At 41.1% G+C, this 144179-nt stretch overlaps 8 protein-coding genes across 17 annotated transcripts; 5 read left to right on the forward strand and 3 right to left on the reverse strand.

The window, feature by feature from the left end:
- The first annotated feature begins 7816 nt into the window (after positions 1–7816).
- On the forward strand, positions 7817–12922 carry LOC111974840 (VIP36-like protein). Of its 2 annotated transcripts, XM_024002870.2 has the most exons (9): positions 7817–8051; positions 8755–8873; positions 9196–9313; positions 9489–9571; positions 9755–9778; positions 11353–11514; positions 11604–11718; positions 12202–12318; positions 12454–12922. In XM_024002870.2, the coding sequence occupies exons 1-9, from the start codon at positions 7859–7861 to the stop codon at positions 12594–12596; spliced, it is 1074 nt and encodes a 357-aa protein (XP_023858638.1). In that variant the 5' UTR covers positions 7817–7858; the 3' UTR covers positions 12597–12922. The 2 variants fall into 2 exon arrangements, with proteins under 2 accessions (XP_023858638.1, XP_070303193.1); XM_070447092.1 differs by lacking the exon at positions 9755–9778.
- A 5247-nt stretch (positions 12923–18169) lies between these two features.
- On the forward strand, positions 18170–35378 carry LOC111974757 (leukocyte surface antigen CD53). 2 transcript variants are annotated; one of them, XM_024002738.3, is made up of 8 exons: positions 18170–18334; positions 33129–33219; positions 33507–33695; positions 33866–33940; positions 34052–34162; positions 34324–34431; positions 34638–34721; positions 34929–35378. In XM_024002738.3, exons 2-8 carry the CDS (start codon positions 33157–33159, stop codon positions 34995–34997), a joined length of 699 nt encoding a protein of 232 aa, XP_023858506.1. In that variant the 5' UTR covers positions 18170–18334; positions 33129–33156; the 3' UTR covers positions 34998–35378. The 2 variants fall into 2 exon arrangements, with proteins under 2 accessions (XP_023858506.1, XP_023858507.1); XM_024002739.3 differs by having other exon boundaries at positions 18179–18269.
- A 2882-nt stretch (positions 35379–38260) lies between these two features.
- Positions 38261–43982, forward strand: LOC111973912 (leukocyte surface antigen CD53). The gene is made up of 8 exons (XM_024001367.2): positions 38261–38398; positions 41314–41397; positions 42022–42210; positions 42426–42500; positions 42703–42816; positions 42967–43074; positions 43187–43270; positions 43656–43982. Exons 2-8 carry the CDS (start codon positions 41335–41337, stop codon positions 43725–43727), a joined length of 705 nt encoding a protein of 234 aa, XP_023857135.1. The 5' UTR covers positions 38261–38398; positions 41314–41334; the 3' UTR covers positions 43728–43982.
- A 2315-nt stretch (positions 43983–46297) lies between these two features.
- araf (A-Raf proto-oncogene, serine/threonine kinase) lies at positions 46298–65410 on the reverse strand. The gene is made up of 16 exons (XM_024001356.2): positions 65070–65410; positions 63857–64068; positions 60184–60287; positions 59743–59845; positions 59356–59510; positions 53237–53341; positions 52851–52995; positions 52674–52704; positions 52435–52562; positions 51993–52195; positions 51606–51782; positions 51269–51315; positions 50467–50585; positions 49941–50072; positions 48831–48965; positions 46298–48631 (listed from the first exon to the last, which is right to left on the reverse strand). Exons 2-16 carry the CDS (start codon positions 63965–63967, stop codon positions 48491–48493), a joined length of 1836 nt encoding a protein of 611 aa, XP_023857124.1. The 5' UTR covers positions 63968–64068; positions 65070–65410; the 3' UTR covers positions 46298–48490.
- A 285-nt stretch (positions 65411–65695) lies between these two features.
- On the forward strand, positions 65696–82722 carry LOC139028817 (uncharacterized). 5 transcript variants are annotated; one of them, XM_070447096.1, is made up of 6 exons: positions 65696–65938; positions 66471–66552; positions 79991–80225; positions 81674–81757; positions 81887–81903; positions 82010–82722. In XM_070447096.1, exons 2-6 carry the CDS (start codon positions 66523–66525, stop codon positions 82097–82099), a joined length of 456 nt encoding a protein of 151 aa, XP_070303197.1. In that variant the 5' UTR covers positions 65696–65938; positions 66471–66522; the 3' UTR covers positions 82100–82722. The 5 variants fall into 5 exon arrangements, with proteins under 5 accessions (XP_070303197.1, XP_070303195.1, XP_070303198.1 ...); XM_070447097.1 differs by lacking the exon at positions 65696–65938 and adding an exon at positions 66241–66346; XM_070447094.1 differs by lacking the exon at positions 66471–66552 and having other exon boundaries at positions 65698–65938; positions 79944–80225.
- On the reverse strand, positions 67358–71269 carry imp4 (IMP U3 small nucleolar ribonucleoprotein 4). The gene is made up of 9 exons (XM_024001366.1): positions 71164–71269; positions 70654–70762; positions 70432–70515; positions 70078–70187; positions 69755–69887; positions 68600–68754; positions 68398–68492; positions 68186–68259; positions 67358–67974 (listed from the first exon to the last, which is right to left on the reverse strand). Exons 1-9 carry the CDS (start codon positions 71164–71166, stop codon positions 67862–67864), a joined length of 876 nt encoding a protein of 291 aa, XP_023857134.1. The 5' UTR covers positions 71167–71269; the 3' UTR covers positions 67358–67861.
- LOC111973910 (rab-like protein 6) lies at positions 81910–109557 on the reverse strand. Its single transcript, XM_070447098.1, is given in 25 exon segments — positions 81910–84865; positions 84948–85006; positions 85539–85746; positions 86918–86940; positions 86943–86975; positions 86978–87025; positions 87028–87135; positions 87171–87217; positions 87456–87499; positions 87502–87608; positions 87611–87640; positions 87643–87683; positions 89274–89436; positions 90184–90593; positions 90816–90919; positions 91335–91440; positions 91652–91792; positions 100259–100347; positions 100533–100585; positions 101181–101210; positions 101442–101489; positions 105746–105766; positions 105933–106067; positions 106181–106337; positions 109379–109557. Coding segments are annotated over 24 exon segments (2370 nt in total). The 5' UTR covers positions 106311–106337; positions 109379–109557; the 3' UTR covers positions 81910–84673.
- A 4695-nt stretch (positions 109558–114252) lies between these two features.
- LOC111974936 (TNF receptor-associated factor 2) lies at positions 114253–126446 on the forward strand. 4 transcript variants are annotated; one of them, XM_024003025.2, is made up of 10 exons: positions 114254–114501; positions 114947–115025; positions 116875–116973; positions 117794–117955; positions 118073–118147; positions 119474–119548; positions 119708–120214; positions 121938–122115; positions 122309–122457; positions 122942–126446. In XM_024003025.2, the coding sequence occupies exons 1-10, from the start codon at positions 114314–114316 to the stop codon at positions 123158–123160; spliced, it is 1731 nt and encodes a 576-aa protein (XP_023858793.1). In that variant the 5' UTR covers positions 114254–114313; the 3' UTR covers positions 123161–126446. The 4 variants fall into 4 exon arrangements, with proteins under 4 accessions (XP_023858792.1, XP_023858794.1, XP_070303200.1 ...); XM_024003024.2 differs by having other exon boundaries at positions 114253–114501; positions 122309–123034; XM_024003026.2 differs by having other exon boundaries at positions 114253–114501; positions 119795–120214; positions 122309–123034.
- The last annotated feature ends 17733 nt before the right edge of the window (positions 126447–144179 follow it).

Raw genomic sequence — 144179 nt, forward strand, 5'->3', positions numbered from 1 at the left:
TAGACAAAACTAGAGACGCTGCTGACAGTGTTTGCGAGATGCCGGGCCGTGACTCCGGCCATGTCTACAGACATCCCCCAAACAAACAAAAACCGACCCTCGGAGAATGAGTGCGCAACTGGTAAATAATCGCTTATAAATATGTCAGTCAGCTGGCTAGCTGCCGGCAGAAACTTATATTGCAGTTAAGTTGAAGGGTTCTGGCTAGTATTACCGAGACAGCTAACGTTCGAAGGATGAATTAAAAAAGATAACGTTAAACAGAGCCTACCTCAGCAAGAGCAAAAAATAGGCTACAAAGTTTTCATAATAGCTTTCATTTACAGAGACTATGCTGAGACAGACAGTGATGTGGCGCTCAGTTTTGAGGCTGAGGCAGACTGCAATGCATGCAGAGACAGAGAAAGAGAGGAAGCAAGCAGAGAGAGGTTAGAACAGTGGTTCCCAAGCTTGGGGTCGGGTCCCCATGTGGGGTCCACAGAGAAAATCTGTACTATTCTTATCAAACAAGTTATGAACATCTGAACATGGCATATCTTCCCTATAGGCCTACATTAAAATGCAATCAATAGGCAAATAAAAATGTCATACGTTTTAATTTATATCGGTGGTTGTTCATCTTATCCATTATCCACCTTTTTTTTACCACTGCATCACTGATATTAGTACAGAGTCAGTAATATTCTAATAATGAGTGTGTATGTGATAATACGATCATCTGTGTGCTCCATTGATGTCTGTTTGTGCGGTAGCTTGATTAGTAATTACTAGGAATACAAATGTGAACGCTATGTAATTTGAGAAAAGAGATATCTATGTATAGAGTTGATGATTTTATATACATTTCATCATTACAACTGACTGAACAGTCGCTGATGCTACATGTCAGTGTGAATCATTACTCATATTTCCCCCCTTTCAGGAGTATAACATTACAATTGCATAGCTTACAGGCTATGTGTTTGTAGATCGACTGAGGTGAATGGGGGGGGGGGGGGGGCAATAGTGTTGGACCTCACTAAAACTAAAACCCTGGTTAAGACCCTGCTTACATTCAGTCTGTAGGGCTACAAGAAATAACCCTACACATGATTTACTCAATGGTGTTGTCTGAACATATCTGAGTAGTGTATGTCATTTTAGCTTGTCTATACTCACAGGTCGATTTGTTTGGTAGCCTATATATTGAGGATTTTTGAGGTATGCTCTAGCAGACACAGTGGTGACTGGGGATTCTGAAAAAAGGGAAAAGACAAGAGCTTGATCTTATAAAAAGAATACCTTCCTTTCTCATAGACAGCAGCACATGTTGATATCACCCCCAGCTCCTTCCATGGCCATGGGAACAGGTGCAAACTGGTTCACACAGATCAATATAAATGGAGTATGACTGGGACTCAGTGGGACTGGAGCCTCAAGACATTATAATATCTCCTAACATTGCCAATATGGATTAAGTGGTAGACCAACACAGCAGGAGAAGACAGTAAATAACATGGTCTGGAGCGCTGAAATCCCTCTACACTCACAAAGCTGAGTATAGGACACACACAATACAGTATATCAGTGGTTTATAACACTAAGACCTATACATAATGTATTTCCCTGGAATGAGGATTATGGAAAACACAAATGGTGGTGTGTGGGTGTCAGACAGTGGATGTGACAGACTGACTGACTGGCTGACTGGGGTGTTTCAGGTTTCAGCTGTAAGCTGACATTCTGCAGCTTTTCCAATGTAAGCAATATCTTCTCTAGGGACATAAGGGAAATACTGATGACTTAAAGTCAGTTGCTGGATCCTAAACATATGATCTGTGGAAGTCTTAACACCTCCGTATCGGCTCTCTCATTTCCGGCTCTCCCGACTCCCGGCCTCTATTTGTTTCTCAACGGCCGACTTCTCTCTGGGGAGCAATAACGTTTTGCACAGTAAACTGCATTAGTGTAATTCCTCCTAGGATAGTGCCAGAAAACGTCTGGCTTCAATCAGCTGTCAATAGTGGACTTCATTAATCGCACACACTCTCACCCTTTGTGAGGAGACGAGATACAGTAGGGATGAGTCGACATAAACAGGATCAGGAAGTGCTGACTCACAGGGGTTGACCTGCTTTTGGGACACTTTACTTATACAGTACTTTCTCGACTATCGTTCCAAATAAATCCAGCACTTCTTTTTAACATGAATGGCCACATGTAAGTACATTTGTAAAAATGCATCTTTATCACTTCTATTTTACTTTGCTATACCTAATAGTGTTTTCCGTTAATCAAATGCGTTGAAACTGCATGTGAGGACGTGACAGCAAAGAGATCAGACATCAGAGCTCTGAGGAGCCTGTGATAAACTTCCATGTCACACTCACCAGTGCAGACTACCTGCTGTGCTGGGACATGGACATGAGCGACTGTCTTCATGTTGTAATGTTAAAACCTGATGCCCTGATTGACATCCCTAACAATAGATGAGGGAGAAAAATATAGTAAGGAATGTATTCATAAAATAGTTCTATGAAATTCTCAGAGATGGGTCTCAGAGAATGGTAGGCTACTTTACATGCAACCAAACAATTCATATCAAGTATTGCAATGCTGACTGAGCCGTAGTCTTCATTATAAACTGGGTGGTTCGAGCCCTGAATGCTGATTGGCTGACAGCCATGGTATAACAGACTGTATACCATGGGTATGAAAAACATGTATTTTTACTGCTCTAATTACATTGGTAACCAGTTTATAATAGCAATAAGGCACTTCTGGGGTTTGTGATATGTGACCAATATAACACGGCTAAGGGCTGTGTCCAGGCACTAAGACCTCCTTGGGCCGTATTGCTTAAATATACACTGAGTGTACCAAATATTCATATTTTTCCATGACATTGACTGACCCGGTGAATCCAGGTGAAAGCTATGATCTCTTATTGATGTCACTTGTTAAATCTACTTTAATCAGTGTAGATGAAGGGGAGAGACAGCTTAAAGAAGTAATTTTAAGCTTTAAACAACTAAGAGATGGATTGTGTATGTGTGCTATTCAGAAGGTGAATGGGCAAGACAAAAGATTTAAGTGCCTTTGAACGGGTTATGGTAATACGTGCCAGGCGCACCGGTTTGTGCTCACCGGTTTGTGTCAAGAACTGCAGCGCTGCTGGGTTTTTCACACTCAACAGTTTCCCATCTGTGTCAAGAATGGTCCACCACCCAAAGGACATCCAGCCAACTTGACACAGCTGTGGCAAGCATTGGAGTCAACATGGGCCAGCATCCCTGTGGAACGACACCTTGTAGAGTCCATGCCCAGACAAATTGAGGCTGTTCTGAGGGCAAAAGGGGTGGGTGCAACTCAATATTAGGAAGGTGTTCTTAACGTTTTGTACACTGTGTATTTGGTTCAATCACTTCACTTGATCGAATGTTCGAATTGCGCCCTCTACAGTAGGCTTTCGGGATTCACTGGTTTTACTGGTCATTTGATTTAGCCAATGTTTGAAGGGCTTAAACCCGAACCATCCAATGGGAATTGTGGGTGGGCTTATTTTGAAGTAGGGGGAGCAATATTAGCATCACTACAGCAACATTAATAATTCCGGTTTTCCGATTTTGCCTTCAAAATTAAGTCTGTGTTAAAACGCTGTATGTATGATACAAAATTCATAATTTTTGCAGCTTTGCACATCGCATAATGTTAAAATTACGTTACAAAATTAAAACTAAAGAGAATTACAACTTTATATAAGATAAATAATATTATAAAGTGGGGCACAATGAGAAATGTTTGGAGCTTAAGTAAATTAATGTAAAGAAGATGTTCTACAGACCCTACTGATCTAGAACTGGAGTCTATATATGGTGTTATTTCTTGGGGGCCTGAGTTGTAAATACTCTGCAACACTTTCTATTAAAATGGATTTAAGTGTTATTTTTTTGTCAACAATCTACACAAAATGCTCTAATGTTAAATATATCTTGAGTAGGTAAGTATTCAACACCCTGAGTCAATACATGTTAGAATAAGATGTGATTGCAGCTGTGAGTCTTTATGGGTCTCTAAGAGCTTTCCACAACTGGATTGTGCAACATTTGCCTATTATTATTTTCAAAATTCTTCAAGATCTGTCAAATAGGTTGTTGATCATTGCTAGACAACCATTTTCAGGTCTTGCCATAGATTTTCAAGGAGATTTATCTCGGCCACTCAGGAACATTCAGGGCGTGACAGTACCCCCCCCCCCCCCCAAGGTGCAGAACCTGAACCTAGAAGGGAGGGTCTGGGTGGGCATCTGTCCGCGGTGGCGGCTCTGGCGCTGGACGTGGACCACACTCCACCATAGTCTTAGTCCACTTTATGAGCGTACTTGGAGCGGCGACCCTCGCCTAGGACTGGCAACCCTACTAAAGGGCCCCACTGGACTGAGGGGCAGCTCCGGACGGAGGGGCAGCTCCGGACTGAGGGGCAGCTCTGGACTGAAGGGCAGCTCAGGACTGAAGGGCAGCTCAGGACTGAAGGGCAGCTCAGGACTGATGTGCAGCTCCGGACTGAAGGACAGCTCCGGACTGAAGGGCAGCTCCGGACTGAAGAGCAGCTCTGGACTGAAGGGCAGCTCCGGACTGAAGGGCAGCTCTCGCAGCTCCTGGCTGACGGACGGCTCTGGCAGCTCCTGGCTGACGGACGGCTCTGGCGGCTCCTGGCTGACGGATGGCTTTGGCGGCTCCTGGCTGACGGACGGCTCTGGCGGCTCCTGGCTGACGGACGGCTCTGGCGGCTCCTGGCTGACGGACGGCTCAATAGATTTTGTAACTGAGCCTCAGTTGCATTCTCTGTTTGTACCATTTTGTTTCATTTCACCTTGTTGTCACTAACAATAGAATGTATAAATGTGTCACAGTCCACTTTAAGACTAAATCAAATCAAATGATATTTGTCACATGCTTCGTAGTCAACAGGTGAAATACAGTGAAATGCTTACTTACCATTCCCAACAATGCAAAGAGAAAGAAAATAGAGAAATAATAGAAAAGTAAAACAATGGCTGTAATTTGCAATAGCTGTACTTGAACTCAACATTATTCTGAGTTGCATAGAAAAGTAGCAGATTCTACATCCTTTTGACTATCTAGAGATACGCGAACACAATCAGCGAAACCAATTTGTACAGATATCACATGCTAGCATTGCTCGTTTACTGTTATTTGGTGATTTACAGAAACAAATTCCTCACCATCTTTACGTTTCACTGCATTTCGCTTCCCCACTGGTGTAAAGTACTTAAGATTAAATTCCTTTAAAGTACTATTGACTTTTTTTTGGGTGGGGGGGTATCTGTACTTTACTTTACTATTTATATTTTTGGCTACTTTTACTTCACTACATTCCTAAAGAGAATAATGTGCTTAGCAGGACAGGAAAATGGTGCAATTCACGCACTTATCAAGAGAACATCCCTGGTCATCCCTACTGCCTCTGATTTGGTGGACTCACTGAAAACACATGCTTAGTCTGTACATTATGTCTGTGTTGGAGTGTGCCCCTGGCTATCCATAAATAAAAATTAAAAAACAATGTTGCCGTCTGGTTTGCCTAATATAAGGAATTTTCTATTATTTTTATTTTAGCAATTACATTTACTTTGATGATTAAGTAGATTTTAAACCAAATACTTTTAGACTTTTACTCAAGTAGAATTTTACTGGGTGACTTTCACTTTTACTTGAGTCATTTTCTGTTAAGGTATCTTTACTTTTACTCAAGTATGACTATTGGTTACTTTTTTCCACCACTGCAATTAGTGTACTATCTTTGACTGTGTGGCACTGACTTAAGTTTGTGCTGTCATCCTAATCTCCTGTCCCGATTTCTTTTCTTGAGCGGATGGTCGGGGGCCGGACCATAATTACAAATCATTTGTATGCTATTAAATTGACCGCAAGAAGCCTAAAAATATATAATGTTTGACTAAAACATAATAATTTCAAACCTTGCTTACACACTGCCGTATCCCATCTGGACAAGAGGAATACCTATGTAAGAATGCTGTTCATTGTCTACAGCTCAGCATTCAACACCATAGTACCCTCCAAGCTTATCATTAAGCTTGAGGCCCTGGGTCTCAACCCCGTCCTGTGCAATTGGGTCCTGGACTTTCTGGCGGGCCGCCCCTACGTGGCGAAGGAAGGAAACAACATCTCCACTTCACTGATTCTCAACACTGGGGCCCCACAAGGGTGAGTGCTCAGCCTCCTCCTGTATGCCCTGTTCACCCATGATTGTGTGGCCATGCATGCCTCCAACTCGATCATCATGTTTGCAGACGACACAACAGTAGTAGGCTTGATCACCAACAACGACGAGACAGCCTGTAGGGAGGAGGTGAGGGCACTCGGAGTGTGGTGTCAGGAAAACAACCTCTCACTCAAGGTCAACAAAACAAAGGAGGTGATCGTGGACTTCAGGAAACAGCAGAGGGAGCACCCCCCTATCCACATCGACAGGACAGCAGTGGAGAAGGTGCAAAGTTTTAAGTTTCTCGGCATAACCATCACGGACAAACTGAAATTGTCCACCCACACAGACAGTGTGGTGAAGAAGGCGCAACAGCGCCTCTTCAACCACAGGAGGCTGAAGAAATGTGGCTTGTCACCTAAAACCCTCACCAACTTTTACATATGCACAATTGAGAGCATCCTATCGGGCTGTATCACCGCCTGGTATGGCAACTGCACCGCCTACCACCGCAGGGCTCTCCAGAGGGTGGTGCGGTCTGCACAATGCATCACCGGGGGCAAACTACCTGCCCTCCAGGACACCTACAGCACCCGATGTCACAGGAAGGCCAAAAAAGATCATCAAGGACAACAACCACCCGAGCCACTGCGTCTACCACCGCTACCATCCAGAAGGCGAGGTCAGTACAGGTGCATCAAAGCTGGGACCGAGAGACTGAAAAAGAGCTTATATCTCAAGGCCATCAGACTGTTAAACAGCCATTACTAACACACAGAGGCTGCTGCCTACATACAGACTTGAAATAATTGGCCACTCTAACAAATGGATCACTAGTCACTTTATTAATGCCACTTTAATAATGATGTTTACATATCTTGCATTACTCTTCCCATATGTATATACTGTATTTTATACCATCTATTGCATCTTGCCTATGCCGCTCAGTCATTGCTCATCCATATATTTATATGTACATATTCTTATTCCATCCCTTTACTTAGATTTGTGTGTATTAGGTAGTTGTTGTGGAATTGTTAGATTACTTGTTGATATTGCTGCACTGTCAGAACTAGAAGCACACGCATTTCACTACACTCGCAATAACATCTGCTAACCATATGTATGTGACCAATAAAATGTGATTTTATCACGTATCTCTCTATTATGTTTGGGAATACTTGGGAACAGATTTCTTAAATTAAAATCACTTAGAGTGGATTTCCTGGTGGGTTTTTTTACAGTATTTTATGTCCAACAATCAAAATAGTTTTTTGTTGTTGTTTTCTTTGCTCAGAAGACTTGAGGGCCAAATAAAACCAAAAAGCGGCCAGTTGAGGAACCCTGCCCTACTGAGTACTCCCCACCCACTTTTACATCTTCCCAAATAATAGTTTTTTACTCTTGTTATTTGCATTTTGGGCATTTATTGACTTTGAAACATGTTTTAAACCCCACATTAAATGCAAATGTCACTTAAATATGAACAAATATGAATCATTGTTGATGTTAAGACAATTCTTTTTCATACATCATGAATAAATACAGGTTAATGACACTTTTCTATTATTACGAAATTCCGTGACCCGGAAGCACTTTTTTTTGTGTTGGTGACGGGATACTGTTCTCCACCATGAACAAGTCTAATCGGTTTCGGATGAGCAGTTTTAAAATATTTGATTTAATGTTTAATCAGCGAAACATTCATGAATTAACATGTCGGTTTGCTGTTGTCCTTATTTTAACCTGCCAGTGTCTGGCAGACGATGGATACGAGATAGATGACTTTTTAAAAAGGGAGTACTCGCTTACCAAACCATACCAAGGTAGGCTATCCAAACGCTTTGCTGGCGTTGGGTTTCACAATCAGTAACTATTATTTTTCTTTCGAGACAATGTTCACAAACATTTACATTTGTAGTGTACAAAAACACTATTGAGGTATTCCGCAAATAAGTATAGTATTATTGTCTGTACGATATGGGTATTGGCAGGATAGTGGGAACTCAAGTAGCTAACAGTACAGGGTTTCCCAATCTCGGTCTTGGGGACGCCAAGGGGTGCGCATTTTGTTTATTGCCATGCTAATTCAAATAATCAGCTCATCATTAAGCTTTTATTATTTGAATCAGCTATGTAGTGTTAGGGCAAAAACCACAAGTGACACCACGTCATGCAATTGCATTTGATTATACATTGATTCCCAAAAGGAAGCCGGTAGATCATTGACAGTAAAATAATAGGGTGTAGTTACGTAAATATGGTTGACGTTTTTTGGAGTGTTGTTTAATCCAAAGTGGGTCACCACATTAAACAACCATTTAGTACTGGCATTATTGGTAGATACGTACTTTACAAATTGGTCCCTAGTCTAAAAGGTCTTGACAAAAATCCATATTTGTTCTCAAAGGTGAGCAAAAGTAATTTTCACATTGTTGTGATCCAATGGTGAGAACACCGGACAAATATGTCCCTTTTTTTAAACTGCCTATATCAAGTTATACTGATTGATTGATTGTGTTTGTGTAGGGTTGGGCTCCTCCAGTTCCTCTTATTGGGACCTGATGGGCAATGCCATGATCACCACTGAGCATGTGCGACTGACCCCCGACTTGCAGAGCAGACAAGGAGCAGTGTGGAGCCGCGTTGTGAGTTCAGCTCTTTCCATCCCCGACGTAAACACCAGCACACTGCTGCTTATCCTTGAACAACCTGAAACCCCTACATCTCTGCACTTAAGAAAATACATCGTAGTCTATCTATAGGCCTAGCAGACGTGCCACAACGTATGGCAAACGCATCACCTCATTTGTAGTGACTATACCATCAATTAGGCCTATGCTTCCTGACTACATGTACAACTCTACAGCACATAGCATTTCAATATACTACGACAGCTAACATGCCTTGCCACAACTGTCTTTTCCTCATTCCCTGTACTGTCTGTGTCTGTATGCGCTCCTACTGCAGCCCTGTTTCCTGCGTGACTGGGAGCTGCAGGTGCACTTTAAGATCCACGGCCACGGGAAGAAGAACCTGAATGGAGATGGAATGGCTCTGTGGTATACCAAAGAACGCATGCAGACCGGTACTGAGCTTGCACTGTCTAACACACAAACCAGGGTTACGTCCCAAAGTGCACCCTATACCCTATATAGACACACACCCAAGGTTAAAAGATGGTCTCAAGTGTTGTGGTAATATTACAATGATCTCAGCATGGTCTTCCTAAAGTGTTGACTGCTAGGGTTTATCACCTGCAGGTCCTGTGTTTGGAAACATGAACCTCTTCACTGGCCTTGGAGTGTTTGTGGACACCTACCCCAATGAAAATAAGAACCTTGAGGTATTAAACTAACCCCCCATACGCTCACTTATACACACATACTCAGGTGGACACCCCCAAAACGTATTAGTGATGTGGGTTTGTCTATTCCCAGACACTTATTATGTATAATTGGTTTGGGTGTGCAATGTTGTGTGTTTACGCTGCGTCCTGTGTTTCCTTGCATCCCTCTTGGGCACACAGAAGAAGTACAATCCATCGACTCAGGTAGCTACAGTAACCTATCAGCCAATCCCAGTCATCCTCTGGCTGAATTGAACAGTGCATGCTCATTTATTTATATTCTCAACACTCCACCTATCTCATCATTGTTGACTAACCCGCATCATACATATCGCATGTCTCATCCTTTTTGTGTCATGCAATATGTGATGTATGAATGTACAGACTAGTGTCAGAAGTTGTTCCTGTTTACCTAAGACATTTGGATCTTGCCGTGCTTAATGCATTTAGTCACTGGTTGTCTCTCAAATGGCAACACATTTTCTAAATAGGGGTCATTTCAAAAAGCCATGACACCCACCATCTCCGATTGTTCAGAAATCATTTCTGTAGTTAGAAATAGATAAGATTAGCATTCCTGCAACAATTTTGGGGAAATATAATTAGCTCTCTGTGAAATTAAGATAATTGATTGCACCCAAATTTGAGATTTTTTTTATGTAATAGGATTCATATAATATTCAATAGATATGGTACCTAACATTTGATTTGGACAACTTTTTTTTCTAACAATGAGTAAGACATGAGGAATCCAACAGAAATTGTAAAAATCCACCCACGTACCCCCCCCCCCCCCCCCCAAGACAAATCCCACCCCAACATTGAGTATACAGTATCAGTTATTTTTGTGTGATAAATAGTTTGGAGCTGCAACTCTGAGCATTGTTTCTTCATACTATGTAAAGTATTCCCAGCACACAAAAAAAATATTCTCCCAGTCAAGGATAAAAGTAATTGAATACATCCTGAAATTAACAGGTTCTGGCCACTAGATGGTGCTGCTTCTGCTTAATAGTATTAGAATCCCTCAATGTTAAATGGATAGTTTACCCAAATTACAGTAATCCTTTGGCTTCAGCTTTTCATTTTTTATGAATTTGTAAACATTTCTAAAAACATAATTCCACTTTGACATTATGGGGTATAGTGTGTGCATACACACATTACCCCATAATGTCAAAGTGGAATTATGTTTTTAGAAATGTTTCCACACAATCTACTATATACATGTTGTTTGATTGGCGTGGGGGGGGGGGCTTTTGACCATTTTCTGGATTCCTCATGTGAGTGATTCCTCACTCATTGTGAGAAAAAAAAGTTTGGTCCAAATCAGATGTTAGGTACTATATTTATTGAATATTATATCAATCCTATGAATTAAAATGGCCACTTTGGGTGCAATCAATTATCTTAATTTCTCAGAGACCAACTTAATCAACAAAATGTTTCAGGAATGTTCATATTATTTGTTTCTAACTGGAACAATCAGAGATGGTGCTTGTCAATCCTCTTGCTTGTGCTTTTTGAGGTGGAATGACTCATAGTGAACTTCTTTTGACCAAAGTACTACATAGTAAATAGGGTGCCATTTCAGATGCAACCAGTGTGTTTTAAAGGGATAGTTAGCATTGGCTCACGAAACAACCCCTTAACTTCCTTCATACATAAAAATGGTATCCATGAGTTCATCTGACTCTGGGTAAGTGATCTCGCAGTATCCCTCTGGTCACTGATTGACATTATCAGCTGGCTTATCACAACTACCTCCGTCTCTGCAGAGGGTCTTTCCATACGTATCTGGGATGGTGGGGAACGGGACTCTGGCTTATGAGCACGATCGGGATGGCCAGTCCACAGAGCTTGGCGGGTGCACAGCCCTGGTGCGCAACATCCCCCATGACACCTTCCTCCTCATCAGATACACCAAAAACCGACTGACGGTGAGAGAAACACACAAAGCACCATGTTCAATAAAGCGTTCACTAACATTACATATTTATTGACCTATGTTTGACCTCCTGACCTACAGATACAGATAGACGTTGATGGTAAACAGAAGTGGCAGGACTGTCTGGACCTTCCAGGGGTACGTCTGCCTCGGGGCTACTTCTTTGGAGCCTCCTCTGTTACTGGAGACCTGTCAGGTACTGGGCCTCTCTATGAACATCTCAGAACAACACTGTTTTTGTGGTTCACAATTTGCATTCTTCTCACTGGTTTTTGAAGTCCGTTCATAGCAATCAGATCTGTCATTTCTGAATGGAGAATGGTGGAGAGCCTGTCTAGCGCTGGAGACCTGGGTTTGATCCCCGCGTCCACTCTTCCTACTGTGCTTCCACTTTCCTGTTTCCCTCTCTGTTTCCAGCTGTCTGAATAAAGTGTGTAATGTTAAATAATGTTGGATTGTATTGATTTAGGTGCGGCAGATAGCCTAGCGGTTAAGGTCATTGGGCCAGTAACCGAAAGGTTGCTGGTTCTAATCCCTGAGCCAACTAGGTGAAAAATCTGCCGACGTGCCCTTTAGCAAGGCAATTAACCCTAATTGCTCCTGTAAGTCACTCTGGCTAAGAGTGTCTGCTAAATGACTAAAATGTCAAATTTATTTCTTCCGTCCTCTCGTTTCCTAGACAACCATGATCTCATCTCTATGAAGCTGTACCAGCTGACTGTGGAGCGTACTCAGGAGGAAGAGGAGGAGGAAGAGCTCATCCCCAGTGTTGATAACTTTGAAAACTTGAACAAAGGTAAGATAATGCAAGCCAACAGTTTCACGTCTTGCACGCATGATTTGATTTTGTTTCAGAAAAGGTGTGATAATTTGTTTTGTCTGTAGCATGAGGTCATTTTCTTTCGTCATTGTTGTTTGTCTCTCATTACAGTGGAGGTGCAAGAAGAGGGGATGAGTGGAGTCCAGCTCTTCTTCACCATAGTCTTCTCTGTCATTGGTATCTTTGTACTGGGGGTGGTGGCAGTGGTCATGTATGGGCGCTGGAAGGAGAACAGCCGCAAACGCTTCTACTGAGAGGGAGAGCTGGGTAGTCTAAGGTTCCATCCCAAATGGCACCCTATTCTCTTTATAGTGCACTACTTTTGACCGGGTCTATAGGGGTCTAGTCAAAAGTTGTGCTCTCGGGAGGGAAATAGGGTGCCATTTGGGACATAGTCTGAGGGATACTCTGTGGAGGAGCACGAATGAGGATATAGATTTTTAAACATACAACAAACATGCTGTCTGCCATACATAGCTTTACTACATAACAATCCCCTTACCTCATTAATACTTCAACTGCGACAAATGAACCGTTCTCGGACCATCTCGGCCAAAATAAATCAAATGTGACCCCTTTTTTTTATTACATTTTTTTTATACTGTGAGATTAATCTTTTTTGCCTTTTGTTTCACCTTAGTGTTGAACGTAAACCCCGAAGCTAGCTAATGTAGGGAAGGAGACAATGACCTGTGAATTGCTGACACTGTCATCAGCAGACTGCACTCGCTTATAATGCAGTGTGCATGATGGCTTCCAGCCTATCTGTCATGTTCGGCCGTTGAGACTTCCGAATTGTTTGCACTGACATGAAATGCCCGTGAGAAGACTTATATTGAGCTGCCATAATAACTATGTAATGAGAGAGAGAATTGTTCTCAACTAAAGTACCTAGCTAGGGCCAGTTTAAGACCAGGGCCTTCAAGATAGTAATGAATCAAATAATATTGACGGGGGAACAGATCCTAGATCAGCGGTCCTACTCTGAGATGTTTTCTTGAATATGGGCCCAGGTATCGCAATGTACATGCTCATCCTCTAGTTCTATGTTTTGGTTCATGAGCTAACTTTTGGCTCTTGGTGCTGTATTGCTGTGCTGTAACTACCATTTACTTACAGTTGACGTTGGAAGTTGACATACACTTAGGTTGAAGTTATTAAAACTAATTTTTCAACCACTCCACAAATTTCTTGTTGACAAACTAGTTTTGGCAAGTCGGTTAGGACATCTACTTTGTGCATGACACAAGTCATTTTTCGAACAATTGTTTACAGACAGATTATTTCACTGTATCACAATTCCAGTGGGTCAGAAGTTTACATACACTAAGTTGACTGTGCTTTTAAACAGCTTGGAAAATTCCAGAAAATGATGTCATGGCTTTAGAAGCTTCTGATAGGCTAATTGACATCATTTGAGTCAATTGGAGGTGTACCTGTGGATGTATTTCAAGGCCTAACTTCAAACTCAGTGCCTCTTTGCTTGACATCATAGGAAAATCAAAAGAAATCAGCCAAGACCTCAGAAAAAAAATTGTAGACCTCCACAAGTCTGGTTCATCCTTGGGAGCAATTTCCAAATGCCTGAAGCTACCACGTTCATCTGTACAAACAATAGTATGCAAGTATAAACACCATGGGAACACGCAGCCGTCATACCGCTCAGGAAGGAGACGCGTTCTGTCTCCTAGAGATAAATGTACTTTGGTGCAAAAATTACAAATCAATCCCAGAACAACAGCAATGGACCTTGTGACGATGCTGCAGGAAACAGGTACATAAGTATGTATATCCACAGTAAAACGAGTCCTATATCGACATAACCTGAAAGGCCGCTCAGCAAGGAAGAAGCCACTGCTCCAAAACCGCCATAAGAAAGCCAGACTACGATTTTCAACTGCACATGGAGAAATGTCCTCTGGTCTGATGAAACAAAAATAGAACTGTTTGGCCATAATGACCATAATTCTGTTTGGAGGAAAAGGGGGAGGCATGCAAGCCGAAGCACACCATCGCAACCGTGAAGCATGGGGGTGCTTTGCTGCAGGAGGGACTGGTGCACGTCACAAAATAGATGGCATCATGAGTAGGAAAATTATGTGGATATATTGAAGCAACATCTCAAGACATCAGTCAGGAAGTTAAAGCTTGGTCGCAAATGGGTCTTCCAAATGGACAATGACCCCAAGCATACTTCCAAAGTTATGGCTTAAGGACAGCAAAGTCGAGGTATTGGAGTGGCCATCACAAAGCCCTGACCTCAATCCCATAGAAAATTTGTTGGTAGAAAAAGCTTGTGCGAGCAAGGAGGCCTACAAACCTGACTCGGTTACACCAGCTGTCAGGAGGAATGGGCCAAAATTCACCCAATTTATTGTGGGAAGCTTGTGGAAGGCTACCTGAAACGTTTGACCTAAGTTAAACAATTTTAAAGGCAATGCTACCCAACACTAATTGAGTGTATATAAACTCACTGGGAATGTGATGAAAGAAATAAAAGCTGAAAGAAATCATTCTCTCTACTATTATTCTGACATTTCACATTCTTAAAATAAAGTGGGGAATTTTTACAAGGATTAAATGTCAGGAGTTTTGGAAAACGGAGTTGAAATGTATTTGGCTAAGGTGTATGTAAACTTTCGACTTCAACTGTATCATACTTTACAGATCATTGGATTGTTTTCTCTGAAACGCTCTACCCTCTTTTGTAAGTTGTTAAACTGTTGTCCACCAGCCATCATCTCAAGCACAGATATCAAAACCGATCATCTCACCTGTGGCATATAGATATATCTAAAAAATATAAATGCAACTATTTTACTGAGGTACAGTTCATATAAGAAATCAGTCAATTGAAATATAATCATTAGGCCCAAATCTATGGATTTCACATGACTGCGCAGGACCAGCCACAGAATGTGTTTTTTTTCCCCAAAAAAGGGCTTTATTACAGACAGAAATACTCCTCAGTTTCATCAACTGTCCGGGTGGCTGGTCTCAAACGATCCTGCAGGTGAAGAAGGTGGAGGTCCTGGGCTGGTGTGATTACACGTGGTCTGCGGTTGTGAGTCCGTTTGGACATACTGTCAAATTCTCTAAAATGACGAGGCGGCTTATGGTAGAGAATTGAACATTAAATTCTTTGGTAACAGCTCTGGTGGACGTTCCTGCGGTCAGCATACCAATTTCATGCTCCCTCAACTTGAGACATCTGCCATTGTGATGTGTGACAAAACTGCACATTTTAGAGTGGCCTTTTTATTGTCCTCAGCACAAGGTACTATGTAATGACGTGCCACAACTGTCAGGTGGATGAATTATCTTGGAAAAGGAGAAATGCTCACTAACAGGGATGTAAACAAATTTGTGCACAAAATTTAAGAGAAGCTTTTTGTGCATATGGAACATTTCTGGGGTCTTTTATTTCAGCTCATGAAACAACACTTTACATGTTGCGTTTTATATTTTTGTTCAGTATATTTATTCTAATTAATAATGTCAACCTATATTTACCTTTATGATTGATCAAATGTCTGTTGTTCACCTGTGAAGTTTGTTGGTTGTTTTCTATGTTGACAATGTTTTTTAAACCATATTATTGTTATGAAAAACTGTACATTGTCCATCCACGGTGTCATTGAGCCTCGTGGCTAAACTGTAATTCAAAAATAAGTTAAAGTATCCTAACGGGTTGGTTTGTAATCAGTTACATTACCAATCCTCTCCAGGCACTTATTTTCTGGTGCCTTACCTGGGTCATTCATTAATGCAAACCGTAGTAAAACTGTTTTGCAATGGAAACCACTTAGAGCATTTGGGTAAACGGTTAACATTGCAAAAAGTTTTGCTACGATGTGCACAAATGAATGTCAGTCTTTAAAAGGTTAAAGGTCGTACGTGAGAGTCCAGGGCCGGCCCTGGGCATAAGCGACATAGGTGGTCGCCTGCTGTGAATGCAATATCGAAATTTGGTTGTGCATCAGTAGTTTTACTCGTGTCATTCACTTAATTAGCTCATGGCAGCATAAAAAAAAAGGTAAATTAATCTGTCCAGCTATCTATGTCTGAATTACTGACCGGGAACAAAGTGCACGTGCCCAGGGGCCTCATTTAACAGCCATGCGTACATTTCTTACTAAATTCTGGCATTTGTGGAAATCGAGAATTTGCATGCGCAACAAATTGTTGGGGTTTATCACACTGTCGCAGGCAACATACTGTGCACGTTGTTTTGATAAATCAGAGCCATACTATGTTTGTTTGCGCGCTACAAACCCGCCTGGAAAACGTCCTCCTGGAACAAGAGTTTCTAAAAGAAAGCACAATGGCAAATTTGATCACATTTCTGTAGAGGTGTGGGCATAATGTTTTAATATTTTTCAGAAAATAAGGCATGCCGCCTATAGCAAGTGCCAAACACTGGATATACTGTCCTTTTGCATAAAATAAGCATATTAGACTTCATGGTGAAATGTGATCTCCTTATTAACTGCATCTGTTTTATCATTAGGCCTACTTTTTAATGTTTTTATTAGCCTACCATTGTTATAATTCCCGTGCATCAAATACCTAAATTTTCCCCAAAATAGACATATTTGCTTGCAATACAGTTGATCAACCACTAGTTGTGTGCGTGGTTTGAGATTTGTGTGAATATAGGCACACTATCCTGTCATGTTCAAAATGGATAAATACCAACCTTTGCGGGAAAACTGAAGTATGCAGGTTTGGAGGCTTTTTGTTGTTGTTGTGTGCACACACCTTGATAAATCAAGCCCCAGGGTCCCTGACCTCCAGGGAGCACCCATTTGATTTTGTTAGTCACTCAAATATCATATTTACATGCCATGTTATGGAAAAATGTGTGGGATTTCAGGAAATTCCTTTTAAAATGTAAAAAATGTCTCCGCCTCATGGCAAAATGTATAGAATTGCAAAAAACGAGCTTTAAAACTGCAACGTTTTCTCTACACCCCATGGCAAATGTCCCCTAGGGCCCCCAAAAGGGTAGGGCCGGCCCTGTGTGAAACTCCAGCGCTGTATTTCTGTCAGTTCATGATGAAGCTCGAGTAGATAGGGCCCGATGTGCTCTTTTAACCCAAAATGTTTACTTTAATGTTGACATCTATAGTTAATTATGTTTGGGACTGTGTGGTACGAGAGTAATTTATTGTGTCATAAAACATCTTGAAGCGACACAAACTTGACTATTTCAATCTTTATTTTGGTGTAATGAAAATGTGAATGCTGTTTGGCTTCTGTCAAAATGTTAAATTCATGGAAATCTACCGTTGTAAAATATTATCTTGTTGGTCTATATGAGGAGAATGTGCACTGTAGTGCTCTTGTGTCAAATCTTTTTTAATAAAAATGTATATGACATTCTTTCTCATTTGGAAACGTCCTCCTTTGCCAAATGTCTATTTACCCCTCTTAGTGTTCTTAGACGGGTGTGACTAGGTAAAGAAGGAGGCATACTCAGGTTATGTATGGATAAAATATATATTTTTTACGTTGGTAATGCTGTAAACTAAGTAATTACCTCTTTAGCCAAGGACGGGAGGTGACGATGACTGGTGTTTCTGTTAACAGTAGATCATCTGGCGTCCAATAGATGATCAGGTAAAAGGGACTCCTTCCAGTCCACTTAAACTCTGTAAATGTATAGAAAAGGCAGGTCCTTGCCATCTACAGTATTTGAATACAGTCTATTCATTATTCATTGTTCTGGCATTTACTTGTTGTAACTTAAAACATTTTGACGCTGTGTATAGTGGGGCGGGCTCTACTGTCAGGTAGTACACTTAGGTGTCAGTCTGCTCACCGCATTGTTCCCTTTTGATTCTTTTTTTCACTCTTATGCCACCAGGCTCCAGCCCTTACCTTTCAACCCCCAGAAGGTTCAGTGTAACACCAATGGTACACCGGTATTATATCTGCTGTTTTAACTGAGGGAACATTGTGGATTACTTTTGATCACTTTGTTTGTAAGGTACTGTGTCCTCTTTGATGATTTAAAAAGAAATATATATGTATTTACTGTAGAATTTACTGAGATGTTTAAAAGTTATGTTATTTAAAATCAGCACAGTTATTTCGATTTGAAGTAGATGAAAAAGATCTTTATTGTAAAAAGTATATCTAGACTTTAAAAGAAATCTGCAACGAGCTCTGAAAATGTGTCATTGTTAGTCATTGCTCTGTAATGGTATATCCTGCAATGAATTGGAAGTCTCAATGGCAAATTAAATGTTAAATGAAATAGAAAATGTGCTTGGAACAATACTTTGCATAGGAGTGGGGCTATAACATGTTTGGATAGGTCAGGCACCGTGCTCGGTGTTGTCATACCAAACAGTGCTGTCTTGTCAACACTTCAACCATCAGACATGAGGAGTAGTCATGATCACTTGAATCAACTGCTTTCCTACTCTGAAGCGGGATTAGACATTTTGTATCCTGTTTCATTTATTTGCACCGAAGAAAATAAGTGATAAACAACAATAATATAGATCAACCTTTTTTTTTTTAAAGGTATGCAGGTGTGGTTGGAAGCCCAAGGGATTATATAAAAACCACACTACAAAAAAAAAACAGTATACAATGCATAAGAACAAAAATTTAAAAAGCTTTAAAACAGATACCAAAACCCACTAATCATAAATGTACAAATGAACCGATCAGCAATCACAAAAAAAGTATATGTTTTGTTTAAATGTGTGTGTGAGAGAGTTGGGCTATATGTAGGAGATTACTGAGTAGTTTGGTTCATCAGGCTGACCCCCAGTGTTCGCTTGAAGTTATTGAGGGATGATGAGGTATTGGCAATGTGAAGATAAGAATTCCAGAGTATGGTACCTAAGTCAATTCTCTATCAGATACAATGTGAGGTGCGGCAGTGTGGAGGGTGAAGGTTATCACAAGACTGTTATATAGATGGATTTCAAAATAAACTTGGAAGAATCCTTTGAATGGTTTAGGTAAACTGTCTGGGAGGTACCACCCCCAGGTGGTAAGGGTAGGCAACAACACATTTGCCACGCTGATCCTTAACACTGGGGCCCCTCAGGGGCGTGTGCTTAGTCCCCTCCTGTAGTCCCTGTTCACCCATGACTGCGTGGCCAAGCACGACTCCAACACCATCATTAAGTTTGCTGATGACACAACAGTGGTAGGCCTGATCACCAACAACGATGAGACAGCCTATAGGGAGGAGGTCAGAGACCAGGCAAAGTGGTCCCAGGACAACAACCTGCACCATCGAGAGCATCCTAACCAGCTGCCTCACCCCCTGGTATGGCAACTGCTCGGCATCTGACCGTAAAGGCACTACAGAGGCTAGTGCGTACGGCCCAGTCCATCACTGGGGCCAAGCTTCCTGACATCCAGGACATATATACTAGGCAGTGTCCGAGGAAAGCCCAGTCACCCAAGTCATAGACTGATCTCTCTGCTACCGCACGGCAAGCGGTACCGGAGCGCCAAGTCTAGGACCAAAAGGCTTCTTAACAGCTTCTACCCCCAAGCCATAAGACTGCTGAACAACTAATCAAATGGCCACCCGGACTATTTACATTAACCCCCTACCCCCCTTTGTTGTTACACTGCTGCTACTCTGTTTATCATCTATGCATAGTCACTTTCCAAATTACTTTGACTAACCTGTACATTGACTCGGTACCGGTACCCCTGTAATAGCCTCGTTATTGTTATGTACATTTATTGTGTTACTTTTTGATTGATTCGATTTTTTACTTTAGTTCATTTAGTAAATATTTAACTATTTTTCTTGAACTGCATTGTTGGTTAAGGGCTTGTAAGTAAGCGTTTCACAGTACGGTTGTACATGTGACAAATATGACTTGATTTACATAGACAAGATATTGAGTATCTTAAACAAAGGTGCAGATGGTGCTAAGTAATTAGAGGTGGCTAGTCTTGCAAATGTATTTTGTATGAGTAATTTGTGTAGGTAGGAGTTATATGTACTGGCCCAGACAATATTACAGTAAATGAGATATGGGTCAATTAAACTGTAGTATAAAGTTAGGAAGCAAGCCTTATGAACCAAACCACTAATCTTTCTGATGATACCAACAGATTATCACTTTGCTGCAGAATTATTTTAATATGATCTTTCCAGGATAACTTTTCATCAATTAGAAGTCCAAAGAATAGTGTTCCATTTCATTCCCATCAGCTGAGATTCTGGCTCTCTTTTTACAATACTTATTATTCTTACTATTGAATAAAATAAAGTTGTATATTTTAAAGTTGAAAGGTAATTTGTTTATCCTGAACAATTCAGAAAACTTGGCCATGCCAGAGTTGGCTTCATTAATTAGTGAATCAAAATTCTTGTGAGATAAAATCAAATTGGTATCATCAGCAAAGCGAATGGGAAGTACGGTAGAAGGCCCAGCAGCAAGGTCATTGATATAGATTTGGAATAACAAAGATTAAATTATTGAACCCTATGGGACTCCACAGGATATATTGGCCCTGGTAGATGCACAGCCGTTTGCATAAACAAATTGATCTCTATCATAAACATAACTATAGAACCAATTATATGTATATTCATGAAAACCATAATAATGCAATTTAGAAAGTAATATTTCATGATCAATCGTGTCAAACGCTTTGGATGCATCTAAAAAGATGCCAAGAATGTATCTGATTCAGAGGGGTTGGGTTAAATGTGGAAGACACATTTCAGTTGAATGCATTCAGTTGTACAACTGACTAGGTATCCCCCATTCCTTTCCTTTTCCTTTCATTGTTGTTAAGGGCTTTAAATATTTTATCCACAAGTTGCAAAAGAGCCATATCTGTGGAGTAGTTTTTGGGGAAACCGTATTGGTGCTCATATAGAATAGTGTTGATTGAAATGTTTCAACAATCTCTTATACACCATGTTTTTCTATGATTTTAGAAAAACATGGTAGTACAGATATTGGGCGATAATTTGTCAAAGATCTTGGATCCCCAGATTTATAAACCTTTGGCAATTTTCAAATCTGTCGGAACAGTACCAGTTTGCATAGATTTGGTGAAGGTATCCGTTAGAGGCTCAGTGATCGAGGAAGACACTGACTTCACCAAAGAGGCACCAATCTCATCATGACTTGCAGCTGATATCTTTAAGTTACCAATTACCTTTACACCTCCATTGCATCAGGAGGATCAAATTGAAGCAGAGAAGGGAAATGTAATACAAGGGATTTCCATCAGTTTTCAATTTTCTTTGACAGAGGAACCCACATTCACAAAAAGGTTATTCAATTCACATGAAATAACATCAGGATCACTGTAGGTCTTATTTCAAACCATTTCCAACAATGAGATGGGATAGTTGTAGATGCCTTTTTCTTATTAATTAATGATTTTCCAAGTAGAATTTATATTATTTAAGGATTCTTGGAATTTGTTAGTCAAATATAGTTTTGGCATATCTGAAGTAGGTGAGTAAATTTGTCATAATTTTAGTAATTTGCAGAATTCAAGGTAGAGGGATTTGTGAGAAACCTTTTCCAAAACTCGTTTTTTTTTTACTGAGGATTCTTTGAGACCGGATGTAAACATATGTTTCCAGAACCCTTCTGCTCCTGCTATATAGATTGAAAAATAGTTTCGATGTACCAATTCCATGGCACATGGTTTATGAACTGATATGCAAAATGACGCCAGATTCAAAATCTATAATTTTTCAATTTCAATTATTATACAAAATTCTTGCAACCAATAGAATGTTATATATATATATGGGGGATACAAACTTCCCAGCTCTGCAGATTTTGCTGAGAAGAGACAGAGTCATTAGATTATTTATTTTGGTACTGTCCATATGTAGCTTGTTTTTGGTCACAGGTCCAGAAATGGCTGGAAAATGTCAACATTTACCTGGAGCTAACGCTGCAGATAGCAATACTGGGTGATTTGAAAAGTCATAGTCAATCGATCAATAATATAATAATACTTTTAGCAAAAATGTTTATAATTTATAATCTGTAGAAACTATGAGAATAGAAAGGTTCAGATCTTCTGTGAAGCATCACAGCACAGTTGAAAAATATATGGCAAATAGAAATCCAATGTGGATGGTGTTAAGAAATAGATGGGAGGAGTTGAATGGAGCTGAAGGTTGGGACTAAAAACAACAATATAACAAATGTAAAATGTTCTGTGTCTGTGAAATGTATGTAGGTTCAGAACTTTTGTGAAACAGCACAGTTAAAAATATATGGCAAATAAAATTTAAAAAAGGGCAGAGGAAGTACTAAAAACAAACAAAATGTAACTATTGTAAAATACATTGCGTCTATAAAATGTATATAGTGTGTATAAGCCTTAGTGTTGTTGTTCATTAGTTTACTCCAATTAGGGGAAGGGTTGTTGGGTTAGCGGAAAATAATAAAGGAAAATATATTTTTAAAAGATATGTGTGTGTGTGTATATATATACACTGCTCAAAAAAATAAAGGGAACACTTAAACAACACAATGAAACTCCAAGTCAATCACACTTCTGTGAAATCAAACTGTCCACTTAGGAAGCAACACTGATTGACAATAAATTTCACATGCTGTTGTGCAAATGGAATAGACAAAAGGTGGAAATTATAGGCAATTAGCAAGACACCCCCATAAAGGAGTGGTTCTCAGGTGGTGACCACAGACCCCTTCTCAGTTCCTATTGCTTCCTGGCTGATGTTTTGGTCACGTTTGAATGCTGGCGTGCTTTCACTCTTGTAGCATGATACGGAATCTACAACCCACACAAGTGGCTCAGGTAGTGCAGCTCATCCAGGATGGCACATCAATGCGAGCTGTGGCAAGAAGTTTGCTATGTCTGTCAGCGTAGTGTCCAGAGCATGGAGGGCTACCAGGAGGACAGGCCAGTACATCAGGAGACGTGGAGGAGGCGTAGGAGGGCAACAACCCAGCAGCAGGACCGCTACCTCTGCCTTTGTGCAAGGAGGAGCAGGTGGAGCACTGCCAGAGCCCTGCAAAATGACCTCCAGCAGGCCACAAATGTGCATGTGTCTGCTCAAACGGTCAGAAACAGAACTCCATGAGGGTGGTATGAGGGCCCGACGTCCACAAGTGGGGTTGTGCTTACAGCCCAACACCGTGCAGGACGTTTGGCATTTGCCAGAGAACACCAAGATTGGCATATTCGCACTGCGCCCTGTGCTCTTCACAGATGAAAGCAGTTCACACTGAGCACATGAGCACATGTGACAGACGTGACAGAGTCTGGAGACGCCGTGGAGAACGTTCTGCTGCCTGCAACATCCTCCAGCATGACCGGTTTGCGGTGGGTCAGTCATGGTGTGGGTGCATTTCTTTAGGGGGCCGCACAGCCCTCCATGTGCTCGCCAGAGGTAGCCTGACTGCCATTAGGTACCGAGATGAATCCTCAGACCCCTTGTGAGACCATATGTGGTGCGGTTGCCCTGGTTCCTTCTAATGCAAGACATGCTAGACCTCATGTGGCTGGAGTGTGTCAGCAGTTCCTGCAAGAGGCGTTGTAGGGAGGTCATACAGGCACGTGGAGGCCACACACACTACTGAGCCTCATTTTGACTTGTTTTTAAGGACATTACATCAAAGTTGATCAGCCTGTAGTGTGGTTTTCACTTTAATTTTGAGTGTGACTCCAAATCCAGAGCTCCATGGGTTGATAAATTTGATTTCCATTGATCATTTTGTGTGATTCTGTTGTCAGCACATTCAACTATGTAAAGAAAAACAGTATTTAATAAGAATATTTCATTCATTCAGATCTAGGATGTGTTATTTTAGTGTTCCCTTTATTTTTTTGAGCAGTGTATATACAGTACCAGTCAAAGGTTTGGACACAACTACTCATTCCAGGGTTTTTCTTTATTTTTGCTATTTTCTACATTGTAGAATAGTAGTGAAGACACCAAAACTATGAAATAACACATATAGAATCATGTAGTAACCAAAAAAGTGTTCTGCGGTACAACTCATCCCTAACCATCTCAATTGGGTTGAGGTCGAGTGATTGTGGAGGCCAGGTCATCTGATGCAGCACTCCATCACTCTCCTTCTTGGTCAAATAGCCCTCACACAGCCTGGAGGTGTGTTGGGTCATTGTCCTGTTGAAAAACAAATGATAGTCCCGCTAAGCGCAAGCCAGATGGGATGGCGTATTGCTGCAGAATGTTGTGGTAGCCATGATGATTAAGTGTGCCTTGAATTCTAAATAAATCACCAACAGTGTCACCAGTAAAGCACCATCACACCTCCTCCTCCATGCTTCACCGTGGGACTCAAATTTGGACTCATCCAACCAAAGGACAACCGGTCTAATGTCCATTGGTTGTGTTTCTTGGCCAAGCAAGTCTCTTCTTCTTATCGGTGTCCTTTAGTAGTGGTATCTTTGCAGCATTTCAACCATGAAAGCTTGATTCACACAGTCTCCTCTGAACAGTTGATGTCGAGATGTGTCTGTTACCTGAACTCTGTGAAGCATTTATTTGGGCTGCAATTTCAGAGGCTTGTATCTCTAATGAACTTACCTCTGCAGCAGAGGTAACTCTGGATCTTCCTTTCCTGTGGTGGTCCTCATGAGAGCCAGGTTCATCATAGCGCTTGATGGTTTTTGCAACTGCACTTGAAGAAACTTTCAAAGTTCTTTAAATTTTCCAGATTGACTAACATTCATGTCTTAAAGTAATGATGGACTGTCATTTCTCTTTGCTTATTTGAGCTGTTCTTGCTATAATATGGACTTGGTCTTTTACCAAATAGGGCTATCTTCTGTATGCCACTCCTACCTTGTCACAACACAACTGATTTGTTCAAACGCATTAAGAAGGAAAGAAATTCCACAAATGTACTTTTAACAAGGCACATTTGTCAATTGAAATGCATTCCCGGTGACTACCTCCTGAAGCTGGTTGAGAGAATGCCAAGAGTGTGCAAAGCTGTCATCAAGGCAAAGGGTGGCTACTTTGAAGAATCTCAAATATATTTTTATTTGTTAACCAAAAAAGTTAATACATGATTCTATATGTGTTATTTCATAGTTTTAAAGTCTTTGCTATTATTCTACAATGTAGGCAATTGTAAAAAATAAAGAAAAACCCTTGAATGAGTTGGTGTGCCTAAACATTTGACTGGTACTGTATATATTTTAAAACAAATATATACAGTGGGGCAAAAAAGTATTTAATCAGCCACCAATTGTGCAAGTTCTCCCACTTAAAAAGATGAGAGGCCTGTAATTTTCATCATAGGTACACTTCAACTATGACAGACAAAATTAGGGGAAAAAATCCAGAAAATCACATTGTAGGATTTTTAATGAATTTATTTGCAAATTATGGTGGAAAATAAGTATTTGGTCAATAACAAAAGTTTATCTCAATACTTTGTTATATACCCTTTGTTGGCAATGACAGAGGTCAAACGTTTTCTGTAAGTCTTCACAAGGTTTTCACACACTGTTGCTGGTTTTTGGCCCATTCCTCCATGCAGATCTCCTCTAGAGCAGTGATGTTTTGGGGCTGTTGCTGGGCAACACGGGCTTTCAACTCCCTCCAAAGATTTTCTATGAGGTTGAGATCTGGAGACTGGCTAGGCCACTCCAGGATCTTGAAATGCTTCTTACGAAGCCACTCCTTCGTTGCCCGGGCTGTGTGTTTGGGATCATTGTCATGCTGAAAGACCCAGCCACATTTCATCTTCAATGCCCTTGCTGATGGAAGGAGGTTTTCACTCAAAATCTCACAATACATGGCCCCATTCATTCTTTCCTTTACACGGATCAGTCGTCCTGGTCCCTTTGCAGAAGAACAGCCCCAAAGCATGATGTTTCCACCCCCATGCTTCACAGTAGGTATGGTGTTCTTTGGATGCAACTCAGCATTCTTTGTCCTCCAAACACGACGAGTTGAGTTTTTACCAAAAACTTATATTTTGGTTTCATCTGACCATATGACATTCTCCCAATCTTCTTCTGGATCATCCAAATGCTCTCTAGCAAACTTCAGACGGGCCTGGACATGTACTGGCTTAAGCAAGGGGACACGTCTGGCACTGCAGGATTTGAGTCCCTGGCGGCGTAGTGTGTTACTGATGGTAGGCTTTGTTACTTTGGTCCCAGCTCTCTGCAGGTCATTCACTAGCTCCCCCCGTGTGGTTCTGGGATTTTTGCTCACCGTTCTTGTGATCATTTTGACCCCACGGGGTGAGATCTTGCGTGGAGCCCCAGATCGAAGGAGATTATCAGTGGTCTTGTATGTCTTCCATTTCCTAATAATTGCCCCACAGTTGATTTCTTCAAACCAAGCTGCTTACCTATTGCAGATTCAGTCTTCCCAGCCTGGTGCAGGTCTACATTTTGTTTCTTGGTGTCCTTTGACAGCTCTTTGGTCTTGCCATAGTGGATTTGGAGTGTGACTGTTTGAGGTTGTGGACAGGTGTCTTTTATACTGATAACAAGTTCAAACAGGTGCCATTAATACAGTAACGAGTGGAGGACAGAGGAGCCTCTTAAAGAAGAAGTTACAGTCTGTGAGAGCCAGAAATCTCTTGTTTTTAGGTGACCAAATACTATTTCCACCATAATTTGCTAATAAATTCATAAAAAATCCTACAATGTGATTTTCTGGATTTTTTTCTTCATTTTGTCTGTCATAGTTGAAGTGTACCTATGATGAAAATTACAGGCCTCTCTCATCTTTTAAGTGGGAGAACTTGCACAATGGTGGCTGACTAAATACTTTTTTGCCCCACTGTATGTACTGTGTAGCTAGCAAGACTGTGCAGATGTAAGAGAATGTGCCCCACTCTATATATATATATATATATATAGAGGGACTGGAAATTATGCAGACAATTTACATTGATGAAGCTACAATCTATCTGCAATATTTAAAGCTGATCTACTAACCCCCCCCCCCCCCCCCCCCCCCCCCCCCTCAGTGCTGAAATACAGAGTTGAAAGATGTGAGAAAAGTCTGGTAAGCAGACTCTACATCGGCCTGATTATAAACATTTTCAAATTAAATATTATTAATCAACTTAAAGCGCTTACAATTACTTTAGTTAAATATTCTACATTTAATGCTACCAATCATTCCCATCTGTTTATTTCAAGCTGCCAATGAGCTGCCAATGAGAAGTGGACAATTGGGAATTGTTCAGAAAATGTCAGTATAAAGTATACCTGTATAAAGTATACCACATTATTCAAAGACTTTATACAAAAAGTATCAATAAGGATGACAGATGTACTGGTCTCTCTTGTGGGCTTATAGATACAGATATCTGGAGTCTAAAGTATTCAAAAAGTCAGATGTGAGTGCTTCTCAATTTTAAATACATTTATGTTGTAATAACCAAATAGAAAACACATTTTTTTCTTCATTATGAATCAAATCCAAGGTTGATGCAAGGATAACAATGAAACTACCAATGTCAGAATCGGGTGGTGGATAGAGGCATCCAATTACCACTTTTTTACCTATCTGACTCCGCTATGCCTCCTTGCCCGTCCAACATTTCCTCATCTCCCACCCATTCTAATACGACTATCCCCGATGCTTCTCCCTCTTTTTCCCCTGCCCCGCTACAAAGTTTCTCCCTGCAGGCAGTCACTGAGTCTGAGATGCTAAAGGAGCTTCTAAACTTGACCCCAAAAAACCATCTGGGTCAGATGGTTTAGACCCTTTCTGCTTTAAGTTTGCTGCCCCTTAAATCGCCAAGCCTAACTCCAACCTTTTTAATCTGTCTCTCCTTTCTGGGGAGGTTCCTATTGCTTGGAAGGTAGCCACGGTTAGTCCTTTATTTAAAGGGGGAGATCGAGCTGATCCTAACTGTTATAGGCCTATTTCTATTTTGCTCTGTTTATCAAAAGTGTTGGAAAGACTTGTTAATAATCAAATGACTGGCTTTCTTGATGTCTATAGTATTCTCTTGGGTATGCAATCTGGTTTCCGCTTAGGTTATGGATGTGTCACTGCAACCTTAAAGGTCCTCAATGATGTCACCATTGACCTTGATTCTAAGCAATATTTGTGCTGCTAATTTATTGACTTGGCCCAAAAGCTTTTTGATAGGGTAGACCATTCCATTCTTGTGGCCAGCTAAGGAGTATTGGTGTCTCGAGGGGTCTTTGCCTGGTTTGCTAACTACCTCTCTCAAAGAGTCAGTGTATAAAGTCAGAAAATCTGCTGTCTCAGCCACTGCCTGTCACCAAGGGAGTACCCACAGGCTCAATCCTAGGCCCATGCTCTTCTCAATTTACATCAACATTAGCTCAGGCAGTAGGAAGCTCTCTCATCCATTTATATGCAGATGATTACAGTCTTATACTCAGCTGGCCCCCTCCCTGATGTTGTGTTAAATGTCTACAACAAACTTCTTTAGTTCCAACAAGCTTTCTCTACCCTTAACCTTGTCTGAACACACATCCAAAACAAAGGTTCATGTGGTTTGGTAAGAAGAATGTCCCTCTCTCCCACAGGTGTTATTACTACCTCTGATGGTTTAGAGCACATATGTCAGATCAAGGCCCGCGGGCCACATCCGCCCGCGAGAAGGTTTTTTACGGCCCCTGGGATGATCTTGATTTATTATTAGAACGGCCCGCAGACCGCAGCAAGCCGGCAGCCCGCAGATCTTTTACCCGCACCAATACTACATTTCCCACAATGCAACGGTGACGCACCGAGCAGTAGGGCTGCTTCATTTCAATATTTATTGGCCACAGCAGTCGTCAGCATCACAGTAAAAATTAACTTTCAGATACCCATCAAAAAATGGCAAAACGGAGGTGGACACTGAGAACCGGGTTTCAAACAAGTGGGAGTCGGAGTATATGTTCACGGAGGTAGCTGGAAAACCTGTGTGTCTTCTGTGTGGAGAAAGTTGGCGGTACTGAAAGAGTATAATCTGAGACGACATTATGAAACGAAACACGCGGACAAAACAAGAATATGACATGGAACAAAGGCTACAAAAGGCAGAGGAATTAAAAACGAGGCCTCAAATCTCGACAGGCTCTGCTTCAAAAAAGCCAAATCACAAGCCAGGCTGCTGTCAAGGCCAGTTTATTTGGCAGAAGAGATCGCTAAATCAGCCCGGCCATTTACGGAGGGGATTTCATCAAAAACTGCATGATTAAAGTTTGTGACGAAGTTTGCCCAGAAAAAAGGCAACTCTTTTTAAATGTGAGTCTGACAGAAACACCATTGCGAGAGAGTAGACCAGTTTCCATCAATCAAAAGAGCAGCTTGTGAAAAAGGAAAAATTTCATTGCATATTTCCTTGCTGTGGATGAGAGCACCGACATTTCTGACATTGCCCAGTGTCAATTTTCATCCGCGGAGTGGACTCCACCCTAAGCGTGACAGAGGAGTTTTTGGCTTTACGTCTATTGCATGGCACACTACGGGCATGATTTGTAGAAGAGGTGTCAAAGATGTGTAAATGAGATGAGCTGCCTGGAAAACTCGTGGTTTGACAACCGACGGAGCACCTGCGATGTGTGGACACAGGAGCGGACTGGTGGCGAAATAACGGGAAAGATGCAGAGGAAAACGCGACAGGTGAGCTGACAGCTTATCATTGTATCATACACCAGGAAGCGTTGTGCGGTAAAGCCTTGAAAATGGAGCATGTAATGAGCATCATCACGCGCACAGTTTAACTTTATCAGAGCCAAGGTTTGAATCACCGCCAGTTCAAGCATTTCTGACGGAGTTAGAAACGGAGCATGGTGATTTGCCTTATCACACAGAGGTGCGATGGCTAAGCCAGGGAAAGGTGCTTCAAAAGATGTTTCGAGCTTCGTGAGGAGATTTGTCTGTTCTTGGACAGCAAAGGGAAGACCACACACACAACTCCGAGACGAAATGTTTCTGTGTGAAATGGCTTTTCTGTGTGACATTACGAGTCATCTGAATGCAATGAACTTGCAGCTGCAGGGTCGGATCATTTCATCTTGATATGTACAGTACAGTGAAGGCATTTAAAACCAAACTGACTCTGTGGGAGACGCAGATGCGGAAAGAAAATTTGAGCCACTTTCCCAGCTGCCAGACCATGAAAGAGAAGCTCTCTACCAGTGCGTTCCCGAGCGCACAGTTGGCTGATAAAATAGGTATGCTTGCCGCTGACTTTCGACGCCGATTTGCTGACTTTGAAGCACAAAAAAGCAGGTTGGAACTGCTCGGTAACCCATTTGCTGTTGACGTGGAAAGCTCACCACCAAACCTCCAAATGGAGTTGATTTTGACCTCCAATGCAATGATGCACTGAGGGCAAAATATGCGCAGTGGGTGCTGTCGGAGTTCGCCCGTTTCCTCCCCGACACAATGCCCCAGCTGCGCATCCAGGCTGCTCAAACGTTGTCTATGTTTGGCAGCACACATACCTGTGTGAACAACTGTTTTCTTTGATGAACCTGAACAAAACATCACACAGAAGTCGACTTACTGCCTGAACACCTCCACTCAATTCTGAGGATTTCCTCAGCTCAGAGCCTTACCCCGAACATTGATGAACTTGTGAAAAGATGGACACCACCAAGTATCACCCTCAACCTCAAACAAGTGAACATTACTGTGCAATCACATATTTAGAGTTTTTACTCAGTTCAAGTTTAAAAGTTAAGTTTAATATTTGTTTTCACTGCATGTTACTTCTCCTTAAACAAAGTGTTGTTTTTGATTAATAGATTTTTGCACTTTATTTTATTGTATTTCAATCCAATTATATTTTAAAAATATTTCAGTTGAGTGGATGATAGAAAATTGCTATTATTGTTTTTTTCTTTGAAGTAAATTTAGCCCACTTTTGCTAAAATAGAAAATATAGGCTACTGATGGTGCCTTGAATACGGTATTCTTCATTTAATGTTCATGTTATGGGGATTTTTATATAAAGGAAATTTGTCTTTTGTGTCTGTTGAAAATTAAAGATTACTGACAGAGCCATAAGAAAATATTGCTTTATTTATCTGATCATATTGGAATATATTTGTTAGGTTTTCAGTAGGTTCAATTAGGTTCACTAGACTATATGCGTCATTTAAAATTTTTTCAATGAACATTCGAACAGTCCGGCCCTCGGCTTGTAGCTAAATTTTTTATTTGGCCCTCCGTCCATTTGACTTTGACACCCCTGGTTTAGAGCTTGAGGTAGTCACCTCATACAAGAACTTGGGAGTATGGCTAGATGGTGCACTGTCCTTCTCTCAGCACATATCAAAGCTGCAAGCTAAAGTTAAATCTAGACTTGTTTTCCTCTATCGTAATCACTCCTCTTTCACCCCAGCTGCCAAACTAACCCTGATTCAGATGACCATCCTACCCATGCTAGATTATGGAGACATAATTTATAGATCGACAGGTAAGGGTGCTCTCGAGCGGCTAGATGTTCTTTACCATTCGGCCATCAGATTTGCCACCAATGCTCCTTATAGGACACATCACTGCACTCTACTCCTCTGTAAACTGGTCATCTCTGTATACCCGTCGCAAGACCCACTAGCTGATGCTTATTTATAAAACCCTCATAGGCCTCACTCCCCCCTATCTGAGATATCTACTGCAGCCCACATCCTCCGCATACAACACCCATTCTGCCAGTCACATTCTGTTAAAGGTCCCCAAAGCACCACTGGGTCGCTCCTCTTTTCAGTTCGCTGCAGCTTGCGACTGGAACGAGTTGCAACAAACACTGAAACTGGACAGTTTTATCTCAATCTCTTCATTTAAAGACTCAATCGTGAACACTCTTACTGACTGTTGTGGCTGCTTTGTGTGATGTATTGTTGTCTCTACCTTCTTAACCTTTGTGCTGTTGACTGTGCCCAATAATGTTTGTACCATGTTTTGTGCTGCCACTATGTTGTGTTATGTTGTGTTGCTACCATGCTGTGTTGTCATGTGTTGCTGCCTTGTTGTCTTAGGTCTCTCTTTATGTAGTGTTGTCTCTCTTGTTGTGATGTGTGTTTTGTCTTATATTTATATTGTATTTATTAAATTTTTGAAGTCCCAGGCCCCGGTCCCCGCAGGAGGTCTTTTGCCTTTTGGTAGGCCGTCATTAGAAATAAGAATGTTTTCTTAACTGACTTGTCTAGTTAAATAAAGGTTAAATATAGTTCATGCCTTACATGTCCAATACAACCACACATTTGTGTTAGTTTTGTCAGTTGGGGTGCACTTCCTATGGAATGCACATTGACACAGTCCACATAACACCACTGAAGACTTCAGAGGGTTATGACATTTAGAGCAATGTGTTTTGTTTGGGTCATGTGGTTAGGTGAAACACATGAACAAAGTAGAGTAAATATGGGTGTGGTGTGTATGCGTGTGTGTCAAATCAGTGGACTATAGCTGAGTCACATGGGGGGGAGTTCTGGGCCGTTCATCGGGGAAGAAATTCCCATTTCATATGTGCCCTCTCCATCTCCATCTCAATGAGTTTAGGGCCCAGTTTGAGTTGATCTGCCAGGAGTTTATTGGCCTTGAATTCTGTGTCAAGCTTCAGTCTTTACGTTCTCAATTCCATCGATTTAAAATGTTATTGAGCCTCGATTGATTTTCGAGGTAGTCTTCTTTGAAAGAGTGCTTGTCAGGTGTTTCGTTTGGAAAATAGTGAAATCCTCAGACACGGTTTTGAACGCGGTCTGGCTGGTGACATTCGCACCCTTTAGCTCCTCCCCCATCCTGTTATCAATCAAATGAACGGTAAGCATTAACGGTTCGACATTATATTGAATTGTGTGTTTTTCTTCAGGTTGATGGGATCATCGCCATAAGGAAATATGAATCGTCCCTGTGTGAACTGCTTGAAAGGTTCTGTCACCTTCCTCAACTTCATCTGCTGGGTAGGTTATCATGAACTCTTTATGGTCTCTAAAGCGTGGTGACATCTGTAATATCAAACTCATCCTGTAGAGGGGATAAAAGCATAAACATCACTTTATTCAAGATGCTTTCTATACTTTCTTTATTCCGATACTATACTGTCATCAAAACAAATGATTTTCCTAAGTTAGTTTTTTTTTTTTATCTAAAATTCCTACATTTTCGTATCAACAATTTGAGAGATCCACAGGATCATGTATTCCCCTTTTTGACCCCAAAGTAAGCCTTTTACACTTGTGTCTTCCAGTTGTGTGGTGCCTTCATCGTGGGTTTTGGAGAGTTCCAGATGGTGCACTCTAGATTTGGCTCCCTCATCACGTCCTTCTGGCCCATCTACCCTGCCAACACCCTGGTAGTCACGGGTACCATTGTGACGTGTGTCTGTTTCCTAGGAATCATGGGGGCCCTGATGGAAAACCGCTGTATGCTCATCACTGTGAGTCTGCACACACATTCTTTCTTTCTTTTATTAGGTCGTTTGTCAGGGACCACGCATTTGTCCCAAATGGTACTCTATAGCCCCCGGTCAAAAGTGGTGCACTCTAAAGGTGCCATTTGGGACGCGCCCATGGTCTACGAGTAATTCGGGATCCGTTGTAATTGCAGTTTTTCATCCTGCTGTTTATCTTGATGCTGGTGGAGCTGGCCATGGCCTGTGTGTTTCTGGTGTACGAGAGGGAGGTAAGAAACATTGAAAAGGGTTCTCTGCTGTCCGCATGACTTCTATTGACTAAATAAAGTGTAATGGTGCTAGTAGAAGTCATGTAAACATGTGACCTGTGTGCAATACAGATTGACACTTTCTTTGAGAAAGACCTGATGCGTAGCTTGGAGACATACAAGAATTCTACGTCAGAGGGGAACTTAACCATTAAAGAGGACTTTGATGTTGTCCAGCATATTGTGAGTATTCAGTAGGTGTAACGGTAAATTCGTACATATCGCACTGTATACATAATACAGGCTGTACCTAGACCTCAATAACATTCCAGTACATTTCTCCATTCTGCTTGCCTGGACAATGTTGTTACAGGGTGGTAACCCAGTGGCTTTGCTGTGTTCAGTTCAGGTGCTGTGGGGTCCACGGCGTGGCAGACTGGGAGGGCAACGTGCCCCTCTCCTGTTGTACCAAAAACCCCTGTAACATCATCCCCCAACCTAACTGGCAGGAGGTGTGCTTGTTTCTCTGTCAACATCCCAAAAGGTACCCTATTCCCTATATAGTGCACTGCTTTTGTCCAGAGCCCTATGGGCCCTGGACATGTGTAGTGCACTATAAAAGGGAATAGGGTGTCATTTTGGATGCAGATTTTCATCTTAAAAATTCAAAAATAAGTATCAAGAACAGCCACAGCAATATGACCTCTGTCCCTTTCAGGGCTGCCATATGAAGCTCAGGAACTGGTTTGCGAGGAACTTTCGAAGCACTGGAGCAGGTGTGGTCTCCCTTTTCATTCTACAGGTACAGTAAACAACACCTTCTACGTGTTTTCTAAATTGGGTCAATGCGATTACCAGCATAGGAATAGAATTGCTATAGAAATACAAGTGGTCATTCTTTTTATGATTACCATCAGCCTGTTTCCTCTTCCTTAGTCTGTATGTACTTTGGTCTGAGTTAGAATGTACTGACTAAGTATCCAAAACATGTTTTTGTTCTTGTTTGCAGTTCATTTGCATGTGTTTCACCATCCCCGTCTTCTGCCAGTTCAGTCGTAATGGATATGGTTACAAGTGAAAGGAGAACCCATGACTTTCAACTGGCTTATGACGCAATACAGGATCTCATGAACTTGAGACAAAATAATAATAGATTTAATTTATGTCGAGCTTTTTAATACATGAAAAATCTCAAAGATGTAATTGATGTCCAGTTGGTAGAGCACGGCCCTTGCAAAGCCAGGATTGTGTGTTTGATTCCCACGGGGGACCATTGCGATGCAATCACTGTGAGTCGCTCTGGATAATAGCGTCAGCTTAATGACTAAAATGTAGATGTCATAAGGATATAATTTTCCTTCCTTCCGTGTTTAGTTTTTGTTTGATTGTTTATTTAAGCAATAAGGCCCGAGGAGGTGTGATATATGGCTAAGGGCTTTCTATGCCGGACGCAACACGGAGTACCTTATTGCATTCATTAACTGGTTACCAACGTAATTAGAACAGTAAAAATAAATGCTTTGTCATACCCGTGGTATACGATCTGATATACAACGGCTGTCAGCAAATCAGCATTCAGGGCTCAAACCACCCAGTATATAATTAACCATTAAGGCACAGGGGGGGGGGGGTGATATATGTCCAGAATACCACGGCGAAGGGCTGTTCTTATGCACGACTCAACGCAGAGTAATTATAAACTGGGTGGTTCGAGCCCAGAATGCTGATTGGCAGACAGCTGCGGTATATCAGACTGTATACAACGGGAATGACAAAACATTTATTTTTACTGCTCTAATTACGTTGGTAACCAGTTTATAATAGCAATAAGGAACCTCTGGGGTTTATATTTGACCTTTCTGAGAGAAGTAATGTTGTGAGTAGTAGTTCTTAGCATATGACCAAGCATCTAACAAAATAGATTGGCAAGAACAGTTGCTATTGACACTTTGAGTAATTTGAGCACAGGAGGTTGGTGGCACCTAATTTAGGCTCACGGTAATGGCTGGAGCGGAATTAGTGGAATGGTATCAAATACATCAAACGTACGGTTTACATGTGTTTGATGCCATTCCATTTGCTCCGTTCTGGCCATTATTATGAGCCGTCCTCCCCTCAGCAGCCTCCTGTGAATTTGAGCTATCATTCTGTATTTTTGTCTTTTAATTTCATTCTGGATAAATTGCACCTTAGAGACTAATATGTATGTATGTTATTGTGATTGTTTCAAACCTACAGGAAAATAAACACTACTCAACTGGATTCTTGACTGCTCATACCTGTCTATTAAACCACAGATTTGCATGAAAAATTATGTGGATGTGCATAACAGCTTTTTACTCTTACAGTGTCATTCTGGATATACAGTGCATTTGGAAAGTATTCAGTATCCATTACTTTTTCCCCCAAAAAATGTACATTACAGCCTTATTCTAAAATATATATTTTTTTTTATTCCCCGCATCAATTTACACACAACACCCCATAATGACACAGCATAAACAGTTTTTTAGAAATATCACATTTACATAAGTATACAGATGCTAGTACATTGTTGAAGCACCTTTGACAGCGATTACAGTCTTGAGTCTTCTTGGGTATGACGCTACAAGCTTGGCACACCTGTATTTGGGGAGTTTCTCCCATTCTTCTCTGCAGATCCTCTCAAGCTCTGTCAGCTTCGATGGGGAGCGTCACTGCACAGCTATTTTCAGGTCTCTCAAGAGATGTTCGATCGGGTTCAAGTCCGGGCTCTGGCTGGGCCACTTAAGAACATTCAGAGACTTGTCCCGAAGCCACTCATGCGTTGTCTTGGCTGTGTGCTTAGGGTTGTTGTCCTGTTGGAAAGTGAACCTTCGCCCAAGTCTGAGGTCCTGAGCTCTCTGGAGCAGGTGTTCATCAAGGATCGCTCTGTTCTTTGCTCCGTTCATCTTTCCCTCGACCCTGACTAGTCTCTCAGTCCCTGCCGCTGAAAAACATCCCCACAGCTTAATGCTGCCACAACCATGCTTCGCTGTAGGGATGGTGCCAGGTTCCCTCCAGACGTGACGCTTGGCATTCAGGCCAAAGAGTTCAATCTTGGTTTCATCAGACCAGAGAATCTTGTTTCTCATGGTCTGAGAGTCTTTAGGTGCCTTTTGGCAAGCTCAAAGCGGGCTGTTATGTGCCTTTTACTGAGGAGTGGCTTCCGTCTGGCCACTCTACCATAAAGGCCGGATTGATGGAGTGCTGCAGAGATGGCTGTCCTTCTGGAAGGTTCTCCCATCTCCACAGAGGAACTCTGGAGCTCTATCAGAGAGACCATCGAGTTCTTTGTCACCTCCCTGACACAAGGCCCGTCTCCCCCGATTGCTCAGTTTAGCCGGGCGGCCAGCTATAGGAAGAGTCTTGGTGGTTCCAAACTGCTTCATTTAAGAATGATGGACTCTTGGGGACCTTCAATTTTTTGGTACCCTTCCCCAGATCTGTGCCTCGACACAATCCTGTCTCAGAGCTCTACAGACAATTCCTTCGACCTCATATCTTCGTTTTTGCTCTGACATGCACTGTCAACTGTGGGACCTTATATAGACAGGTGTGTGCCTTTCCAAATCATGTCCAATCATTTGAACTTACCACAGGTGGACTCCAATCAAGTTGTAGAAACATCTCAAGGATGATCAATGGAAACAGGATGCACCTGAGCTCAATTTCAAGTCTCAAAGCAAAGGGTCTGAATACGTATGTACATTTCAGTTTTGTATTTGTTATAGCAAAATTTTTAAAAACCTGTTTTCGCTTTGTCACTATGGGGTATTGTGTGTAGATTAATGAGGGAAAAAACTATGTAATCAATTTTAGAATAAGGCTGTAACATAACAAAATGTGGAAAAAGTCAAGGGGTCTGAATACTTTCCGAATGCACTGTATACTGTATGATTGAAACAACAATGAGTAATATTTTTCTTCATTAAGTATTTCTGAACATTGTTTTTTTTTATGGTAGAAAACATCAGGCCCAAATTTCCCTCAGCGTAAGGGAGAACAGGGTTCACATCTTTGCTAAACGTGGCAGAGGAGGCTTGTGGGAGAAGCTATAGGAGGATGAGCTCATTGTAATGGCTGGAATGGAATAAATGGAATGGTACCAAACACATAAAGCACATGGAAAGAACATTGATTTCATTCCAGCCTTTACAATGAGCCCATCCTCCCAAAGCTCCCCCCACCAGCCTCCTCTGGAATGTAGGTAATGCGTCACAGAAGTTGTCATTTTGTCTTTCCCCTCATGCTATTTTGAAATGCACGCCCCTCACAAGTTCTCAGTATAGATTTACCATAATATACCCTAGAATAAGGAAGTAGAATGAATTGCCTTCAGTCTACTGAGAACGGGAAGTACCAGTACAGCCAAGTCAAAGGTGCAGTAATCCTCTAAACAACGGATTGTAAAGGGTATCGGGCTTGATTTAAACTTGTATCACTATTTCCACTGACAAGGTAAGTACAATGTCTCAATTATCTTTCATTTCCTGTAAAAGAGTGACGACATTTGATTGTCTTTAAATTGTTATGAGTGATGTGTCCAGTCTAATAGACATCAGGGGATAAGAGAAATTGGTCATGTGTATATGAAAAGCACAGGAGGTTGGTGTCACCTTAGTTGGGGAGGACGGGCTCGTCGTAATGGCTGAAGCGAAATAATATCAATGATGTCATTTCATTCTCTCCGTTCCAGCCATTATTACGAGCCGTCCTCTCCTCAGCAGCCTCCGCTAGATTATTCTCAAACCTATGAGAATAATCTAAAATTAAATGTTGGGAGTGTTATATATTGAAAACATGTATATTTAATATAAAAACAAAATTTCTCCAGTAAAATCATATAACAAGAAAGATGAGGAAGTTTGGGGATTCTTAGGCTGTGTTTATACAGGCAGCCAAATTCTGATATTTTTTTCGTTAATTAGTCTTTTGACCAATCAGATCAGCTCTGAAAAAGATTTGATGTTAGAAGATCTCATGTGATTTGTCAAAAGACCAATTAGTGAAAAAAATATCATAATTGGGCTGCCTGTGCAAACTCAGCCTTAGAGTTTGTTTGGCTCAGTGAGGTACATTTAAATATGACTAATAATCACAGACACAGTATGGTGTCAGAGGATAAGTGTCATTTGGGTTAGACACATTGCACAGGAGGTTGGTAGCACCTTAATATGGGAGGATGGGCTTATGGTAATGGCTGGAGTGGAATTAGTGGAAAGGTATCAAATACAGTACCAGTCAAAAGTTTGGACACACCTACTCATTCAATGGTTTTCTTTATTTTTACTATTTTCTACATTGTAGAATAATAGCGTAGACATCAACACAGTGAAATAGCACATATGGAATCATGTACTAACCAAAAAAGTGTTAAACAAATCAAAATATATTTTATATTTGAGATTCTTCAAAGTAGCCGACCTTGGCCTTGAAGACAGCTTTGCACACTCTTGGCATTCTCTCAACCAGTTTCACCTGGAATGCTTTTCCAACAGTCTTGAAGGAGTTCCCACAAATGCTGAGCACTTGTTGGCTGCTTTTCCTTCACGCTGCGATCCAACTCATCCCAAACCATCTCAATTGGGTTGAGGTCGGGGGATTGTGGAGGCTAGGTCATCTGACTCTCCTTCTTGGTCAACTAGCCCTTACACAGTCTGGAGGTGTGTTGGGTCATTGTCCTGTTGAAAAATAAATGATAGTCCCACTAAGTGCAAACCAGAAACGATGGCGTATTGTTGCAGAATGCTGTTGTAGCCATGCTGGTCAAGTGTGCCTTGAATTCTAAATAAATCACAGACAGTGTCACCAGCAAAGCACTCCCACACCATCACACCTCCTCCTCCATGCTTCACGGTAGGAACCACGCATGCAGAGATCATCCGTTCACCTACTCTGCGTCTCACAAAGACACAGCGGTTGGAACAAAAAATCTCAAATTTGGACTCAGACCAACGGACAGATTTCCACCAGTCTAATGTCCATTGCTTGTGTTTCTTGGCCCAAGCAAGTCTCTTCTTATTATTGGTGTCCTTTAGTAGTGATTTCTTTGCAGCAATTCGAAGGCCTGATTCACGCAGTCTCCTCTGAACAGTTGATGTTGAGATGGGTCTGTTACTTGAACTCCGAAGCATTTATTTGGGCTGCAATTTCTGAGGCTGGTATCTCCAGTGAATTTATCCTCTGCAGCAGAGGGATCTCTGGGTCTTCCTTTCCTGTGGCGGTCCTCATGAGAGCGCTTGATGGTTTGTCTGACTGCACTTGAAGAAACTTTCAAAGTTCTTGACATTTTCTGAATTGACTGACCTTCATGTCTTTAAGTAATGATGGACTGTCGTTTCTCTTTGCTTATTTGAGCTTTTCTTGCCATAATATGGGCTTGGTATTTTACCAAATAGGGCAATCTTCTGTTTACCACCCCCTACCTTGTCACAACACAACTGATTGGCTCAAACGCATTAAGAAGGAAAGAATTTCCACAAATTAACTTTTAACAAGGCACACCTGTTAGTTGGCATGCATTCCACTACCTCATGAAGCTGGTTAAGAGAACGCCAAGAGTGTGCAAAGCTGTCATCAAGGCAAAGGGTGGTTACTTTAAAGAATCTCAAACATAAAATATATTTTGATTTGTTTTTGGTTACTGCATAATTCCATATGTGTTATTTCGTAGTTTTGATGTCTTCACTTTTATTGTACAATGTAGAAAATAGTAAAAATAAAGAAAACTCTTGAATGAGTAGGTGTGCCCAAACTTTTGACTGGTACTGTACATCAAGCACATGGTTTCCATGTGTTTGATTCCATTCCGTTAGCTCTGTTCCGGCCATTATTATGAGTCGTCCTCCCCTCAGCAGCCTCCTGTGATTGAGTGGGTGTACAATTCCATCCACATTTCCATTCTGCAGTGGGATGAAACACTTATGTTGGTACACTTTCACTGATTTTTCCTCAAGGAATAAGGGCTCTATTAAATCTGTAAAGCTGAAGCGTTACATAGTTTGCCATAGAAATCAAAACTGTATTGGTCTAAACATGTTAAAAACTATGATGAAAACCATTTCAAAATGTTCAGCCGAGTCCCATGGGTAAATTTAAAGGAAGTAAACCAGATACAGCAGGCTAATTTCCTCACACTGTGACACTTGATGACCTCACTACTCACTCAAAAACAGTACCCAGTTCCTTCTAATTTCTTCAGATGGAGAAAAAAATATCTGACTCAGTGATGTTCTTACTATTTTTAACAATTGTTGCTGTGTATTTGTGTGGTATATGTTGCTGTTTTTGCTGATGGTCTCTGGGTTAAAGACACGCTTATCATTGATGTATTGGCACAATATGTGTTTATCTGTCTCTTGTTTATTTTGCAGGTCTGGAAGCACTTCTGGGAAATGGCTCAAAATTGCCTCAAGTGTTTGAAATACACCATGTGTATGGTTAACTTCTTGTGCTTTGTACGTATCTCCAACCTCCACCTATTAGCCTTCTACTCTTACTTACTCAATGAGATTGAAACCCATGTTCAGGGTTGGGGAGTAACTGATTACATGTAATCAGTTACATATAATCGGATTACAAAAAGCATTACGTTACGTTAAAAGCAAAAATGTTGTAATCAGATAAACAGATACAGTACTTCTTAAAAACTACATGATTACTTATTGGATTACTTTTAAATTTAGAAAAAATACATTATGACACCTTTCTGTTTGTCCCACCTGAGCGAGTCTGACCACAAGTCAGAGACCACTATGATGACATATTAAATGTGTTTCCCGGATACATTTAGTCTTCTTCCTCTTAAGGTTAAGGGGGGAAGTAATCAAAAACAGTTACAATTTTGGACAAGTAACTAGTAACGAATTACATTTAGAAAGTTACGTACGCAACGCAACCCTGCCCATGTTCAATATTTCAATTTCCATTTATCCTGTATATGGTACATTTTAGGACAGCCTCCTCCTGATAAGCCTGACAAGTCCTGATGAGACTGCCCTAATATGGACACCATAATTATGTAATATGACACCATATTCTGTATGATGTATGTTGACGCCATGTTGTTGTGTTTGGGTCAGATGTGTGGAACGGCAGTGTTTGGTTTTGGAGTGTTCCTGATGTTGAACACCAAGGTTTCTGCTCTCATCCCCACCCTGTCCTCCTTGAATCTGGCCAACACACTCTTCATCACCGGCATCATCATCACTTGCGTGTCCTTCCTGGGGTTCCTGGGGGCCCTTAAAGAGAACCGCTGCCTCCTCATCACTGTAGGTCTCACATGGATCTCATATTTGACATTATTTTGTATTCATCAGAGACATCGGTCTCTTCATTCACTGTCCTTGCTTTAAACTGACTTACAAAAACGTGTAAATAACCTATTTTTATTTATCACGGTACAATCAATCATTAAAAGTGCAACGTGATAACATAAGGATTTTCCAGAAGGATGTGCATATACTCCGTTTTTCTTGGTTTGCAGTTTTTCATCCTGCTGTTCATTCTGATGTTGGTGGAACTGACTGTAGCCTGTCTACTGCTGGTATATGAGAAAGAGGTAAGATAAAGCAGGTGTACCATCAGATGTTGGTAGGAGGTTAAGGGGTGAGAGGAAATTAAGTGAAGAGATCATTAATACATTACTAATTAGGACTTATATCAGGACTTGAGGGCCAGGGTTGTGAGGAAAGGTCAAAGATGATAGGAGATCGTGTTTTATGAGACGTTCATACTGCTAAGAAATGAATATGTGCGCTTAGATTGACAGATTCCTAGAGAAGGATCTCACAGAAAGTCTGGAGAAATCCAGGGATTCAACTAAAGGTGGGAATTCCACAGTGAACACGGACGACTGGGACATCATTCAGATCACGGTGAGTGTGAATTGAGAAACACAAACTACACAATGAAACTTGGATGCCCCCTCTTTCACCCTGCCATAGTTCAGTACAAAATTGAGTGGAAATATGTAGCACATGTAATGATAACACTGCTTTTCTCATGCTCAATTCTATTACATTTAGTTCCAGTGCTGTGGGATCCATAACACAAGTGACTGGAAGACCAAAGTGCCTGAGTCCTGCTGCCACGAGAGCCAATGTGCTCCCGGGAAGCCAGTATACTGGAAGGCTGTATGACATCATAATATCCTCTCATGATTAACAAGCCTCAAATGAACTAGAATACTGTAGAAAAACAAAGCTGATGTCACTCAATAAGGATATGTTCTCTTCTTCATCTCAGGGTTGTTACAATAAGCTGAAGGTGTGGTTTGAGGAGAACTTCCTAGTCACCGGTGTTGGTGTGATTGTGCTCTGCATTATCGAGGTATGATCAGCTTCCCTGCTAGTTAATACAGGGTGTCGGTGATAGGTTTATCTTGGCATTCACGTAAAAAATACGTATTCCAGACCAGAAGCATCTTGTCATCTGGTGAAAAGTAGTGCACTATATAGGGACTAGTGTGCCATTTGGGAAGCACACCATATTCCTTAGACACTATTCAAGATGAGTAATGTATAGGCGAGAGGCCTATACACTACTCATCTTGAATAGCGTCTAAGGACTAGTACGTCCCAAATGGCACACTAGTCCCTATATAGTGCACTACTTTTCACCAGATGAATAGGGTGTCATTTGGGATGGTGTTTCATAACTATACCAGAACAGCATGTAGGCTAACGCATTCATTTTGTCTTTTCTATGTTGGTAGGTCCTGGGCATGTGTTTCTCCATGACTTTGTTCTGTCACATAAGCCGGTCTGGACTCGGCTACAAATTATGAAAATTCTGCTTACCTGGTTAGGACCTTTCTGTTCTAACTGAAAACATGTGTCTTCAACTGTTTTACAGAGAATTTCCATATACAGAACTATAAACGCACCTTTGAGATTTTATACACTTAAATTAATGATTTGTTTGTTTTCTGTAATATAATGCCGTCAGTTCATGCTCTCTATGAGGATTATTTTCATGCTAAAAGGCAGGCACTTTATAATGTAAACCCAAATAATGCAATAAACATTGAGCTTTTAATTCATTTTAACACCACAAAGATTGACTAAAAGCACTTCTCCCTCCTGATCCGTAACTGTATAGATTTTTCTGCCATCAGCAGAAGACTTGGAAACAGATTTCCTAAATTACAATATCTTGGGAGTTGAAAAAAACCTTTCCCATCACCATCTTTCTAACTACACAGTATGACAGCTGCTTGTCAACATCACATGATTTCCTGTTACTTTCCACCTGCATGGTGAAACTGAATTTAACCACTTCTTCTTTTAGTGTAACGGATGGTTTCACTTCACTAATATAACAACGAAGCAGTCAGTAAAATGACCCTCCTTTCTGTGAGAGAACTTTGTTAAAACTCCTGTGTGAAGGTGTGAAAACACCACCACCTTGTTTGTTGTGGGAGTTATCAAGAATCCTTTCTGTTTTGCATTTCTAACATCTACATTCAGGTCCCTTTCTATGTAGATTTGCAGTTTTTCACACCACCTTAATGTTTTCTCAATCCTCGGGCAAGATATATTTCACTTCAGATTGAGATATGAAGTGGAATCAAAAGCAACACCTTGCAGGGACATTTACAAATATACTTAAGAATAAAAAATACATTTAAGCATTGCACAGTTTTATTTAAAGAATAAAATCCTGAATCCTCAATATTTTAAGACAAAAACTAAAAAAATACTAAGACTTCCTTTACATTTTAAAATAATTGTGTTCTTTTTTGAAACCGTCACAAAAAATAGAAACAAGTACAATTTTGTCATTTAAAAAAAATGTAACTGTACACAGCAGAATATACCATTTATTGCAAACTGAACACCCCTGATACCTCAGAAACTATACACACACAATTATTGCAATTCACCTAGAGATATGCAAAACTAGTCTGACACAGATTCATTCATTCTCTTTACTGCTCTGAAATATGACAGCTGTTAAATGAGTCCGGTTCGTTTCCCCACGCTGCCCCTGTAATTACCCGGTGTCTGAAGCACAGCAACTGCTATCTTCAATGTGATGTCATGCCTTTAGCGCAGTCGATTTCGGGGGAGGTCCATTTCTTTCTATTTAACTTGTACAAAATGTCAGTAACTGTGGCACTTTTGTCCTCCTCTCTGAACACACAACAGAAGAAACAATATCCTCTTTGGAAGAGAGAGGGAGATGCATTTGACTAAACTGAAATGGTAAGATATGTCACTTAAATAAGGAAGATATCTTCTCTAATAGGGAGGTCATTAAAGAAACCAGAGTCCCTCTGAGTAACAAACGTACTCACTATCAATTCAGCAGAAACCGACTGCCATTATGGTAAAGCAATGACACCAAACATAAGAAGCTAGACTATTCCTGCATCATGGACACCTCTAAAATGCACTGGATACTTTAACAGATAAAGTCGTCTATAAATGCGATTTCATTTGGAAAGATATGTTTCATTCTAAAGCCTTTGGGCTATTCAATTATTTGTGTATGACCTACACCTGGGACAAATGAATGTTTGATGTGCAATGTCTTCAAAAACAGATTTTCCATGCCTTTCTCTTTCTTTCGCTGCATATTGCATTAATAACAGTATAAATGCCACTTCAATGACATTCCATATTTCCTGGGTCTGACCAGAGGAGGGTAACGACAATGTATCCCAAGTCTCAGGAGGATACTGAATCCACAGTGGGGTATATACACACCACCTCAGTGGGGTATATACACACCACCTCAGTGGGGTATATACACACCACCTCAGTGGGGTATATACACACCACCNCACCACCTCAGTGGGGTATATACACACCACCTCAGTGGGGTATATACACACCACCTCAGTGGGGTATATACACACCACCTCAGTGGGGTATATACCACATTATTCCACCCCAGTAAATAATGCAGTGCTCACTACAGCCATGGGTGAAGTTAGAGTTGCAGAGGAAAATGTAATCCAATTAAATGCACTTGCATGACAGAGTATCAGAAATCTGAAGCTCAATTAGAGTAGGTTGAGACAGTACCATGTCTTGAAAGTACATTCCGCTAGGTTAGAGAACCCAAACCATCCATGATTTAAATGCTGCAAAGAGTGAGCTCTTATCACTCAGTAAACATTTAATCCACCAAAAGGTCCATGACAGCAGATGTATCACACCGCTATCTGCAATGACAATAACATCAATAAATAAAATGAGAAATGTAGTCTTTCCCAACCCTTGTCTACCAAAATCTCCAAGTCAAACCTATTCACACAAGCCAACATAATTGGAATGAGTAAATAACAATAGGGTACCCAGCCCCTCTTGAAAACATTAAAACATCTAGGTTAAAAACCTGTATATCTGCTTTTTATAGTAAAAAAAAAAAACAAGTCAGTTATTGTTTGTTCAGTAACCATCACCCCACAATACACTCTGCACTAATTTAAATTGATCGTGTCAAATACAGTATTACGAAATCACGCCCTCTACTGTCCAAGCCATTTCCAGCATACATAAGACCAAAAACAGACCCCTTATGGGTTAAAATCACAGTTACGATTAGTTCAAATTAAGCATGACACAAAAAATAACAAGTTACCATTGATGATTCAAATCTGCCCCTCGTTGTAACCAGTATGCAGCAACAAATAACAGTCATCCCATCCCAGTTGCACCATGGAGCAATCTACTTAGTATCAATTGAAAAAGCCTCACTCAAAATAACCATCAATGCACTTTCACTGAAAGGAGGAGGAAACCAATAGGCCCGGGGTATTCAACTCTTACCCTACGTCCCGGAACCTTCTGTTTTTCTGTCCTACCTTTAATTACACCCACCTGGTGTCCCGGGTCTAAATCAGTCCCTGATTAGAGGGGAACAATGAAAAAAAAAAAACAATGGAACTGGCTTCGGGGTCCAGAGTTGAGTCTGAGGGCAATAGGCTAATCACTGTTAATACCAAGCAAGCAACCAACCATCTTTCACTAGGTACAACACTCAATTGAAGTAGCAACCCACGATCAACAGCAATTGAAAGCAGGAAGAGGAGAAGTCATTCATTTAAGTTAAAGGCTACCATTTCCTAAAGGCCAGTCAAAGTGTAAAAGCTAATACAATCAGGAATTAAGAAAACAAACGTTCCAAACATTGACATTTTCAAGTTATTATACCCCCATAAAAGTTATATTGAAAGCAGGATTCAGATAAACTAGGTGTCACGTGATTGATAATGAGTAAGCTTCATGTGTCACAATGAGCAAAAAGCAACTACATATAAGTAAGGCAGCTTGTTTCAACCAGATTTGCTAGCACACGTGCTTGTCCATGGTGCAATGTAGAGTCAAGCTGACTTTAAGCATGTAAAGCATTGAGAATACTCTTTACTTGTTAAGACTACAGGTTTCAGGCCATACAGAAGGCCTCTGGGCTAAACTAGCCTATGTATTCACTGGAAACAATGCAAAGGTTTATACGGGTCTGGGTCATATTAACTAGGCACCAAATGAAAGAAAATGGACTGAAACAGGGAGGGACTACCTAACCATGTCCAATAAGAAGCTCTTGTTTTCGTATTTCCGTTGCAAAAAGTTTTGCTTTGGTGTGCACTAATAAATACGACCCTGCTGTGTCTATTAAAATGGTGCCGTACACATTTGATGCCGCCGTTAACTTGAGTCCCAAACTGCTTGTCTTCGACAGTGGCATTTCAAATCCATGTTGTATAGCAGCTTATTCATGGTCATATCCTAAGACTGCACGACGACACTATGATTAACCAAAACATTATGGGACCAAAAGGACCAATAACTTAAAATATGGTCACAACAACCAAGTGAAAGTCATCTTCTGTGCATGCCATTGTTGTTCTGTAAGCATTTCTCTTTCATCGTTTGCACTCAAAAGCGCAAAACACTGACGTGACTACAAAGTCTTGCGTCCCGCACTTAAAAGCAGCCTTGAGAAATCAATAGCCAGGCCAGTATAGGAATGTAGGGGTTCTGACATGGCCTGGCCAGTAGAGTGACAGTATAGGAATGTAGGGGTTCTGACATGGCCTGGCCAGTAGAGTGACAGTATAGGAATGTAGGGGTTCTGACCAGGCCAGGCCAGCATGTGTTCCAGTGTGTCTAGGCCTGTGAGCAGGGGGAGAGGGAGGGGAGCTGTGTGGTTCTGATGTGTAGTAGGGAGAGTCTGAGGGCTCAGGGGGTTGTGCTGTGGAGTGTCGGCGTGAGGAGGGGTTACATTTGGTGGTGGTGGTGTTGTCTGTAGGAGCCCCAACCAGTGCCAGAGGAAGGGGAATGCTGGGTTGCGTCCCAAACAGCAGCCGATTCACCTTATACTGCATTACCTTGACCGGGGCCCATAGGGCCCAGGTCAAAAGTAGTGCACTATGGAGGGAAGAGTGCCATTTGGGACACAGTCCTGGGGGTGTTTAGATGGGCAGCTGTCTGTGGACTCGCTCTCATGGGAGTAATGCAGCCAGCGTTGGCGTCAGTGGTGATGGTCTCTTCCCTCAGACAGAAGGACAGACAACTCCTCGGCCTGGCTTGGCAGAGCTCACAGGGGCATCAGCCGAGTGGTGTGGAACAGGAGTGGGTTCAGTTCCTCCGCATGGACAGCCCGGTGGAGGGAGGGCTCCGAGGCACTCCGCTCAATTTTTGGCAACAGGTCCTGGACCTGCTCAATGCCTAACATGATCTGGGGCGAAACAAAACAAACATTGTATAAATTGGGAAATGTACTCCTGCTCATAAACAGCAAAAACCAAGGAGGCCGACATGCATAAAATAAGACAATAAGAGAACAGTAAGTAAAGAGAGGAATAAGTAAAACACCCTCTTGTTGCTGACTATGATAAACCAAGCACACAACAAATGCTTTGGCAGTGCTCTCTCACCTGTGGAAAGAGGGGCCTCTCATCACGTTTGAACTTCAGGCAGTCAATGATGAGCCTCTTCATGGACTTGGGTGAGCTACTGGACAGCAAACTGAGGTCTGGAGACAAGTAGCCACGCCCAACCATAAAGAGTATCTGAGAGGAAAGACAGGTTGGTAAACACGATATACAGTACAGCAGTATCGTGTTTTTTTATGCATGAGAGGTTTTAATGTGAATTATCTTACATAGCATGCATGTTAGCTGCACCCTTCAGATACACTACCGTCACAAAGAAATGACCTTGTTTTTGAAAGAAAAGCACGTTTTGTCCATTAAAATAACATAAAATTTATCAGAAATAGAGTTTAGACATTGTTAATGTTGTAAAGGACTATTGTAGCTGGAAACAGCTGATTTTGAATGGAATATCTACATAGGCGTACAGAGGCCCATTGTCAGCAACCATCACTCCTGTGTTCGTTAATCCAAGTTTATCATTTAAAAAGGCTAATTGATCATTAGAAAACACTTTTGCAATTATGGTTAGCACAGCTGAAAACTGTTGTTCTAATTAAAGAAGCAATAAAACTGGCCTTCTTTAGACTAGTTGAGTATCTGGAGCATCAGCATTTGTGGGTTCAATTACAGGCCCTCTAATCAGGACAATAGTTTTCAGCTGTGCTAACCATAATTGCAAAAGTGTTTTCTAATGATCAATTAGCCTTTTTAAATGATAAACTTGGATCAGCTAACACAACGTGCCATTGGAACACAGGAGTGATGGTTGCTGATAAATGTAGATATTCCATTCAAAATCAGCCGTTTCCAGCTACAATAGTCATTTACAACATTAACAATGTATACACTGTATTTCTGATCAATTTGATGTTATTTTAAAAATGGACAAAAAAATGTGCTTTCCTTTCAAAAACAAGGACATTTCTAAGTGACCCCAAACTTATGAACGGTAGTGCATATACTAAGAGTCAAACAGTTCCTATCCTCCTCTCAGCAAGTGTTATATTTATGGTGGTTTGTAAACTTGTAATACTTACATATTTAATAATTTCATTGTAAGTATATGTGCTTGAAGCTGCAACTTGTAAAAAAAAAAAAACATTATCTCACCTGGTCTCGGTTGTTAATCTGGGAATAAGGCAGAGTCCCCGACATCAGCTCAAACAGCACCACCCCGTAGCCGTACACGTCTGACTGGAACGTGTAAGGGTTGGCGTCCTGCATCCGGATCACCTCAGGAGCCTACAACGGAAACACACACACATCATTGGACAGCTGACGTAAGCAGATATTTCCTTTGAGAAAATGTCCCTTTTCTAGCTGATGTTACAACGGTTTTCTTTATACCAAAATAATATAATATCACACAAGAGAAATGCTACCCCTTGAAAGTCTAGAACACTCACAAGACATAAAAAAATCACATGGCTAAATGTAGATTGACAGTTGATGTGAAATGACGCTACACGCAATACCAGACAGTGATATCTAGGTCGTACTCCCTAGACACCAAATGGAAGACAACGGACCGAAACAGGTAGGGACTACCTGAATTTGTTGCAAAACGTTTTCCATTGCAAAATGGTTTGCTACAGTGTGCCGTAATGAATACGACCCAGGAGTGCCAGTAACTTACCATCCACAGAATGGAGCCGCTGGGCTGTTCTACCTGCTCAGAGCCACTCCATCGAGACTTCACCGTTGCCAGCCCAAAGTCCCCGATCTTCACAGTCCAGCCCTCATGGAGGAAGATGTCTGACAACAGAGCTCAGGAACATGGCAGCAAGTAGGTTGGTAGGTGTATACATTTGGAAAAGCCAATCAATCACACATCTAAATAGACGTGAAATTGATAACATTCTACAAAGGTGATCTAGACTTGGACACAAAATATCTTTCTCTGATGGGGCTGACAAACATTTGATCCATTTTATGTTGAAGTGTGACAAACACGAGAGTTAGATCAATTTGTTCTAATACATCTCCATGGATCTGCTAGAAAGCCTGATGTAACACATTCTACTTAGCCTTTAAAAGAGGAAGAAGAGGAGATGCTGTGACACAGTTTGAAGCCAAACAGGCTCACACCAAGCAACATAAAACACTCAAATCATGATGCATAGATTTCACAACTGTCACACAGTGGCACACTATAAAAACATGAATATTAGTGGTTAGCACAGCTCTGAACTGAAAGAAACACAAAATAAAAGGGGTGTTTAAAAATACTTCTGTGGTTATTCTTTATTGGCTGCCAACTAAGTTTCTGGTCCACCACAAAGGCCTACACTAGGTAAAGGAAGCTCTGACAGAGCCTCACCACTGACAATATTCATAAACCGTCGTAAGAGTATGACTGCTGATCTAGGATCAGGGCCTTCTTATCCATATAATGGTATTAATCTTCAGAGAGAAAAGCCCAGCTCAAGAAAGGATACTGTTTGATTTCAGGTCTCGATGAATTATATTCTTGGCATGAAGATAACTGAAAAAAAGGGGGAAAAAGACTAATGTTATTTAAAATTGAATATACCAAAGCAGTCAAGATTTAAAAAAAAAACGTTTAAAAAAAACTACAGATCTGTTACTTTTCAGGTGCGACTAAAAAGCACCACGTGTTGTGACGAAAAAGATAGTTGAACCCAGCTCATGAGGCATTTCTAAGTTATATTCAAGAATCCATTGCTACGAATCAAGAATTTAAAAGTTCAAAAATAGATGTACAAATTCCAGATTTCCCCTTTAATAACGGTGTGCAAAGAGCTGCAGCCTTACTCCATGCCCTGTGCTGTCTGCCTGGCCACGTCGATGCGACGCATGGTCTCAAACTTGGTCTCAGAGACGTGCAGATGGCGGTACAGGCTGCTGCCCTCACACCACTGTGTGATGATGGCAAAATTAGGCTTAGTCATGAAGCCCATGAACAGCAGAATGTTGACGTGGCGTGTCTTTCTGCAGGGGAGGGAACCCACCATGGAGCAATATTAGTCACAACACACACTGCATAACTCTCAATATCACACCTAAAACTGCATGTTTCCTCAATCCACCACATTCCGGTACAGCACCGTCATTGAGTAATGTACATACCGGTATACCAGGACCTGATAAAAATAGCATTCATTAATTTGTCAATGTAACAAGAAGAGGGCAGCTACTCACCGTAGCACTTGCATTTCATTTTTAAAGGCTTGCAACTGCTCAGGTGTTGGCTCTGTCACTTTGAGGATCTTGATGGCCACGTCTCCGTGCCACTTGCCCTTGAAGACAGTCCCGAAGGAGCCTGCACCTATCCTTTTCTGGATGTTGACTTCTCGCGAGTGGACCTCCCAGTAGTAACTTGAGTCTCTATAGCCGCCACGGTGCTAAAACACAAACCTATACTCAACACTATTTTCAACAACATCCCCATCACTAATTAACAGCAAACACCAAGGGCTCAGAGTCCCGGACATCACTTTCTAAAAAAGGTGATGGCATCTCCAAAAAAAGACTGGAACAACCGTTGATGCCGTCACCTTTACATTTTTGGGTCTTTCCCCAGATGAAAATCTCATTCCATAGAAGCCTTTTAGTACCGCCAGCATATCTAATTTCTACTTACCACTTTCTTTTTGTCGTCAGATGAGGAGGGCTTGCGCTCCTTGTGCTCTGAGGGGGATTTGGGGGGTCTCCTGCCAGGGGAGCCCAGGGAGGGCGGGCTGGTAGAGGGTTTGGGTGATGGTTCAGGAACTGTATATAATACAATACCAAATGAGCAAGTTATTAAAACACTTGCAAGGGGCGAATAATCTCAATAATAGTAATCTCAAATAAATAAATCTGATCATTTTAAAATCTCACCCATTGTATTGTTTTGTATTTTTAACGCATCCTAAAAAGAGAACAAAAAAACTTAGCATAACCACTAACGTCCAATGATGATAAATGAGCTGTAATAAATGGACTGCTGAAATTGCATTGTATAGTAAATCCTGGCGTGTAATACCAGGCCCTACATTGTGGGTGTGACTGTCTCACCTCTATGATGCTGACACCGGCAGGGCCCACGGTGCTGACCATGTGGACGTTGGGGGTGGAGGTGGACCGATGCCTCTGTAGGGACTGACCATCTCCACCTGGCAGAGGGAACCGGAAGGCCGAGGTTGGGGACAGTAGTCCGTGCCTATATGAAAACATAGGAGCACAACAGTACAGGTTAAGGTTCATTTTTGAAGAGTTACCGTTATCCATTTGAGGGGCACCAATACCATATGGTTCCTAGACTGGGACTTGCATCCCACATGGCACTCTATTCCCTTTATAGCGCACTACTACTGACCAGAGCCCTATGGGACTAGTAGTGCACTATATAAGGAATAGGGTACCATTTGGGATGCATTTGACTACGGTTCAGATCCACTTACCCAGAAGGATCCGGGGTTAAGGCTATGTCGCTCTGGGATATGGAGTTGTCTGGCAACAGTATGGATATCTGAGGGTACTCATCTGGGCAAGGATTAGGTGTGCACCTGGAAACAAGGTACAGTACACACAAGAGGGTAAACAAGTGGTGAGGAGCACTGTTCCAGTCACACAATGCTAACAGTACAACAAATATGAAGTGACATGAGTGACCTTGTGAAAACAGGGTATCTGCAGGTTCCATGAAGTTGAATTCAAGACTTTTTAAAAGACCTTAATGCCACTTGGAATTCAATTTAATGCCAATTCTGAGGTCTGCATGCAACACGCATGCTAATATTCTCCTCCAGAAATGAGCCCATGTAGGTAAAAAAGTACTATTTTTAGTGCTAGCCCATTGAAAGGCTATAGCCTACATGGCTCATATTATCAGGCAGGTGTGCTTTCTTAGCAATGAGCCTGACAGATGTAGTAGCATAGTAGCTACTGGCTAGGCTATACATGGCTGAAGCATGGGGTGCCCCATCTGCATTTGTTTAGGCTACCCTGGTGGGCTAATCATTAGCTAGATCAAACTAGGTTTCGAATTTTGGCTTCGATATCAATACTAGCTTAGTATAATCATACTCAATACCATAACTGTGGGAAAAAAATGCCTTAAAGTCAAATATACAGCACTGTTACTGTAGAAAACATATGTGCTCTCCATCTTTAGAGCTTGGCCACTGGATATGCAGGCTTTTGATCACACCTTGACCAGCTTAACAAGGTCCTGTTGAGCAGTGGATTTGTAGAATCTTGTGTGTTATAGTGGGCTGGAAGCAAAGTCTACACACACAGTAGCTCTCCCGGAGGTATTATTCTATAACATTAGACCATAAGCCTACACCCAAAAAGTCACCCCCCCAAAAAACTCATTCAGTGAATCATGTATCAAATGCCTATACTTTGAGGCAAGGTAGCTAAGCAGGATGCTCTAGACATACTTTTTCCAGTGCCAAGTAAGACCTGAAAGAAGTTAGATGAAATAGCTAACATGCTCAGGGAATACATGATGGCTATTCAAAATAATCAGATATATTTCCGTCTCTTTAGAGATTAATTTGCCTGCATGTGTTTATGTATATTGTACTAGGCTATATCCTATGCTACATCATTTACAACCTGAGTTGTAAAGGAAGTGGAGGAAGTGGGAACTCAAAACACATTAGCTAGATTGCTAACTCTAAATATGAAAAGATTGCTTTAGCCATGCAATTAATCTAACGGTAAATGTAAATATCCTAACAAAACGTATTATTGGTAGGCCTATATACAGTGCATTCGGAAAGTATTCAGGCCCCTTGACTTTTTCTACATTTTGTTACATTACAGCCTTATTTTAGAAACCTGCTTTTGCTTTGTCATTATAAGGTATTGTGTGTAGATTGATGAGGAAAAAAACAATTAAATCCATTTTAGAATAAGCCTGTAACGTAACAAAATGTGGAAAAAGTCAAGGGGTCTGAATACTTTCCGAATGCACTGTCGGCTACTTGATGTATTCACTGGATAGCCTGGATAACCACGTTTCCATCCAGTTTTTATGCGAGTAAAATCACACTGAATAAAAATAAATCATGACAGGTTTGATGAAAACAGGTAGGTTCGGTACAATTTTATAAATGCCGACAGATCATTTGTTCGTTCGACACGGTGGGATCTTTTGGTGTCTGTAAAATGTATTATGCGCCAAATTGTGGTGTAAGCACAAATACTGATATAATAACCATCATATCGAATGAAACACGGAGTGACGTGATGATTTGGTGTGTGTGGTCCTCCCACTATGACTTGGAAAACTATGCAATTTATTAGGCTACAGATTAAATAAGTTAATGAACTTCACAGGGTGGTGAAAGTGCATGGTGAGCTTGAAGCTCCTTTCCATAAAATTTCTAAGGTGTTATATTCCAGTGATATGATGATTGATGCTTGACTGCAGTTTGACAAATAAAAATGTTCTCGCTCTTATCCATAATTATCTCATGTAGACTAGCCTACCCGCAAGCTGTTGGCTAGAGAGCACGTGCCAAGACCAGAGTGGGCACATTTGCTATTTAACGCAACAGTTTGTGACAAAAGTATCGCTAGAGTTGAAGGTACGATGGAAACACATTGAACGAAAAATCGAATATATCGTGCACTACATCACGCTTATCAGAATTAATCTCTCTTCACCAGAAAAACAGGGATAGGGCAGATGCTATAACTCTACCTACATGTACAGATTACCTCAATTACCACGACTAACCGGTGCCCCCGCACATTAACTCTGTACCGGTACCCCCTTGTACATTGCCTCGCTATTGTTATTTTACAGCTGCTCTTTAATTATTTTTACTTTCAATTTGTTACTTTTAAGGTATTTAAAAAAAAAAACAGCATTGTTGGTTAAGGGCTTGTAAGTAAGCATTTCACTGTAAGGTCTACTACACGTGTTGTATTCGGTGCATGTGACAAATAAAATTTGATTTGCTTTCATTGCAGGAAGCAGGCTAATGCACATTACTGTTCTACAAAAATGGTTTTAGAACCCCAAAAAATCACCAGGAACGTTGTGTAGCCTAATCACCGACATAAAAAAACATTGCATTGGTAAGAGGACAGTTTATCATCCCAGCTTTAGTTAATGTTGTCTATCAAACTGTACAGTCGTGGCCAAAAGTTGAGAATGACACAAATATTAATTTCCAAAGTTTGCTGCTTCAGTGTCTTTAGATATTTTTGTCAGATGTTACTATGGAATACTGAAGTATAATTACAAGCATTTCATACGTGTCAAAGGCTTTTATTGACAATTATATGAAGTTGATTCAAAGAGTCAATATTTGCAGTGTTGACCCTTCTTTTTGAAGACCTCTGCAATCCGCCCTGGCACGCTGTCAATTAACTTTTGGGCCACATCCTGACTGATGGCAGCCCATTCTTGCATAATCAATGCTTGGAGTTTGTCAGAATTTGTGGGTTTTTGTTTGTCCACCCACCTCTTGAGGATTGACCACAAGTTCTCAATGGGATTAAGGTCTGGGGAGTTTCCTGGCCATGGACCCAAAATATCGATGTTTTGTTCCCCGAGCCACTTAGTTATCACTTTTGCCTTATGGCAAGGTGCTCCATCATGCTGGAAAAGGCATTGTTTGTCACCAAACTGTTCCTAGATGGTTGGGAGAAGTTGCTCTCGGAGGATGTGTTGGTACCATTCTTTATTCATGGCTTTGTTCTTAGGCAAAATTTTGAGTAAGCCCACTCCCTTGGCTGAGAAGCAACCCCACACATGAATGGTCTCAGGGTGCTTTACTGTTGGCATGACACAGGACTGATGGTAGTGCTCAACTTGTCTTCGCCGGACAAGCTTTTTTCCGGATGCCCCAAACAATCGGAAATGCGATTCAGAGAAAATGACTTTACCCCAGTCCTCAGCAGTCCAATCCCTGTACCTTTTGCAGAACATCAGTCTGTCCCTGATGTTTTTTCTGGAGAGAAGTGGCTTCTTTGCTGCCCTTCTTGACACCAGGCCATCCTCCAAAAGTCTTCGCCTCACTGTGCATGCAGATGCACTCACACCTGCCTGCTGCCATTGCTGAGCAAGCTCTGTACTGGTGGTGCCCCAATCTCACAGCTGAATCAACTTTAGGAGATGGTCCTGGCGCTTGCTGGACTTTGTTGGGCGCCCTGAAGCCTTCTTCAACAACAATTGAACCGCTCTCTCCTTGAAGTTCTTGATGATCCGATAAATGGTTGATTTAGGTGCAATCTTACTGGCAGCAATATCCTTGCCTGTGAAGCCCTTTTTGTGCAAAGCAATGATGACAGCATGTGTTTCCTTGCAGGTAACCATGATTGACAGAGGAAGAACATTGATTCCAAGCACCACCCTCCTTTTGAAGCTTCCAATCTGTTATTTGAACTCAATCAGCATGACAGTGATCTCCAGCCTTGTCCTCGTCAACACTCACACCTGTGTTAACTTCTTATGGCGGCAGGGGCAGTATTGAGTAGCTTGGATGAAAGGTGCAAAGAGGTGCCCATAGTAAACTGCCTGCTCCTCAGTCCCAGTTGCTAATATATGCATATTATTATTCGTATTGGATAGAAAACAATCTGAAGTTTCTAAAACTGTTTGAATTATGTCTGTGAGTATAACAGAACTCATATGGCAGGCAAAAACCTGAGAAGTTCCACTTCCTGTTTGAATTTTTGGTGGCAGATTTTCAACCAAGCTCTCATTGAAATTACAGCGAGATATTGATGAGTTTTCACTACCTAAGGCTTCCACTAGATGTCAACAGTCAATAGAACTTTGTCTGATGACTCTAATGTGAAGGGGGGCCGAAGGAGACAGGAATGAGTAATCACTGCCATGAGGTGACCACGCATTGAACACGCACGTTCATGTGATAGGCATCGCCGTTCCATCGCTCAACTGAAGTCAATCTAATTCTCCGGTTGGAACGTTATTCAAGATGTATGTTAACAACATTCTAAAGATTGATTCAGTACATCGTTTGACATGTTTCTACTGACTGTTACGGAACTTTTGGACATTTCGTCACGTTATAGTGGTCGCGCTTTCTGACTTTGGAATTGTTYACCAAAAGCGCTAACCAAAGTAGCTAATTGGACATAAATAACGGACATTATCGAACAAATCAAGCATTTATTGTGGACCTGGGATTCCTAGGACTGCATTCTGATGAATTTCATCAAAGGTAAGGAAACATTTATCATGTTATTCTGGTTTCTGTTGACCCCAACATGGCGGCGAATTTGGCTATTGTTTCTCAGCTCCGTCTCAGATTATTGCATGATTTGCTTTTTCCATAAAGTTTTTTGGAAATCTGACAACGGTTGCATTAAGGAGAGGTATATCTATAATTCCATGTGTATAACTTATATTATCATCTACATTTATGATGAGTATTTCTGGTGAAACGATGCGGCAATGCAAAATCACTTGATGTTTTTGGAACTAGTGAATGTAACGCGTCAATGTAAACTCAGATTTTTTGTTATAAATATGAACTTTATCAAACAAAACATGCATGTATTTATTGTGTAACATGAAGTCCTATGAGTGTCATCAGATGAAGATAAAAGGTTAGTGATTAATTTTCTCTCTATTTCTGCTTTTTGTGAAAGCTATCTTTCGCTGGAAAAATGGCTGTGCTTATTGTGGTTTGGTGGTGACCTAACATAATCGTTTGTAGTGCTTTCGCTGAAAATCATATCTGAAATCGGACACTTTGGTGGGATTAACAACAAGATGACCTTTTAAATGATATAAGACACATGTATGTTTGAGGAATTTTAATTATGAGATTTCTGTTGTTTGAATTTGGCGCCCTGCACTTCGACTGGCTGTTGTCATATCGATCCCGGTAGCGGGATGCAGCCATAAGAAGTTAACGAGAGAAACACTGACATGTCAGCTGGTCCTTTTGTGGCAGGGCTGAAATGCATTGGAAATGTTTATTTGGGATTCAGTTAATTTGCAAGGCAAAGAGGGACTTTGCAATTCATCTGATCACTCTTCATAACATTCTGGAGTATATGCAAATTGCCATCATACAAACTGAGGCAGCAGACTTTGTGAAAATGTATATTTGTGTCATTCTCAAAACTTTTGGCCACGACTGTATAGGCTACCTTGCTCTGCTCTGGCAACAGCCTGACTCACACGTGCCGTGCACACACACAGGCGCACATGTGGATAGCTCTTGAACATCTTGAAATTGCACTTACAGTATTTGATTATTTAATTTGGTTTATTTTTCGTGGTGGCAACAATTAAGCAGCGGCACAATATAACGGAAACACTGTAATCGTCTCCTTCGCATTTTTTAAGACCTTTGACAATGGGATTTAAGACATTTTAAGATGTAAGACCTCTAAATCAAAAAAATTAATATAAGACTTCTTAATAACCTGTGGACACCCTGTGAAAAGCACAACAAAATTAAATCAAGAACATTGTGGGATTTTAAACCTTTTATCACAATGTACTGGAGACTCACCACGCTATTGACTCATACAATCTAGGACAGTATCCCTGTTCCGTCTCCATGTCCTCGACACTCACCGTTTTGTTATAGTGTCCATGTCCACACACACAGTGGGGACTTTGCTGCTGCAGTGCTGGTGAAACTTGTAGCCGCATGTCTGACATCTGAAGCCGTTGAACAGAAACTTGTGACAGAAGTCACAATAGGCCAACTTAAAGAAGGTTTTTCGTACCTGGAATACAAATTACTTTAAATATGGTGTGTATTTTTCAGACATTTCAATTGAAGCAATAGGGCAGTATTTAAGAAGGAAAGTGAGGCGAGGGTTTGTGGCAAAGTAGTGAAAGGTCCAGTATTCTAACAAGCACATTCATTAAACGTGGTGGTGGTAACCACTACTGGAAAAAGAGGTGTTGCCATACAATACACGAACACAGAGTGAAACAATCACAAGAGCTACTTACAAAGTTATGCATGGTGAGGGGGACATCATCCAACACCTCTACCAGCAGCTCTTCTCCTACCAGTGGGGTGATGTCAGTGTTCCAATCAGTTAGTCTCTTGCGACTGCAGGAGGGGGTGGTGGATAAAAAGACAAAGGAAATGGGGAGAACAAAACTGAATCAGAAAACTGTATTGCCATGAAAGACAAAGTTGCTAAAAATGTATTCTGGGGTTGTACATAGAAAGTTAAGAAATATTGTTTGAGCAAAAAAACGTAAAAATTGTGTTATAAATCAGGTTAAAGGTGGAGTGACCCAAAAGGAATCAAATCAGGCTGCCAGTTTAGTTAACCGTTCATAAAGTATGACACTGACAATATGTCTGAGTCACAAATGGCACCCTGTTCCTTATATAGCGCACTACTTTTGACCAGAGCCATATGGGCTACGACAGACACTTACCCTTCTAGGAGTCGAAACACAGCGCAACAGTCCTGGCTCAGGCCCCTTACTTTAAGGGCTTTATCCAAACTGTCATAAACGGTCTGCCCAGGGCGAACATTCACCTGCAGACACAAATAGTAGATGTTTGAACAAAATAAGAGTTTTATGAAAGCTAGTTCAGCATGTGAACGTGGCTGCTTGTGTCAGAGAAATAACTACTTTCACGTGATAAAATACAACACTAAAAACCATTTAGAGTTATGAAATTTTGTAAGTCACGTAGACAGTTGGTTGTTAAGCAACAAATTATGGGTCTAAACAGACAGGGTTGGCTTAGATCGTTGACATGTAAATTATATTTTGTATCCTATGTTTATTGAAAAGAAATACATTTGCACAATGAGCACTTGTCTCTAAAATACACACACGTGTATATATATATATATAGAAAAAGTATGTGAACACCCCTTCAAATGAGTGGATTCTGCTATTCTAGCCACATCCGTTGCTGACAGGTGTATAAAAATCGAGCACACAGCCATGCAATCTCCATAGACAAACATTGGCAGTAGAATGGCCTTATTGAAGAGCTCAGTGACTTTCAACGTGGCACCGTCATAGGATGCCACCTTTCCAACAATTCAGATCGTCAAATGGAAACCCATGAAATGGGTCGGCTGGAGTGGTGTAAAGCTCGCCACCATTGGACTCTGGAGAAGTGGAAACGCGTTCTTTGGAGTGATAGTCACGCTTCACCATCTGGCAGTCTGATGGACTAATCTGGGTTTGGCGGATACCAGGACAACGCTACCTGCCCAAATGCATAGTGCCAACTGTAAAGTTTGCTGGAGGAGGAATCATGGTCGGGGGCTGTTTTTCATGGTTCAGGCTAGGCCCCTTAAGTTCCAGTGAAGTGAAATCTTAATGTTACAGCATACAATGACATCCTATACTATTCTGTGCTTCCAACTTCATGGCAACAGTTTGGAGAAGGCCCTTTCCTGTTTCAACATGACAATGTCCCCCATGCACAAAGCGAGGTCCATACAGAAATGGTTTGTCGAGATCGGTGTGAAAGAACTTGACTGGCCTGCACAGAGCCCTGAACTCAACCCCATCGAACACCTTTGGGATGAATTGGAATGCCGACTGCAAGCCAGGCGTAATCGCCCAACATCAGTGCCCGACCTCAATAATGCTTGTGGCTGAATGGAAGCAAATCCAACATCAAGTGGAAAGCTTTACCTGTTATTGCAACAAAGGGGGTACTGACTCCATATTAAACGCACATGATTTTGGAATGAGATGTTCGATGTGCAAGACTTTTGGTAATGTAGTGTACATCGTTACAGTTGTTGGTTAGCTAGCTAGCGAATTTTAGCATTGACATGAAAACAGTCAAAACATGGTATCAAAAGCCACTCGCAACTCCCCACATGACAGTTTCTGGTCATTGTTGCTAGACATCTGGCCATCAAAATTAAAAACAACTCACGGCTTCTGCCCCAATAGGTTCTAGGGTTGGTCGGTATGCAAATTTCCATACCTTCATTATCTGCCATCCCGGGATATACAGTATTACAGGTAGGGGAGCAATTCTTTTCAAACGTAAACTGGCTCTGTTCACTTAACAGAAAACAAACAAAATTCTTACCAATAGCGATGAATCCCCATAACGGATTCTAGGCAAATGATAAGTGCATGCAAACATTTACTACTAAAGACACTTTCTCAACAAGTCTCAATATATACCAGCATATGTTTTGTTTATGACACTGTTCATTGCCAATTGAGAAATATCGTCCTGGCAATCCGCCAATTATTTATGTGGAACATGTTTGCTTTTTGAGTATTTTCACATGCGAAGATAAGCTTTTGACCAATAGAGATTGTTATCTGGGACACTGCCACTGACTGTGGGTTTGTTGTGTGAATTACTGAATTTCTCTCTGCCTGTTTTTTTTTACATTTGCAATGCATCAGTACAGCAATGTATCAATTTAGCTAATGTGATCACATCACACCAGAGCTACACGTTGCTCTTGCCAATATAATAATGTTGCATGATATCTGGAAACGTCGGTACTTTTTCAATTCAACCCCCCCCAAAAACTGTTGAAACTAGAATTATGTTTTATTATGAAGTAAGCTTCATAATAAAACATTCTAACAGGCGAAATTATGACCATGATCTGCTTTATCTACACTACATGACCAGAAGTATGTGGACACCTGCTCATTCCAAAGGCATGAGCATTATTATGGAGTTGGTCCCCCCTTGCAGCTATAACAGCCTCCAATCTTCTGGGAAGGCTTTCCACTAGATGTTGGAAGATGGCTGAATGGAAGAAAGTCCCCGCAGCAACAAGACCATTAGTGAGGTCGGGCACTGATGTTGGGCGATTAGGCCTGGCTCGCAGTCAGCGTTTCAATTAATCCCAAAGGTGTTCAATTGGGTTGAGGTCAGGTTTCTGTGCAGGCCAGTCAAGTTCTTCCACACCAATCTTGACAAACCATTTCTGTATGGACCTCACTTTGTGCACGGGGGACATTGTCATGCTGAAACAGGAAAGGGCCTTCCCCACACTGTTGCCACAAAGTTGGAAGCACAGAATAGTATAAAATGTCATTGTATGCTGTAGTGTTAAAATTGCCCTTCACTGAAACTAAGGGGCCTAGCCCAAACCATGAAAAACAGCCCCAGACCATTATTCCTCCTCCACCAAACTTTACAGTTGGCACTATGCATTTGGGCAGGTAGCGTTCTCCTGGCATCCACCAAACCCAGATTCGTCCTACAGACTGCCAAATAGTGAAGCGTGATTCATCACGCCAGAGAACGCATTTCCACTGCTCCAGAGACCAATTGTGGCGAGCTTTACACCACTCCAGGCGACGCTTGGCATTGCACATGGTGATCTTAAGCTTGTGTGCGGCTGCCCAGCCATGGAAACCCATTTCAAAAAGCTCTCGACTAACAGAATTATTTTACACGATACGCACTTCAGCACTCAGCGTCCCATTCTGTGAGCTTGTGTGGCCTACCACTTCCTGGCTGAGCTGTTGTTGTTCCTAGACGTTTCCTCTTCACAATAACAGTCTTTCAGTTGACCGGGGCAGCTCTAGCAGGGCAGACATTTGATGAACTGACTTGTTGGAAAGGTGGCATCCTATGACAGTGCCACGTTGAAAGTCACTGAGCTCTTCAGTAAGGCCATTCTACTGCCAATGTTCGCCTTTGGAGATTGCATGGCTGTGTGCTCGATTTTATACACCTGTCAACAATGGGTGTGGCTGAAATAGTTGAATCCACTAATTTGAAGGGGTGTCCACATTCTTTTGCATATATAGTGTATTACCAAGTGCACAAGTTGACTGCAGGTAATTATTTAAAACATACAAATATTAAAATGTATTTAAAAATAGTTTTGGAAAATCATATCTAGGGCATTTCAAAACACCCCGGGATACTGTATATACGGTACACCGCCCAACCCTAATGGGTTCTCATGTTTGAGAGACAAGATGAGAAATTGGAACTGGGCCTTAGGCACCAGCTGGTGCACAACATTAACTGTCTGCTGCGTAGGGGTTGGGCCTAGTCATTAAAAAGTCGTGAAATATTACTGTTGAAAATAATTAAAATGTACTTGAATGTGAGGGCCCCAAGAGATTATTCTGAATGTCTTACCACGGTCCTCTGTTGATTGGGGAGGAAGACACGGATGGTGCCCCCACCTCGGGGCACGTCCTCCGGACTAGTCTCTCCCGAGGAGGAGCAGGAGGAAGAGTTTGAGGACATAATGACAGGCAAGAAGAGCAAGGGAGGCAGCACTGAGATCCTTCAACAACAGGAGAACTTCATGCACTGGGGATCCGGGGGAGTGAGCCCTTACCTGGAACCTGAGACAAACAGTGCTACTAATTAGCAACAATCCATCTGACGCCAATGACCGAGTGAAACAAATGTGCCCATAATCATGATCTTAGATCGACAGAGTATGTTGCAACTAGCTAGGATGATACCACACTGGTGTGTGTACAGAACTGGTAAATAAACAGAAGAGGCCTCATTTTGACATTCCAAAATCCAGCTGCTCACAATAAAATCATTGACTGTTAGGGTTGTTTGCACCACACAAGTGAGCTGGTGTAAATTGTCAATGATTCGAGCAACCGTTATTTCTCATATGAAAATATTACTATTTTGACACGTCAACTAAATGTACTAGCTAACCAGCTATAGTAGCTTTATAGACAACTTTTCATAGCCTAGACATCTAGCTAACATTAGCTAACGTTACACTATGTATCGCTGCACTTTTACTCTGAGCTGGAAACATTTCATGTGTATGCGAAATGGCACTAACCAGTAACGTTATTGTAAGAGCCCTGTTGTTGGCTCATCATAGCCCAAAGTAATTAGCTATCTACAAATGCTATAGCTAGCAAATAAGATAACTACTTACGTATCCTAGTTTAGCATAGTGTGATTTGACTGCTTAGCAATATGACATTTCGAAAATTTGGAAGCCATATTTGTCTCAGTAAACCACTTTAGATTACTATTCATTTATAATTATTTTGATGAAATGACAATACCGCTTCGACGAGGCTAAATTATAAATAGTTTCTTAATTCCTGTCAGGTGTTTTTTCACGTTCGAGTGAGCGCTTTCATGAGGCGGAAAGGGATTAGTTAGCTAGATGGCAAGCTAGCTAGTAAAGCCAGAGCTAACGTAGCGCGTTAGCTTGCAACTTTTGCGGTCTGACATTATCAAGTAATGAAAAGCTTGTTTACGCATAAGCAACTATTTTATTCATATTGGGCAATTAAAGACCACTGCAAAACGAGTCATTCATAAACAACTAATTGCATATTTGGTTTTTGGAATAAAGTCTTACCTGGAGCAGCCATCTTGAATTCTCTCAATCTGAAGTAGAATCTGTCAAGTATTTCTGGGAAAGCGGAACACCTCCGTGATGCACGCTCTGTATTGGTCCATTCTCACATTTACACTCGCTCATTGGATGACAGAATCGATACATAAAGGGGCGGGTGTTACAAGCAACAACAAAAAATTACATTGTATACATTCATGTCACAGTATGCTACACAGACAAATTACGTGGATGATTCAGTTTACCGTTCATGGTTCAGGGGAACCATTGTTACATCAGAATGTGTCAAATTAAACTACAAAAAGAAGAAGCAAAAAGCAAAACAGCTGCATACCATAAATGGAGTTAGGGCCTCAATGTCAGTGGAGGCTCCTCAGAGGAGGAAGGGGAGGACCATCCTCAGTGAATTAAAAAATTAAAAATAGTGAAACATTTCAAAGTTATCATTTTTAGATAAAACTATACAAAATATTTTCACGTCGCTAAATAATTGATTAAAACACACTGTTTTGCAATGAAGGTCTACAGTAGCTTCATTGCACTCTGTAGGGTAGCAGCATGGCGTAGCCGGAGGACAGCTAGCTTTCGTCCTCCTCTGGTTGCATTGACTTCAATACAAAACCTAGGAGGCTCATGGTTCTCACCCCCTTCCATCACCCCATACAGAACCAATCAGTCGATATAATTGAGAACAATCATCAGAAATCACGTGATATGAATCAGACAGTGGGACACCGCCTGATCCACTAGTTGGTCAGAAGGTTCAAATCAACGTTTCATATCGTAATTTCCGAGTAGGCGGTAAAGATAATTTTTTATTGTGCTGTAACTGAAACTAGAAGATCTTCTGATGTCCTTTCCTTTCGTCAAAGGTACGTAATGGATTTTTAAAGTGTTTTTACCCCGGGATAGCCCGCTATTATGACCCATAGTAGGGAAGAACATTTATTGAGTGCAATTCGATCTACAGTACATCTACACCATGATATGAAACATTGATTTGAACCTTCTGACCAACTAGTGGGCCAGGCGGCGCCTCACTGTCTGATTCATATTGTTTGATTTCTGATGATAGTTGTCGATTATATCGACTGATTGCAATTGTATCGGGTGATTCCATAGACTTACACAGTAATTAGGACAACTTCCAGGGGATATCCTCCAACCTATCAGAGCTCTTGCAGCATGAACTGACATGTTGTCCACCCAATCAAAGGATCAGAATGAATCTAGCATAAGCATAAGCTACAGCTAGCTAGCACTGCACTGCATAACATGTGGTGAGTAGCTGACTCAAAGACAACGACAATAGTTGAACAGTTTTGAACAAATTAATAACTTCAAAAATGAAGGAGCAAGAGAGATAGCTATATTTCAAAATGTTTTTCCCTTTCACTTACTTAGCTGGATAATTTAGCCTACTCAAACAGAGGGGTGCCATGTTAGCTAGCTGGCTATGACTATCCAACACTGGAACTCTTCCAAGGTAAGCTTTTGGTTTTACTAATGTATTGCCACCTGTGTTCCTGCTAAACTGCTTACTGGCTGTACACTGTGCTGCATGATTGTAGCGGGTTAACTAACACGCTATATCTAACTATGTTAACTTTGACGTTACTTTAGCTAATATGGTGACAACTATGTAGGCTGTGTGTAGCGTTTATGATATGAAGGTTTGGCTTGGAAAGGTTTTTTCGCCTGGTCATGGACAGCTGATGTGTTGTCCACTTTAGTCCACAAGTGAAGGGAAAAGGTAAGAGGAGAGTGTGTAGATGCGAGAAGGTATACAAAAAGGTGTTTATATGTGGCTATGAGAGTTAACGGTTTGTGTTTGATCATGGGTGTATTCATTCCACCGATTCTGTTGAAAAACATTTCTTAAACAGAAGCAAATAGAACAGGATTAATCATATCTGAATTTGTCCAATAAAAACTCTCGTTTGCAACTGTTGGACTAATGATTACACCCTAAATCGGTGTGTACCTACGTTGCAAACTTTCATTCATAGGCTAGGTTGAAGCAACCGCAAGATGGGTATAGGGAAAAATCTAGTATCATGTAGTAGCCTGAACCTGTTATATTGAAGTGGGTGAATGGAATATGAATGACAGTCATCCAACATGCTGTAATAGAAATAAGGTGATGCTCATAAAAAATAAACATCCTCAAACAGCACCGACCACCAACGCATGCTGTGAACAGGCAAATGTTCAGATTGTATGTATGATTCAGATTAACAACAGTAATGTGGAAAGGTGGTATGTATCATAAGAGAAAGGGAAAAACAAGGTTAAAACCAGGAACTGTTTTTATTTTTTACATATTGTTCATCTCTGGGCGAGTCACTACCTCAGATACAGTGCAAATGTATCTGAGTTATACGTATATCAAAATTATACGTCTATAATATTGTGAGGCTGATAAAGGAAAAATGTATATTCTAGCCATCTGGAAAAAAGTGTTTTTGTAGCCCCCTGGAAAATAAGTAAATAACTAAAACATCTGACATACAGCAAAGCCAACAATAGCCTTGTTTTGAATCATATTTTTTTTCTTTAGTTCTGTTAATTTAATGGAAAATAGTCAAATTTGGAGTTAGGCCAATCGTAGTATACATAACTTCTCTGGTAGAGCCTGTTTCAATGAAATGATTCAATGTCTGATGCCATATTTCCATGAAAAACAAATCTGAGGTATGGTGTGTAAAACTGAAAACACAACACTAGACTACTGTGTGGTTAGGCTGCTTTGGCCATGCCCTGTCAATGAGGGGCACACTGAGATATGGCTAATGTTACTCCATGCTGAGAAACTTCCTCTTTTTGGCAGTGTGTGTATATGAGTGGTGGCGCCATTCAACGTCCGCTGTAGCCTCATTTTCCAGGGTACCAAGCTTGATCATGTACACTACAGACAGAAAAACAGCTATATCACTAGATTATAATATAACAATTACAATTTTGCATATGCATTCTCAATACACACAATATCTTTAAAAAACACTAAATGTACAGGGGGAGCAGTGCAGGAAAGGGCCAAACTGCAATTAATCCAAAATTACACATTGTTCAAAAACATGGTGTTGCTTATGATGAGAAAGGTAAAACATTGTACTTACATTTGATTTCAAATCTGGGCCCAACTTCTGACAACTCAACGTTCCTGTGGTCCGTTTTCTTGTAAGTGTGATGTCTGCAATAAAAATAGGTCCTTAAGTAAATAAGAATGTGTAACTACATTCCGCTACCTGAAGGAGTCTACAGTCAACCTATCTGCCCAAGATTAGGTACATGTTCGCAAATAGCTCTTTCAATGCATCCCTCTACTCACCTGAAAGATATAAAATCCTCCTGGTTGGCAAATGTGATAACTCGTCTACTGTCCTCTTTAGGCACCGGGAACAAATACTTGAGGATATTGGAAACCTGATTTTAAGAGAGATTTACTTACAGTCAGTGTCAGAAACTTTTGGATGCACTCACAATACTAGGGTAAACATTTATTGAGAATTGTGAAGTGCCAAGTCTCTCACCCTCTGGCCAAGTCGTGAGGAGAAGTTGTGAAAGATGAGGTGGGGGTAGGCTTCAGACATGGTTCCAATGTCCGGCACATCATGTCTCATTACCACATTGTAAAGAGTGAAGTACGCAGTTGGTCCAAAAGGTAGGTGGCACACCACCAGCCCATCTATACAGTTCACACAGGCAATATTAAAGTAGTTATTTTAAAGTTCCCTTGATGCAGTGTTTTTACTTGGAATGATGCTTGTAAAAAAATATATATATATACACACTACAACTATGAAATAACACATATGGAATCATGTAGTAACCAAAAAAGTATGTAACAAATCAAAATATATTTGAGATTTGAGATTCTTCAAATAGCCACCCTTTGCCTTGATGACAGCTTTGCACACTCTTGGCATATGTGTTATTTCATAGTTTATGTCTTCACTATTATAGAAAATAGTAAAAATAAAGAAAAACCCTTGAATGAGTAGGTGTTCTAAAACTTCTGACCGGTAGTGTGTATGTGTATATGCATATATAATGTGGATGGATATGATAACCTGGGTGCTAGTCTCTGTTTCTGCTCTCTTATCAAGTTCTTATAGAATTGTCATGCCAAACATGTTGACAATGACAGCAATGGAGTTGGAAAGAGCATAAACAGACCTGGAACCAGGCTATGGCTATAATCATTTGGTGTTGGTAATAGATGGTTCTAGATGATTATAGTTGGTTAATTAAACATTTGAAATTGGGAGGTGCTTTGCAAGCCACTCAGTTAAAAAAAATATTATTGAATTTTAAAACATAAAACCCACCTGCTGGCAAGCCCCTCAACATATACATGACATTTTAGTCATTTAGCAAACACTCCCATCCAGAGTAACCCACGGGAACAATCATGGTCAAGCACCCAGCTCAAGGGCACATCGACAGATCGCCCACCCAGTTGACGCAGGGACCCGAACCAGCGACCTCTCGGCCCCTGGCCCAACACTTCCAACCATCCAAGACCCCTCTGAAAACCTCAGTTTTTTTTAACCACTTCTGCGCAGGCACGTTTCACTTGCCTCTTAAACTCTGATTATATTGTTTTGTATTTTCTTGTGTGGAAATAAATAAATACAAATATATATATTGTAACAATATATTGTTATATGCCTAGATGGGCTTACCTGGCTGTCCTCTAGTCTCGTGAACGATGACCAGGTCTGTAACATTGTTCGCTTTACAGGCTTGTACCAGAGCTTTAATTTCATGACCTCCCCTGTTCATACGCTGAGCCCCAGGGAAGATCAGCTTCACCTCCTGTCAATAGCAAACATTGCACGTCAGCAAAAATTGAGGGTGAGTCATTATTACTTGTATAAAACTTAATCTATTATACTGTCTGTTAGCTCCTTCTTGGGAATTATTTTTCCTGGTTACAATATGCTCTGTAATAGAGGTGGAGCAGAGGATAGACATTGAATAAGAATTGAGACATAAATGAACATACCTTGACAAACATCTTGAGTCGAGAGCTGGGGTCTCTTGATGTTGTGACCATGACCTTTGGATCCTCCACTCCAGCCCATTTATACTCATCATCCATGTGAGAGCTGACACCTGCACACACAGAGTATCTCTCAGTCACTGTTTGCACATTTCTTATGGGAAACTGTGGTAAAGGCTGCTTTTCCATGAGATGTCAACATCATAAACAAGACAACACTGAGGATGCGTCCCAAAGGGTACCCTATACAATATATAGTTCAATACTTTTGACCGGAGCCTAGTGTCTCGGTGGTCAACAGTTGTGCACTATATAGGGAATGGGGTGTCGTTTAAATGTTGATGTGCAGAAACAAACCTTCTGCTCCCTCATCATCAAACTCCAGCAATTTCTGTAACTGTACAGCTTCTCTGCGAACCTCAGTAGGGATGAGACGATTGTCTGTAGGGAAAAACAAAAGTCAATGACTTTTACAGGTACCCAAATTGTAATTTGTTAGCGCTGCCATTTTAAAAAGTCTCAAGCTATTTTAGATTGTTCATCCAACCACCAATCTCCTCCATTACACACAGTCCTCACCATCAAGAGCAGATTTCAGCTTCTGTTTCTTCTCCTCAATCGTCCGCACCCTGTCCTCTTGGGACTTCCTATACAGGTACTCCCGTCTCAGTCTCGTCTCTCGACGAAGCTACAATCATCAGAGACAAACACACCATGATGAACAGTAGAAAGCTGACTATCAGCATTGTACTGTTCATTATGGCTCAGAAATTATACAGAATAGTTATAACACACATCGGACACAAGAATAGCAGGGGGAAAAAACACGAGAATAATCAAACACGAGAATTGCTCAGAAAGACCACTCTATAATCCAAGATCAGTACTAGTGAAATCGGAATTACATCAATCCAACATGCCCACCTGGCAGTGTTTAGCTAGCAAACTAGCTAATAATCTAGCACGGTAACATGGATCAGCAACGACCAGACAATATCTGTTTCTTTACAACACTGTGGAGCTAAAAAATCAGATGCTTCAAGCTGATATGAAGTTTTAAAAAGCTAAACAAATACTCCATGGAGTTACCATTTTGTTGATTGGATTGCACGCACTCACAACCACACACACCGACGACCGCGAGGAAGTCACCAACACTCTATTTCATTGGATAAGCCAACATCCAATGGGAGTGTGCGAAACTGGCAAGAAGATTGGACGATAGACGTTTCAAAATAAAAGCCCCAAATAAGAGCTATCAAAGTAAAAGTCCCAAGTACAAGCCATAAACAACGTTGAACATTCACGGAAAATGCATTTCACATTTGCATGTTTGATTCATTAGCTCTTTTTCTTTTCCCAGATCTCAGAAAAAGGTTTAAATAAGCCATATGTTTCTAATTGTGTGGCTGCGTACTGAACCAGTTCCTGGGCAAAGGAGACGACGAATATGACGTTATCTCCTCTCTGCCCAGAAAACTACAATTTAACCGACAATTCACCAGCTCTGCAAGCGTTATAATGTCAAAATACGTTCGTTACTCACCAAATATGTCTGCCTGCAAACTATCGATACCTGCAGGCAGGAAAACAACATTTTGAACTAAAACTAAATAAAAACAAGCAAATCGGGTCTGAAAACTAACTGAAACTAAAGTGAATTTGAAAAAGAAAAAGAGCCTCATATAGAAACACAAAACTACACTGAACAAAAATATGTTTCATGAGCTGAACTAAAAGATACCAGAAATGTTCCATATGCACAAAATTCTTATTTCTCACAAATTTGGTGCACAAATTTGTTTACATCCCACAGCCCCATGTACAATTACTGGAAGCTGAAAATATACCAATTCTTTCATGGCCTGCATACTCACTAGACATCCATTGACCACGTTTGGGATGCTATGGATCGACGTGTACGAAAGCGTGTTCCAGATTCCGCCAATATCCAACAACTTCACACAGCCATTGAAGAGGAGTGGGACAACATTCCACAAGCAACAATCAACAGCATGATCAACTCTATGTGAAGGAGATGTGTCACACTGCATGAGACAAATGGTGGTCACACCATATACTGACTGGTTTTCTGGTCCACACCCTATTTTTTTTATTGATATCTGTGACCATTTTCAAACAGAAACTTGCATCATGTAGCACTAATTCCACAAAGTTTTGGGACACTGTAAAGTCCAAGGAGAATAAGAGCACCTCCTCGCAGTTGCCCACTGCACTGCGGCCAGGAAACACTGTCACCACCGATAAATCTACGACAATCAATAATTTCAACAAGCATTTTTCTACAGCTGGCCATTCTTTCCTCCTGGCTACCCCTACCCCGGCCAACAGCTCAGCAAGCAACTTGCCCAAGCCCCCCCCCCCCACACTTCTCTTCACCCAAATACAAACCGCTTATGTTCTGAAAGAGCTGCAAAATCTGGATCCCTACAAATCAGCTGGGCTGGATAATCTGGACCCTCTCTTTCTAAAATTATCTGGCAAAATTGTTGCAACCCCTATTACTAGCCTGTTCAACCTCTCTTTCGTATCGTCTGAGATCGCCAAAGTTGGAAAGCTGCCGCGGTCATTCCCCTTTTCAAAGGGGGAGACACTCTAGACCCAAACTGTTATAGACCTACAGTGGGGCAAAAAAGTATTTAGTCAGACACCAATTGTGCAAGTTCTCCCACTTAAAAAGATGAGAGAGGCCTGTAATTTTCATCATAGGTACACTTAAGAAAATCACATTGTAGGATTTTTTATGAATTTATGCAAATTATGGTGGAAAATAAGTATTGGTCACCTACAAACAAGCAAGATTTCTGGCTCTCACAGACCTGTAACTTCTTCTTTAAGAGGCTCCTCTGTCCTCCACTCGTTACCTGTATTAATGGCACCTGTTTGAACTTGTTATCAGTATAAAAGAACACTGTCCACAACCTCAAACAGTCATACTCCAAACTCCACTATGGCCAAGACCAAAGAGCTGTCAAAGGACACCAGAAACAAAATTGTAGACCTGCACCAGGCTGGAAGACTAAATCTGCAATAGGTAAGCAGCTTGGTTTGAAGAAATCAACTGTGGAGCAATTATTAGGAAATGGAAGACATACAAGACCACTGATAATCTCCCTCGATCTGGGGCAAGATCTCACCCCGTGGGGTCAAAATTATCACAAAACGGTGAGCAAAAATCCCAGAACCACACGGGGGACCTAGTGAATGACCTACAGAGAGCTGGGACCAAAGTAACAAAGCTTACCATCAGTAAAACACTACGCCACCAGGGACTCAAATCCTGCAGTGCGAGACGTGTCCCCCTGCTTAAGCCAGTACATGTCCAGGCCGTCTAGTCTGAAGTTTGCTAGAGAGCATTTGGATGATCCAGAAGAAGATTGGGAGAATGTTATATGGTCAGATGAAACCAAAATCTAACTTTTTGGTAAAAACTTAACTCGTCGTGTTTGGAGGACAAAGAATGCTGAGTTGCATCAAAGAACACCATACCTACTGTGAAGCATGGGGGTGGAAACATCATGCTTGGGGCTGTTTTTCTGCAAAGGGACCAGGACGACTGATCCGTGTAAAGGAAAGAATGAATGGGGCCATGTATCGTGAGATTTTGAGTGAAAACCTCCTTCCATCAGCAAGGGCATTGAAGATGAAACGTGGCTGGGTCTTTCAGCATGACAATGATCCCAAACACACGCCCGGGCAACGAAGGAGTGGCTTCGTAAGAAGCATTTCAAGGTCCTGGAGTGGCCTAGCCAGTCTCCAGATCTCAACCCCATAGAAAATCTTTGGAGGGGTTGAAAGTCCGTGTTGCCCAGCAACAGCCCCAAACATCACTGCTCTAGAGGAATCTGCATGGAGGAATGGGCCAAAATACCAGCAACAGTGTGTGAAAACCTTGTGAAGACTTACAGAAAACGTTTGACCTCTGTCATTGCCAACAAAGGGTATATAAACAAAGTATTGAGATAACTTTTTTATTGACCAAATACTTATTTTCCACCATAATTTGCAAATAAATTCATAAAAAATCCTACAATGTGATTTTCTGGATTTTTTCCCCCCCTCATTTTGTCTGTCATAGTTGAAGTGTACCTATGATGAAAATTACAGGCCTCTCTCATCTTTTTAAGTGGGAGAACTTGCACAATTGGTGGCTGACTAAATACTTTTTTGCCCCACTGTATATCCACCCTGCCCTGCCTTTCTAAAATCTTCGAAAGCCAAGTTAACAAACAGATCACCGATAATTTCGAATCCCACTGTACCTTCTCCACTATGCAATCTGGTTTCCGAGCTGGTCACGGGTGCACCTCAGCCACGCTCAAGGTCCAAAACGATATCATAACCACCACAGATAAAAGACAGTACTGTGCAGCCGTCTTCATCGACCTGGCCAAGGCTTTCGATTCTGTCAATCACCGCATTCTTATCGACAGACTCAATAGCCTTGGTTTCTCAAATGACTGCCTCGCCTGGTTCACCAACTACTTCTCAGATAGAGTTCAGTGTGTCAAATCGGAGGGCCTGTTGTCCGAACCTCTGGCAGTCTCTATGGGGGAGCCATAGGGTTCAATTCTCGGTCCGACTCTTTTATCTGTATATATCAATGATGTCGCTCTTGCTGCTGGTGATTCTCTGATCCACCTCTACGCAGACGACACCATTCTGTATACATCTGGCCCTTCTTTGGACACTGTTAACAAACCTCCAAACGAGCTTCAATGCCATACAACATTCCCTCCGTGGCCTCCAACTGCTTTTAAGTACTAGTAAAACGAAATGCATGCTCTTCAATCGATTGTTGCCCTCACCCGCCCGCCCTACTAGCATCACTACTCTGGACGGTTCTGACTTAGAATATGTGGACAACTACAAATACCTAGGTGTCTGGTTAGACGGCTTCCTATTTTGCAACAAAGCCTCCTTCACTCATGCTGCCAAACATACCCTCGTAAAAATGACTATCCTACCGATCCTTGACTTCGGCGATGTCATTTACAAAATAGCCTCCAACACTCTACTCAGCAAACTGGATGTAGTCTATCACAGTGCCATCCGTTTTGTCACCAAAGCCCCATAAACTACCCACCACTGCGACCTGTATGCTCTTGTTGGCTGGCCCTCACTACATATTCGTCGCTAAACCCAGTGGCTCCAGACATCTATAAGTCTTTGCTAGGTAAAGCCCCACCTTATCTCAACTCACTGGTCACCATAGCAACACCCACCCGTAGCACACACTCCAGCAGGTATTATTCATTGGTCATCCCCAAAGCCAACACTTCCTTTGGCCCTTTCCTTCCAGTTCTCTGTGGCCAATGACTGGAACGAATTGCAAAAATCACTGAAGCTGGTCTTATATCGCCCTCTCTAACTTTAAGCATCAGCTCAGAGCAGCTTACCGATCACTGTACCTGTACACAGCCAATCTGTAAATAGCACACCCAACTACCTCATCCCCATATTGTTATTTATCCTCTTGCTCTTTTGCACCCCAGTATTTCTACTTGCACATCATCATCTGCACATCTATCACTCCAGTGTTAATGCTAAATTGTAATTATTTCGCCTCTATAGCCTATTTATTGCCTTACCTCCCTACTCTTCTGCATTAGCACACACTGTACATATATTTTTATATTGTGTTATTGACTGTACGTTTGTTTATGTGTAACTCTGTGTTTTTGTTTTTGTCGCACTGCTTTGCTTTATCTTGGCCAGGTCGCAGTTGTAAATGTGAACTTGTTCTCAACTGGCCTACCTGGTTAAAAAATGGTGAAATAAAAAAAATAAAAAAAATCTGTGACCAACAGATGCATATCTGTATTCCCAGTCATGTGAAATCCATATATTAGGGATTGTTGTGTTTATATTTTTGTTCAGTGTATAATAACCTTGCTGCGTACTGAGCCTATCTGTTTGCCTTTTTTAAAATCACAAGTCAACCTAACTATGCAAAAAAGAAAAAATAGTTCTCTCTATATTAGGCAAGACTACTGTGGTTGGCCATTTCCTGACATCTTCCATAGCAGAGCCTGACATACTGTCTTCTGTGTTTTACTTCATATTTTGACTCCAGCAACATTCAGCAACAAAAATGCTTCTACTGACTACATTGGTTTTCTGGCTTGCTGGTAAGGACCATATGTGTGTGCCATGTACATTTGTATGTTGCCTGCACTTCATAGTAAATAGCTTATGACTATGTATTTATTTTGCATATTGCCATCTTTAATCTGACCAATGATGGAGTTCAGATGGACATTTTCAGTAATGTAAGGTAAATGAAGGCATAGCAACAAAAACCTGGATTACAGAGGTATTATTGATTTGACTGAACTGATTTTCAATAATGGAATGAGTCAAGTCAAAACATACTATACATTTCATAGTATTCACAATTCTTTGTAAGTGTTTGTTACAAAGTTACAACTCATACTGTCAGCGGTTTTCAAAATGGCGGTGATGTAAAGTACTTAAGTAAAAATACTTCTTTTTTTGGGGGGGGGGGGATCTGTACTTTACTATTTATATTTTTTACAACTTTATACTTTTACTTCACTACATTCCTAAAGAAAATGATGTACTTTTTATTCCATACATTTTCCCTGACACCCAAAAGTTACATTTTGAATGCTTAGCAGGATAGGAAAATGGTCTAATTCACACAATTATCAAAAGAAAATCGCTGGTTATCCCTACTGCCTCTGATCTGGCTGACTCACTAAATACATGCTTAGTTTGTAAATTATGTTTGAGGGTTGCAGCATGCCCTTGGCTATCAGTAAATTAAAAAAAACAAGAAAATGGTGCGGTCTGGTTTGCTCAATATAAGGAATTTGAAATGATTTATACTTTTACTTTTGATACTTAAGTATATTTAAAACCAAATACTTTTAGACTTACTAAAGTAGGGTTTTACTGGGTAAATTTTACATTTACTTGAGTCATTTTCTATTAAGGTATCTTTACTTTTACTCAAGTATGACAATTGGGTACTTTTTCCACCACTGCAAAATGGAGATGAGAAAATTATAGATTAAATTGTCAGTGTAATTTACTCCAAATGATTCAAAGAACAATTCAATATTTTACTTCATGAAACAATTTGGGCTGAATAATAAGTTACATTATACAAAACATCCTCTGCGCTTGACACATGCTACATGGTTGGTAGTGATATTTGAGACAGGAAATTTGTCTTGATAGATCCACTATATATACAAAAGTATGTGGACACCCTTTCAAATGAGTGGATTTGTCTATTTCAGCCACACCCATTGCTGACAGGTGTATACAATCGAGCACACAGCCATGCAATCTCCATAGACAAACATTGGCAGAAGAATGGCCTTACTGAAGAGCTCAGTGACTTTCAATGTGGCACTGTCATAGAATGCCACCTTTCCAACAAGTTTTCCCTGCTAAAGCTGCCCTGGTCCACTGTAAGTGCTGTTATTGTGACGTGGAAACGACTAGGAGCAACAACGGCTCAGCCACAAAGTGGTAGGCCACACAAGCTCACAGAACAGGACCGCCATGTGCTGAAGTGCACTCACTACCGAGTTCCAAACTGCCTCTGGAAGCAACATCAGCATAAAAACTGTTCGTCGGGAGCTTCATGAAATGGGTTTCCATGGCTGAGCAGCCGCACACAAGCCTAAGATCACCATGCACAATGCCATGCGTCGGCTACAGTGGTGTAAAGCTCGCCACCATTGGACTCTGGAGCAGTGGAAACGCGTTCTCTGGAGTGATGAATCACGCTTCACCATCTGGCAGTACGACAGACTAATCTGGGTTTGGTGGATGCCAGGTCAACGCTATCTGCCCGAATGCATAGTGATAACTGTAAAGTTTAGTGGATGAGGAATAAGGATCTGGGGCTTTTTTTCATGGTTTGGGCTAGGCCCCTTAGTTCCAGTGAAGGGAAATCTTAACGCTACAGCATACAATGACATTCTAGACGATTCTGTGCTTCTAACTTTGTGGCAACAGTTTGGTGAAGGCCATTTCCTGTTTCAGCATGACAATGCCTCTTGCACAAGGCAAGGCCCATACAGAAATGGTTTGTCGAGATCGGTGTGGAAGAACTTTACTAGCCTGCACAGAGCCCTGACCTCAACCCCATCTAACAACTTAGGATGAATTGGAGCGCCGACTGCGAGCCAGGCCTAATTGCCCAACCTCACTAATGCACTTGTGGCTGAATGGAAGCAAGTCCTCGCAACAATGTTCCAACATCTAGTGGAAAGCCTTCCCAGAAGAGTGGAGGCTGTTATAGCAGTAAAGGGGGGACCAACTACATATGAATGTCCATGATTTTAGAATGAGATGTTCGACGAGCAGTTATCCACATACTCTTGGTCATGTAGTGTACGTAACGTATAGGTTGGTCAGTAGAATTCTTTCATCAAGATATCATATACACTCCCCTCTGTATGTATTTGGACAGTGAAGTAACATTTTAAAATGTCGCCCTACACTCCATAATTTTGGATTTGAGATCAAATGTTTCATATTTTACAAGTATTTGGACAAATTAGTGGTCAAGCTATTACCTTACCTGCTATTTCTATGATTGAAAGGACACCCACTCTGTATTCAAAAGCATGTTGTGTCAACCGATGGCAGACACAATACAAAAACCTCAGAAAGTATAAAATTGGGTCTAAGCTACAACATATGCGAATATGTATATTTTGATGTGGAATTTATGCATTTATATATCTTTTTTTTTTTTTTTACTTTTAAAGAAATAATTAAATGAGTGTGACAACCCCATTTGTAATCTTTTAAATTATATAAATCTCAACCGTTTGTCATTTCCAGTGATGAAAACATGGATGTCTCATGGTATGGTGACGTATGGAAAATAAGTCAATTTTGAGCACCTTTATCTCTTGAATGTTTTGGCATTCAGGTAAAAACATTCTGGTCCAAAAATGTTTTGGTATTCAGGTCCACTTTCCGAAACACTCATATTAATGGACAAATATGGCACCTTGCATTCAGGCTCCCGAGTGGCACAGTGGTCAAAAGCACTGCATCTCAGTGCTAGGAGCGTCACTACAGACCCTGGTTCGATTCTAGACTGTATCACAACTGGCCGTGATTGGGAGTCCCATAGGGCGGCGTAGTCTGGTTTAGGGTTTGGCTGGGGTAGGCCGTCATTGTAAATAATAATTTGCTTTTAACTGCCTTGCCTAGTTAAATAACGGTTACACACATATACATACACATATGGAAGGTTTTATTCAAAACAAAAAAGGTTGCCTTCAAAAAGTGATTGAATTCAAATTGATTTACCCCTCTATAACTTTATCAATAATCATGATTTATTCATGATTTTCCTTAATCATGGCATTATCAGGATTAACTTAAAAGTATTTAGAAACATCTTATCTACTCCCAGAAATAAAATTACTCCAGTCATTATTTACCATTAATTTCCTATTGGACAAACATATATAAGAAACGCAACCAAAACACACTGCAAATGCATCCAATGAGTGTGAAGAGTCACAAGCTTAATGTAGTCATTGTGTGCTAGGATGTTGGAACAAATACTACACTACTAACTACTTCAATACACTATACATGAATTTTGTCTTCACATGGGTGTACTAGATAGTGTTTTCATCTCTAAATGGTAAAAAATACATGTATAAAAATAGCCTCAAATGAAAGATGACATTCTTTACTGTCGCATCATATGAAACATTTAATCAAAAATGATAATTTTAGCTTCACTGTCCAAATACAGTACATATGGAGGGGAGTGTAGGTATTCGATTTTTCAAATAATGAGTCTAAGATTTCTAATATTAATCTATAATTATATTTCACAGGCACATGTGATGGTGTGCAGAGACTGACCTGTCCTTATGATCTAAAGGACAAGAACCTCCCCAGGGTGTGGTGTAAGGAGACGTCCCCACAGTGCTGTTCAGGCTTCAGCTTCAGCAGGGAGAGCAAGTCTTTGGATGCAGGAAGGCTGAAGGTGACCCAGGGTGTTGACTCCTTCATTGTGGATGTCCTGGGCCTGGCCCAGGGAGAGGGAATGTATTGGTGCGGTGTGCTGAGCAGCAATAAAACCATCATCAAACTGGCTGAGGAGTACTTCTACAGCAGTAAGTGTGATACTTGTTCTTGACTGTGCACAGACAGACATCGCCAGATGATGTCTTGATGTAAGTCAAAGTAACCATGAGTGAAGAAGCGAGAACCCTGAAATGTAGCCTATGGTACCTACACTGATAGGCCTGCTAGCCTAATTGCTATCCAACCTCTTACAAGTCCATCACAAGGTCTTGGATTACATGTGCTCTGCTGTAAATGGTCCTCTCTGATTTTTTTATGTAGACAGTGCCTTCAGAAAGTATTCAGACCCCTTCACTTTTTCCAAATTTTTTCTCTCACCAATCAACACAATATCCCATAATGAAAAACCAGGTTTCTAAATGTTAGCAAATGTATTAAAGTTCGGGCTCTGGCTGGGCCACTCAAGGACATTCAGAGACTTGTCCCGTAGCCACTCCTGAGATGTGTTGGCTGTGTGCTTAGGGTCATTGTCCTATTGGAAGGTGAACCGTCGCCCCAGTCTGAGGTCCTGAGTGCTCTGGAGCAGGTGTTCATCAAGGATCTCTGTACTTTGCTCCGTTCATCTTTCCCTTGATCCTGACTAGTCTCCCAGTACCTACCGCTGAAAAACATCCCCACAGCATCACCGTAGGGATGGTGCCAGGTTTCCTCCAGACGTGACGCTTGGCATTCAGGCCAAAGAGTTCAATCTTTGGTTTCATAAGACCAGAGAATCTTGTTTCTCATGGTCTGCGAGTCCTTTAGGTGTCTTTTGGCAAACTCCAAGCGGGCTGTCATGTGCCTTTTACTGAGGAGTGGTTTCCGTCTGGCCACTCTACCATAAAGGCATGATTGGTGGAGTGCTGCAGATATGGTTGTCCTTCTGGAAGTTTCTCCCATCTCCACAGAGTAACTCTGGAGGTCTGTCAGAGTGACCATCAGGTTCTTGGTCACCTCCCTGACCAAGGCCCTTCTCCCCCGATTGATCAGTTTGGCCAGGCGGCCAGCTCTAGGAAGAGTCTGAGTGGTTCCTGCAGACATTGTTTAGTACCCTTCCCCAGATCTGTGGCTCGACACAATCCTGTCTCGGAGCTCTACGGATAATTCCTTCGACCTCATGTCTTGGTTTTTGCTCGGACATGCACTGTCAACTGTCCAATCAATGTAATTTACCACAGGTGGACTCCAATCAAGTTGAAAACATCTCAAGGATGATCAATGGAAACCTGATGCACCTGAGCTCAATTTCGAGTCTTATAGCAAAGGGTCTGAATACTTTTGTAAATATTTCTGTTTAAAAAATTTGATAAATTAGCAAACATTTCTAAAAACCTGTGTTCGCTTTGATTGATGAGGAAAATGTTTTATTTAATAAATGTTTGGAATAAGTCTAATGTAACAAAATGTGGAAAAAGGTCATGTGGCCTGAATACTTTCCGAATGCACTGTAGAGAACTTTTGACTTAATTTGTATCTCCTCTACTCGCTTCGGCCTCAGGTTCCTACGTTTGGGACATTCTTCGCTGGATTCTGATGCCTCTGCTCCCCATGGCAATCCTCTTTTCTTACTGTTACTTAAAAAGTAAGTCCTTACAACCTCCAAGCATGCAAAGAGCCCAAATGCATCCATAAAGTACTGCTCTTCCACTGACAAATACTAGTCCATAACATTTTAAGTAACTAACTTCAACGCTTTCTCTCCAAACAACAGGAAAAGACCAAAACAAGGTAAAGTATGACATTAAAACATTTCATTCCTTAAACAGAATAGCAATTGCCATGTAGCTACTGTTTTTCAACAGCTATAACATACACCTGGTATTTCTTAATTCAGAAGGAGGAAGTATACATGGACATCACTATGATCTCAGATCTGGGAAAAAATAATCCACATACTGAAGAAGAGATAACTGAGCTGGAATGATGGACATTGCTAAAGGACACACAAAATGCTAAAGGGGCTTTCAATTCTATGCTACAAAACAAGACAGCCATTACAGCTTTTTACAGTTACACAAACTGAAGTACTGTACCTCAAGAAAAGGTATTAGTCTCCCTGGTGGTTACAAGAGCTAAGTGAAAAGAATCTAAACCAATAGTTTGTCGTTGCTTTCCTGATTTTCATAATGGAAAAAATGTAAACGCCATCTATGAAGAAATACGTTTGCATTTATTAGGATGAGCCAAACACAGGTTCACATCCAGTGAAAATATGGAAACATTTCATGGGATGAAAATAAATATCAATATACCTTTTTATACATTATTTTCTTATTGTACACCATAAGCCTCATGCACCAATTGGAAATTTGCTCTTTGCATTATTTTTGCCTCATGAACCACCCATTGAATGACAACAATAGACAGACAATGCCGCAGTATTTTACATTAATGCATAGTTTCATATTTTGAAAGATACATTTTACATTTTAAACCTTCAAATGTAATCTAACGTGACAAGTATATAATACATCTAAAAGTCTGTTGTCTCGTCAGTTAATAAACATACCGTGTAACATCGTCGAAATAAAAGCTTCATGTACCGTGTATCATTCCTGAATACCACCTGCATTTATTTTCTTGTCTAATATGAATTCATGCTGCTTTTAATTCAATTGATGGGTGTCTGTCATCATTACAGAATAGCATGGTATCTTTGCAATGTAAACAGATTGCAATGACTGCTTTCATCTGCAGTGATGCATTTACATAATAATTTTGGCGATGCAACTAGTCAACCTGCTTTAGCACACTAACACATGGGAAATATGTATACATTTGGAGCGGGCAATATAAACCTTATGTTTAAGTCAAACCAGATGACAATCAACCACATCGTAGGTATTAATCAATCCCATTTGTATTTCCTCGTCAGGAAAATATGATCATGACAAATACCATAGATGAGAGTAGTAATAATGAAGCACTATTGTTGTTGACATGTTTCAGTCCAAAAATAGCTGCATTCAATGTTAGTAGGCTGCCATTGAAATATCTCCAAGAACTACAGCTATTGCAAGAAATTGTATTTCAAATGGACATCTGAAGCACAGGTAAAGTTCATGGAACCTCCTGAGACAGACACGCTAACGGTTATGTAAAGTTAACACAAGAACAATAGGAGCCTTGGAATGCAGGAAAAGATTGAGAAGAAAATATATAGTAAGCAGTTCATTATTTAAGTTACCTTATTGTGTAAGCAGTTTATGACTTTAGCAATCATTCATTGCTAAACTGGTAGGAGTCCCGTAACAACATAAATCAAGATTATTATCTAAAAGCAAACATTTACATATATTGTGTAGTGTGCTGCCAAGATTTTGGTACTGGCTTCAGCAACAAAACAAAAAAGACAGTATATGATACATTTCAGAGTGACATAACATTACAGTTCACCAACAGAAGGCACCAGACATCGCACATCTGTCTGAAGCTACTACCTGTCAGTTCTGATGCATTACAGTCTTGACTTACCGTAAGAACACTTGACAAATGGTTGATAAGGATTGCAGACATGTACGTGTGTTGTATGTCACTTCCTTTTAAGGCATCTAATTAAAACACACTGAAATGTGTACTGAGGCGGTAGAAAAGGTGACAAAAGCTACATCCCAAATAGCACTCAATTCCTTATATATTATACATAGGGAATAAGGTGCCAATTTGGGAGGCAGACAAACTGAAAACTACAGTCACTGTAAAATGGTGTTGTGGAGGGGAGTAAATTATCAAATGGAGCGAGATAGTACTTTGTCAAAAATAGAAAAAGTCAATTAAAACAGCACAACTTTCAACAACCATTACATCACCGAGTCGGAGAAACAAAACCAGTGGATCAAAGTAAGAGGACAATCTTCAATATGTGAAATATGACCATCAAGCATGTATATGCTCCACTATGTAATATCAACACTGTCAAGCAACCATCACTTTACAGGAATATCCTCTCAAGCAATTCTTACACCAAATAGAGGACATTCAGACAATAAACGTTAGCCCTGCCAAGCCCATTTGGAGTGGTTCACTTCAGGAGAGCATCATTTAAAAAGTTAAAATAAAATAGTAAGCAAATATACATTTTAAGTTAAACGTCTGAAAATTAAAAAAAGTCAAATCTATCCTTAGTGGCTCTACTAATTATCATATAGTTTGTATCACACCACAGTGAGTGTCAGTCATCTCCTCTAGGTTGAAGGTAACAAGATTGTATCTTCAACCTAGTTTCTCATCTCATCTCATTCAAAGATAATGTGTGACATCATCAGTAGTGCTCATGGGAAATAATATTCATGCATCATACAGCCCCAGCAGAGTCTAGATTTTTGCCTGGGAATGGGTGACCATGAACCATGGGTATGGCTTGCGAATGCTGTTTGTGCACAAATTAATCTGGTTCTAGGAACCAAACAAGTTTCAAATGACAACTTGGGTTCCTTTGGTTCTTTGGGTTCCTTTGGTTCTTTAGAGTCAAGTTCCAAAAAAAAAGATAACTTGGGATCTAGAGTTCTTCATAGTCTCCGCCCTCTCTATTTGCTGACCCCTCCCCTCCAGCCAAGAAATCCTCCAAGTCATCCATTTTCTTGGTCCGAGATTTCTTCTTTTTCCTCTCTTTGTCATCTTCTGTTCCGGTCTCATCTTTATCTTTTTTCTTGTCCTTTTTATGCTTCTTCTTGCTGCTCTTCTCATCCTCCTAAGAAAAAAGGTTTTTAAAATGTATGTCTACTATGCTGTATAAACATGATCGCCACATAAAAAGACATCCACTCCCTTACCTCTTTGCTTTTCTTCTTCTTTTTCTTATTTTCTTTTGCGGAGTATTTGCTTTCCTTCTCTGAAAAGCAATTAATAGAATTTGAGAAATTAATGAATACAATGTAATTTTGTTTTATAATGTGATATGCTTTGGTACAGTATATTGTACCTGTCTCTTATACACATCTAGATGTGTATAAGAGACAGGTAGTGTATATAAGGAATACCTAGGATAGGATAAAGTAATCCTTCTGACCCCCCCCCCCCTTAAAAGATATAGATGCACTATTGTAAAGTGGCTGTTCCACTGGATGTCATAAGGTGAATGCACCAATTTGTAAGTCGCTTTGGATAAGAGCGTCTGCTAAATGACTTAAATGTAAATGTACAGTTCTCTGTCATGTGCTAGGATACTATTCTATGGTACTTGGTTGTACTCACTAGAGTACTCACTGCCAAACGGAAGAAAACTGGTTTAAACAGAGAAGGACTATCTAAACTCTTGTGCAAAAATAAACAATTGTTTTCATTTTACGTTGCTAAACTTTGAAATACAGTATGCACTAATGAATACGACCCTGTTCTCTATAGATTTGTGGTAGTGGACTTGCCTTCTAGGTCCTCACTGCTGTCCTTGGCTTTGGGGGCTTCTTCCTCCATAAAGCCCAAGCCAAACAGGTCTGTCTCATTCTTGCTCTGAAAGGAGGGCTTCAGGACCGGTGTGGGCTTCAGAGGCTCTGGGATCAGTGTGGCTGGAGGGATGTCATCATCTGACAGCTCCAGATCAGACAGTACTTCATCCCTGACTGGGAAAACCTCCTGTGTACGAATGCAGAGGGAAATAATGAAGTCCGAACTATTACAAATACTAATATACATTGTAACCATGCATCCAAACCAAAAAGGCCCATCAAATAATTTATCGAAAATGTATTGGATATTTCACAAATGCAGCACTACATATTTAACGAGGAAAGCCATTTCAATAGGCTGACTACTCAATCTAACAATGATGACATCTTTGTCATCGCCTCTTCAACCTCAGGAGGCTGAAGAAATTCGGCTTGTCACCAAAAGCACTCACAAACTTCTACAGATGCACAATCGAGAGCAATCCTTCGGTATGTATCACCGCGCTGGTACGGCAACTGCTCCGCCCACAACCGTAAGGCTCTCAGAGGGTAGTGAGGTCTGCAGAACGCACCACCGGGGGCAAACTACCTGCCTCCAGACACCACGACACCACCCGATGTCACAGGAAGGCCATAAAGATCATCAAGGACAACAACCACCCAAGCCACTGCCGTTTACCCCGCTATCATCCAGAAGGCGAGGTCAGTACAGGTGCATCAAAGCAGGGACCGAGAACTGAAAAACAGCTTCTATCTCAAGGCATCAGACTGTTAAACAGTCACCACTAACATTTAGCGGCCGCTGCCAACATACTGACTCAACTCCAGCCACTTTAAAAATGGGAATTGATGGAAATTATGTAAAAATGTACCACTAGCACTTTAAACAATGCCACTTAATATAATGTTTACATACCCTACATTACCATCTCATATGTATATACTGTACTCTATATTCATCTATGCATCTTGCCATCTTTATGTAATATGTACCACTAGCCACTTTAAACTATGCCACTTTATGTTTACATACCACATGTACTGTACTCACTATGTATATAGCTACTCATATCATCTACTGCATCTTGCCATGCCGTTCTGTACAACCACTCTTCATATACTTTTATGTACATATTTATCCCTTTACACTTGTGTGTGTGTATAAGGTAGTAGTTGTGGAATTGTTAGGTTAGATTACTTGTTGGTTATTACTGCATTGTCGGAACTAGAAGCACAAGCATTTGCTAAACCTCGCATTAACATCTGCTAACCATGTGTATGTGACTAATAAAATTTGATTTGATTTGATTTGATGACTTGTAACCTACAACCTAAATAACATCCTTTGACCTAGCTACCTTAGTTATCTTTTGGATGACTGCTCCTCCTCAGACTCAAAGTCAAGATCATCCATACAAAGGAGAGCATCTGCCTCAGCAACAGTGGCCCTGGGTCAGAGTCCGATCCACCCAGGGGTTCCTCCCTTTGTCCTCTGTGGTGCCTGGCTGCTCCAGGGCTACTGCAGGTGCAGAGGTTAGGGTGAGGGTGATGGGCTCAGCCACCTGGGGGACGTGTTCTCCAAGAGTTGCCAGCAGGTGCCAAAGGCTCCGCGAGCGTGGGGCTCCATGGCACGGGGCATTATGGACTCAGTGCCCGGTCTAAAACAGAGTACAAAACATCACTTAAAACCAGAAATGTTTTACTCTGATGACAAGGAGTCATCTAATAACGTATACAATAGAAATTAGTTTCTAAAACAGATGACAAAAAAAAACAATGAAAATAGATAAGAGCTTATATAATTCTAAATATAACAAAAGTTAACTTAAATTGAAATGGTTTACACTTGATAAGACTATAGTACATTAACGGATATGCTGGATATAAGAGGCTTACTTTTTCAGCTCTGAATCACTGTCAAGGTCGAGGTGGTCATCCGAGTGACAGCATGTACTGGTGGTGATATTGGTGGGGGCTGTGCTTCCACCTCCTCCTCATCACTAGACATAGTGAAGTCTTTACTGGTGAGAAGGCCCAGGGTGTTGGGCAGGGCAGCGGGAGCTCCTTGTCATCTGGGTCAGCTCATCCTGATAACCTGCCACCATGGGGTTCCCTCTGTCCTCTCTCATCACTGTAATAGATGATGATAATAATAATAAATACAGTATATATATACAGTGGGAGAAACAGTATGGATAACCGCCGGATTTTGCAGGTTTTCCTACTTACAAAGCATGTAGAGGTCTGTCATTTTTATCATAGGTACACTTCAACTGTGAGAGACGGAAATCAAAAATCCAGAAATACACATTGTATGATTTTTAAGTAATTAATTTGAATTTTATTGCATGACATAAGTATTTGATACATCAGAAAAGCAGAACTTAATATTTGGTACAGAAACCTTTGTTTGCAATTACAGAGATCATACGTTTCCTGTAGTTCTTGACCAGGTTCTCTCCAAAGATTTTCTATTGGGTTCAGGTCTGGAGACTGGCTAGGCCACTCCAGGACCTTGAGATGCTTCTTACGGAGCCACTCCTTAGTTGCCCTGGCTGTGTGTTTCGGGTCGTTGTCATGCTGGAAGACCCAGCCACGACCCATCTTCAATGGAAGGAGGTTGTTGGCCAAGATCTCGCGATACATGGCCCCATCCATCCTCCCCTCAATACGGTGCAGTCATCCTGTCCCCTTTGCAGAAAAGCATCCCCAAAGAATGATGTTTCCACCTCCATGCTTCATGGTTGGGATGGTGTTCTTGGGGTTGTACTCATCCTTCTTCTTCCTCCAAACACGGCGAGTGGAGTTTAGACCAGAAAGCTCTATTTTTGTCTCATCAGACCACATGACCTTCTCCCATTCCTCCTTTGAATCATCCAGATGGTCATTGGCAAACTTCCGACAGGCCTGGACATGCGCTGGCTTGAGCAGGGGGACCTTGCGTGCGCTGCAGAATTTTAATACATGACGGCGTAGTGTGTTACTAATGGTTTTCTTTGAGAATGTGGTCCCAGCTCTCTTCAGGTCATTGACCAGGTCCTGCCGTGTAGTTCTGGGCTGATCCCTCACCTTCCTCATGATCATTGATGCCCCACGAGGTGAGATCTTGCATGGAGCCCCAGACCGAGAGTGATTGACCGTCATCTTGAACTTCTTCCATTTTCTAATAATTGTGCCAACAGTTGTTGCCTTCTCACCAAGCTGCTTGCCTATTGTCCTGTAGCCCATCCCAGCCTTGTGCAGGTCTACAAGTTTATCCCTGATGTCCTTACACAGCTCTCTGGTCTTGGCCATTGTGGAGAGGTTGGAGTCTGTTTGATTGAGTGTGTGGACAGGTGTCTTTTATACAGGTAACGAGTTCAAACAGGTGCAGTTAATACAGGTAAGGAGTGGAGAACAGGAGGGCTTCTTAAAGAAAAACGAACAGGTCTGTGAGAGCCGGAATTCTTACTGGTTGGTAGGTGATCAAATACTTATGTCATGCAATAAAATGCAAATTAATTACTTAAAAATCATACAATGTGATTTTATGAATTTTTGTTTTAGATTCCGTCTCTCACAGTTGAAGTGTAGAAGCTCCAGATAGTACTGTGTACTGTAAACATAGAGCATGTTTTCCAGCAGGGAAGGAAATAAACCGTGGCAACACAGACCACGTTCTAAATGTCACCCTATTATATAGCGCACAAATCAGTTTTTTCCAGGGATAAGAACCCCTACTCTACTACTACTTACCTGTCACTGTCCAGTGCAGGTTGGGGAACCTTAACTTTAGAGGGCAGGCTGTCCTCCAGGAAGCTTTTATCCAGACCCTCGTCTGGCACAAAGTCATCCACACTCTGAACGTTAGCAGGACACACGGGGGCAGGCTCCGGCTCTGAATACAGACAGCAGTGATCAGAAGAGCCTTTGATGTGTTCCAAATGGAAACCTATTTTCACAGTGCACTACTGTGTGTTTTGACCCTATTCAAAAGTATTGCACTATATAGGGAATAGGGTGCCAATTGGGACTCATCCTTTGTTATTATTCACCAGCATAGACTTACTTACACTGACATTGTACAGTATCAGGCCTTACTCATCTCATGATGATGGTTTACATGAAAACAACCCAGCATCATGTAAGTGTGACTGTCTGGATGTGGAGAGCAAATAGGCAAACTAAACCCTTCCTTCTTAACTCTATTGAGTTAAAAGACTAATGATTTACTTCCCTCAATATAAAGTGTTGTTCCAATGCCAGGCAGGGCAGTGATCCTTACAAGCACTTCAAAGAAATCCAATTATTCAAGAAGATATCCTGTGACTACTTTCTGGTCTAATACACTCATGTGTATAACATGCATAGTCTAGTCATTTTCCGGGCATTTAGGATAAAATATTGGACAAAACACATCGACGACAAAACGATTAAAATCAGTGGGTGGCCGTCCTATCGCCGCTGACCGGAACATTGGTCACCATTTTGTGTTAATATCCCGACGATTCTACATGTTGAACTGCCACACCATACAGGTGATCGCCAGCACTCCGCGGCCACTCGCTGCTTTAAGCCGTTCGTCTTTGCGGTGTTTATTTGCTTTAACGGAGTAGCGGAACACTGAACCACCAACCAGACTCACCTGGCATAGTGGCAGTCACCTCTGGGGCGGGGGCGGAGCCAAAGAGGCGTGAGATCAGGCCACGTTTCTGAGGAGGCGGGGCCTGGGCAGGGCCCGATGCTGGGGGAAGCGGTGACGGTCCAGGATGCTCAGGACTCGGAGCCTGCGTCAGAGTGGGGGATTGAAGCTCAGCTGTGGGGGAAACCATCCCAGCTGCCAGGGCAGGAGGCGGAGGAGAGGGCGAGGTGGCCTGGAGGCCGGGGACCTGGGCAGGGATGGTTGGCTGATGAGGAGTGCCAGGGCTAGAGCTGCCAGTGGAGGCCCCGCTTGGAGGAACGGTAGGGGACTGGGAGCCCAAGGAGGGGCTCCGGCCATTGGCTGGACCAGGAGAACCATAGCCTTTACTGCGGGTCTCTATGTTCTCCAAGAAACTGCAAAACAATGGGTGCTGTGCTGTTAATACTGGCAAATCGGTGCTGCATGAAGAAAGCAAGAAACATCTAAAAAACGTGGCTACAAGTGTTAAGGATCAAAACAAACTGATACACAGAGTGTAAATATCGCTGAACATGCCAAACAAACTGATACACAGAGGGAAAATATCGCTGAACATGCCAAACAAAGTGATACAGAGAGGGAAAATATCACATTACATTTCATAGTTTTGATCCTCGGTCTCCTGCTGCACGGTGAGCTCCTCCAGAGTGGCGTCCATGTCTAACTGGTTGGTCTCGAGCTGCCGTAACAGAGTCTCCCTCTGTAGAGATCAACAGGATGGTGGCTGGGAATGACTGACCATGAACCAGAGCACTAACACTCCTTTCAAAAGAAAAGAGAAACCCTTTCACAGGGTGTGCCCGTGGTATTTCTGATCAGACTTTCCCGACCTTCACGAAATTCATTGGGGAGGCAGGTAGCCTAGTGGTTAGAGCGTCGGACTAGTAACCGAAAGGTTGCTAGATCGAAACCCCAAGTTGACAAGGTAAAAATCTGTCGTTCTGCCCCTGAACTAGGCAGTTAACCCAAGGTTCCTAGGCCGTCATTGTAAATAAGAATTTGTTCTTAACTGACTTGCCTAGTTAAATAAAGGTTGTATTAAAAAAAACAAGACGGTTATGACAATAGCAAAGCTATACATTTCACAATACAATGTAGTCTAAGCTAGAACTAACCTGAAGTTGCAGGAAAGGAATGTTGAAAAATCGGTGTAAATATTTCAAACCAAATCCATTCTTCATAGAGGCTTCAGCGTAGTGAATATAAGAGGAACCCATGGGTCTGCAAGAACCATAGAAACCATCAGTCAAGTATATGGACACATTAACCATTGCAAAATTCATGTAGCTTTACCCCAATTCCGAAGTGTGCTTATTCCCTCCTGATTCCAGGAATAATCCAACAGGGATTTCAGGAAAATCCGGACATTTTGGTAGCGATATCACAACTTTGTAACCCTAATAAGACTAAAACAGAGAGTTAAATTCACTACCTATTCAGATTAGCGATAACCTGGCGGATGTCATCAGGTAGAATGACACGGTGGTCACCCATGTCCCTGTGGTTGCCTAGGACACACACTGGAACATGAGTGGGTACTTTGGGCAGCTCTCTCAGGATGTAGTTGAATGTCCTGCAATGACATAAAAAAAAAGAATGGAACAATTTATAGCTACTATTGTTTCTCCATAAGTGAGGAATTACAAATATGTGTGTCTCCCCATACTTGGCCCAGTTCAAAGTGAGTATAATGGTAATCTTTTTCACATTGTTCTGCTTTTGAAGCTAAGCAGTTAGAAGCCAGCCAACCACTGTGGGCTAAGTGGTTAATTAATAGCCACACACAGGCTTACGGAAATCTAATCCCACCCATGCACATTGTTTAATTAAAGCTCATTGATTTATTAATTGAACCATGGTTACGTTCCAAATGTCACCTTATTGCCTATGTAGTGCACCACTTTTGACCAGAGCCTTATGGGCCCTGGTCATAAGTAGTTCACTTTGTAGGGATTAAGGTGCCATTTGGGATGTACTCCATGTTTATATGGACAATACTTTTGCTGTTGTTGCTATAAAGTTGATTGTTTTTCAACATAAAACAAAGAATAACAGTACAAACAAAACACCAAAACTGTTCTTGAATGTCTGCCATTTTCAAAATGATATGTAGTGGAAACCTTACAGAACAGAGCGGTATACTACAAAGCAAGCTAGATCTACTTGGGGATTTTCTAAAGCTAACCAGCTTCAGTTAGCTTCCCATTCCAGCTCAGGCTTCATCCTACTATGACGGTGGATATTGCTCGTCTGCCTGCCGCTAACTGTAGCAGGCTTGTAACTGCGTGTGCATGTCGCACATGGCTATTTGAACACCGAACTCTTCACTGAGACCATGGATTGACCATACGTCAATCCAAAACCAAAAATCAAAATGAAAGAAAAATGATCTTGCAAATTCAGCAGGCTATGATGTGGAATGGGCTTTAAGCAGTACCGTCTTTATTTTATAATGTATCATTAATACCGTCTTTGGTGTGCTTATCAATGCACGACCACATTTCCCCCACTTCTATCACTCCTGTGGAACAGCTTGTTGCGTTGTGGCCATAGACATATAATCCATTGTAGGGTTTTGGAACCTCTAAAACTGGCAATTTTACTGTTAAAAACTTCTTATGGCTAAAGGGCAGTATTGAGTAGTTTGGATGAAAAGTGCACAGAGGTGCCCATATTAAACTGCCTGCTCCTCAGTCCCAGCTGCTAATATATGCATATTATTATTCATATTGGATAGAAAACACTCTGAAGTTTATAAAACTGTTTGAATGATGTCTGTGAGTATAACAGAACTCATATGGCAGGCAAAAACCGGAGAAAAAATCCAAACAGGAAGTGGGAATTATGAGGCTGGTCGATTTTCAACCAAGATCCTATTGAAATCACAGCGAGATATGGATGAGTTTGCAATTCCTACGGCCTCCACTAGATGTCAACAGTCTGTAGAACTTTGTCTGATGCCTCTACTGTGAAGGGGGCCGAATGAGAGGGGAATTAGTCAGGTCTGCCATGACCTGACCATGCTCTAACCATGCGCGTTCACATAAGAGGGAGCTCTGTTCCATCGCTCATCTGAAGTCAATGTAATTCGCCGGTTGGAACGTTATTCAAGATTTATGTTAAAAACATTCTAAAGATTGATTCAATACATCGTTTAACATGTTTCTACTGACTGTTACGGAACTTTTGGACATTTCGTCAGCTTTTAGGGAACGCGCTTCGTGACTTTGGATTTGTTTACCAAACGCGCTAACAAAAGTAGCTATTTGGACATAAATGATGGACATTACCGAACATTTCTTGTGGAAGTGGGAGTCCTGGGAGTGCATTTCGACGAAGATCAGCAAAGGTAAGTGAAGATTTTTAATGCTATATATGAGTTTTGTTGACTGCACAATTTGGCGGGTAACTGTATGGCTTGCTTTTGTGGCTGAACGCTGTTTTCAGATTATTGAATATTGTGTTTTGCCGTAAAGCTTTTTGAAATCTGACACAGCGGTTGCATTAAGAACAAGTGTATCTTTAATTCTATGTAAAACATGTATCTTTCATCAAAGTTTATGATGAGTATTTATGTTATTTGACGTGGCTCTCTGCAATTTCTCCGGATATTTTGGAGGCATTTCTGAACATGGCGCCAATGTAAACTGAGGTTTTTGGATATAAATATTAACTTTATCGAACAAAAVATATATGTATTGTGTAACATGAAGTCCTATGAGTGTCATCTGATGAAGATCATCAAAGGTTAGTGATTMATTTTATCTCTATTTCTGCTTTTTGTGACTCCTGTCTTTGGCTGGAAAAATTACTGTGTTTGTCTGTGATTTTGCGGTGACCTAATATAATCGTTTGTGGTGCTTTCGCTGAAAAGCCTATTTGAAATCGGACACTTTGGTGGGATTAACAACAAGATTACCTTTAAAATGGTATGAGATACATGTGTGTTTGAGGAATTTTAATTATGAGATTTCTGTTGTTTGAATTTGGCGCCCTGCACTTTCACTGGCTGTTGTCATATCGATCCTGTTACCGAGATTTCAGCCATAAGAAGTTTTAAAAGCATGGCTACGCTATCGCCGCTAGTCTCTTCTATGGGTTTATATGTCTACGGTTGGTTGTGGCTGTCATTTGCCTTTCACAAATGTCTAAATACAATTGTGCAAAAAACGTACAGTTTGGAAAGCAAATGCTATCATTACTAAAAGTGTCATGTGATGGGTATTTTAACATTACTATATTTTTTACACAAAAAACATTTTATTTATAAAACATTGAAAATCAGTTGTCTTCCTTAAATGAGGGGCATGATAACACAATCTTTGAGAGAGCTATCTGAGCAGCTAACCGATCGCTGCAGCTGTACACAGACCATCTGTAAATAGCCCATCCAATCTACCTACCTCCTCCCCATATTGTTTTTATTTACTTTTTGCTCTTTTGCACACCAGTATTTCTACTTGCACATCATCATCATCTGCACATCTATCACTCCAGTGTTAATTTGCTAAATTGTAATTACTTCGCTACTATGGCCTATTTATTGCCTTACCTCCTCACGCCATTTGCACACACTGTATATATACTGTCACGACTTCCGCCGAAGTCGGCTCCTCTCCTTGTTCGGGCGGCGTTCGGCGGTCGACATCACACGCTTTCTAGCCATCGCCGCTCCATTTTTCATTTATCCATTTGTTTTGTCTTGTTCCCTGCACACCTGGTTTTCATTCCCCAATCACACTGCATGTATTTATTCCTCTGTTCCCCCTCATGTCTTTGTGGGAAATTGTTTTGTGTTACGTGTCAGTTTTGACGCGCCAGACTGGTGTTCGTATATTCCGTGTTTTGTCACGAGGTATGTTAATTTGTTTGAACAATATTATTGTGACTGTTTGCGCGTTTTGCACTTTTGCCAATTGGCTGGAGGTTTTGACGCAGTGGCGTCCGTCTGTTGGTTTCTCCTGCCTAAATAAAGTGTGCGCCTGTTCACAACTCTCTGCTCTCCTGCACCTGACTCCGCTACCAGTACGCACACTATTGACATATACTTTTTCTCTATTGTGTTATTGACTGTACGTTTGTTTATTCCATGTGTAACTCTGTGTTGTTGTTTGTGTCGCACTGCTTTGCTTTATCTTGGCCAGGTCGCAGTTGTAAATGAGAACTTGTTCTCAACTGGCCTACCTGGTTAAATAAAGGTGAAATTTAAAAATTTAAAAAAGAGGGAGGGTATGTGATTTCACTGGTCATCAACTCATGGCTCAGACACTTCATTCAAGATAAATGGAGTTAGCCCTGAGTTAGCCTGCCCCAGAAGGATTCTTTGCCATAGAAATATACCTGGCTAAAAGGTGAGCCACTTTCGTAAAAACGGTTATCCCGAGTTGAAAGTTACCTCGTAACTTCTCAAACCCAATACCCCTCAGCGATAAGTATAGTTATAGTTAAATATGCTTTGGGTGAATAAATATTTACTTTGGAAATGACGGCAACTATTTGAATACAGATCCCCAAAAAGTACTCATTTTTAAAACTATTTGAATACAGATCTGAGAAAGCAACTACTTAAAACAAATATTTGAATACAGATCTCAGGAAGTGACTACTTTTCTGAAACTATTAGATTGGCTGCCTTAACTAATGGCAGGGCTGTATCTGGAACTACATGTTGAAGATAGATTGCAATAGTATAGGAGATTGTGTGTGCTCTTCATTCTGACAGTCATATTTGATCTCCACAATACATTTCTATCTGAACATTTTGTAAATGTACAATCTCCCGAATGTCCATTGCCCCAGATATACATATTCAAGTCAAACCAATTAACCAATGATATTTTGTAAAGATAAGTATAAATAAGTTGTGACCCTCAACTACTGTATGGGGCTCTATTTTAACAAACCTAATGCCAGTGGTGTAAAATACTAAAGTAAAAATACTTAAAAATACTACTTCAGTTATTTTGGGTATTTGTACTTTACTATTTATATTTTTTTTACAACTTTTACTTCACTACATTCTTAAAGAAAATAATGTACTTTTTACTCCATACATTTTCTCTAACACCCAAAAGTACTCATTACATGTTGAATGCTTAACAGGACAGGACAATGGTCTAACTCACACACATAAAAAGAACATCCATGGTCATCCCTACTGCCTCTAATCTGGCCGACTCACTAAACATACATGCTTCGTTTGTAAATTATGCCTGAGTGTTGGAGTGTGCCCCTGGCTATCCGTAAAATTTTTTAAAAGAAAAGAAAATGGTGCCATCTGGTTTGCTTAATATAAGGAACTTGACATGATTTATACTTTTACATTTGATACTTAAGTATATTTTAGCAATTACATTTACTTTTGATACTTAAGTATATTTAAAACCAAATATTTTTAGACTTTTACTCAGGCAGTATTTTACTGGGTGACTTTCACTTTTACTTGAGTCATTTTCTTTTAAGGTATCTTTACTCTTACTCAAGTATGACGATTGGGTACTTTTCCCACCACTGCCTAACGCAATGGTAGATCTTAGTTCTGGCGGTAGTGCTATAGGTCCGGAGATGTCCGTTTTTTTGTTTGCATATTTGCTAAATACACTATATATGCAAAAGTATGTGGACACCCATTCAAATTAGGGATTCGGCTATTTCAGCCACACCCGTTGCTGACAAGTGTATAAAATCAAACACACAGCAATGCAATCTCCATAGACAAACATTGGTAGTAGAATGGCCTTACTGAAGAGCACAGTGACTTTCAACGTGGCACCTTCCTTTCATAGGATGCCACCTTCCCAACAAGTCAAATTTCAACCCTGCTAGAGCTTCTCCGGTCAACTGTAAGTGCTGTTATTGTTCAGTGGAAACGTCTAGGAGCAACAACGGCTCAACCGGGAAGTGGTAGGCCACACAAGCTCACAGAACGGGACCGCCGAGTGCTGAAGCGTGTAAAAAATCGTCTGGTTGCAACACTCACTCCCGAGTTCCAAACCTCTCCCGGAAACAACGTCAGCACAAGAACTGTTCGCTGGGAGCTTCAGGAAATGGGTTTCCATGGTCAAGCAGTGGGGCACAACCCTAAGATCACCAGGCGCAATGCCAAGAGTCGCCTGGAGTGGTGTAAAGCTCGATGTCATTGGACTCTGGAGCAGTGGAAGTGCGTTCTCTGGAGTGATGAATCACGCTTCACCATCTGGCAGTCCGATGGACGAATCTGGGTTTGGCGGATGCCAGGAGCACGCTACCTGCCCCAATGCATAGTGCCAACTGTAAAGTTTAGTGGAGGAGGAATAATGGTCTGGGGCTGTTTTTCATGGTTCGGGCTAGGCCCCTTAATTCTTAATGGAAATCTTAATGCTACAGCATACAGCATACAATGACATTCTAGATGATTCTGTGCTTCCAACTTTGTGGCAACAGTTTGGGGAAGGCCCTTTCCTGTTTCAGCATGACAATGCCCCGTGCACAAAGCGAGGTCCACACAGAATTGGTTTGTCCACATCAGTTTGGAAGAACTTGATTGGCCTGCACAGAGCCCTGATTACCTTCATTAGGCTATTGATAAGGCCTAAAAATACAGCGTATAATTCCAATCAAATTGTAATAAAAATGTCTAAATACAGTCACAGGCACCATAATTGCTCCCCGTGGGCGTATAATACAGACAATCCAATATAGACTATGGAGGGTTTTTACGCACATCCAAACTTGTCACAGGACTTGGACAAAGATCCTATATAAAGAGAAAGGGGGAATGTCCACTCACCATTATACTGCTCCCAAATGTAATGTTTTATAAACATCATAGAACCATCTTACAGAACATATTTGCACTTCTCCAGAAATAGGAGCCAAAATTGCATAGCATTTGAGCCATATACGTTCTCACCATAAACCCGCGGATGGTGAATCTTTCTAAGTTTGTTTTTTGTTTAATTTGAAGAAAAAAAAACAATCACCGTTTGAAAACAACAACATTTTCTTAACAGGATCAGGTCAGAAGCATGATGTCATAAATCGCATCTCTAGTTCCATGACCATAAGGCAATGTGTGCACACTTAGTCCTAAGGGCTATTCGGCAAGAGGCATGGATGTTTGTCCTATCCATTGAAGTTTATTAACCAGTATACAATAACCATACAACAGACCTAGTTATAACAAACATGTAGCCAATCTAGTTTTTTTAATTTTTACATTGAATAAGTAATTGGCTTCGTCTACACACATTGAATTCGCAGGCATGGACAATTGGACATTGCCTAAATGTTCTACCACGATTACCCGACCATCGCTGTCGATATGGCCTGTTAGTGACTTTGCCATGTGAAAGGTAAACAAACAAACAGGCAAATAGCCTAGGCTACAAGCGGATTCAGCACCAAGGACATTGATTGTAATTCCCGCGATTTGACAGTTAGGTCCAACAGATGAAAATGGAAGATGCAATTTTTTTAAACAAAATGATAAAGGAAAAACAAAACAATAAACTGTCTTTTGTAATAACTTCATGTTCCTAAACAGACGTCCAACAGTCACTGACACCTTTCATTCAATAGGCATTGCACATAGGCCTAATGAGTCTAAACTTCTCACAGAAGCTGGACAAAAATAATGTCCAGTATAAAGAATGCATGCTTTATATGATTACATAAACATAAATGTATAGTTACAGTAAACTCAAAATGTAGCCATGGATGTGTTACTCATTTTAAGTTGGATGTTACAATAGTTTGTAAGATAGCCTTAACTTATGGCTATTTACTGTATTACAAAAGTAATTTTGCAACCAAATATCAACATTTAAAGGAGATATATTTACTGCTTGGATAGTTCCATCTGAGCCACTGGCTTAATCACATTCTTAACTTTTATTTCTGGTTTAATTGTGTTTGGTTTTCAACACAACTAAGCGAGCTGATATAAGACAAGTAAATTACCAACCCTGGCACCACGATTGGAAAATTGCAGAGCGCTGGCTTTTACAAGTCGAAATTGCCAAAGAGTGTGTTTTTGAGACTAGTGCCGCCTTAACGCCAGCCAAAAATAGAGCCCTATGACTCCTTCAACATGCCACTGAAAAGGTTGAAAGCTGCAATTAATTTGAAGATCCCTGAAAATAATTCAAAGCCATTTGCAAACGGCAAGTTGGATGCTTAGCAAAATCAACTTCGAACCTCTTTGTCCACCTGAGGGGAAGTGTTCTTGTTTAAAGTACACACTATACCGTTGTGAAAGGAATGGTTTACTCAGAATACAAACGAACATGATTTTCCACCTACCTTGGTTGCAGTTGATTCAACAAGGCAGTTTTGGGATATTTTGTTTCCTTTTGACAATACTTTGTTACTGTTATCATTCTCAGAACATTAAACTGTTCTTGTGCCTGTGTAATAAAACTGTAATTACTTTTGGAGCAACATTTTATTAGCATGTTGACATAATACTTCGGCAATTGTATTTTAATTCCATAGCAATGAGATGAGTTTTTGTAACTACTGTACACAAGAGAAATAGTGACGGTTCCTTATTCCACTTGTAATAACTATTATGTAATTATAAAGCAATTGTCAGTACTATGTAATAACAATGTTGCTATTGTAACAATCACAAAAAGTGGTCTACTGTAATGTTGAGGTGATTTCATGTCCCTCATGTATTTCATTCTATGCTATATTAAGATCCATATCTAAGATCCCTCTAAACCATGTGCTTATGATCATACTGTATATTTAGACTAATTCAACTGCCAACAAATAAATATGTTTTTGTTTTCAAATAACTTAACTATTATTTAGTTTTCTGAGATGTATTCAAAATGTTCTAATATTATTTGTTTTTCTGAGATCTGTATCTGAATATCAAAGAAAATAGTTGCCTTTTAGTTGAAACTATATATAAACTATATTCGATTACCGTGACTATTTGAAAAGTTGGTATTTTCAAATAAACTACAAAATACAAGTATTTTCTGCCCAGGTCTGAAACCTTGTAACTAATGTATTGAATGTTTGTATAATGCACGACACTGACTCTTACCATTGCTTGGTAATGTCAAACATCATGATCACACCGTTGCAGTTCTTGTAAACATCGAGGAACTCTGCATCCAAGGCCACTTCGTCAGACTGCAACAAATCAAGCGTTATTAATTAGATTATTGAACATGAATGAGTCTTATGAGAATGTGACCTTTGTTTACATCTTACTAGCTACTATACAAAAAAATGCCCCAGGGAGACTCCTTAGACGACCCAAATAAAGGAAAAGACATCTATTGTTCTCTTAAACGTTCTCAGCATGTGATAATCACCTCTTGGGGTTCATTCTCTACTTTCAAAGTGTCCCCTCGCTTTTTACCTCTGCCTGTGGGAAAGCAGAATGTCAAGAAGCTGCAATTCAGAACATAAAACTGGACATAACATTGAACTATTGCCTTCAAGTGTTAACAATGTGAGAAGGCCATACCATAGAAATAGAATAACTAGAATGGGTATCCCAATTCAAATACATGGGTCTAATGTGGTCTGAGGGGCTATTCTCGTTCTAGTGATTATATTTATATGAGCCCTACATACAGTATTATTACACATGGCATTTGTGTAAAACTTGAATCACTTTATTTAATAGCTTTGATGTTAGCAAAGTGCAGCAAATACAGTAGTAACAGAAGCAGAAAAGCTCTTGTTATATTTTAATTGGCAAACATACTCAATTCTGTCCTTTCAAAAAGTGAGAGTCAAACCTTTCTTGACTGTAGCTCCAGGTTATTGTACACAAAGTAGTCAAACAGAACATTTTCTAGCAAGCAATCAGCCATATTTCTATTTCAGCCACGCTGCAAACTAAGCAAGGACTAACCTTCACTGTGTTTGCATTCAGATAACACAGAAGCACAAGAGGGACAAACCCACTGCACACAAACAAATAACTTCTAGGAACTACACACAGTGACTCTCACCTACACCCTCAGGGAGAGGGTATTTTTGGCCTGAGGCAAGTGCAAGAGAGGAGCAAGAAAAACAAAATTAATATAGTGAGGAGAAAAACATCCACAGACAGAAGACTCTTGAACATTTCTGAAAATAATTTGCAATAGGCACAGATGGACAATGGGATAATACAAAATACATGGGCACTTCTAATACAGCAGTAGGTAGATGTCAATTGAATGACTCATGTGAGTCTCACGCATGCACCCAAAGTAAGGAATCACACTGACCTTTATCCACCACGTCCCACACTTCCACCTTGACCACGTCATCAGTGGCTGAGGGATAGAGAAAGTCATCACAACAAGCATCACAACAGACAAAGCCTGTCCCATACTCAAGCTCTAACCACTAATATGTGTCCCAAGGCTCCATACTCAAGCTCTAACCACTAGTATGTGTCCCAAGGCTCCATACTCAAGCTCAAACCACTAGAATGTGTCCCAAGGCTCCATACTAAAGCTCCAACCAATAGAATGTGTCCCAAGGTTCCATCCTCAAGCTCTAACCACTAGTATGTGTCCCAAGGCTCCATACTCAAGCTCTAACCACTAGTATGTGTCCCAAGGCTATGTGCACTAGGACTTGGCGATATGGCCAAAATATCGAATTTAAAAAGTTTTCTGATTTTTGACGGAATTTTATGTATTTGAATAATAAAAGTGCACTTTCACCACACTGTGAAGTTCATCATAACTTATTTGATCTGTAGCTTAATAAACTGCATGCTTTCCTGAGTCGTAGTTGAAGGACCACACAATATATCGTCGCGTGACTCCAAGTTTTCTTTGATATGATGGTTATTACAGTTGAAGTCGGAAGTTTACATACACTTAGGTTGGAGTCATTAAAACTCGTTTTTCAACCACTCCACAAATTTCTTGTTAACAAACTATAGTTTTGGCAAGTCGGTTAGGAAATCTACTTTGTGCAAGACACAAGTAATTTTTCCAACAATTGTTTACAGACAGATTATTTCAGATTATTTCACTTATAACATCACAATTCCAGTGGGTCAGAAGTTTACATACACTAAGTTGACTGTGCCTTTAAACAGCTTTGAAAATTCCAGAAAATGATGTCATGGCTTTAGAAGCTTCCGATAGGCTAATTGACATCCTTTGGGTCAATTGGAGGTGTACCTGTGGATGTATTTCAAGGCCTACTTTCAAACTCAGTGCCTCTTTGCTTGACATTATGGGTAAATAAAAAGAAATCAGCCAAGACCTCAGAAAAAAATTTGTTCATCCTTGGGAGCAAAAAAAGTCTGGTTCATCCTTGGGAGCAATTTCCAAACGCCTGAAGGTACCACGTTCATCTGTACAAACAATAGTACGCAAGTACGAACACCATGGGACAACGCATCCGTCATACTGCTCAGGAAGAAGACGCGTTCTGTCTCCTAGAGATGAACGTACTTTGGTGCGAAAAGTGCAAATTAATCCTAGAACAACAGTAAAGGACCTTGTGAAGATGCTGGAGAAAACAGGTACAAAAGTATCTATATCCACAGTAAAACGAGTCCTATATCGACATAACCTGAAAGGCCGCTCAGCAAGGAAGAAACCACTGCTCCAAAACCGACATAAAAAAGCCAGACTACGGTTTGCAACTGCACATGGGGACAAAGATCATACTTTTTGGCCTCTGGTCTGATGGCCTCTGGTCTGATGAAACAAAAATAGAACTGTTTGGCCATAATGACCATCGTTATGTTTGGAGGAAAAAGGGGGAGGCTTGCAAGCCGAAGAACACCATCCCAACCGTGAAGCACGGGGGTGGCAGCATCATGTTGTGGGGGTGCTTTGCTGCAGGAGAGACTGGTGCACTTCACAAAATAGATGGTATCATGAGGGAGGAAAATTATGTGGATATATTGAAGTAACATCAGTCAGGAAGTTAAAGCTTGGTTGCAAGTGGGTCTTCCAAATGGACATTGACCCCATGCATACTTCCAATGTTGTGGCAAAATGGCTTAAGGACAACAAAGTCAAGGTATTGGAGTGGCCATCACAAAGCCCTGACCTCAATCCCATCGAAAATATGTGGGCAAAACTGAAAAAGCATGTGCGAGCAAGGAGGCCTACGAACCTGCCTGTTACACCAGCACTGTCAGGATGAATAGGCCAAAATTCACCCAACTTATTGTGGGAAGCTTGTGGAAGGCTACCCGAAACGTTTGACCCAAGTTAAACAATTTAAAGGCAATACTACCAAATACTAATTGAGTGTATGTAAACCTCTGACCCACTGGAAATGTGATGAAAGAAATAAAAGCTGAAATAAATACTTCTCTCTACTATTATTCTGACATTTCACATTCTTAAAATAAAGTGGTGATCCTAACTGTCCTAAGACAGGGAATTTTTACTAGGATTAAATGTCAGGAATTGTGAAAAACTAAGTTTAAATGTATTTGGCTAAGGTGTATGTAAACTTCCAACTTCAACTGTATATCAATATTTGCGAATAAAGGCGTTTCCACCTCCGTTTCTCTCATAATACATTTTACACACAAAAAGATCCCAACTTGTCTTGTGTAATTTGTTTCGTCGACATTTGGAAAGTTTACTGACAAAGGTTCTGTTTGCTGTCTCCATTTGCTGTTTCCATCAGCCTTTAGTGACATTTTTTATCCGACATGAACTTTACTCGCTTAAAAAAGTTGGATGGAAACCTGGTTTATGAATACGTAGGATACATTTGGAAAGTATTCAGACCTCTTCCCTTTTTCCACATTTATTTACGTTATAGCCTTTTTCTAAAATTGATTAATTACTTTTTTTCTCATCAATCTACACACAATACCCCATAATGACAAAATGAAAACAGGATTTTGCAAATGTATTACAAATAAAAAACAGAAATACCTTATTTACAAAAGTATTCAGACCCTTTGCTTTGAGACTCGAAATTGAGCTCAGGTGCATCCTGATCACCCTTGAGATGTTTCTGCAACTTGATTGGAGTCCACCTGTGGTCAATTCAATTGATTGGACATGATTTGGAAAGGCACACACCTGTCTATATGAGGTCCCACAGTTGACAGTGCATGTCAGAGCAAAAACCAAGGTCGAAGGAATTGGTCGTTGAGCTAAGAGACAGGATTGTGTCAAGGCACAGATCTGGGGAAGGGTAACAAAAAATGTCTGCAGCATTGAAGGTCCCCAAGAACAGTGGCCTCCATCATTCTTCAATAGAAGAAGTTTGGAACCACCAAGACTCTTCCTAGAGCTGGCCGCACGGACAAGTGAGCAATCGGGGGAGAAGGGCCTTGGTCAGGGAGAGGGAGGTGAACACGATGGTCCCTCTGACAGAGCTGCAGAGTTCCTCTGTGGAGATGGGAGAACCTTCCAGAAGGACAACCATCTCTGCAGCACTCCACTAATCAGGCCTTTATGGTAGAGTGGCCAGACAGAAGCCACTCCTCAGTAAAAGGCACATAACAACCCGCTTAGAGTTTGCCAAAAGGCACCTAAAGGACTCTCAGAACATGAGAAACAAGATTCTCTGGTCTGATGAAACCAAGATTGAACTATTTGGCCTGAATGCCAAGCATCACGTCTGGAGGAAACCTTGCACCATCCCTACGGTGAAGCATGATGGTGGCAGCATCATGCTGTGGGGATGTTTTTCAGCGGCAGGAACTGGGAGACTAGTCAGTATCGAGGGAAAGATGAACGGAACAAAGTACAGAGAGATCCTTGATGAAAATCTGCTCCAGAGCGCTCAGGACCTCAGACTTCGGGACAAGTCTCTGAATGTCCTTGAGTGGCCCAGCCAGAGCCTGGACTTGAACCCGATCGAACATCTCTGGAGAGACCTGAAAATAGCTGTGCAGCAACGCTCCCCATCCAACCTGACAGAGCTTGAGAGGATCTGCAGAGAAGAATGGGAGAAAGTCCCCAAATACAGGTGTGCAAAACTTGTAGCGTGATACTCAAGAAGACTCGAGGCTGTAATCACTGCCAAAGGTGCTTCAACAAAGTACTGAGTAAAGGGTCTGAATACTTATAAATTTGCTACAATTTCTAAAAACCTGTTTTTGCTTTGTCATTATGGGGTGTTGCGTGTCGATTGAAGAGGGGGGAAAAAACAATTTAATCAAATTTAGAATCAGGCTGTAATGTAACAAAATGTGGAAAATGGAAAGGAGTCTGAATAATTTCCGAATGCACTGAACATTTTCATAAACCAGGTTTCCATCCAACCTTTTTATGCCAGTAAAGTACAAGTCGGATAAAAAATGTCACGACAGGCCTGGTTGAAACAGCAAATGGAAACAGCAAACAACTGTGCTTTTTCACAAGTGCCCACTTTTTTTTAAAGTTATCTGGATTTTGCCTATCGTATAGGATTAAATGCATAGAAATAGAAACTGTTTGTGAGAATAGGTCTATTGTGGTCTGGATGTACACAAGAGATGTGTGTTCACCATCCCACTATTGACACAAAACACTTATAGGCAAAGCTATTGATCTAGCTAACTACGCAAGGCTATTTCTCAAAGTGGGCTTACCTAGATATTATTTACCTTTATATGTGCCATGTTCAACTGAAGTGAATTACAGTTGCAGGAGCAGGAAAAATACACGTCAGAAATATACAATGACAACATGTTGGCATAATTAGATACTGTAGGCTAAGCCCGGGGTGATTAAAAAAAACATAGGACTAAAACATAGATACATGTGTGTAAGTAAAGAGCCCAATTCTCTTACTTTTGTAGTTCCAGTGGATGCTGGTTGCCTGGATCTCTTGAGTGGGTATGTAGTCATCCGTGAATTTCTTTCCTTGCAGTCGATGCCATAGAGTGCTCTTGCCAGTATTTCGGTCTCCGCGGATAACTATTTTCACTTGGAAGAAATAACGAAACAAAGTAAGACTAGCCTGCCTCTAAATATATGTACAGTAGCCTATATTCTATAATACATATTGCTATGAGCGTAACAAAATATGCATCACTTACTGTTGTATTGTACTCCTTTGGCAAAGCGTCTCTGTAAACTCTGGTTCATGGACTGCATGCCAGCAGGGATGCTCTTGTCTCTCGGCTGGCCTGGTTCAGAACCAACTAACTTCTTCAAAGCTGAAAACATCTTGACAGGAAGCTGATCTAACTAACCCTGTCAGAAATGTGTGAAATATAGTGTATTTGACTGAAACAAAATGGTGGAAGAGTTTCTAGACTACTGATGTAGATTTAAATGTTATATTGAGTGATGATCTGATCAACACAAGTAGGCCTAAGCTATGAATCCAGAATTTTAAAGTAGTACTGTATTTTCGTACACAGAAGTAGCATTACCCCCCATCAGGAAGATACATGGGTAGGTAGGTAAACTTGCATATTTCAGTATACGACTAGATTTTCCTACTAAGAGGATTCCTCAAGGGCAGACAATAGCTTTATCAGTTATCAGTTTCTTCTCTCATGTGGTTTTGGGTTACGATCATCTGCAAGAAAGAAACCACATGCGAAATTGAACTACCAGTGTTTCCCCAATATGCATTTAGCAGTAGCGCAGCATTTAACAGTTTTAGTGGGGGTTCCCCCAATTCTCCCATATTGGGGAATAAGTGATTTGAAAGTCTAGGTTTGAGATAAAATATGTCACAAATTACTGTTGAAAAGGCTTGCTCCAAATTCCCATTGGAACACAGCCATTTTAAAAGTGCAGGGCTTGTGCAACGTGCCATACATTTTTCGTCTTACAGGAATGATATACATATGAGGAGAAAGCTGAAGTCTACCTATCCATTGATTGTAAATATATCCGCTGTCCGATTCCCAGTTCGTCCACTAGATAGCAGTAGGAGATCACAAAGTCTCTTGGCCACTTGAAACCAGTTGCGTCTGGTTTGGGTAGTGAGTCACTTTGCCAAAATGGCTGAATGGATTTTCACACCTGACATCTTAATACAACTTTAGTAATCAGGGCTTTCACATTATTGAGTTTACAGGTGAAGAAAATTCAAACGTATTTTCCTATTCCTATGAACGCTGAGCTAGCTAAACATAGCGTGTATACAAGGTAATGTGGCTGAAGAAGAAAATGCGTTGCTTTATGACTATCAGGGTGTATCCTTTCCATGCATACTAAATGTTTGTACTTTCAGTTACTTGACCTACATTGCAGGAATATGACCATAGTGATTTATGATTTAAAAAAAAAGCTAATTACCTGCAATTCTACATATTTTGACATGGCTTAGGCTTATGACCAGGGTGAAAAATTAAAAAATTCAAACCACAGGTCAGGTGTATTCAGGATGCTTTGAACATGAAATGAACACTCAAAATTCAACAACTTTGTTACTTAGACATTTTTGGGGGATGAAATTTAAAGTATGTAAACGTTGTTTGGGTGGTTTGACACTACTCAAACAGTAATGAAATTAGATAGGGAGATAGGCAAATGCTAGAAACAGCAGGAAGGGTTGAACCAGTGATTGATCTCTGGTGGAAAGTTGTATGTGGCACGTGCCAGGAAGTTACCACTACACACCAAGGCTCTACAGGAAATACTAATATTAATCAAAATCACCCAACCTTCAAGAAAAATCTAATGAATATCAGTACTAATGATAGTACTAAATCTAATGAATATCAGTACTCAGGTGGTTTATGCCTACTAGTTGAAGATCCTTGCCATCATCTTACTCTACATAGACAAAATATGATGCGTTTATGAGTTGTGAGTCCCCCTACCATCCCTGCCTAGCATGTGCACAATACTACACTTTCTATTTTCTGATTGTCTTTTTTTGGGACTCACCGAGGGCCCAAAACAACCTCAGACATCCTGAAACCGCCTTTGTCCATTAACTCTTAAATGTAATATAATGGAACAGTCATGATCAAGGGCTAGTGAAAACCGATTCTTGACTATTCAGATTTTTCAACTGAGCAATAGGGTAACTTACATAACAGTATATTTTTCTAATATTGTCAGTGTTAACCAAAGTTAACAGTGTAACACTTTTCCTTGGGCATCAGCTGATACAAGGTATACTGAACAAAAATATAAATGCAACAATTTCAACTATTTTACTGAGTTACAGTTCATATAAGGAAATCAGTCAATTAAAATGAATTCATTAGGCCCTAATCTATGGATTTCTCATGACTGGGCAGAGGCACAGCCATGGTTGGGCCTGGGAGGGTTTTATTTCTTATTAAACCTTTATTTAACTAGGCAAGTCAGTTAAGTATAGGCCCACCCACTGGGGAGCCATTTCCCCCACAAAAGAGCTTTATTTCAGACAGAAATACTCCTCCGTTTCATCAGCTGTCCGGGTGGCTGGTCTCAGACAATCCCGCAGGTGAAGAAACCAGATGTGGAGGTCCTGGGCTGGCGTGGTTACACGTGGTCTGCGGTTGTGAGTCCGGTTGGACGTACTGACAAATTCTCTAAAACAACGCTGGAGGAGGCGTATGGTAGAAAAATGAACATTAAATTCTCTGGAAACAGCTTTGGTGGCCATTCCTGCAGTCAGCATGCCAATTGCACACTCCCTCAAAGCTTGAGACATCTGTGGCATTGTGTTGTGTGACAAAACTGCACATTTCAGTGGCCTTTTATTGTTCCCAGCACAAGTTGCACTTGTGTAACGATCATGCTGTTTAATAATCTTCTTGAAATGCCACACCTGTCAAGTGGATGGATTATCTTGGCAAAGGAGAAATGACGTAAACAAATTTGTGCACAACAATTCAGAGAAATAAGCTTTTGTGCATATGGAACATTTCTTGGATCTTTTATTACAGCTCATGAAACATGGGACCAACACTTTCCATGTTGCGTTTATAATTTTTGTTCAGTATAGTAACAGTTAGCTAGTTAGCCGGCAGAGTCTGGTGTAACTAGGGAACACGTTAGCTACCTAGCTAGTGTGATGTTGATCTAACTATCTGATATGCCCTCGGATTATATTACTTTGTTAACTAGCTAACGTTTGATAGCTACCTGCTTACCTGTTTTGCGATTGCATCTAATAGTCACAAACTCACCGGCACAAATGCTGCCATGACTAATGTGTATACTACCTAGTTTATGACGTTATTGACGATGTGGCTTGTTAGTTAGCATCACGATAAAGTAGCTTGCTAGCGGTAACATTGGATTACATTGACAGTGCTGAGTGGTGTCCTAAAAATACCCACCGGCAATCAAAGGATTCTTCAATGTAGCAAAGGTGACATGGTTATTTCCAAATCCAACTCCTCCTGATGCACGTGAAAGACGCTAACGTTACACACTCTTAGCTAAACAGCTTGCTTCCTGGTGGCACCATAGATAATTTTGAGGAGATAGGAACCTCCATTGGAATCGTATTAACGCCCATTGTGTGAGAAGCCCCTGTGCAGTTCCGGGCCGGGCTCAATGTGGGCGGAGTCAAACGTCGGGTCCGGTCTCAATGTGGGCGGAGTCAAACGCGTTTAAACCGAACCCTTCCCATCTCCTTCAAGGTTACCCAAGTTGAGGTAAACGTCAACGAATCTTAATCGAACTTAACCTACATGGATAAAAATATAAACCATGGAAGTAAGTGAGACTGTCATTATGCATAATGTACTTTGTAATATTCATGTTATACCAGTGTAGTGGTATATCTTTATATGACCAACTACCGCACCGATTTTAGCATAGCGTTAATTAGCACCCATTTGCACGTGAGCTAGTTAATTGCTCACAATGAGGGAATCTTATTTGGACAAATTTGCCTACTTGAGCAATAAGCCTAGGTTTACATGTACAGTTATGTAATCGATTTGATCGTTTATTTTTCCTGTGTTTCTTCAATGTATGCGTTGTTGTGTTTGGCTGGCTCTAAATGTGTATCGTTGATGCCATTCCCTTAGTTACACATAGTGAGTCTACACAGCCTACACAGTGTATATACAATAATGAAATCACCTGGTCCCAACATACATGACAAGTCAAGAAAAGTCATTTTAACTTGTCCACACTGCAAACTGAAGTTAAAAAAAGAAACTTCAAAACACATTTACGAAGAAAGCATACACATTGCTTTGAAACTGTGTCCAAGGAAAGATTTTTGGCATGTGAGTGCATTGTGAGAAATGGTGTGTTTGCAGTCAAATACATTTTCTGGTCCAGCAACACCAATAAATGTGAGTCGCTCTGGATAAGAGCGTCTGCTAAATGACTTAAATGTAAATGTGAAAAATACTTGGGCTAATTCAGTTCCAACTGTGTTCAAACCTGTTATGCATGCTGGAGTATTAAAAAGCTGCTGAATTGTACTTTTTCTTTACTTTCACACACACTGTGTTCACAGAAACATTGCTTGGATCTTGTTCCCTGGACCTTGGAGGACTTTTGGTGTGGATGATGTTCAGGTTAGATATTCCTTTAAATTGTTCCACTGAACTGTACCATTTGATTGTCATTCCTTTATTGAAAATTGTACGTTGTTCACACCGCAGGGCCTACCAAAGCAAGGTTTCTCAAACAACTGTGGGGTGTTTGTTTTGATGGTAAGATGCTGGCTATTCAGTTTTATGTTAGTCCTATTTTCTGTTATAACAATATATGAAAATGTGTTTTTCTGTTATAACAATATATGAAAATGTGTTATTTCTGTGCTTGCAGCATGTAAAACAAACTATTGTTATTGCTCATACTTTTTCTTGTTTATTATTCTTGACACTTTGGGACCTATTTCCTACAGTTTTTACACAATTCATACATCAAACTCCTGCAGAGCTGGATGCTGGTGTGACATGCAGTGACTTCTTGAGGGGGTGTATTATTTATTGTTATAACTATCAAACTTAACAACCTACTCTTAACTTACAGTAAGCTCTGTACATTGCAATGGAAGCACAGTGTGATTTCACTGAGGTATGTATAAATTATGAAATTCTCATCACTAATGGATATGTTTTTTGGGATCCCCATCTGATTGTTTTTATTTAATTTATTTTTTCAAAGCCTAATTTGCTGCATGTTTTCCTATGGTGGTGCTTGGTTCTCCTGTAGAACTTTCCTATGCTGTAACATTATAAAAATGTTTAATTTGCATCCTTAAAATCAAATGCTTCGCTGTAGCCAGACTGACCTGAATATATGTTCATATTGAATGTATGTCATTCACTGACTGAGGTCTGAAGAAGAGAGGTTGAAAGATCGAAAAAGGCGGTGAAAACAAAACACTACAGGTAGTTGTCATATGATGAGTGGTAGTCTTAAACCAATGTTTAAAGACGTAACCCCCCCCCAATATATTTCAGGGTGATGTAGAAGACGTCCCCCCCCAAGAAGTCACATCAGCATCCAGCTCTATAGGATCAGGTACTGTATTGGCTCTTAGCTAAAGTAAGGTACATTCTTGTACACACATCCCTAGAGGTTCCCTTACATTACTTAATGACCACAATCTGTTTTCTTTCTAGACGATACTGAAAACAAAATGCACTGGGAGCTGTGAACTGGGTACGTAGTCTGTGTGTAATGCCCATAGGCTTGATGCATGGCAAGATATTATAGTTGTGATGACTTGAGTAGTTATATCACTGAAAACCCCTTTAGTAATAGTGGCTTTTGTTTGCATGGTGGTATTGTGAAAGTGGGGTGTAATTTGACTTGCTCACCCAATGAAGCACAACTCTTAATATTTATTCTTCCTTTTTCTTCAAGGAAGCAGCTGTTCTTCTAAGGGACACCCTAGAGGCAGCAAGGTGGTGTGAACTCCGAACATTTAAAGGCACTGTTTCCCTCCCTAGTGTAATTGGGATGGATGGGGAAGACTGCATTACAACCTTTAAAGAACTACGGTTGTATGATGGCCAGGATGAAGAGGAAAATATTATCCTCAAGGAACCATTCATGTTCCAGAGAGATTGAGATGTTTTATGTGGAGGCAGTCGTCAAGAAAATTACTGTCTTTGCCTCTTGAGGAGCAGGAGTGAAGCCATTTGAGGTGTGGTCAAACCTTGTTTTTGTCTGCTTTGTTAATTGTATTGTTTAGTAAAGATGACGTAGAAGTCACCCGCGTCTCTGATCTCTTTTACTTGAGCTGGTATAACTTAATGTACAAAGCACATTCAGTATGTCTATATGGTATAGTCTGTCTCCATTCTCACGAGGAAAGTAAACAGCATTATAAATCAGGATAGGTAGTAACTGGGTGTGTATATGCTCAATGAAATAATATAATTAGTGATAGCATTTATCAACACAATTTTTACCAGTACATGACATGCATAACAAGTCCGTTGTTCACTGCAACAATATCAGTAGCATGAGGCAAAAAAAGTGTTACAACACAGCTGCTGGTACCATTTCATATTTCTTACGATCTTCCAATACGTTTGTATTCAACGTGTGTCTTGCGCTAACGTGGCTGCATTCAGTGTGTGACTGTCACATCTTTGATGGCCAAAAGGTGGGCGGGGCCAAATGTTGACTCCGCCCACATGGAGCCTTGCGGTAATTGCACACTGCAGTCAGAAGTACTTGCATTGTGCAAGTGCATTCCAGGCTATTTTGGGACAAGGAGCTTCAAGGAATGAATGGTAGTCAATTGAGTCCCAACTCAAACACTTGGCATGAATTACATTAACAAAAAGTACAACATTGCGAATATTTCCTAGATGTAAGATTAACTTGATTTCTGGAATATCGTATAGCTTTGAAATCGTGAAATCACGTACTTATGAGGAAAATGGGCAGGTTACCCTGACTTTTAGACGGGATTGCATGACGACGTGAACGCGATTGGTCGACAGTCTGCCTGGCGGAGCTTCATACGTTGCCCCAGTCATTTCTGCTGTGATTCTTATCTACTCCTTTTCTAATATCTCTGGTTGTACTTGCTCCATCAAGCTACACGTAGTTCGATTATTTTCTGGCTCACCCTGGCACCCTGGCAGTTGCTATGGGTGAATACTGTACAAGGGGCAAGTAGCTAGCTACTTTACTAGACTTTTCATAGGCTTTCGATGGATTTCTTGTGACCACTGAACTTGAGCTATATATTAAAGGGATAGTTCACCCAAAATACACAATTACATATTGGTTTCCTTACGGTGTATGCAGTCTATGTACAATATATTACACAAAGCCATGCTTTGGTTTAGTTTCCCTGGCACTGTTTCCAAATGCTGTTTTAGCATTTGGGGCACAAATCTCATTCAAGTCATGGTACCGATATTAGCCATTTTCGCGCATCATGTTCATATCTATAAGTGACTTTGTTGAGCTTCACAGTGAATTCTAGATACGTTCGGATGATGTGGACATGGTGCGCGAAAATGGCAAATGTCGGTACCATGACTTGAATGGGATTTGTGCCATAAATGCTAAAACATTAGCATGGAAACAGTGTCATGGAAATAAAACCAAAGCATGGATTGCTGTCATATCTTGTCTATAGACAGGTTGCCTGACAATGTCACGAAAATGATGCACGAGCATCGCAGGGGTAGAAGGGCATGGGTTATGAACAGTTAGCTAGCAACAATGACTGACAGTGGGAATGGTAGGTGGCTTGTTTCAGCTAGTTGTATCTTGTTCTTAATACCTTGTCTTGTTTTGAGGTGTTTTGACTTATACCAGGTCTATTGGCAGGTTCCCACGTTTGTTACACAAAAGCAACGTCGAAAAAAAGAAGCATTGCAACATGTGTAATGGAAATGGCAGCTATAGGATAAATGTCCTAAAGATCAACAACATTTTTATCTGTTCGACAGGGGTGTCTTTTTCTTAATTAATGATGATTGCCGAATAATGATTAAAATCAGTAAAATTGTTAATTGCTGCATATTGCCTTTATTTTTGTTCAGTGTAGGTAAGTTAAATATTCTATAAGAATCAATGGCTACATATTAATTTAAGTCAAACAATGTATGTAGCAACTGCAGTAAAAACAAATAGATGTTTCACACATTTTTATCTAACTATGACAAGCCATTCATGTCCATAGCAGTGATTATATCTAAATGTAGAACACATCAATGTAGCAAAAACGTTGGAAGTTCGGCTTGAGTTTAGTCAATCAGCTGTTCCAGCCACATTGCTCTCCTGAAAGCGCCCCCAGCGGCAGCGTCATTCTCTTGCATGTTCGGGGAGAAATGGCTGCACAAGAGCCATCACCACCATCTTCACTGGAAGGCAACAAACCAGGGTTTCCTAAGAAAATTTTGGCGAACAACCTCGAAGAAAAACACATGTGTAATTCTTGTTTGAAAATTTTGAGAAGGCCTCTACAAGCCCAATGTGGCCATCGTTTTTGTTCATTCTGTTTCAACAAAATTGTTAGGTGAGTGTCGTGCTCAGACTGGGTGATGTTGCTCTACAAACGCTAACATTAGCTAGCTCTTTAGCTAGTTACACTTGCCCATAGCATTCATGAACAAGCTAACTGTCAGTGTATGTCAACACGTTGCGAGGCTTGCCAGGTGTTTATAAACTCAGTTAATCTATGGTCAAGTATTGATCTAGGTACTGTCACCCTGTTGTATCCCCACAATGACCTTGTTCAAACACATCAATGGTTCTGCAAGTGCAAGCTAACTACCCAGGGGACGAGGATTGTTAATGTTAACAGTCCGTAGGCAATCATCAGTGATTGGTTAGTTATAACGTTAGCTCTTGCAACTGGGTGTTAGTTGAGATTAGGTAACAGTTAGCTAGCTAAATTAACTGTTTATCTGTATGTAGAAGACTAGAGAAATGGCTATGTTACATATTTTATGTCTTTCAAGTTCTGGACCACATAAATGCAGTGCTTGCATCAAAGAGGACTTGTTTGAGGACCCCACATCTATTCTTAAAGAAGGCGGTGTAAGTACTTGTGTAGTTGATTCAGATATTTGCACAGACTACTGTACATAGCTGACAGTAGCTAATATAATGTCAATGATTACCAGTGACTAAGTAGATTTTTTGTAACAGAGGCTATAGTTGTGCATTGATTTTGCAGTCTGTTAAACAGTATTATTCCTACTGACTAGACACTTAATTACATACTGTAACCCAGTGGTACTAGACAGATTGGATCTCCGTCTAGCAGTATAACATACACCTACCTCAGTGGAGGCCATTATTAAGAGCCATCCTCCCCTCAGCAGCCTCCACTGACCTAAATTGCGAGTTATTTACTGACACGTGCTTTGCTTGTTTGGCAACACTTTTCCCACAGCCGAGCCTATATCCGTAGACGGTTCAGATTAGGAACTCGTTGTTTACATCGCTGAGCATTGCCCAAGAATAATTAAATCCAATGGTTAGATGCTACCATCCTTCCCCTCCTAATCAAAACTGAACATGAATGTCAATGTTTGCACATACACGCTCCATTCTACTTGTCTTGCGAGGCTGATTAGCTAGGACAAACCGGTGTGAAACGACAGGTGTCTGCTCAAAATTGGGGCACAACATTTGGCAAGATCGTTTTGTATGGCCCGGTGCCCCTGGTGAGTGGAGATTTCACGTAAGAACCAATGGATCCGTCTAAAATGTGCGAACTCCGCCTACCCGGACAGAGTATGTGAGCGGAGTGTGAAGGCTGGAGTGTCGGCCTTCTCACCCGCTCTAATTTTGCTCCAACAGCACTCCCTTCACGAGCTCAGGGCATGCCCGGCCCAGCATGCATTTGTAGTCTACTTGTGTGCTGTTATAGCCCCTTGCTTTATCTACTGTCATGGAGTTCGCTAAATATTTTCATAAAGAAACTGATAAAACACACAGGTGCTAAATCAAGGTGACTTACAAAGATGAGGACCAAGAGCAAGAGAGGGCGTACAGTGATGTAGTGTCCACAACTAAATAATTATTTTGCAATGTGAAAAGACACGTATCCCAAAAGCATGATGGTGTACCAACTATGTGCACATGCTAAAAGAAAGGAACAAATCAAATCAAAGTTTATTTGCGCCGAATAGAAAATAATCTAAATAATATAGCCTAAATAATTCATTTTCGTTCCTTCTTAGGCTCCCTGTCTGGCTCCTGACCTATTTAGTGGTTTTATATGCTGTTTAATATGACATGTAGCCTATTTGAAATTATGTGCGCTTCTTACATTCATATTTTCTTGTTTATTCAAATACTTTTCATTCAAGTCCATATGGTTTGGTTTTAATACTTCAAAACCAATTGGTATGTCCAGGTAGTCACAAAAATAGATGGGTGTTGGTTAAATTGTAATTTTAATGAATGGATCGAATTTGGAGCTACGTTTTTTTTCCTGTGAGTGCAGAGGGGTTTTTAGCGGCGCTGTTGGAAAGGACATGCTCCATGAATGATGAGTAGGATTGCTCAACTCCGCTCATAGGCTCTTCACCCGGGGCACCGGGCCTTGTTAAACGAACTCGTCCATGGAATCCATGTTTGGTTTTTATTTGGAATGGGGGGTGGTAGCATCTAACAATTGGGTTTAATTCTTTCTTGGGCACTACTCAGCGACCCAAAGAACGACTTTCGAATCAGAACCCACTGCGGATATAGGCTCGGACATGGGGAAAGTGTTGCCAAACAACAATAAGCTCAAGTTGGCAAATATCTCAGAAGTTTATAAGACTAAATTGGGCTATGCATACTGGTTTGGTGTTCTCATTTACTCAGAAAACAGGTATGTGTTGAATCTTTGTGCTTTAATAATACAATAGTCTAACCTTCCCTTTCCCTCAAGGCTTTTCCTGACAATGCAGCGCGGAGAGAAGTCGAAGCATTGGCAGCTGTTTGTCCAAATGAAGGATGCACTTGGACGGGCAATATCAAAGAATATGAGGTATGGGATTGTTTTGTATTTCTTTAAACCAAATAATGTACATGTTTAAAAACTTGTTCATAGTTGTAGGTTTTAAATATGCTGCTCCACTTTTAATTTAACGTCAAATTTGATGCAATCAATAAACACTTTTCCATCCATAGTTGTGAGTGATGTCATACCAAAAAAATCATGACAGTTGTGATGGAAACAGGAAGTTTTGGTACAATTTTCTAAATGCCGACAGATAATTTGTTCTTTCGACATGGTGGGATCTTTTTGTATCGGTAAAGCAAATGATGTGAGAAGTGGTGGTGGAAACGCCTTTATGTGCAAATATTGATATAAAACCATCAAATCAAAGTAAACTTGGAGTCACGCGATGATATGATGTGTGGTTCTCCCTTGGGCTGTGGCGGTTATGACATTTTGTCAGCCGGTGATTGTCAAGCAAATGACTGCCGGTCTCACGGTAATTGACCGTTAATAAACATAAGCACATTTAGCATCTCCTGCCTTCCACACACAGCCTACAAGCCACATGTGCAGACCTTTGGAACATCTATGTTTGATGGAAACACACTACGGGTGGGAAAAGTATCGTTTTTTTTGTTGTTGAATATTTACATAAATCTGTTGCCGATTGGATAACACCCTGCTATTGTCATTGTATTTTTTGCAACTCTCAAATAGCACTGATAATTTAAAAAAATCCTGTTTCAATTACAGATGAACAAGCATAGAAAAAAATGCTAAGTCTACTACATGAATGTTCTTAATAGATTACTAAATCTACAGTATATTCATTTGTTTTGAAGTGTTGTTGTCGTGTGTTTTCCAGGTGAACCACGAGGGAAAGTGTGACTTCATGATCATTCTCTGTCCCTCCTGTAAAGAACTCATGAGAACCAATGAGCTGGAGCGCCACAACGAACGAGAATGTCCTGAGAGGACTTTAAACTGCAAATACTGCAAAGAACCTTTCCATTTCAAGAACATCAAGGTAAATCACCATACTTGTCTGTGTTTTGTTTCATTATCGAAATCAGATGTAGAACATGTACTGTTTTGTTATTGGGTGTAGCCTATATGAAAATACATGAACAGTTTTGTTTTCTAGGCTCACGATGAGATCTGTCCAAAGTACCCTATGATTTGTGAAGGCTGCGCAAAGAAAAAGATTCCCAGAGAAAAGGCAAGGATGGACACATTGTTTACTGATTGATTAACCAATTAAAAATGTTGTTACAGTGCAATCGGAAAGTTTTCAGACCCCTTGACTTTTTCCAAATTTTGTTACGTTACAGCCATATACTAAAAAGGATTAAATAAACAATTTTCCTCGTCAATCTACACACAATACACCATAATGACAAAGAAAAAACAGGTTTTTAGAAATTTTTGCAAATGTATAAAATAAATTGAAATAGCTTATAATAAGTATTCAGACCCTTTGCAGTGAGACCTGAAATTGAGCTCCGGTGCATCCTGTTTTCATTGATCATCCTTGAGATGTTTCTACAAATTGATTGGAGTCCACCTGTGATAAATTCAATTAATTGGACATGATTTGGAAAGACACACACGTCTATATAAGGTCCCACAGTTGACAGTGCATGTCAGAGCAAAAGCCAAAACCAAGCCATGAAATCGAAGGAATTGTCCGTAGAGCTCCGAGACAGGATTGTGTCGAGGCACAGATCTGGGGAACGGTACCAAAAAATGTCTGCAGCGTTGAAGGTCCCCAAGAACACAGTGGCCTCCATCATTCTTAAATGGAAGAAGTTTGGAACCACCAAGACTCTTCCTATAGCTGGCCGCCTGGCCAAACTGAGCAATAGGGGGAGAAGGGCCTTGGTCAGGGAGGTGACCAAGAACCCGATGGTCACTCTGACAGAGCTGCAGAGTTCCTCTGTGGAGATGGGAGAACCTTCCACAAGGGCAACCATCTCTGCAGCGTTCCACCAATCAGGCTTTTATGGTAGAGTTGCCAGACGGACGCCACTTCTCAGTAAAAGGCACATGACAGCCCGCTTGGAGTTAGCCAGAAGGCACCTAAAGACTCTCAGACCATGAGAAACAAGATTCTCTAGTCTGAATCCAAGATTGAACCTAACAGAGCTTGAGAGGATCTGCAGAGAAGAATGGGAGAAAGTCTCCAAATACAGGTGTACCAAGCTTGTAGAGTCATACCCAAAAAGATTCCAGGCTGTAATCGCGACCAAAGGTGCTTCAACAAAGTACTGAGTGAAGGGTATAAATACTTGTGTAAATGTTATATATATATTTTTTTTTCAAAATTTGCTAACATTTCCAAAAACCTGTTTTTGCTTTGTCATTATGGGGTATTATGTGTAGATTGATGAGGAAATAAACTAAATGAAGCCATTTTAGAATAAGGCTGTAACGTATCAAAATGTGGAAAAAGTCAAGGGGTCTGAATACTTATGAAAGGTACTGAATATTTTTGCAGTAAAAGTGCTTGGATGTTGCTTGATATAAGTTTGTTCTCTCCCTGCAGTATGTGGACCACATCAAGTTCTGCAGTAAATTTAGAGCACCTTGCAGATTTCACGTCGTTGGCTGTGATATGTCTGTAAGTGGACGTTATTTTATCATTACTATATGGATGCCACCTGTAAGTTTACTGGGTGAAATTGGAGTGGATTTCTTAAGATTACCAGTTTTTGTGAATGTGTTGGCCTTAACCCTACTGTGTATGTGTGTGTGTTTGTATGCAACAACTTTGCCCAAGGTGGAGAAGGAGAAGACCCATGACCATGAGCGTGCATGTTCCTACGAACACTTAAATCTACTCTTGCATTTCATCATGGGCATCAAGGTGAGCCTGGAGAGCTTGCAGCCCCAGAGCCTGGAGCTCGCAGGTCACAAGATCCACGAGCTGCACCGGGCCTTGAGAGAGCTGGAGCTGAAGCTGGGACAGCTGACTCTGGGTGAGGGAGCCCCCGTGCAGGGAGCCTGTGCCCCTACCCTCCCTACCCTGGCCCTCCCTGCCCTGGCCACCTCCTTCACCCCCCTGCCCAGTGCGGTGGGCGCTGCCCTGGAGCTGCAGCTCCACAGTGAGAAGACCAAGGTGGCAGAGCTGAGCCGGCGGTGCCAGGAACTGGAGCTGAAAGTGGGCACCTTCGAGAACATTGTCTGCGTCCTCAACCGAGAGATGGAGCGCTCCTCCACCACCATCGAGGCCTACAACCGCCAGCATCGCCTGGACCAGGACAAGGTGGAGATCCTCAATAACAAGGTAAGGAGGAAGACATCCCCAGTCCCCACTCTGCTTCTATCGACACCAGTCAACTTGCCTCTCTTGTGGCCTGGCTGGTCTAGTGCTAATGCCGCAGCCATTGGCACACATGTCTAAGGTGTCGTCTTTGGTCTGTTACTAGTCCAACGCTCTAACCACTAGGCTACCTGCCACCCCATATAAGGAGGTTTGTAATGGCTGGTTCAGAATGCCACCATGGCGCAGCTATCAGAATGCAGATTAAATGAGGTGACAGAGCAGGGATCCAAATACTGTGTTTTTATTGCACATACAGACACAGGAGCACGTGGGGGAAGGGTTGCAGGATAAGGCATTGTTGTGGTTTACTAGGGAAATACAAGAGGGAGATACAAACACCTATTAAAAGGAAAACAAACTGAAATGCATCTTACTAACAAATTGTGGATATTGGAAATTGTACTAAGGAATATGGCAGCAACATTATTATTATTATTACTATTATCAAACTAAAATTATCTTAACATTAACATTTATACATTAGTAAGGAAGACTAGAGGGCAAAACCTACTGCTTGAGTAGTCAAGGGGTGCTAATGAGCAGAGTTTGGACAGCTGAGGTGAGTGTCAAGGAAGGGGTAAGGCCTAAGGTTAGGGCTGAGGGCATGAGCCTTCAAAACAGGTACAGAATTGTTTCTAATATTATTATTATAATGATATGATTTTCTCCCCAATTTCGATCTTGTCTCATCTCTGCAACTCCCCAATGGGGTTGGGAGGCGAAGGTCGAGTCATGCGTCCTCCGAAACATAACCCGCCAAACCGCACTTCTTAACACCCGCCCACTTAACCCTGAAGCCAGCTGCACCAATGTGTCGAAGGAAACACTGTTCAGCCTGCAGGAGCCCGGCCCGCCACAAGGAGTCACTAGAGCGCGATGTGCCAAGTAAAGGCTCCCCGGCCAAACCCTCCCCTGACCCGGACACCGCTGGGCCAATTTGTGCGCCGCCGTATGAGACTCCTGATCACGGCCGGTTGTGATACAGACCGGGATCGAACCCGGGTCTGTAGTGACGCCTTAGACCGCTGCACCACTCGGGAGGCCCCAGAATATGTTTTTTAAGACCATAGCTAGGTTTTCATCCAATTGCCAACATATTTCTATGCAAATATTCTAAAATCTGCACCAGAGAAGGGTTTCTATCAAATTGACTTGTTGCTGATAAAAGGCTGTGCGTGATAACGTAGTTTACATAAAAATAACTTTTGTGGTTAAATTGCCATGTACCGAAGAAAAAAATACAAGTTAAATGTGTTTCCAGCGCATTTTTCACATATACAGTGCGGGTATAGCCTACATAATGAGATTATTATGGGCAAAAGAGCAAGATTCTTTTTATTTGACAAACTGCAGCCAAGCATCGATAATCATGTCACCAGAAGAAAACCCTTGATATTTATTGAAAGGAGCATCAAGCTCATCACCTTGCACTTTGACACCCTGGGAAGTTCATCATAACTTATTTTATCTGTAGCCTTCGTAGTGGGAAGACCACGCAACACGTCATCGCGTGTTTCCAAGTTTACTTCAAAATGTTTTTTATATAAATATTTGCTCATAAAAACGTTCCCACTGTCATTTCTCGCCTAATTTTACTGTCGTGAAATGTTTCATCCGCCATGTACTTTACTCGCATAAAAAGGTGGATGGAAACCTGGTTAATTCCTGTCTTTTGTTGCTGCAGGTGCGTCAGCTGGAGAGAACTGTGGGCCTGAGAGACCTGTCCATTGTGGAGATGGAGGGGAATATTCGGGAAATGTCTGCAGCTACGTTTGATGGTATCTTTGTCTGGAAAATCTCAGATTTCACAAAGAAAAGACAGGACGCTGTTGCTGGCAGAGCCCCAGCTATGTTCTCCCCAGGTAATGTTATTTTAAAAATTTTATCTACCACTTTTATAATTCAAACATCAAAGTAAACCACTCTATGGTACATTGTGCCTAATGTGCAATCATGCATTCTGTATTACTCTATTTTATAATTGTTCATTCATGTTTGAAAAATGGTCTGGTTCTGACAAGGCTTACTTCCTAATCATGTTTATTCATTTTGTAGCATTTTTCACCAGCAAATATGGCTACAAGATGTGCCTACGGATTTATCTGAATGGGGACGGGACTGGACGGGCCAGTCACTTGTCTCTGTTCTTCGTGGTGATGAGGGGACACAGTGACGCCCTCCTCAAGTGGCCCTTCAACCAGAAGGTAAAACTCACTCCTATAACATATGTTATATATCCTACCTGCAATATATACTGTACGTTAAACACTCATTACCCTTTTGAACAATATTTCACTCATGATCTCTTGAATGCGTTGCTGCTTGTACCTTTTTTGTTTGGTGTGTGTGATACTGTGAGAAGCAGCATGTTAATGTCAGTGTTGTATCTACTGTACCTGTATCATAATGACTGGAATGACAAAGGTCATTATGTATTTCAAGGGCAGTAACATCACTAGTAGCTATCTGCCCTTCTGCTATGTCTATTCTTGGTATTTGTCTTGCATGGTAAATGTAGGTAGATAAATGTTTATTTTGTACATTTTAATCAGTTCCTTGCTACTTGTGTATATTTGTAAAAACAAAATAAACAATTGTTCATCACAAAAGCATGAATGTTGTCATTGAGGCTCGATGTACAGTAGGCCTAGCCTAGATGTTGCGATCTGCCAATCCTCTTGTGTTCAGGTGACCCTGATGCTGCTGGATCAGAATAACCGAGAGCACATCATCGATGCCTTCCGTCCCGACATCTCCTCCTCCTCCTTCCAGAGGCCCGTCAGTGACATGAACATCGCCAGCGGCTGCCCACTCTTCTGCCCTCTTCCCAAACTGGACACCAAAAACTCCTACATACGAGATGATACTATATTCATCAAGGCTATTGTTGACCTCACTGGCCTCTAGGAACAAAGTGTGCCCACTGCCCAAGCTCTCTCCCTTGGTTACTTATGTAATCCACTTGTAGGGGTTTGCCATGCCATCCAGGGGCCTTGCTGTGCTGTTTTATGTCTCAAATGGCACCCTATTCCCTATGTCGTGCACTACTTTTGACCAGAGCATTATGGGCCCTTGTCCAAAGTAGTACACTACATGGGGAATCGGGTGCCATTTGAAACATGTCCGAGATCTTCGGTTAGTATGTGGTTTCTTGGCTGGTTGAAGAGTCCACCATTCACAGCACAGTGTTGTGCTAGCCATAATTTAGCTTGACGCCATTGTTACCAAGCAACCAATATCACAATCACATTTTGCGATGTAGTTCTTGTTAAATTGAAAATAGAAAGTGTTGTTTGAGATTTCCCTTCAGTTAGTGGGACAGCCGTTTGCTGTTATTGTATTGATACAACTATGCTACTGCTAACGCTTGTACCATGGACCTCTGGCACTTTAGCTTTGTAGGATGAAAACAGAAACAGCGCAATGGTCATGTCATTCTGTTAGCGTTAGGTGCTTGTGTAACTGCATTTGATGCTAGATATTTGGTAAACCACTCATTTCGAGCAACTTTTGAATAGACAGACGTGGAGTTCCAACAACTACAATTGATGCCCATTATCTTACCTTTTAAGTGGTCAGCTTGGCACATACTTTGCAGTGCATTTAAGAGTAGGCATTTGAAGTCATCTGACATTTGTGTCAAGCGTTGTGTGCCTCTAATCTCAAGTCCTGTGTTTGTAGTGGTGGCAATTTCTTGAATTCCATGAATTCCAGGTGCAGTATTTGGATTTTGAATCGATGTTGTCTGCGCACATTTTCTTTCCTCTTTTTGAGCTGAGTTGCTATATTAGTTTGCATGTTGGATCTGTGGAAGATACACTGTAGTTTGCAACAGGGTAGTTCACTAAACCTGAATCGCAGCGACCGAGAAGTTGTCATCGGCCTGGTGTTATAGCTTGACGTGGGAAGGACTTTTATTGGGAAGAGATCAAGGATTGTTTACAAATCACTAAACAGGGTCTTAGAAATCTAATGACATTCAAGGGTAAATGTTTATTTGTATTAGTGTTTTCTTCACAGCTTTGAGCTGTTCATTGATTCCAGATAAAATCTGTGACCTAGCTTTTACGATAAGAAGTGCCTGCATCCGTCATAAGTTCATTCTGATCAATGAGCCGTTGAACTGTTGATGTGCTCTCCTGTGAAATAGATGGACCCAAAAAAGCTTCAGTTGTGTGAAAAAGAGCAGTTCTATATCCTTATAAAAACCCTTTACTGTGGTGTATTTTGGTATGTTCATATGTCCGGTGAAATAGTTGTTTGATTTTACTACACCACACAGGCCTAAATATTGCACACTGATGAATTCATGTCATTATATCTGGGATCCTTCAGTTGAATAGGGGAGTCTTAGATAACTAACAATTGGCTTTACATCTAAATGAAAATTAACCCAGGACGTTTTCAAGCCAGTCTCAACACATATTGAAACCTCTCTGTGCATGAGGTGTTTCAATAAATATACACATAATATTAAGTATTGGTTTACTTTAAAGAACAACATTTTATTTGTAATTGTTCTTAATATATGATTGAGTGTTCTATTGCTAATTTACGTCACATATGCAAATCGGCAAATGCTGTTAAATTACAGGTTTTGCTATTGATGTATGCAGAGAGTGAAATATAGTTACATATACTCTCCTCCGTATTTATCTGGACATTGAAGAAAACATTTGTAAATCTCACCCTATACGCCAGCATTTTGGATTTGAGATCAAATGTTTCCTATGAGACGACAGTACAGAATGTCACCTTTTCATTTGAGGGTATATTCATCCATATCTGTTTTACCAATTAGAAATGAAAGAACTTTATGTATCTAGTCTCCATTCAGTTCCTATTGGGAAAAACATAATCCGAAACACAACAAAAACAAACTGTAAATGCATCCAACAAGATTGTAGAGTCACAAGCTTGATGTAGTCCTTTCGTGCTAGGAATATGGGACCAAATATAAAACTTTTGACTACTTTAATACACTATATGTGGATTTGTCCAAATACTTATGAATTCATAGGGGGACTAGATACATAAAGTGCTTTCATTTCTAAACAGTAAAACAGATATGTATAAAAATACCCCTCCAAAAAGTGACATTCTATAGTGTCGCCTCGTGAGACATTTGATCTCAAATCCAAAATGCTGGGGTATAGGGCAACATTTGCAAATTTTTGCTTCACTGTCCAAATAAATACGGAGGGGAGTTTATCTATAGAATATATATATATATATATATATATGAGAGATTTTATTTATTGATAACATATTATACTGTATGTTGAGATGGTTTAAAAGCATGTCTGGGCTCATTTGAATTGATGTAGGCAAATCAAGAATATAAATATCAGTGGGAACGTTTCTTGATTTCCTCAACATTTTGAGGGTAAAGACATGTTCAATTGCAGTTTACACGCCTTCAGTAATCAGTCTGAGAAATTGTCTGTGGTATTGTTTGTACATGCATAAATAATATACTATTTATTTTATCTAGCCAGTAGACATGGTTGTCATCTCCCATTATGCAGACTGCATTTAGCATGTACAGTTGTGTTAATTATAACATATACATGCTGCTAGAATATATACAATTATTCTCATTCTAGTCTACGCTGTAGCATATTACATCCATATCTTTGCATTTATGTGCCAACTATTGCTAATTGATATGGTATCTATTTTTGTATGTCTTGCAAAAGTAACTTTGTGTTGTAACATTAATTTGATCGTCTTAAGGCTGTGGTTAATAACGTTTTCAGTTCTCTCCCCCTCCATAGACTTTCAGCAGTGCCATCTGATGATCATACTGATCTGCACATGATCTATGAGGTAATTACCTTAGAAATAGAATCACTAGAACAGGCCTGCAGGAACCTCAGACCATGGCATGTTCACTGGTAAAATCATTGGGTACACTCCAAATGGCAAACCTTGTATTCTATTTCTACGGGGACAATACTCACCACTCCTTTTTTTTCTGTCCATCCAAATGTGTTGAATGCTCTGTTGCTTGTTTCATCTTGATCAATTTGTTGCTTTAGCAAGGTTTTGCATGAGTCCTTGCCTGTTAAGGGGAAACATCAAACGTACTGTATCGTCATAGGAAATACCCTCTATGGTTACATTGCAAGACGTTGTTCGTTAGATGCTGTTATTCTTTAGTCATATATAAAAACATGTTTCTCTACCTGGACTACTTTTTGTTATTGTCTTTTCTCCTTGTTTTTCTTTTCTTGATATTTACAAACTACTGACTGAAGGTCAAATCAAAGATAATTAGTCCTATACACATGTTTTAAAATGTGATAAGTCAGTTGGTTTCCAGAACTCATTTCACCACATGGGGGCACACTATACTAGCGGTTGAAAAAGTAATGTATTGTAAGGAAAATAACAATTGTGTTACATCAGAGACCTGACAAGTTTTATTGAGAAGAAAACGGAAAGAAATGGGATTGGAAATTGATAAACAAATCTGATTCTAATCATATAAAATGGCATTGCCAAATGAAAGAACATGGATCTTATAATAAACATCCTGGCTAATTTAATGGATGAAAATACAGGGGTACTAGAAAGTTTTCCTTTTATATGATCTGTTTGCCCCTTACATGACACTCTCTGCTCTACCCTCCTGCCCCCCTCTTCTCTCATGTCACACTCACACATAGTCCGTAAGGTATGACAGAAAGGACATGTAGAATGGTGCTGTAGAGAGGACACCCTCTGTGCTGATGTTTTTCCCAGAGCTCAGTCTTACCTCAGAGACCCTGTGGTTTAGGTCTGTGTGGTGTGTCTCCTCATCTTCCTGACAAAACTATGTCTCTGAGAGTGTCTGATCTCTGTTGGATAGTAGAGGTTCTGTCAAAGCCTCTTTCTTTTCATGTTCCACAAACAATGGCCCCCTTGTATAGAGAGCCCATCCAAGATGGCACCAGCTTATTCTACATCTGCTGCTGTATGTACATCATTGGCTCCTTAGTGCTCAGAACAGCTAACAGTGGTTCTCATTGAATGTCTCCCAACATCTGATAAAGATTTACCTTAGTAGTCCTGATAGAGGTATAGTCTACAATTCAAGATATGCGGCTGTAACCTGACATTTGCAGTAGCAAGAAGATATAAATGTCATTCATGTATTAAGGGGTTGTTGAAGGTTTTATACTACTGTAGCCTTTGAATGGATTGGCTAATATGTTAGCGAACAAATCAAGGAACTTGGCAGTGAATAGCTAGAGCTAGTAAGCAAAGTAAGCATCCAGGTTTGTTCCGCCAGTTGTCTTGTCATGAGTACAGCAGTATGGGTTTGATACCCATGGGAGACCAGTACGAAAAATGTGTGCACTCACTACTGCTCTGGATAAGAGTGTCTGCTAAATGACGCCTAAAATGTAATACTAGTATTAATGTTTTAGTTAAACAATTATTTGTTGTAAAACAACTTTTGAGTCCCTTGAACATGTGCATATGTATAGCTAAGCAAATACTATAGCACCATTATTTTATTTTTTTAAAGGCATACACAACACATCCCAAGTGACACCCTATTCCCTACATAGTGCACTACTTTTGATCAGAGCTCTATGGGCCTAGTTGAAAGTTGTTCCCTATATAGGGGATAGGGTGCCATTTCACACACAGACACCAACATATTTATTCATTTCTCTAGAGAGAGTCAAAGGTTCAAGGTGATTTTTTGTTGTTGTTGAATGCGGAGGTTCAAAAATGGTGTCCACTTTGAGTAAACTATGCACCGCAGGGATTAGAGGAAATGACCAATGACAAGTCCTCTGGAGGAAGGGTGAGGGTAGGTTAAGGATGCTCAAACATTACCTAACATCTTTATGAATGAGCCCATGGTTGTCCACACAAGCACATCATTGTAAACGTAGCCTGTATACCTAGCTTCTGGTTTAAATATTGAACATCAAAAGAGTTCAAAATACAAGTTGGGAAGTGCATGAAGAGGTTTTCTCCGGTTGGGACTCATTAAAATAATCCATTTAAAGTTATGCATCAGTGGTTAGTTATGTATTATTTATATAAATAATTTTCTATCTTGCTGTTGGTCCTAAACAGAGTAGCCTGTTGCCGCATTCAGGTCATGTCAGAAACTCGGGATGTTAAAGAACATTCTGCTGCAAATATATGCAATTTATGGTGGGGCAGAGAGTAGATTTAGCAATTTTGTAACTCATTTCATGCAATTCTATTCATGTTGCCATGGGCAAACTTTTTTATATCAGTTTTACAGCAAGTTATCTGCGATTTCTACACATTTTGCCATAGGTTGGACATATTGTTTCAGTTTTTTATATGATATCTGACAGAGAGTGATTAACAAAATCAATGTGGACCCCGGTCATAAATTGACCATGATTACTACAAGTTTGAATGTTAGTCAAGCTATCTAATCTACATTTTTTTTTTACTGACATGGGTTAATTGAGTGACTGTCGGTGACTGACCTAACAAGAGAGAAACTGCTGATGCAGTTATATATTTCGAAATGACATCTTGTATATTCTTTAACTCTCAGCAGTAAGTTGAGACCCCAACGGACATTTCTGAGTTTCCGGCATGACGTGAATATATATGAGGACATTGTAATCTACTTAATATAATAATGTGCATTCTGAGTCTTTTCGGTGAGAGAGATTTTTTAGCTCGATTCACCGAAAAGAGACGTTCATTTGGCTCCCGAACGGCTCTTTTTTGTTCAGTGGTGCTTAAAATGTATGAGAAATCGAATATTTCTAATGTAACGCCTAAAGGGTCGCCTACCATTATGTCAGATTGTGACATGTGAGTTCAAATTTAAAAAAAATATCTGATGAAATTAAATCGTGTGCAAAAAAAAATGACTATGAATGAGGCTTTCTCCTCACTATGTTTTTATAACCTATGTTTTTATAACTTATCTGCAGAATGTTGTTGTCTGGAGCTCAAAAACAAGCAGTAACAGTCTTCAAATCAGAGACAGCCAAATGAACGTATCTTTCACAGACGCAATTTGGTTCCCGACGTTCACCAAAAAGAGCCGTTCGTTCGGGTACGACCACTATTATATAAAGTTATCGGCAAGCAGCGAGCGCTATAAATGCTAGTTAAGGTATAATTTAGGGATTAACTGAAGAAATACACTAAGGGAATTCTTCTACGTGCCTAGTGTAGCTAAACGAAAGAGAGTGGGGGTGGATTTGGCCACACACAGACAGACGCTTAACTGTAAATCATGAGAGTCATCTGAGAGAGAAAATATACTACGGTAACCATACTGTACTGTAGGCTTCAATATCCTTATTTCAATTTTACCTTTAAGGTCAATTGGGAATGTTATTACCTAAAGCTATAACATGAGATAGCAAGTGTATGACCATATTCAATATGGTGAATTAAGAATAAATGGGACAAATCTGCCTCTTTCGACATCTATCTAACATATTAGCCCAACACATGATACATTTCTGAAATCCTCAAGATGTTTTCTAACGCAGGTTAGATAAACTGTGACACCCTTATTATAGTCCTAGTTGTACCGGGATGCTGGCCTTCTAGGCAGAGTTGCAAAGAAAAAGCCACATCTCAGACTGGCCAATAAAAAGAGAAGATTAAGATGGGCAAAAGAACACAGGCACTGGACAGAGGAACTCTGCCTAGAAGGCCAACATCCCGGAGTCCCCTCTTCACTGTTGACGCTGAGACTTGTGTTTTGCGGGTACTATTTCATGAAGCTGCCAGTTGAGGACTAGTTTTTCAAACTAGACACTCTAATGTACTTCAAATCAAAGTTTATTTGTCACGTGTGCCAAATACAACAGAAATGCTTACTTACAGGCTCTAACCAAGTGCAAAAAATGTATTAGGTAAACAATAGGTAGGTAAAGAAATAAAACAACAGTAAAGGCTATATACAGTAGCGAGGCTATATACAGTAGCGAGGCTACATACAGACACCGGTTAGTCAGGCTGATTGAGGTAGTATGTACATGTAGATATGGTTAAAGTGACTATGCATATATGATGAACAGAGAGTAGCAGTAGCGTTTAAAGAGGGGTTGGCGGGACACAATGCAGATAGCCAGTGTGCGGGAGCACTGGTTGGTCAGCCCAATTGAGATAGTATGTACATGTATAGTTTTAAAAAACAATGTATTTTTACCCCCTTTTTCGTGGTATCCAATTGTTAGTAGTTAATGTCTTATCGCTGCAACTCCCGTACGGACCTGGGAGAGGCGAAGGTCGAGAGCCATGCGTCCTCCAAAACACAACCCAACCAGGCCACACTGCTTCTTAACACAGCACGCATCCAACCCGGAAGCCAGCTGCACCAATGTGTCGGAGGAAACGCCATACACCTAGCGACCTGGTCAGCGTGCACTGCGCCCGAGTCACTAGTGCGCGATGAGACAAGGATATCCCTGCCGGCCAAACCCTCCCTAACCCGGACGACGCTGGGCCAATTGTGCACCGCCCTATGGGCCTCCCGGTCAGCTGCGACAGAGCCTGGGCTCGAACCCAGAGTCTCTGGTGACACAGCTAACACTGCGATGCAGTGCCTTAGACCACTGCGCCACCCGGGAGGGCATGAATGTATAGTTAAAGTGACTATGCATATATGATAAACAGAGAGTAGCAGCAGCGTAAAAAGAGGGGTTGGGGGGGCACAAAATGCAAATAGTCCGGGTAGCCATTTGATTACCTGTTCAGGAGTCTTATGGCTTGGGGGCAAAAACTGTTGAGAAGCCTTTTTGTCCTAGACTTGGCACTCCGGTACCGCTTGCCATGCGGTAGTAGAGAGATTTCTGGGGTGGCTGGGGTCTTTGACAATTTTTAGGGCCTTCCTCTGACACCACATGGTGTAGAGGTCCTGGATGGCAGGCAGCTTAGCCCCAGTGATGTACTGGGCCGTACGCACTACCCTCTGTTGTGCCTTGCGGTCAGAGGCCGAGCAATTGCTATACCAGGCAGTGATGCAATCAGTCAGGATGCTCTCGATGTTGCAGCTGTTGAACCTTTTCAGGATCTCAGGACGCATGCCACATCTTTTTAGTTTCCTGAGGGGGAATAGGCTTTGTTGTGCCCTCTTCCCGACTGTCTTGGTGTGTTTGGACCATTCTAGTTTGTTGTTGATGTGGACACCAAGGAACTCGAAGCTCTCAACCTGCTCCACTACAGCCCCGTCGATGAGAATGGGGGCGTGCTCGGTCCTCCTTTTCCTGTAGTCCACAATAATCTCCTCTAGTCTTGGTTACATTGAGGATATGTTGTTATTTTGGCACAAACCGACCAGGTCTCTGATTTCCTCCCTATAGGCTGTCTCGTCGTTGTCGGTGATCAGGCCTACCACTGTTGTTTCGTCTGCAAACTTAATGATGATGTTGGAGTCATGACTGGCCTGCAGTCGTGGGTGAACAGGGAGTACAGGAGGGGACTGAGCACACACCCCTGGGGAGCTCCAGTGTTGAGGATCAGCGTGGCAGATGTGTTGCCTAACTCACACCTGGGGGCGGCCCGTCAGAGAAGTCCAGGATCCAGTTGCAGAGGGAGGGGTTTAGTCCCAGGATCCTTAGCTTAGTGATGAGCTTTGAGGGTACTATGGTGTTGAACGCTGAGCTGTAGTCATGAATAGCGTTCTCACATAAATGTTCCTTTTGTCCAGGTGGGAAAGGGCAGTGTGGAGTGCAATAGAGATTGCATCATCTGTGGATCTGTTTGGGCGGTATGCAAATTGGAGTGGGTCTAGGGTTTCTGGGATAATGGTGTTGATGTGGGCATTATCCACCTTACAAAGCACTTCATGGCTACGGACGTGAGTGCTACGGGTCTGTAGTCATTTAGGCAGGTTGCCTTTGTGTTCTTGGGCACAGGGACTATGGTGGTCTGCTTGAAACATGTTGGTATTACAGACTCAATCAGGGACATGTTGAAAATGTCAGTGAAGACACCTGCCAGTTGGTCAGCACATACCTCTTGCTCAGTTGTGCACCAGGGCCTCCCACTCCTCTTTCTATTCTGGTTAGAGCCAGTTCGCGCTGTTCTGTGAAGGGAGTAGTACACAGCATTGGACGAGATCTTCAGTTTCATGGCATATCTCACATAGAATAGCCTTCATTTCTCAGAACAAGAATAGACTGACGAGTTTCAGAAGAAAGTTCTTTGTTTCTGGCCAGGTTGAGCCTGTAATTGAAACCACAAATGCTGATGCTCCAGACACTCAACTAGTCTAAAGAAGGCCAGTTCTATTGCTTCTTTAATCAGGACAACAGTTTTCAGCTGTGCTAACATAATTGCAAAAGGGTTTTCTAATGATCAATTAGCCTTTTAAAATGATAAACTTGGATTAGCTAACACATCGTGCCATTGGAACACAGGAGTGATGATTGCTGATAATGGGCCTCTGTATGCCTATGTAGATATTCCATAAAAAATCTGCCGTTTCCAGCTACAATAGTCATTTACAACATTAACAATGTCTACACTGTATTTCTGGTCAGTTTGATGTTATTTTAATGGACAAAAAATATGCTTTTCTTTCGAAAACAAGGACATTTCTAAGTGACCCCAAACCTTTGAACGGTTGTGTAAGTACAGAGGGTYTCTAATGTAAACTGGATCTCTTTTCTCCTTTGGAAAAGCCTATAAGACTGTCCCACTTTAGCTACTCCATGCTGTCCTACTTTAGCTAGCTATGGTTGGTAAAGCAGGACAAATCAAAAAATGACAATGACAAAATTGAAACATAATATTGGCAACTTTTTAATGTGTTTTGATCCAGCAGTATGCACATTTACATCACAATCTGGCACAGTGGATTATTTATGACGGTTTTATAACCTTAACATCATAACAGAAAAAAAGCTATGTCACTGATCTTACCGTGTGTTTCGCAGGGTGAGCTTCCTGTTTGAAGCTTGCTCTGCCCATCTCTATGATGTCACACCAGTGAAGTGATGTGATTTGGATCATGTGGTTTCTCTGCAAGGGCTTAGTAACAATATTTTTGATTTTCTCTTGTCATACCAATAAATAAATGCATCAGGATTATGATGTCCCACTCTTTCCAAATTCACCCTACAGTGCATTCGGAAAGTATTCAGACCCCTTGACTTTTTCCACATTGTTGCATTACAGCATTATTCACACACAAACAATACCCCATAATGACAAAGCTAAAACAGATATTGAGAATTTTTTTAGCAAGTGTATAAAATAAAAAACCCTGAAATATCACATTTACATAAGTATTCAGACCCCTTTTTCAGTACTTTGTTGAATCACCTTTGGCAGCGATTACAGCCTCAAGTCTTCTTGGGTATGACGCTACAAGCTTGGCACACCCATTCTTCTCTGCAGATCCTCTCGAGCTCTGTCAAATTGGATGGGGAGTGTTGCTGCACAGCTATTTTCAGGTCTCTCCAGAGATGTTCGATCGGGTTCAAGTCCAGGCTCTGGCTGGACCACTCAAAGACATTCAGAGACCTGTCCCGAAGCCACTCCTGCGTTGTCTTGGCTGTGTGCTTAGGGTCGTTGTCCTGTTGGAAGGTGAACATTCACCCCAGTCTGCAGTCCCGAGCGCTCTCTGTACTCTGTACAATCTCTCTGTACTTTGCTCCGAAAAACATCCCCACAGCATGATGCTGCCACCACCATGCTTCACCGTCGGGATGGTGCCAGGTTTCCTCCAGCCGTGACACTTGGCATTCAGGCCAAAGAGTTAAATCTTGGTTTCATCAGACCAGATAATCTTGTTTTTCATGGTCTGAGAGTCCTTTAGGTGCCTTTTGGCAAACTCCAAGCGAGCTGTCATGTGCATTTTATTGAGGAGTGGCTTTCGTCTGGCCACTCTACCATAAAGGCCTGATTTGTGGAACGCTGCAGAGATGTTTGTCTTTCTGGAAGGTTCTCCCATCTCTGCCCAAATGACCATTGGGTTCTTGGTCACCTCCCTGACCAAGGCCCTTCTCTCCATTATTGCTCAGTTTGGCCTGGCAGCCAGCTCTAGGAAGAGTCTTGGTGGTTTGAAACTTCTTCCATTTTAGAATATGGAGGCCACTGTGTTTTTGGGGACCTTCAATGCTGCAGAAATGTTTTGGTACCCTTCCCCAGGTCTGTGCCTCGACACAATCCTGTCTCGGAGCTCTACAGACAATTCCTTCAACCTCATAGCTTGGTTTTTGCTCTGACATGCATTGTCAACTGTTGGACCTTATATAGACAGGTGTGTGCCTCTGTTTTTTTTGCTATGTCATTATGGGGTATTGTGTGTAGATTGATGAAAAAAAATATTTACTACATTTTTGAATAAGGCATAAGGGGTCTGAATACTTTCCGAATGCACTGTATGTTAATTAAACCAAAAATATATATTTTGTGTATGTTGAAGAACATGAGGTAAATGTCCTTTTACATACATCAGATATGAAATCTTCGGTGGCATTTCGTTTCTAGTGAAAGATTATTTTACCAAGAGAGAACTAAATTTACTCCGTCATACAGTAGTAAACTGTAGAAAAACTTTCATAATCAGCAATGAGGTTTCAGAAAATAAAATAGATCTTTTTGAAAGGCCAAACCCTTTAATGCTTTCAAGTCCAATCCCTCGGTATTGGCTTAGAGTAAAGTAAAGGTGAGGAAGATATCATATCTAACTATATCAATAGAAGGAACAGGGAAATAAGGAATGCAATACAGAATGGAAATACATTTGATAAACTTTACTGTAGGGAAAGGGCAGTCATACGTATCTTGCAACCCTGCTTCAAACTAAGACCATAAGAAACCAGCTGTCTCGAATGGTAAGTGCTATCAGGTGTATGTCCCAAATGGCACCCTATTCCCTATATAGGTCACTGAATAGGGTGCCATTTGGGACGCAGGCAAGGGGTGTTCATCATAGCAAAGAAAGGGACTGACACCTTAGTGTTTGCCAGGGTGCATGTACTGTGAATATTGCTTTTTGTATCCTCTGTGCTTCATCGAGTAGAAGATAACTGCTTCATGTGTTTCTATAGAGGGCAGACTTATACTAATTTCACTTCCACAGAATGTACCTTGCACCTACTAGAGGATCCTTGGCTGAAAATAAGGTATTTTCATTGACAAATAATCTGTTGTTTTTTTCTAATCCAAATGTCTCCGCCTTAGCTTTAGGTCCATAGGCCTACAGGCCGGATGAGACTTTGTCTGCATCCCAAAATGGCATCTTATTCCCTTTATAGTGCTCTTTTATGGTGCCAATTATCCTCCATCTTTGGCTGAGTATCCATCAGCGTCCCATGCATCTCCCAAAAGGATATCACTCTGACCACTTCCTCTGTGCCTATAGTTTCCATGCTGTCACAGTCAGTAGTGCTCCTGAGGGGCCTAGCACTGTTTACCTTAAATTGTATTTTATTTTATTTATAGTTTCCATGCTGCCACACTCCATTCTGGTTTCCTCCCAGTCCAAGAACAGGAGTGCTCTCAGGTCTATACTGAAAGGTACACAAACAACCTTCTCTCTGGCAAAGGTAAACAGCGCTTGGCCCCTCAGGAGCACTACTGACTTGAGTTATATTATGGACCAGAGATGTGACTTGCACTTTTCACGTTCTCCCAGTGCAGGCCGTGCACCCAGACCAAGCCTCCAGTTCAGATGTTTATTTTGGATCACTCCGCACCGATCTATCAATCGCTGGCATTCCTTCAGCTGACGCTCAAGAAAAGGACACCGCAAGATGTGTTCCCAACTTCCCTCCCTGCATCCCTGGCTTACGGTAAATGCCTGTGTTTTATTGCTTTGGGGAAACTGTGAGTGGCACGTTGGAATGGCTGAGAAGGTCTCGTGGTGTGTACCTGCTGTGAGCTCACTAATACACCAGAGGGCCTGCTGAGAGAGGCTGGGCTAACCTCGTCACCCACCACCTGAAACTTTTATATGTCTGTTCTTACCAGCAGCTTGCCTCACTTTTTTTTAATCTGCTGAGGTGGAAAATGTGTGACTGTTCTAAAATGAGCACGGCTAGCCCCTCAGTTCTAACTTCACAGAGGGTGGTGGTCAGTTGATATCTGTAACAGACGGCAGAGCAAAGAACACCCTGGCCTCCACCATGTAGCAAAGGTTTTTTGTGATGCCACAGAGAGGTGCACATTTCATTATAATAGCATGTAACTGACATAACGCCCGCTGATGTTCACGTGTTGACCTTCATTTGTGAATTATGTTATCGATTTGTCTACTATGAGGCTCTACACATGCACAAACATACAGGAAAGATGAACATATTTGCTCTGGCGTTGCTGTGTACTGTCCAGTTTCACTGTAAAGCTGAACGACATTAGAATAGTTTACTATTCTCTCTCACCAACCTCCTTAAACTGGGATTAAGACAGACTGGGGCATGGCTGGAAAACTCCTGGAGAGGAAAGCATGGAATGATTCCACACAAAACCCTGAGAGTGACCCTTTCATGTGGTGGTAAACAGTATCAGGCGCGTTCTGCTGGCCTGAGCTCATTTCCAGACCTCCTCACGTGGCGTGTACACACTCCTAATGTCCTTCATTAGTCTGACACGCACTCACATGAAAGACTTCTTCCACACCCGTCCTGGTTACCCCAGTTAGCTACTGTGGTGGAACAAACATCACAGTGTTCGTGGGAGGTCTGATATCTTGCGCACCTCAACAGCTGCTTACTTGTATATTCTGTTGCAGGGAAAACATTACCACGACCACATGCAGCACAACATCAACACCGCTATTGTTGCCTAACTATAGCTGACTTAGCATCCCAGTTTCCCTTTTAAGACCTTTTTGGTTGTTATATTGGAGTTGTAGCTACCTCTTCCTCTCACCATATGGGGAGGCTTTCCTCCGACATAGCCTTGATGAGACTATGTGAAAAGGTAATGAATGAAAACGTAATGTTTCTCATAACCCCGGCCCCGCCATAACACAGTGAAAATGAGGAGAGGAGTGGCTCACTCACGCTCCGCTTCCTCTGACTGGGCGTCATGCCCGTCCCAGGACTGTCTGCGTCTGCATCCCAAACGACACCCTATTCCCTATATAGTGCACGACTTTTGACCGCATCCCAAACGACACCCTATTCCCTATATAGTGCACGACTTTTGACCGGAGCCCTGTATGGGCACCTCATCCTTATGGGCCCTGGTTAAAAGTAATACACTATATAGGGAATAGGGTGCATCTATGCCCTGTCAGCTCAGCTCACTGCTCCCTCAATGTGGTCATGGCCCCCCCAAGTAAAGCAGATGGTGGAAGGTTAGCCTTAGGTCACTGGAAGGGTTCAATTCCTGCGTTTCGAAGTTGAGGCGAGAGAGCCGAACGTCTCTGACGGTGTCCTGGTTTCCTGGAGAACCTGGGTATCAAATAACAGTCGACCCCAGCCGAGCAGGTCTAGTTGTAACTGGGATGGGCCTGTAACACGGAGGGGAGGCCAGTGTGTTGGGGTGGTCTGAGGCTTTTCTTTTTTTCCCCTTTGTGCGCTCCTCTGATGAGACAGGTTATGGAGGGCAGTGTCATGCAGGGACGGCTGAGGACTGACATCTGGTTGTTGATCATGATTAGTTTGTAATTATAAACTGGGTGGTTCGAGCCCTGAGTGCTGATTGGCTGACAGCAATGGTATATCAGACTGTATACCACAGGCATGACAACATTTATTTTTGCTGCTCTAATTACGTTGGTAGCCAGTTTATAATAGCAATAAGGCACCTCAGAGGTTTGTGGTAAATGGCCAGTATACCACGGGCTAAGGGCTGTGTCCAGGGACGTGCATAAGAACAGCTCTTAGCCGTGGTATATTGGCCATATATCACACCCCCTCTGGCCTTATTGATTAAATAAAACAATGAGGCCGCATACTGTGACTTTGATGCAAGACATCTGTTGATGAACATTTCTCAGCAGCTACAGCTGCCTTCGTCAGGGTTGTCCAACACTGTATCTCTGGGGTTAGGGATGAGAAAGCAGCTGTCTATCCAGAGCCATTGGAGAGATGCAATGGTTCGATCTCCCAACCAATGTTTAACTTGATAACAAGCCAGGCAACATCCCCTTTCCCCTGAGTCGGTTTCCCAAATGGGTCCCGCTTTTACTAGTAGCTATGTAAATGTCATGATATATTCCTCCAAGTCAATTTCAATCATGTAAAACTAATGATTGGGAATTTTGAGGGTGTTTGAAGTGAAACTGGAGAATTCTTTGGAAGTGGTATGGGCCTTGGGGAATGCTGCCGTGCTCCACATGAGCGTGTTGTTTTTTTGTACAGAATTAGGAAAGTCACTGACAGCCAATTCGGATTTCTGAATCTTACACTTTAGATCCTGCTGTGCTGAGCTGTGTATTCACTTTCTATTGTTGAACCCCAACTAGGTCTTGTTGAAGCTGGTAAAGAAGATCAAAGGCTTTGAGAAGAAGTGCCGACAACAGAACATGGTTGAACTTGGCATGTGTCACGGACATTAAAACTGGCATGCTAACACTAAATATTAAGTGACCCGTCCAATATCGTGGTCCTTTGGGAACAGCCATGTTCCACAGGAATACCACCGTTTGATAAATAGGTGTCGCCTCTTCTGGCTGTCCTGATCAAAAACGAGATGTCTTTGCAGGGAAGGTCATACGTTTACTACATGTAGCTGATTGTCTAGGCATGTCAACACACTTGAGGATTTGAGGAAAGATTAGAATCACTACTTAAACCCCAGGGATTCCAAAGTCTCCAACTTTCTAATACAAGCTATTCTAGAATACCTGCCGTTTTAAATAGATCAGTGGCCTGGGAAGCCACAACATGAGCATACAGAGACCAACTTTGTCCTGTTCGAGTATAGATTTACACAAAGATGTATTGAAGTTAACCTGAAATGTGTGGAAGCGGAAGTGCTTGTAACTGTATATGAATGGGGTGTTTGCAAATACGTTTTCCAAGCAAGAGCCCCATAATTTATAGCCATTCAAGAGTCATGCAATTAGACCAGTCACACTAGGGAGAGGGTAGCTAGAATTTACAGTGGACTACAGCTCCATAGATCCAAAATGAAACAGTCGGTAAGGCCTTTTACATAACAGGTTTCCAATCCATCATTATTCAGTGTTTTTGATTGACATGGCTTAATAATGATGGAATGTGAAAACTATAGTCACCAGAATGAAAGTCTGTTGTGTCACCTCAAGAGATAGAAGGCTTCACAGAGCCTCCATTCACCTTCCTTTAGGTTGATTTCATTGAATGTATAACAAGGAGCTGGTTGTAGTCAGTTAAAGGTAGCCTGTAGTCCCTAGTTTGTCATAACATTAGTGCTTCTTGTTAGTGATTAAAAATGTGTTTGCAAATAGATTTCAGCTTTCAGTCTGAATGTAGTAGTTACATTTGGCAATGCTTGGGCCAAGGGGGGGGGGGAAACTGAATGTACATTCTCTGCTTTGTGGTAATGATGCTCTTACTGTACAACGGTTCTATTCTTCAGTTGCTTTTATAACCTCGAAGAACATTACTCTGTTCTGAAGGTTTCTGTGTTTGGATGTGGAGAGGGCTGCGTCGCTCTCTAATCGCTCTCGGTCGCTCTCGCTCTCTCTTCTCTCTCCATAGCGCTCTTTCTCTCCATCGCTCTCTCTCTCGCCTCTCGTTCTCCCTTTCTCTCTCTATACGTCTCTCTCTCTACTCTCTCCGTCTCACTCTCAGCCCCTTGGGATTGCAGGCTTTATTTTCATTCCGGGAGTAGTGTTCCTATGAAACACAAGGGTCTCTCGCCAGGGCCATGTTTTCCTTGTCAGTGGCTACTGTTTTCTTTTGAGGTCTTGTGTTCTCGCTGATGACCGTGCTGACGTGGAGCGGCATGGCGCTAAATGAAGAATTTCCCCCAAACATCTGCAGAACCGAGGCTAGAAGGGGAAAATCCTTAATTGAAAAAAACCACACAGACGAACCCCTGTATGGTTCTCATTATTACTAAACATCCATTTATGGTGTCTGGTGCATGGGCTGGGCTCTGGTCTGAGCTGATGGCTACTCAACAGATGGTGGTGATCCATTCAGGGGATTCTGGCCTGTTGACTCTGATGTAGTGGTATGTTAATCATTTTATATGGGTTTAGTCATCTGATGTAGCCTTTGCCTTCTGAATGGCTGTCCTCCAGCAGGCAATCAGTATGTTTTACAGTCTACAGATGTGTGCCTGCGTTTCGAAATGAACACGTCCTTAGAGGGGGTGTCGTTGGGGGATTTGTAATATTATTACGTACAGTACATATTGGTAGACACTGGGGGCTACGGATACGTTTTTCACAGTTTTGCGAATTTTGGCTGAATTTCTTTGGTATGACGACATGGAAAAGGTGGGCAGATTCATGTGCTGCTCACGTGTTGGTATGTTACCCAGACAGACGCTTGGAGACAGCTAACCTGGGCTGGGATCAGTGGGGTGGGAAAACCTGGCCAGTACAAAGTTAATGATACAGTTGAGAACCACAAATCTGCGGAGGCCGGTCCAGTTTAAACACCTTGACTCTAAATCACTGTCACTATGTTAATAGCCTTGTTGAAGACACCTAGAGGACCAGGGCTTTGTTGAGCATGTGTTAATACTGAACGGTCAGTCATTAAAGTTGTAATTTACAGTACACTGGTAACTGTGTACTTTTAGGGGGGGGGGTCATAAGTTACATGTGTATTAATTAATACAGTTGTTCAAATAATGGATCTTGTTTGACCCTGTGTGACAAATTGACATGTTTGTTGAGTTCCACTCCAGGCTTTGATCATGCACGTACAGCCAAATAGTTTCAGAAGTCTTTAGAACGTGGAGCACCTGGATTTGCTTTGCATCTGTTTACAAGGTGAGACTTTGGCAGGCTAGTTATTTTTGTCATGAATCTTGTTCTAGAGGCAGCATAGCAGAGTAGGTCACAATCTGGCGCAGCCACAAAGTCATACAATCTCCTTAGCCACACTGCTAACCCTATTGCTTAACTTTAAGTTACGACCAAGAAAGCACATTTTACTTTCCGGAATTTTTACAATATAGCCAATTTTGACTTTGCAGCTGGACTATCTAAGGGGAAATCGTTTAGTTCTACCTCCAGGACACGACTCGTGACAATAAACGTCAACCTGCTAGACTTTTGTGTGTCTGAACTGATATAGATTTCTTTTTTACGTCCACTGCTGTTTGAAGGTAGGTGTTAAAATGGAATGGGCACATCTCAACATTGCCATTAGGTTACATATTGCATGGATGCAGAACAGAGCACTAGCAGTGCCGTGTCAGACTCTGGAGACCAGTGAAGGCTCAAGGAGAGGTGGGAAAAGGATGCAGAACGTGATAAATGAACGAGAGGCCCGCACACAGAATGATGCTGCTCCCGAGTGATTTATTGTTGTACACAAATGTACAGTGTTTTTACTTCACAGACGCCTTCGTCAGGTGAATCTGTGAGAAGTGGCAGAAAGTGGACCCTTTCTCTCGTACTTTTTCAGGGTATCCCGACAGTGTTGTGCAATGTTTGGTCACAGATTTAAGAGACCGATGGCTATGGAAACACAGAAACAACACAACAAAAAATCACTTCACTATCAGCAGTTTAGCTTCAAGCCCTGAGGAATATGCTTCGATGGCAATGCCAAAACCCTTTAGCTAGTGATTAAATGGTAAAACCGTACTATTCTTTGGCAGAGCTGTGGCTTTTGCAGTTTTCTCTTCCTCCGTTTTTTTTGTTGTTATCCTATCTTCCTTATTTTCAGAAGGTTTGATACATTTGAAGTGCTGTTAGATGACTTACTGGCAGGGGTTCCGGGAGAGGATGTGGTTTGTTCAATATGTATTATATAACTACTTAAAGGTGAACTACAAACATATTATTTGTCCCTATTCTCCTATATAAATGCCTTTTTTCTTTATGAATGTAACATAAATGTATTTTAGGATGTATTTCGCCTTGTAAAACTAAAAGGGTCTTGCAGTTATGAACATATTATGTCTAGACGTCAGAGACTCACGGGTTGTGTCTCAAATGGCACCTGATTCCCAATAACATACACTACTTTTGACCAGAGTCCTATGGGCCCTGGTGAAAACAGTGCACTATATAGGGAATAGGGTACCATTTGAGATGTTGGCCAGCACATAGTTAATACTAGTGATTTCCGCCAGCCCTGCGGCAGACCACAGGGGTCAGAGGGTCAAGACTGTGGCGCGCACACAAAGACTGGCTTGTTCCAGAGGATCCTTAGGATTCACTCTGGTTACAGCCAATGAATGACCTGTTTATAGGCTCTACTCTGACAGCTGAGGGACCCTCCAGCTACTTTTGGAGAGTATGATGGGCCGTCTCATGTGGCATCCTATTCAAAGCACTGTGCACTACTTTTGACAAGAGCCCCATTAAAAGCAGTGGACTGTGTAGGGAATAGGGTACCATTTGGGACAGTCGAGGGTGTCTCACCTCTGCATGCCATGCAGTGTTCTGCACATGCACACAAGCCCATCAGCTGGGAACGGGGGAACTTTTGTGAGGTCAGTAAAGTCATGCTCCTTCTGCCTATAACCATATAACTGTCACTGACCCCTGGTAATGTATCAGCACCCTAAAACAATGGCTCCATTGAGCTCTGAGGGGCAAAGTCCAAGGCCAATGTCCACAAAATAAGTCCAGAGAAGTAGATGGGGTTTAATTGGTCAACTGATCACATGGTCCCACAGCTCATTGGGGGAGCATGAAAGTTCAGGTCATAAAGAAAAGGTGGTTATAGATGTTGTTAAATGCAGTTATTTTGTGAGTGTAGTCTTGATTTTGTCTTTTGCTATTGCAACTAAAGAAGAGACTATTGTTCTTTTGAGGCCAGTGGTCAAGACAAGAGAGAGGGAAGTGAGAAGTATTTAGTTGATTGTTTTGTGGACAGTAATTACATTTTACAGTCTACACTTCAGTCATGGGCAGGGTCCAAGAGACATCTTCAGGATGCATTTCATTATGTGAACACACAGCAGTTATCCGCTTGTGTTATCACTTAACCTAATTGGGGCTGCACACCATCCCTTTTCCAACTGGGCCTATACTTACTCTCTCATAATGTTTTTAGGAGGGGAGTCCATGTTTGCGTCCCAAATGGCACCAGACACCCTACTACCTAAATAGTGCACTACTGTCGACCAGGGCCCATTGCACTAAATAGGAAATAGGGTGTTATTTGGCACCTGTCCATTACAACCGACCATGGCTTCTCTCTGTCGTCCTCCTGAATTCTCTATTGGTGCCAGGTGAAGTGACCCCTAGCAACAGCAGCGTCTGTTTAGGTTGGAGATGAGACGACATGGAGCAGAAGGATAAACACAGTTCGACGTGATTGATTCATCCCGCTGTCAACATTTTTGTCATTGCCTTGAAAGCCCAAGAGATTTAGAGAGAGTAACATAATAGTTTCTCAGAGAAGATGGATATATGTCCCCTCCGTCCTCTGATATTTTCTCTGGTTTGTAAATCAGAAACTAAGTGAGTTATTGACTATGGTGTCTGATGGAATTAACATGGGGTAGTATGATGCAAACACTTGCAATGAAATACCGTTACAGCTTATTCAAGCTTGTCTCCATTCCAAACGTACAGATAATCAAGTTGAACTAATGACTGTATGATGTGTGATGGTCATTTTGAATGCATCCAAGTGTGACATATTATGACAGAGATTTCTATAAAAGTAATGCCAAGTTTCTTTTTAGTATTTAAGTACCAGGGCCTTTTTTTTTATCAATGGTAGACCTGCTTAATTCTTTTACCATCACATTACATTTTCAATATTTTTTCCGCAACCGTAACAGCTAGTGCTCAGGAAGTTTCGAATGATGAATAATTGAATAGAATCGATGTATATTTGTTCATGTACATTCTAGAGTTGACTACTGCTAATGAAGTCCCTTGCAG

Source organism: Salvelinus sp. IW2-2015, linkage group LG15 (genome assembly GCF_002910315.2).
Source record: "Salvelinus sp. IW2-2015 linkage group LG15, ASM291031v2, whole genome shotgun sequence".
NCBI classification, from domain to species: domain Eukaryota; kingdom Metazoa; phylum Chordata; class Actinopteri; order Salmoniformes; family Salmonidae; genus Salvelinus; species Salvelinus sp. IW2-2015.

Bases quoted from the DNA above. Each gene is read 5' to 3' on its own strand.
- LOC111974840 (XM_024002870.2), top strand. From the start codon at position 7,859: ATGAACAAGTCTAATCGGTTTCGGATGAGCAGTTTTAAAATATTTGAT. The intron at 8,052-8,754 runs GTAGGCTATCCA...GTGTTTGTGTAG, and splicing joins GCTTACCAAACCATACCAAG to GGTTGGGCTCCTCCAGTTCC. The intron at 11,515-11,603 runs GTGAGAGAAACA...CCTGACCTACAG, and splicing joins ACACCAAAAACCGACTGACG to ATACAGATAGACGTTGATGG.
- LOC139028817 (XM_070447093.1), top strand. From the start codon at position 76,190: ATGCTTCTACTGACTACATTGGTTTTCTGGCTTGCTG. The intron at 76,227-79,943 runs GTAAGGACCATA...TATATTTCACAG, and splicing joins ATTGGTTTTCTGGCTTGCTG to GCACATGTGATGGTGTGCAG. The intron at 80,226-81,673 runs GTAAGTGTGATA...CTTCGGCCTCAG, and splicing joins TGAGGAGTACTTCTACAGCA to GTTCCTACGTTTGGGACATT.
- LOC111973912 (XM_024001367.2), top strand. From the start codon at position 41,335: ATGGCTCAAAATTGCCTCAAGTGTTTGAAATACACCATGTGTATGGTT. The intron at 42,501-42,702 runs GTAAGATAAAGC...ATGTGCGCTTAG, and splicing joins TGCTGGTATATGAGAAAGAG to ATTGACAGATTCCTAGAGAA. The intron at 42,817-42,966 runs GTGAGTGTGAAT...TATTACATTTAG, and splicing joins GGGACATCATTCAGATCACG to TTCCAGTGCTGTGGGATCCA.
- LOC111974757 (XM_024002738.3), top strand. From the start codon at position 33,157: ATGAATCGTCCCTGTGTGAACTGCTTGAAAGGTTCTGTCACCTTCCTC. The intron at 34,163-34,323 runs GTGAGTATTCAG...TGCTGTGTTCAG, and splicing joins TTGATGTTGTCCAGCATATT to TTCAGGTGCTGTGGGGTCCA. The intron at 34,722-34,928 runs GTACAGTAAACA...TCTTGTTTGCAG, and splicing joins TCTCCCTTTTCATTCTACAG to TTCATTTGCATGTGTTTCAC.
- LOC111974936 (XM_024003024.2), top strand. From the start codon at position 114,314: ATGGCTGCACAAGAGCCATCACCACCATCTTCACTGGAAGGCAACAAA. The intron at 119,549-119,707 runs GTAAGTGGACGT...ACTTTGCCCAAG, and splicing joins TCGTTGGCTGTGATATGTCT to GTGGAGAAGGAGAAGACCCA. The intron at 120,215-121,937 runs GTAAGGAGGAAG...TTGTTGCTGCAG, and splicing joins TGGAGATCCTCAATAACAAG to GTGCGTCAGCTGGAGAGAAC.
- araf (XM_024001356.2), bottom strand. From the start codon at position 63,967: ATGTCCTCAAACTCTTCCTCCTGCTCCTCCTCGGGAGAGACTAGTCCG. The intron at 60,288-63,856 runs GTAAGACATTCA...TTGTGTCTGCAG, and splicing joins CCAATCAACAGAGGACCGTG to GTGAATGTTCGCCCTGGGCA. The intron at 52,563-52,673 runs GTGAGATTTTAA...TATTATATACAG, and splicing joins AATACAAAACAATACAATGG to TTCCTGAACCATCACCCAAA.
- imp4 (XM_024001366.1), bottom strand. The intron at 68,493-68,599 runs GTGAGAGACTTG...TCTTAAAATCAG, and splicing joins CCTCACGACTTGGCCAGAGG to GTTTCCAATATCCTCAAGTA. The intron at 68,260-68,397 runs GTGAGTAGAGGG...TTTTTATTGCAG, and splicing joins GAGGATTTTATATCTTTCAG to ACATCACACTTACAAGAAAA.